This window comes from Chionomys nivalis, chromosome 1, assembly GCF_950005125.1.
Source record: "Chionomys nivalis chromosome 1, mChiNiv1.1, whole genome shotgun sequence".
NCBI lineage: Eukaryota > Metazoa > Chordata > Mammalia > Rodentia > Cricetidae > Chionomys > Chionomys nivalis.
This window is the reverse complement of record NC_080086.1, coordinates 5369676-5513854: the sequence shown is the minus strand read 5'-3', so window position 1 is coordinate 5513854 and position 144179 is coordinate 5369676. Positions and strand designations below refer to the sequence as shown.

Below are 144179 nucleotides of genomic sequence, written 5' to 3'. Positions count from 1 at the left end.
AAGGAGGTGACAGGGTATTCATAAGTCACCAGACTCTTTGTACCCTGACTGGTTAGCATGGAGGGAAGATTGGGTGTGGGGAGAGAGGCAGGAAGTAACAGCTGAGTGTCAGTGTCGAGACTTCCATCGTACACTTTCCTTAAAGTCTGTTTAGTTCATGAATCCTGGCCCCTTGGTGTTGGGAGTGGGTCTAATAAGGATTTGAGTGTATGTGTGTGTGTGTGTGTGTGTGTGTGTGTGTGTGTGTGTGTGTGTGATTCTCTGGATTACTTCAGCACCACACTCAAAAGCTATCTCTCAGTTACTTAAATAATTATTAAGTAAGATATAACCCTTCCTACTTAAATACGCAGGACACCCCTCCAAGGGGCTCAGTAGAGGTGGCCCCGACTTTAACAGCAGTGGTGTAGAAACATCCCATCTGACTCAGCTGGAGCAGTAGGAGCTCCAAGGGTCTGAAGGTCGTTTGGACCGCCACGTGCCTAAGATGGTTTACGATCTTTGAATTCACAGACATAACTGAAACAGGTGAGACTTGCAAACAGGGCAGTTCTTTAAGTTTTGAGTTTGCAAAGTCAATGCCAACTGCCTATAACATATGTCTTTTATTTTCTATGATTTATCTTTACATGTGTGTCCTGGGCATGTTCATGTGTATCATATGTGCCCAGGTACCAAAGGAAGCCAAAAGGGGATACCTGGATCCCTTGAATCTGAAGTTACAGGTGTTTTTTAGCCACCATGTAGGCACCAGGAAACAAACTGTGGTCCTCTACAAGGGAAATAAGTTCTCTTCATTGTTGGGCCAACTCTCCAGCCTCGTGTGTGTGTGTGTGTGTGTGTGTGTGTGTCCCCGTCCATAAGAGTTAGACTGGAGGTACTAGGATAGCTAGGTTGGTAAAATGTTTGTCACAAAAGCATGAGAACCTAAGTTCTACATAAAAGGCATGGTGGCCACACTTATAATTCCAGCACTGGGGCAGGTGGAAGGATCTCTGGCTTGCTGGTCTGCCAGTTTAGCCCATCAGGAGGCTCTAGAAACAAGGAAGAGAGTAGCTGATGAAAAATATCCTGCACCGACCTCTGAACCCTACACAGGCTCACACTTACACAAACAAATACATAAACACAGATCATTGTCTTAGGATTTTATGCATGGTGGCTCTCAAGCTGCTTGTTTGAGATGCTATATTTGTTTAGCACTCTGCTCCCCCTAAGCCTGCTAAGACGTTACAGATATTAACTAAGGGCCATTCGGGCTCTGAAGTGCAAGATGGCAGACAGTGTGGTCCTCATCAAAGCGTGGAAGAAAGGACTCCGATATTGGGAAGCAATCACTACAACAAGTAGATGGTACAGTGCAGAGCTGCACAGGACCAGCAGAAAGGAATCCACAATGCAGAGCTGCACGGGACCAACAGGAAGAAATCCACAGTGCAGAGCTGCGCGGGACCAGCAGGAAGGAATCCACAGTGTGGAGCTGCACAGGACCAGCGGGAAGGAATCCACAATGCAGAGCTGCACAGGACCAGCAGGAAGAAATCCACAGTGCAGAGCTGCACAGGACCAGCAGCAAGGAATCCACAGTGCAGAGCTGCACAGGACCAGCGGGAAGGAATCCACAGTGCAGAGATGCACAGGACCAGCAGCAAGGAATCCACAGTGCAGAGCTGCACAGGACCAGCGGGAAGGAATCCACAGTGCAGAGCTGCACAGGACCAGCGGGAAGGAATCCACAGTGCAGAGCTGCACAGGACCAGCGGGAAGGAATCCACAGTGTGGAGCTGCACAGGACCAGCGGGAAGGAATCCACAATGCAGAGCTGCACAGGACCAGCAGGAAGAAATCCACAGTGCAGAGCTGCACAGGACCAGCAGCAAGGAATCCACAGTGCAGAGCTGCACAGGACCAACGGGAAGGAATCCACAGTGCAGAGATGCACAGGACCAGCAGCAAGGAATCCACAGTGCAGAGCTGCACAGGACCAGCGGGAAGGAATCCACAGTGCAGAGCTGCACAGGACCAGCGGGAAGGAATCCACAGTGCAGAGCTGCACAGGACCAGCGGGAAGGAATCCACAGTGCAGAGCTGCACAGGACCAGCGGGAAGGAATCCACAGTGCAGAGCTGCACAGGACCAGCAGGAAGGAATCCACAGAGCTCCTACTCCAGGACACCGACACCCCAGTCCCTGTTCACCATCCCCAAAACATCCTCACAAGTTCAAGGACTTGCAGTGGACCATGGTTGGTAGCACCTGTCTGTAATCGCACTCAGGGGCTCCAGGCAAGAGGACTGCCAAGAAGGCTGGGCTACCTGAGTACCAGGCAAGCCCACACCGTAGACTGCACACTCTGGTCAGAGGGGAGAAAAGGGAAGAATTCATATTGTAAAGTGTAAGGAGGAAAAGTATGCATGTGTGTATGTGTGTGTGTGTGCATGCACACACACACACCCCTTATCAATCTGTTCCTTTCCCATCCAAAAGACGGAAGAGCAGTTCTCCCTATCACCTCATCAGCAGTCTCAACCAACTCAACGCAGAGTGCCAAGGAGCTGCATTCCCTGAGGGCTGGGGTCCAGTTCTGACAGCCGTAGAAAGGAGACTGTCTAGGCCCCTTGTTTGTTCTATAGTATTAATACCATGGAGAAGAGCCGGGGTGATGTAAGCATGCCGTCTGGGTTTGCATGTCATGCTCGAAGCCCTGGATTCAACACCAAGTGCTGTACAAACTGGGCATGGTACCACAGGCTTGTAACCTCAACCTTCGGAGGTGGAGTCAGGAGGAGCAAAACTTCAAGGTCATCCTCGGCTATGTGGAGTTTTGGAGGCCAGCCTGGGCTACAGGAGACCTGTTTTTAAAAATATATACTATGAACTTTGAAACCAGCTTTGTTGGTATGGCTAATTGAGAAGTTACCCTTGAGCAAGTGTGGTTGGAAGGCAGGGGACCTTGAGATTCCCCAGGACTGACAGGCGCCAAGTCACAACACACCTCACAGGGACGCAGCATTGAGGAGAAATCCTGGGCTCTGCAAATAAACAAGACATGGCTTGTCACAATGCCCACCCCACAGGCCTGTGCCCTGCCTGGTCTGAGCCTCCTATGTCTGATTCTACATCTTCCAGCAATGCTCCCAAATTCTATTTTTTTTTTCTCTTGCCAGACAAAAAAATAAAACCCAATTACGGATGGAAGCAAGAGGGAGCACCAAGAAAGAAACAAACCTTTAGTTTTTATTTCTCAACTGACACACAAATCTCGATTGTCTAGTTCTTAGAGCAATTAGAGAGAAGTAAACAGCGCCGAGGGAGTGAGAATTCCTGGGCTGGGAACGAGGAGTGTGTGCGCCTTGCAAGGGATTCCTCAGGACAGTAAAAGACAGTTTCCAGCTGTCTCAGATGCGATGGACAAGATTCTGACTGCAAGGGGTCAACATGGACACAGGCAACTGCCCACAAAGATCATCCTTCAGGACCCGGATGCAACTGAAGGCGCAGTTTGACACACGTGCGGGTTGTCAAGGGGTTCGCTCCTTCCACTCCCTCCTCATCCTCCACTACCACGTCCCCTCCTTCTCCCCTTTCTATTTGGTCAGAACAGGGTCTCACTCTGTAGCCCACAACTGGCCTGGAACGCACTGTGCAGCCCAGAATGACTTCAATCTTCTGTTTCTCCTGCTGCTACCTCCCAGGTGTTGGCCTGGCAGCATTCCCAGCTTATATTTCCATGTTCTGAGTTCCCTCTGATTTGGTAGGGTTGGTTTTGTTTTATGGGGACAGGGCTATATGTTGGGGGGGGGGTGTTGTTTTGTTTTGGGTGCTTTTTTTTTTTTATTTTTCCATATAACCCACTAAAGTCTGACTCAAAAAGTTTCCCAGGTTAATTATAAAACTTTTAAGTTCAGTTCACAGTTGACTTAAGACATAACAATGAAGTCAAGGTCGTGCCTGCTTTAAGCAAATCTGGAGAGTGCTTCTGGTTTGAGAATAGAAGGCGTGGCATGACTCTCGGAGGGTGACGTGGGTGGACAGAGACTGAGTTCTATGCATGCCTTGCAGGCACAGAGTAAGGGGTGACCATGCGTGAAGAGTGAGGAAGTGCCCAGCCCTTTGAACTTCACCCTGAAGTCACTCTCGCGTGGCGTCTTCTGCAACCCTGATACTTGAGTTCCCGGCAGTTGAAGTGAGAGGTCAGGGGAGTTGGCAGGGAGAATGCAGGGACAGCCAGTCTCCCCTGGAAGTCAGTGTCTTCTGGTTCTAAGCCCACCCCACCTCGCCCCTTCTGCTACCAGGAAGAGCTTTCTCCTTCCCCCTTTATCTTTGCCTGGGCTGGATTTATCATCAGTGTTACATCTCAGCCCCTAACTTTGAAGGGAAACCTTTGTGTTAAGAGTCCTGTGTCTCCTTGTGGTTCTCCTTTGCAATGAGTTTAGCTACATGAGCATTTATCTGCTTATTCTCCAGAGTTGTTGTATCATGATTGCTTTGCTGTAACAGCATACCACACATACACACACATATATATTTCCTTATAAAGAAAAAGTTTATTTAATGTGCAGCTTTGAAGGCGAAGGGCCCAAATGGCACAACACAAGCTGTGCTGAGGGGCTGCATCATGACATCCTGAGCGTGCAGGTTATCTCCCCATTTGCATGTTTCTCTCCATTTCCTCTTAAAGCCACCAGAATTCGACTCCATCATGGAGGATCCACCCAAATGAACTCATCAAACTAAATCACTTCCCAGGGGCCTGCTTATAACAATGGTGGTCACATTAAGTTTCTCTTCTCTTATTGCCATTGACGTAAGACTTGAGAATTAAAGTCCTGCCTTGGTTAGGGATGGGCAGACCACATCTATAACTGCCCTTTGATAGATCATTCTCTGCCTGGAGTGAAGCAAAATAGGGTTATTGGATCCTTGAGTCCCAGCCCCAGGTGGAGACTATGTGTTAGAGCAGCAGGGTCCGATAAGTAATGGTGACGTGCACAGCCCTTGCAAATACCAGCCCCAGCAATAAACTGTTTTCCCCTTCTTGTATTCTGCACACCTTTGGCTGGGTTATACATCTAGAAATCAATGAAAATAAGGCTCTGAAGGCAGCTGCTGGAGAGAGGGCTCAGTGCCTAAGATACTGCTCTTCCTTACGACCTGAGTTCAGTTCCCAGCACCCAGCCACAGTGAGAGATTCACAACCACCCAGGGGGAATCCCACACCTCTGGTCTCCACAAGTACCAAAATGTGAATTTATATATTGCCTGCATGAGCTTGCGTGTGTGCACGCATGCGTGCACATGAACAAAAATGTGTGCGCACACACAGACACACACACATACACACAAAGAAAGAGCCAGAGAGGCAAGCTATGCTCAGTCAGCAAAAAGCTCACAGCCTGAGTTCAGTCCCCAGAACCCCTGTAAAAACCTGAGTGTAATGAAGTCTATCTGCTAATCTATCACTGTAGAGGACGGGAGGGGACAGCCAGGGCTGTGACAATCAACCCAGGCAGGGCTGTGACAATCAGCCCAGCCAATTGATGAGCTCCAGGTTCACAAGAGTCCTTGTCTCCAAAATATAAGGTGCAGAGTCATTGAAGAAGACATCCAAAACAGAATGAACCCCTGGCCTCCACAGCAGACACATCCCCACCCCACACACACTGTGTTTACTGGAGTCCCAATAACTGAGATCTTACTGATGGACAGGGGACTAATGACATTTTAAAAAATGATTCCATGTAATTACCTTACCACTGTGAAGTATATGACATTATTATCTGTACATTATTGGAGAAGCAATCGAGGCTAGAATATACCTAGGGGTGAAGATCTTGATGAAGAGAAAGGGGGGCTGGTGAGCAGGGTGGAGGGAATGGTGGCACAGTGAAGGGGCTGTCAACCAGGATTGTTCCCACATAATCCCACCTCCATCTGCCTGTCTAGACACTCAGCAGCAGTGTGCGTCGTCCATGTGCTGAGGCCGCATCCCCCAGCCGTGTCCCCTGCGAGCCAAAGAAAGAGACGGACAGGAAGATCCAAAGCGCTGGCTCGGCAGCCACTGTGCTCAGTAACTATGAAGCCCACTCTTGTCTCCCTGCCTGCGAGGGTTCAGCTGAGATAAGGGTGGTCAGAACTACACGTCTGAGATTCTCCTGGTTCAGTGAGCCTGTGATTCTGTCCATTTCCAATGCCCATGCAGGCTATGTCATCAGGAATTTTCTTGTGTGTCATCAAGATAAGTCAGAACTTGGTGAGGAAAGAGCTAATGTGCTCCGAGGAGACAATATTCTCCAAATTTCTCCTACCCATCCTTACAGCAGTGAAGGGGTAAGATTTGCACAGGGAGACTCTCTGGGGCTTGTCTCTAGCACTTGAACACTGCGGTGCCAAGGGGACTCACACAAAGGAGCTGCACTGGGCAGCTCTCTCACCTGTAGAATGGCATTGATGAGCTAGGTGTGCGTGCCGTGGTTGGAAGCATGGCCCTGGAGTCGCTGTAAGTTTATGGCAGTGTGGACTACATAGTGAGTGCAAGACCAGCCTGAATGACAGAGTGACTGTCTTTAAAAAGGAAAAAATGAGATGGAGAGGTGGCTCAGCAGTTAAGACCACATACTGTTCTTACAGAGGACCTAAATTTGGTCCCAGCACCACATCAGGAAGCTCCCTGCAGCCTGTAACTCCAGCTTCAGGAGATCTGATGCCCTCTTCTGGCCTCTGTTGTCACTGCACCCACATGCAAATGTACACACACATACACACAATTAAAAATAAAAAATTTTAAAATCTGCTTTGTGTTGTCTTGACTATAACATTTGTTCTACTGTAACTCTTTAAGAAAGAGTCACTGAATGTTTTTAATTAACAGGGCTAATTATTTGGTATAACATGAAATTAATGAATGAAAAATGGATTCAAGGCATAAAGACCTTGAAAAAAACAAGAAATTTATGGAGGGAGAGAGATATTCTCATTATTTTGAGTTTTGATGGGACGGTATGTTTGTTTTTCTTCTAAAAGTATTTTTTGGGTTGTTTTGCTTGCTTTGCTGTTTATGCTATGCGTAGGGGTGTTTTGCCTGCATGTGCACCTCTTGTGTCCCGGGTGCTTGAGGCCAGAAGAAGATATCAAATCCCCTGGACCTGGAGTTACAGATGACTTGAATGGCCACATGAACCAAATTGTGTTTCTCTTAAGAACAATCAGTGCTCTTAACCACCGAGACAGCACTCCCGCCCCAAAATGTATTAGTTTCTCCAAGCTCACATGGACTAGGAAGCTTCATTATTGGATTTTCTTCCATTACTGATGGAGTTTCTTTATTCAACAATAACAGAGTTTTTATATTAAAATAATAAGAAAATTCAGTGTTTTATAGCTATTATTTTAACTGAGTTTTATGAGACAGAGTCCCACTAGGCAGTGCAGGCTAGCCTGGGCTCCTGGATTATAGAGCCCTGGTTAGCCTGAAAGTCAAGATCCTCCTTCTCCAGCCTTCTCAGTGCTAGGACAATGGTCCTGGGGCACAACCCCCACCCTGTTCCTGGCAATACCTACAATGTCTGAAATTTCCAACTGAGTGGGGGGTAAATGAATGCAAAAGTTACCTGGTTTAGATAAAGATATGTTTCTGTGAAAGGCTCAGGGCTCCACTCTGTAAGTTTCCTTGCCCATCACCACTGAAAGTCCGGGAAAGCAAGAAGAACCCAGAGCCAAGAGCAAACTCTCACCTCTTAGTTTGTACTGTTTTTCTCCTTGTGAACATTTTTTTGAGACAGGGACTCACTATGTAGTCCTGGCTTGCCTAGAACTCACTATGTAGACCAGGCTAGCCTCAAACTCACAAAAATCTGCCTGTCTCTGCCTTCTGAGTGCTGGGATTAAAGGGGTACACCTCCACAACCAGATAGCTTCTTACTATTGGAATGAAGCTTGTTTAGTAGAAGGCTTGCCTAGGATGCTGGAGGCCCCGGATTTGATGCCCCAGCATAAAGCACACATATAAAGGAAAGGGCAAGAAAATCAAAAGTTCAAGGTTCTCCTCAGCTACAGAGCGTCTTGGAAACTGGTCTGCTCTACATAAGACCATGTGTCAAATAAATAAATAAATATGTTCTCGTGAAAGAGGGAAAATAAAAGAAATGGCAGTGACAGAGATACATTACATCTTTACATCTGATTTTTACAAGAGTTTTTAAGAAGAAAAATCCACCGGTTTACCAAAGGAAAAGGTTACTAAACAATCATCTCCATTTGGCCCATAGGATGGCTTGCAAGCTCCCACTCACACACACGCACACACTCGCACACATGCACGCTCATGTGCACATGCACACACCCCCATATACACATTTGTTTAAAATGCAAAAGCAATAAATTGTAGAAAGGAAATTATGTGAAACACATTTACAACATTAACTTCAGTAACAGGAATTGAACATACCACAGTGTAAGCTGGGGTGAGTGTCTTTAAATACTTTTATAGCATTATTATTAAATAATAATCTCAGCACAAATCCCTCTTTTCAAGGTTTGCATGGTTTCCAGCTCTGAGGTTGGGCTGTTTGGCAGGAGAATAGCTCATGTCTACATTAAAGCTGGGATCTTAGAAGTGACATAAACAGTTCTTTTTCTATAAAGATAAAAGGCTAAGCTTTAAAGGGCTTTATATTTATAGATAAATGTTTCCATAGTAATCAGTACGATGAAATTTGCTGGTGTCAGCACTCCTCTGCATACAAAGAAAAAAATGGCTTATTAAAATGAGCCGATTCAATGAGTCAAATGTAAATTCATCCACCTTTAAAACAATGTTTTGACTGTGAGAAAATCAGAACTTTTGAGTGTTGCTGGAAGCATTAGCAGGCACCAAGCACTCCTAACAGACAATGGTCTGACCTTCGAAGGCCATCCAGGCCCTGGGGAAAGCAGCTTTGCGTCAGCACGGACTATAGCCTGCCCTCTGCCCCTGAGACCAGAGCTCTGCATTCCAGACCTTCCATCAGTTTGGCTTTAGGAAGAAAGTTAGTTCAGAAACAGGAAAAGAAAAGAAGGTTCCGAAGAAATCAAGACCAAAAAAATAGAAAGCAGTGCAATCGCATAGCTTTTATAACAGAGTCGTCCCGTTTTGTGTAATAATCAGATAAGACATCTGTTTATACCTGTGGCTATGCAACACGCATGGGTGGGTCTCCACTAGAAGCAAATACAGAAATATCCAGAAAAAAAAAAAACACTGAAAGCCATGTGAGAGTTCATCTGTAACAGAAAGGGCCATCAGATGAGGACCATTTATGAAATAAAACATTACAAAATGAAAGCCAATAAATGATAGTCCTATGCAAACACACAGACACAGTGTTGAGGCAAAAAAAAAAAAAAAAGCAGACACACAAATCAGAAGACAGCCCATGACTGGATGCAAGGTTTGAAGTCAAGAGAATGATAACCTAACTTATAGACAGCAATGGCAGGGGAGGGAATCATCAGAGGGTCCCAGGGCCCTAAAGATGCTTCATCACTAATCTACTGGACACAGTGGTATCTATGTTTTGTGGGAAGTTTTCAAGTTGCTCATCCATGTTTGTTGCATGTTTTCACATCTCTCACACGTTAGTAAGAAGGGAAAGCTACAGTTCTGAGGCTGCGTGGCCCCTTCCCAGTGCGTAACCATCCATGTCCCCACTGTAAGCAGTTCAGCTGTCTGTCCATGGCGCCGCCTCCTTTCTGTCTCTGTTGGCTAGTGATCATCTGACACTGATAGAGATCATTGATATAATGCAATGTGTGTTGGGTGTTCAGGCCCATTCCCATCCCAGGGCCCACACTTTTTATATTTCTGGAGATATGTGTTCAGTTGTTTGATTGTCCAAAGTCTGGTGATTCTTCTAGAAAAAAAAAAAAAAACAATAAAAATCGTGTGTGTGTGTGTGTGTGTGTGTGTGTGTGTGATGTACATGTTCATAAGTGTTTGGGCATGTACTCATGGGCACACATACATGTGGAGGACAAAGGCTGACATCAGATGTCTTCCTTAATCACTTTCCATCCTGACTTTTGAGTGAGAAACTGGACCTCACGAATTCTGCAGACTGTCTGACAAGCCCTGGCCGTCCTGCCCCCTTCCCCTTCCCAGGAATGAATTTGCAGGCACATGCTGCCGCATCCAACTCTTTCTGTGGGTGCCAGGGATCTGAGGCAGGTATCTAGGCTTGCACAGCAGGTCACCAGCAGAACCAGCTTCTCAGCCTCACAAGAACAGTTCTTAAATGTATAAGGAAATGATTCTGGGCTCCATGGTATTTGTGTTAACCCTACGCAAGAGTTCAAGTACAGACAAGCGAGGTCCCTGCAGCTGCAAAGGATGGGAGCTTGCAACTGGCCACCCCCAGGCTGCCAGGGGAACACTCAGGCTCTGAGGAACCATCAGGTAGAATGAGCAATGGCATCCTTGTGTCTCCCCCTAGTCTTACTTTGTGTGACATTTTCATGACATCGTGTGTCGTACTTCAGTATTTGATAAATGAAAAATTAAACAGAAACTGTTCAGAATATTTTATTCCAAGAAACTCTACTGCTCTGTCTGTCTGTCTGTCTGTCTGTTTATTTTCTCGGCCTTTAGAAAGAGAAACAGCAGGATGCGTGGAGGGAACGGTGAGACTGGAGAGGCCCAGTAGTACAGCACCCTGAGAGACCCAAGCAACTGGCTGTGTGACCTCCGGGACAACCCTTAACCTCCACCTCAAGAGCCTTAGTCTGCTTCCTCGTGGTGGAACAGGAGTCACCGTGGAGTGCTCTCAGGGACCAGAGTGAGGATTACCTGCTCAAAGAGGAGAATGAAAGGGTCACTCCATCCACACGCATCATTAATGCTCATCATCATAGGTCTTAAAAACTCCTCGATGTCTGCAGTTGTCGTCTGTGTGAGGCCAGTATAGCGTGGAATCCAGGCTGCCCGCATCAGAAAGCCAGAGAAGGCCAGAAACCACGGGTGCACTAGCAACCATTTTGACTTCTGGAAGTTGGACACAGAGACACAGAACCCCTGTGGCAGGCACATGTGTCGGAAGCTCCAAACAACCAGAGGAACAAAGTCTTTTGAACCGGTTCTGTTTTTGATCCCTTTCATCACCCACCTGCTTGCTTTATGACATTGAAATAAATGCACTTGGGAGGCGAGATGCAAGGGCACTGAGGAACTAAACCCGGAGGGGCGAGGATTGAAAGGCAGCACGAAGGAAGGCTGCAGTGGAGGGCGGTGATTGGCAGGATCCAACTCGCTCACAGAACACCTTTCGGTGGTCTCCAGAGATGGGCAGTGTGGCAATTTGCCACCTGTATTCAAATATACTTAATAGTTTTCATTGCCTTCCTAATCACGCTGCTCATAAGGGAATTCCATCCTGAGCTATGACAGAGCCTCAGCAAACATGAGGAATAAACACCAGCAAAATAGAGAGGAAAAGCTCTTCAAACGTAACAGTTTTTACAAAAGTTAAAAAGGGAAAGAAAGCCAGGACACGACTAAGTGTCTCCTAAGGATCTAAGAGAATGTTCTTCTGGCTGGCACTTGGTCTAGGGTATCTTTTCCCTTCTTCTTTCTTCTTCCTTCCCCAAGCAAAATGAACAAAGAGTTCACTAAACAGACAGGCGCTTCTTCATTTCTGTTAACTCCCCAAGGACCAGGTATGCGGTACACACAGTACACTGACCAAGACCTGGACTCTTCAGCTTTGTGCCATCAAGAACTCTGGGTAAAGGATAAACTCCCAAAAAGCACGATGGGAGAAACACAGAATGGCCACTCTGCACCACACTGGGGCCCATCAAGGTGTCCCACTGAAACAAATCATATTTTTTTGTAGTGCTGGGGATTGTAGCCAGGACCTTGTGCTTGTGAGACACATACTCTCTGACTAAACTACTTGAATCCCTTGTTCTCTCTCATCTGAGAACATAGATTTAATTATACATATAAGTTTATCCCTAGATATGCTTACACACGTGTATATGTGACGAGAAGGAAGAGGACCAGCCAGTAGAAATCACGAAAGGGACGGAAGAGTGCAAATAGAAGCAAAATACGATAGATGTGTAGGAAATTATTCATAATGCAACCCATTATTTTGTGCACTAACTGAAAATTGATTTAAAAAAATTGGGGCTGAGGAGACAGCTCAGTGGTTTAAAAGCTTTTGCTACTCATCTAAAGGACCCGGGTTTAATTCACAGCACCCACAAGGCAGCTCACAACCATTTATAACTCCAGGCCCAGGGAACCAAATGCCCTCTTCTGGCCTCCACATGAAGCCACACCATGCCAAGTGTCCTCTGCCACATCTTGGCCGTTCTTAAAAGCAATCACAAGGCAGATAAAGGGAGGCTTGTACAAGTGTGCATTTTTGCCTTTGTCCAAATGCGGGATCAAATCCGGTTTTTGAAAAATGAAATAATTCCAGCAATGGAAGCTGAGCTCAGAGAGGGAAAGTTTATCCACAGAGGGGCTGTTTTAATATCAGCGCAGGAAATCATGACAGCCTGGTGTCTTGAATGGTGGATACTGATAGGTTATATATAACACAATGTAGCAGACTGGATTTTATAAGGGGTGGAGAAGGAGTTCCTGCCATCCACACCTCTTGAGGCAGATCAACAGACATCCCACATGCAGAAGGGAGAGCCAAGATAGGAAACAGACACTGACATTTTCTTTTAAGAAACATTGTGGTTTGAATTACTTGCTCAGGAAAGACCTCCCCCTCCCTGGAAGGTTACCCCCCAATGACTTTAAGCGCCTCATGGGTTGAAATATTCCATTAAACTTTGGACAGTGTGCTCAGACTGGCTCAGAGTCAGACAGGGGAAGTGTACTGCAATGCTTCTTACGGCTTTTCCATGAGTCACACCATAAACCGCCTTGCAGCGCAACCACGTGGATTCCCACTCAAGAATCGCTGATTGGGTTGGTGATATGGTTCAGTGGGTGAAGGTCCCTGCCACCAAAGCTGGCGACCTAAATTCCATCCCTAGAGCCCACATCGTGGGAAGACAGGACTGACTCCTGCGGGTTGTCCCCTGACCTCCACACACAGGCTATGGCATGGGCACACGCATGCACAAACGTGCATATATGTGTGTTTGTGTAAATAAATGCAAAAAAATCTTAAATAACAAACTTTTTGTAGGGACGGAGTGCAATAATGCGGTCAGTAAAATGCTTGCTTTGCAATATGAAGACCTGATTCAATCCCCAGAAGTCAATTAAAAAAAAAAAAAAACCTCAGGCACTCAGGAGATGAAATCCCTGGGGCTCACTGACTGTCCTGCCTAGCCTACTTGATGATTTCCAGGCCATTGAAAACCCTATTTCCAAAAACAAGATAGGTAGTGCCTAGGAATGAGGTAGGTAGTGCCCAGGAATGACAGTTGTGGCTGTCCACAGACTACACACACACACACGCACACACACACCAATAATTATTGCTTTCTTAGCATCCAGATGCAACAGCAGCAGGAACTATACACCTTTGCATGTTCCATTACAAACAGCATCAGTTCAGCTGTGGTGACATGTCTTTAATCCCAGAATTTGGGTGAAAGGGGCAAGCAAAAATCTGAGTTCAAGGCCAGCTTGATCTACATAGTAAGTTCCAACCAGCAGAGACTATATAGTGAGGCCCTGGCCCAAACGAAGACGATAAAACCACACATCTTTCCTACCAATGCCTCCACGTTTCTGCTTTCCTTCATATATGAATTGTTCCAAAGAAAAGTCTGTATACATTGCTCTCTGCTTCCTCACTTTCTGTTGGTGCACTGGATTTTCTGCTTTGCTTATTTATATGGGATGTTCTACAAACATTTTAAACATAACAAATCTAAAGGGAAACCTGGGTTTACCCCCTGGGACTTGCGCCCACATCATCCTAGGCAACTCTTCTTGACAACAGACATCCATCAGCCTCCCAGTTGCTCAAGAGAGACATAGATATCGTCCCAAGTTTTATACAGAGAAACCCTGTCTCAAAAAAAACAGGAAAAAGATTACACACAAGACAAAGCATGACCACTACTAAGCTGTGATATTCCTAGAAGTTATCACAAAGCTTGGTATGTAGAAACTATATCAAATGCACACATACATTTATATGCATGTGTATGTGTGTATATATGTATGTGTACATATACGTGTAGGTGGCACTGGAGAGATATCTCTCTCATTAGCCAAGAGCATTTGCTGCTCTTGCAGAAGACCCACGTTTGGTTCCCAGTACCCATGTTGCATGGCACACAATCACCTGTAACTCCAGCTCCACGGGACCTGGCACCCTCTTCTTACAACACAGGGCACCCATACACACTTGGCATATGCTCACACAGACAGGCATACATATGTGTCAATAAAAGTATAACTAAGAACTATCTATTGATGGTAACTGTCAGCTAAGATCACACTCTGTGTATTGTGTGCACACACAAGGGAGAGAACGTTCACCAGCCACGCTTAGCCTCACTCACGCCAAGCAAGGCAGTGGCCATAGCCTCAGACTCCTCTCATGTCCAAACAATCCAGAGAGCGCTCACATACAGCAACAGTGCCTTCTCCACCTGTGAGACTTGCGCCAAGAACAATCCCCACTCTTGGTTTCTATCTTTCACACAAAGAAAGCATGCAAAACTCCACCCACCTCACCAAGGGGAATAATTAACCAGGAAGTGGCAATGGGCTCCCTCACAGTAGGAACTATAAGTTTTTTGTTTGGGGGCTTTGATTTGAGTATTTTTGATTTTTTGAGACAGTCTCATTAAGCCCAGGCTGGCACTGAGCTTGCTATATGACCCAGGATGACCCTAAGCCTCTGACCCTCCTGCCTCTACCTCCTGGGCACCCGTAAAGAGATTTTTATAGAGACCATATAGCGAGTGTTTATTTGAATTTTTCATGCAATGGGCCCCATTTGGAAATGGTTTACTTATTTCAAATGTGGAGCCAATGCCTGGTGGATTCATAGACGTGTTGCATGCTGTACAATAATAGATAGATAACCACCTCCTGATAGAAATTTCCAGCCCACCTACCTTCTTCCCATGACATTGTTTTCTTTAGGGTACAAAATCTACTCTAAGTGGCTTTCAGGCAACTTCTTGTTACCAGTAAAAAGGGACACGATGTGTTTCCCCGGATCCTTGAGCTGTAAGTGTCCTCGCACTCAACCTCCCCAGGGAGCCACCCACCCCAATGCTTACCTTGTTTTTAGTCACCGCCCAGTGATTTAAGTGCTAATTTGACTGGACCACAGTATCTAGCTATTGGGTCAAAGATCATCCTAGAAGTTTCTATGAAGCATTTTCATTTAACTCGTTAGATTCTGAAGAAAGCAATTCACCATCCATCATGTGAGCAGTGCATTCTTGTTCCACCAAAGGCATTGATAGCAAAAGACTCCAGCATAGGAGGTCACTCAGTTGGTGAAGAGTTTGCCCTGACAGCATGAGAATGTGATTTTGATGCTTAGGCACCACATTAAAAATCTGTGTTATGGTATGCTCTTGTAATCCCAGTGCTGGGGAGGTGGAGACAGGGGGATGGACTCATGGGGTTCACTGTCCAGTCAGCATAACCAAAGTAATGAGGTCCAGGCCACTGAGTGGTCCTGTCTCTAAAAAGAAGGAAGATATCAGCTGAGGCTGAGGCTGAGATAAGAAGGCAGGGGTTGACCTTTGACCTCACAGACACAGACACACATACACACACACACACACTACTGCCCTCCCCCAAATAAGAGGGAATTGTGCCAACAGGCTGCCTGCTGGTGTGCACAGCATCATCTGTTGGTTGTTCCAGGGTCTTCAGACTGAAACTCAACACTGCAGATTCAAGAATTATTAATTGCAGAGAGAGAGAACCTAGTTTTCATTACTGACCTATTTTTGATAGAATTCCCCGTTTTAGGGGTGCCAGAGAGGTATGGTTCGATAAATAAAGCTAACACTTTAATGGAAAAAGAGGGCAAGAGAACACAGACAGACCACTAGTAAGATGGAGTCTCCTTCCTGTTGGAAACCTTCAGAGTGTAAAAGCAATTGCAATTCAGAGACATGAGAGGACTTTCTTCTCTGTAGGACGTTCATCTCGATGGCCACAAAACTCACCCTACACCCTCCCCGGCAGCTCTGTTCACAGGATCACCAATGTTGCTGCAACAAACTGCAAGGAGATGCAAGCCCTCTGACGGACTGCAAGGAGATGCAAGCCCTCTGACCGTCTGTATGGAGATGCAGTCCTCTGACCGTCTGCATGGAGATGCAAGCCCTCTGATGGACTGCGTGAAGATGCAGCCCTCCGCTCTCTGCTCCTCTGACCAGACTGACTGACTTTGCCAAGGGTCGGGAACTGTTTGCTGAGCTTCCTTGTTTTGTTCGTATAAAGCTTATTTCTCCGGTACTCCGAACCCACTCTGTGAGCAGGTGCCCCAGAAGGGCAAGGTTCCGATGTGCCAGTCGCTCCAAGACAGACTCTGGGTGACATGCCTGAGCCCAGGACTCTGCTTTGTCACATATTAAAAAGTTTAGAAACTACCAGAAGTGTTTGGTGTGGGTGGCTCCATGGAAGATATTCTATAGCCACAAATATTCATAAAACACTCGTGGAGGGCTGTGAAGTCCCAAAGGAAGGACTTTGCACCCTAACATAATCTTTGATGGCCCTGAAGAACGTGTTTATTCAGGCTCACAAAAGTGGGCTGGGTTTGTTCTGTTTCAGCAACAGATTAGGGGTTTCAAAGAAATACTGGCAATGTAGGTCATTGTTTTATTCTTTTTTTTTTTTTCAAACAGTCTTTGAAGCCTTGCTGAAATCTTATCAGCGTGTCAAGATTTGAAATCTCCCACCTGCACCCTGCTCTTCCCGGAGCTCTTTTAAACAGCTGCTACCTCCTCCTCAGTTGACTGAGCGCACGCACACTCCACGCTGGGCATCAGAAGCCTCTGCCAGCCATTTCTCCGTCCCGATGGCCTATCTGGTAGGCAGATTCAAAGCAAACATGAATTCCTAGGGATCGATTATAAGCTATATTATGTGATTAAATTGGGCTGGCTCACCTGCAAGGCATTTCCACTCAGCCTCCCTCAGACCGTCTATTTTTCCAGCAGTAATTGTCCCAGAGGGAAGGCTTACTCGCTGGGCTCTTTTTAAAAGGAGCGCGAATCTCAACACTGCGACCGTTGAACACCACAAATGTGATCGTAAAGAGAATGAAACAGAAAGAAAATGCCATACTTGCACATTTGTCAACAGGAGGCTTCTGTGCCATGCACCCTCTGCAGGCCGGGTCCGTGTGCCTGTTGCTGTTTGGGGAATGAACACATCAGACCATTGCACGTGAGAAGCTGTACGAAGGTCAAAAGCAGCCAAAAGTAACTTCTTCAAACTCAGTCTTCCAACACAGCAATCTGCCTTCCTGGTGCTTTTGACCACAACTTTGTCCCTAGAAGATAGTTTCTCTGTAAACCAACTAATCAATCCTAGTTCCTATAAGGGCAAGCAGCCCAAGGTCTCAAATGACCATGGAGTACGCTCTCACAGCTAGCTTCAGGGACTCTTTGGAGGAAGAGGAGTTTTTCCTAATGTCTCAGACTGCATTCTCTCCAGATGTCGGACTACCCTGGATGTCAGCATAACGCTACACCAACCCCCAGTGAAACGGAGCCAGCAGGAGGTAGACAGCAGACAGCCGGGCTGGTAGAGACAGAACACAAAGCACGCCTCTGATCTAACTCAGCGCTATATACATATATTTTCAAAAGAAAAGGCTCAGAGCAGGCAGGGCGTGGAATTTACATCCAAGCCCACATGGTAATACTTCCCTTTTGCCCTCCTGGAAAGCTGGGGAAAACTTTTTGTCAAATAACACCCAAGAAGAACTTGCCACAGAAGTGTGGTTTTCCCAGCTCAATGCCACAATTATTTCGCACGCTGAGGACGATACATCTTTGAATTTCCTATAATCCTTACGCTCGATATAATGTGGAATTCTATTCATTCTATTTTCATAGGATGAGTCATTCAGGGTGGAAACGATGACCTAACCGAGAGGGTGGAAGCACTGCTGCGTCTCAGCCTGGGCTCTGGCACGCAGGGAAGTCTGGATTAAAGTCTTCTGCAAGCACCAATCTCTCGCTATGCAAAGCAGATATTGTGTTTGCTCTGCCTAACGGTGTTCTCTGTCCACTGTGGAGAGAAGCCTGTTTGCTGTAAAAAGTGTGGCATGTGTTTCCACTCCTGGTAGCAAGGAAGACGAAATCAAGCACACACTGAGTGGGATTACCATGGCCTGTGTGAATCATCCGCCTATCACAAGAAGCCAAGGTTGAAATCATGGACTCCAGACAGACATGAGTGGATTAATAACAGGGACCAAGAAGGGCAGATTTTCCCGAGTGTCCACTCCTTGGCAACCCTGTACGGAGCCCTCCAGTTCAGGTCGATTTTAGCGCACTCAGAGGTGGCCAACACACTGAGAGAGCCCTCTGGGACGATAGGGCCTTAATCTGAAAATATCTGCCTAATTAATCAGTGTGCACCCACCTTCTCCTCCGTTTCCACCCACAGATTCTACTGGCTTTGCAATGTATCTCATGATTCCAGGTGCCTTGACACAGACTGCAGAATCCAAGAGAGCACATGCTGCGGGCGGGCATCCAACTGAGAACCTATCATGGGTGTCTAGCGTGTGTCGGCACCGCATTGATGGGTGTCTAGCGTGTGGCAGGCGCTGCATTGTTGGGTGTCTAGAGTGTGGCAGAAGCTGCATTCATGGTGTCTAGCATGTGGCAGGTGCTACACTGATGGGTGTCTAGTGTGTGGCAGGCGCTGCATTGTTGGGTGTCTAGCATGTGGCAGGCAATGCATGATGGGTGTCTAGCATGTGGCAGGCGCTGCATTCATGGGTATCTAGCATGTGGCAGGCGCTGCACTGATGGGTGTCTAGCATGTGGCAGGCGCTGTATTGATCTGCTACCATCTTTGGAGGAAACTTTTGGAAAGGTTTTCTGCATGGTTTGAGAATTTTATACACTCCAGATGCTGTTTCAATCAAGTCCATCCCCATTTCAGATAGTTTGCTGCTCTAGAGGCAGTGGGACCTAAAAATGACGCGGAGAATGGCCTACTTGGTGCAGAACATCAGACAGTTTGTACCCTGAGGGTTAAGAAAGATCACCTGAGTAAAGTCCTCACACCTTCTCCATACACAATCACAAGGACAAACTGAGTGCAGCAAATGTTTTTCCCCTGAGGCAAATAAACAAATAATAATAGCCAGTTGTAACAGGAGTTATCCGAAGTAAACTCCACCGACCTTCTGCACCTGGGAGGGACACAGCAGCACATTCCAAGAACAATTAACTGACTCGTTTTCTTGGAGCTTTCTCGCGAGCGCTCAGAATTCCCTTCGCATGACCCTGTTCTTGGGCCGCGTTCCGACACAGGATGAAGGCGCAGGCAGCCAACTTGGTTCTGCCCATTCTGCTTCCAGTAGTACCAAAGCATGGACACTCGGGTACAAGCACTTTGTATTCCGAGGTCTTGACCTGGCATGTCCTATCCTGGGGAGATTGGTAATTTAGGATTGTCCTGAGTCAGAGGTCGGTACTGGTCGGAGTTTAGGACCCCTCCTCTTCCTCTCACCTTGGGATCTGGGGATACCTCTTCTCCTAACTGGGGCTTCAGGAGTTGGAAACACAGCCCGGCAATTAAGAGCACTGTGGCTCTTGCAGAGGACCTAGGCTCAGTTCCCAGCACCCATGTGGTGGCTCACAAATATCTGTAACTCCAGGTCCAGGAGATGTGATGGTCTCTCTGACCCCCAAGAGCACAACACACATGTGGTGCACATATATACACTCAATCATAATACCCATCCCAAAATAATAATAATAATAATAATAATAATAATAATAATATAAAGTGGGGCTTTGAGGAAGCCCAGTGAACTATTGCTACAAATTAGTATTAAAACCATTGACTGAAAATCATTTTTTTAAAGATTTATTTTATGTTTCACGTTGCATATGTGCCTGCATGGGTAGGTAGGTATGTTTGTGCGAGTGCTGGTGTCCTAGGAGACCAGAGTGTTGGGTCTCCTGGAGCTGAAGTTACAGGCAGCTGTGAGCTGCCCAGGGTGGGCACTAAGAACAGAACTCAGGTCCTCTGGAAGAACAGTGTATATTTTCCACCACTGAACCATCTCTCCAGCCCCAGGAAAGAAACATATTTTTATACCTTAGTGCCTTATGTGGAGAGATGGCAGAGACCAGATTGCACGGCAGATGCTATAGACCCAGACAATCACCTTCCTGTCACAAGCAGGGAATAAAGTTTATTCAGAAGAGACAGTGGGTTTGTTTTTCTTCAGTTAATACCAGATTTATTTCCCTTCGTGAAAGTGAAGTATTAGAACTCACCCACAAACTTTTCCATTACTACGTATGGCCAATGCTTATGGTCATATAGTGATCTGGAGACCCAATCCAAAATTCCAGGGTGCCACTCTTTAAAAATGTTTTTGGTTGTATAAAAAAAATCATACAATGTATTTTCCTCATGTTTTCCCCTCCCAAACTCCCCATCTCTCTAGCCTCCCAACTTTCTGTTCTCTCTCTCTCTCTCTCTCTCTCTCTCTCTCTCTCTCTCTCTCTCTCTCTCTCTAACAAAAAACACACACCACAAAAAGGGAAATCAAAATAAACAAGTAAATATCAAATAGACAAAATGTGCCAAAATAAAGCAAAATGACACAAAAAGTCTTCAAAAATACCACTGAGTTCATTTTGTGTTAGCTACATTTTGTTTTGTGTGAGTGTGTGCTTGTGGTGTGTGTATGTCTGTGTGTGTGTGTGTGTGTGTGTGTGAGAGAGAGAGAGAGAGAGAGAGAGAGAGAGAGAGAGAGAGAGAGAGAGAGAGAGAGCTTGGGCAGGGAGGCACACATGTGCCACAGCAGGCATGTGGAAATCAAAGGACAAAGGACAGCTTGAGTCAGATCTCCTTCCACCCCACTGGTCCTGGGATTGAACTCATGTCAAGAGCACCCTTCATGGCCTCTGTATCAGTTCCTACCTTCAGGTTCCTACTCTTTTTGCTTTCCTATCCTGATTTCCTTTGATGATGAACAGTGACGTGGAGTCATAATCAGAATAAACCCTTTTCTCCACAGCTCACTTTGGGTAACCCTAACTAAGACAGGTCCCGGGCTCTCAATACTTGAAAGCATTTTACTGACCAAGGTTCCTCCCAGGCTTGGCAGCAAGCTCCTTTACCAGCTGAGTCGTTTTGCCAGCCCCTGGCTACTTTTTATACTGTTCTCACTCCTTGTACTAAAGCAGCTTGGGAAAGGATAGAAAGTGTGTGTGCAAGTAATCCCTCATTTGTCTGTGCTCAGTGGATCGCAGTCTGTCTGTGTTTAACCATGAGCAGTGAGTTCGAAAGAGCTGTGTAGCGGTATTTCACTTGTATTCTAATAAACAAAGCTTGCCTGAGGATCAGAAAAGTAAACCAGCAGCACTGGCCAGTCTTACAGACACCTTTAATCCCAGTAGCCACACTAGTTTAACATAGAAACCAGGCAGTAGTGGTGCACACCCTTAATCGCAGAACTAGAGAGGAATATAAAATGGGAGAAGATAGCTCTTGGTCTCAGTCTCATTCTGAGATTTCTGGAGGCAGGATCGCCTTGGACTGAAGTCGAGGTAAGAGCCAGTGGCTGGCTGCTTTGCGTTTCTGGTCTTCAGGTTGAACCCCAACATCTGTCTGCGTCTTTATTAACCGTGCTTCAGAGCTGGGTCACTCAGTGTGAGAACACTGTTCAGAGTGGCCCAGGGTCCCCCAGGAACAGAATCCCTGGAACATTAGTGCAAACAGGTTCCTGAGCCCCAAATGGAGTCCATAATCAGAATTTCTAGAGGACATGGGTGGTCTCCAGCACTCACAGACATTTAGGCGACTCTTTTCTCTGTGTTTTTTTTTTTTTTTTAAAGGACAGAGCCACATCAAGCTCAGGCTCACCTAATCTGCCAGCTCTTCATTCCACCCCACAGTGATTCTTCTACCGAAGACAAGCCGTTTGGCTGGGGTGATGTGAGATTCCCCTCTGTATGCTGTGAAGATGACTGGTTAAAGAAAAAGCTGGCTTGAGACTATGGCAGGGCTTAGCAAAGGTAGGCAGGGAAGACGGAACTGAATGCTGGGAGAAAGAAGGGTCAGAATCAGAGAGAAGCCATGAAGCCCCACCGGAGCTGGACGGAACTTTACCTGATAAGCCACAGTCATGTGGCAATACACAGATTAATAGAAATGGGTTAAATTAATATGTAAGAGTTAGCCAATAAGAATCTAGAGCTAATGGGCCAAGCAGTGACTTAATTAATACAGTTTCTGTGTGGTTATTTCGGTTCTGGGCAACCAGGATGAACAAGCGGCTCCTTGCAACACTGGAAAGTGGCAGGTGGGGAGTTAGAGCCGATGGAGGGAGGCACATGCTGGTACTGCTGCGCCCAGAGGCCAAGGCGAGGGCATTGTAGGTCTGACAGCCAGTGGAGATCCTGCCTCCAAAACCTCAAACAAAGCAAAAGGTAGCTTGGAGTCCTGGAAAGTTCCCTAACTGTCCTGACAGCCACCAGACTAGAGGCCGCCATCAGTGTGAGGGTCAGAAGCGAAGTGGTCAGCCTTTCCAGCACATACAACTGTAAGTGTCCTTCTGAGGTCACTCGGGCAGGAGGCAGCCCAAGGGGAAGGCTGGAGAGCGCTTACTTCATCTGGGAAATTTTCACTGTATGACTTCTCACAGCGCCCACCACCCTTGGAGGGTGTTCTTGGGTGTAAACTCCCAAGACTGCTGTTCTCCAGACATCGGCGGGCTGAAGATGTCACATTCAGTCTTTGAAAACTCCTGCATTACAACTGGCATGTGTCTGTGTGGGTGACAAATAACACTGAGCTTCCCAGCACAGTGAACTCTTGAGGGAATTTTTGGTAAATTTGAACAGTGCAACAGATAAGCTGAGGAAAGGTGAGAAAACGCTGTGCACTCAGAGATGTGCTCTGGGACCCGGAATGCAGAGCTGACCCGTCAGCCCCTGGGCAGTGTGGTTTATGTAGACTGGGCATCTTTTAGCTGGTCTCTGTCCCCTTGAGTTCCTGCAAAATTTACCATCCCAGGATTACAGGACAGAGAGCGAACATTTATCCTGGCTCAGGAGCAGCACTGGGGAGGCAGCCACCTCCTTCATCCTTGCCTTATTTCAGTCCAAACCTATACTAAATGGCTCAGGAACAGGAGCTTGGTGGCAGGTGGAGGGGGTGTCTGTCTTCAGGTCAGCTTAAGAATCATCTTTCCCAAGTAGCTGTCCTTTCTCCTCCTCCACGTGGCCAGCCATCAATGCCAAGACAAAATCCAACTTCTAAAGTGTTAACTGCTAGAACTGGGAGGAACCTTGGTCAGTAAAATGCTTACAAGTATGAGGGCCCAGGACCTGTCTTAGTTAGGGTTACCCAAAGTGAGCTGGGGAGAAAAGGGTTTATTCTGATTATGGCTCCATGTCACTGTTCATCATCAAAGGAAGTCAGGACAGGAACGCAAACAGAGTAGGAATCTCAAGGTAGGAACTGATGCAGAGGCCATGGAAGGGTGCTGCTTACTGGCTTGCTCTCCATGGCTTGCTCAGTCTGCTTTCTTTTAGAACCCAGGACCACCTGCCCAGGGATGGCACCACCCACAATGGGCTGGGCCCTCCCCCATCAGTCATTAATTAAGAAACTGCCCTACAGACTTGTCTACAGTCCCTTCTTATGGAGGCATTTTCTCAACTGAGGCTCCCTCCTCTCAAATAACTCTAGCTTGTGTCAAGTTGACACAAAACTACCCAGGTCAGGTTCTATACTCAGAGCCTACGTTATTAAAAGCCAGCACGGTGGCACACACTGGTAATAGCAACAGCAGATGGATCCCTGGTACTCACTGACTGGCCAGCCTAGCTTACTTGACAAGCTCTGGGCCAGTGAGAGACCCTGTCTCTCATCAAAAGACGGAGCATGCCTGACAAATGACCCCTGAGGTTGTCCCCTGTCCTCTGCATACACACAAGCATGAACGCACACACACCCTGGTTAATTGTCAATTGATTGATTGACTTTTAAAATGTGAACTAGGATAGTAGCAAGTGGGAGGTGGAACTTCCTGATGTCTGTGTCCCACTGGAGGTCTGCCTGTGAAGAATCTCAAAGCGATGCTCATGGACTCAGAACCCAAGCAGCAAGGAGGTACAGTGATGAGACCAGACAGTCCACCAGCATTGCTTTTCTCTGGTCTGACATCCTTCAGAAATGACCACAGTCATCTTTCACTAGACTGTCTGGAAAGAAGGCTTGCAGTACCAAAAACCTAAGTAAAACCCCACTCCTTGTGATGCCGATGGGATGTGTTTAGTATGTGGTGAGATTTTGTGTGTGCCTGTTCCATGAACATTAAAAATAAAATAAAGAGAGCTGCACCTTTGAGAAGATGATGCCTGGCAACCGTGGTGCTCTGGTTGCAAAGGCCCGCAGAGCAGTGCCCGCGGCCCTGTGAATAGGGTCTTTGTTCTCAGCACTGTTTTGGTAGGAAATGGTTGCTATTTAGGTCTCCAAGAGGGAATATAAATTACGCTCACCTAATCAAACAGACCAGTAAATACGGTAGTTAATGTGACAGCCTCCAATTCCTGAGTTGTGTTCCAAGGCACAATTTAATGCCAGTCATCCTCTAAAGCCTGCGCGCATCGCGAGCCTCTGGTTACTGCGAGCTTTGCTGTCTTCTATCTCACTTCATCTTACTAATTACTACAAATGCCCAGCTCTAAATCACAGTTCAACGCCAAGACATCTTGGTGGCAGAAAAGAAAGGGATGGCCTTAGAAAAACACAGCATTCGACTTCAAAGTTAATAAAACATGCCGCTTGGGTGTCAGAAAGGATGGTAAGCCAGTGGTGATCACAGGAAAGCATTTGCTCAGAACCGCAAGGGTGTGTCTACCATGCCCCATTATTCTGCTCCCAGCAGCTTCTTACCACAGCTCGGCCCTGTGGCTGGGAACCCAAAAGCGACACCTGTTTATCCAGGTTGCAAACAGTCTGCAATCTGTTCTCCTTGAGAATCCATCCTCCGCTGTAGGGACAAAAGTTCTGAACCGTGTGCAAAAAAAAAACCAAATAACTAAATTCAGCTTGCTCTGAAGTGCAATATAGAACACTTTAAAGCCAGGCCCCCAAAATGTGTTTACTTAGTCCCCGAGAACAAAGAGCGGCTCTCAGATTCTGTTTGCCAGCTACTACAAGACTCTCTTTAAACTTTTGTCCGCGAGTGTCCTTAGGGAGCAGGGTCCGGTGTACACACAGCAAGCCCTAAAGGTGTTACCTGAACTATTCCTGTTCTTTTGAAGGGGGGGGGGGGAAGCTGTTTCTGGTTTTTAAAGGAGCCATTGTCATTTCTGGTTGAATGTTTATTTTATCGTCTCCTGGGCGATGAGGAGCAATTCACCTATAAAGCCTGATTGCGGCGCACTGGGACAATCTGAATACGCTAATCAATGCTAGTTAAGCTAGGAATAAATAAACTTTTATGGCACCAGGGTTCCTACCCTCCGTGGAAATTATTGTTAATTTATTGAGTCAATAATCTCAAAACAATAAATTATGATGTCCTTTGTTTTACTAAGCCCTTCTCACAGTGTGTTAAAAGAGGGGGGACTTTGTAAATATCACAACCCAATAGAAGGAGGGTTTTGAAGCCAAGTCTTTGTATGTGGTTTCTTAAGAAAGAGGCTAGGCTATAAATGTAAAAGATCTACTGGGGAAGAGTGAGCTTGAACATGGGCAGCATGAACTTGAACATGGGCAGGGTGACCTTAAACACGGGCAGGGTGAGTTTGAACACTGGCAGGAGTGAGCTTAAACATGGGCAGGGGTAGGCTTGAAAAGAGGCAGCGTGAGCTTGAACATGGGATGGGGTGGATTTGAGCACGGGTGGGGGTGAGCTTGAACACAGGTAAGAGTAGACTTGAACACAGGCGGGGTAGATTTGAACATGGGCGGGGTGGTCTTGAACGCGGGATGGGGTGGACTTGAACACAGGCAGGGTGGATTTGAACATGGAAAGGGGTGGTCTTGAACATGGGCAAGGGTAGATTTGAACATGGGATGGGATGGACTGGGACTCTGGCAGACATTAACAAAACAGTAACTATATTCCCTTTACTACTTAAAATGTCAAGGAGCTTGGATTCTCCCCCTGATTAACTCTGTCACGACTCATGACAACTTAGTTTTATCTGTCAGTTGTTTGAGAATTACTATGTGTGTGTGAGATTGAGATAAAGACAGACAGAGGCAGACACAGCAACACGGGAAGAAAGAGACAGGGAGAGATGCTGGGCGTTGTGTGTGTACTTGTGTGGTTCTGTGAGTCTGTATGTGAACACACACGTGGAGGTCAGAGGTCAATGACCTGTCTTCCTCAGTCGAGCTTTTTATTTACTATTGTTATTACGTGTGCATGATGTGTGCACGGCTGTATGTGAGTTCTCTCCTTCCACCTTTATATGGCTTCCAGGGATCAAACTTGGGTTGTGAGGCTACACTCAATAAGCCATCTGGATGTCCTGCTGCCTTCCTTTTTAAGACAGGGTCTCTCCCTGAACCTGGCGTCCACTAACCCCTCTAGGTTCCCAGACAGTGAACTTCAAGGATCTGCCTGCCTATGCCAGCACAGCACTGGGTTACAGACACATGTGCCCCGCTTTGTCCTTCATGTTAGGGACCCAGAGTCAGGTCCTCGTGTCACAGGACAAACACTTCACCAACTAAGCCATCTCCCTAGTCCCCAAATTATTACTTATAGAGAATATTATTTATTAAAAATCAGGATGAGATGTCTTTATCTACTTAACTGGCTAAAAGGCTTGTCCTTGCTGTATTTCTGAGCTACGGTCTCATTTTTAATCTGATCTCTACCAAAATCTTTGGGGGAGATGAAACTCACAGGCTTATTTCAAATGTTGAACCTATGATTACCCTGACTTACTGAGGGAAGATAAAGGAGTTAAAACACTGTCTGGGCCCATGGTTGAGGCTAAACAAAATGTAACAGCCCCCCTCTCTGGGCCATCTGGCTCTTGCCTCTCCACCACGCACAAGTTTAACAGGTCATGAGAATTGTACCCTGGGAATCCTAAGCAGTTTTCTCATTATGTTTTTACCTTCCGTGACTATCAAAGTATCTTTTGGGTACCTATCCATCCTGTGACAAAATCGTACCCAAACGCAAGCTCCCCAGATCTACAACACATATATAATATAATGGGGAAAAGCATGCGTTCGGGGTAATATCTGCAGATGAGACATTACTGAAGAAGCGGCATCCCAGAAGCCCTAATATCCAAAGCTTTCTGTAGATTAAGCTGCTCTAACGGCCCTGCAGCTCCTATACGCAATTATCTGCTCGCTTACGGAGGCCCTTAAAGCCGACGTGAGGGATCTTCCGAGGCAAGATCTACAGACCTTAATTATGGAACCAATTTGGGACACGGTTTGTTCCAATGTTTTTTAAAGGCCTTCCCTAGATTATAAGAACGTGTCTAATTCAGGATTGTTTTCTTGTGTGGCTTAGAGACTCACAGACTTGGATGCAGGCGGCTACAGTGGCTCCCGGGAGTGCCTGGTCACCAGCACAGACTGCTGGGGGCTTGTGGGGTTTGCCACAGACTGACCTAAACCAGAGATATTAGTCCCTGGGGCTGAAATTGTGACAGAAGTATGCCCTCTTTGAAACCCAGCTCTGATGATGGGATTGTAATGATTTAGCAGCAGGGAGCTGAAAACCATCGATTTGTGGAATGCCTATCAATCTTGGATAGAGTTCCTTAAAGAGCTGCAGGTGGGTTCTGTACACCTGCCTTGGGATTGCACAGGACTCAATGGGGGAAAGGAGACCACCTGTGTAGACCTTCGTAGATCGCCCACTCCAGGACACAGGTGACACCAGGACTCCGAAGTCTTCCTGGGCTCCAGCCTTGGCCGAGGCCTTCATCTGATCCAACTGTAAAAGATTATTCCAGGTAAAACAACATTGCTTTCCTGAGGAAGCCCCGACTGAGCTAAGAATCCTATCTGGTCCCTGGTACATCCCTGCAGCAGGTCTAGTGCCATGGTAACCTGGCTGCAGATGGGGAAGGGCACTAACCCGGCTGTCTTCTTTATGTGCATCTGCAACCTCAGGACAACAGCATTCCGGGAAGTCGGTAGTGTCCGGTTGCATTAAACATAAGAGGACGACTTCCGTGTACAGGCAGCCTTGCCAAGCACCACCACGAGAGACTCCCACAGGACTGCACTTGACAGTCACAGCACTGGTTTGGATAAAGTACCCAGTCTCAACTTCAGGAGCACAGGATGGAGAATCGGATTGGGTTAGGGACTTGCCTATGGCCACAGGGCGATGGAGCCACAAAGTAGAAGACATCACAAATGATCCTCCCTAGCTCCAGTGCCCATCCTCCACCTGAAGAAAAGTGAAGTACTTCCCATGAAGTTAGTTTGTCTCTTTGGTCTATGTCTCCGAGGCCTCAGTTAACTTTCTCTCACTCATAGAGATTAACCAAAATCTTTCTCGCATGGGTACTCTGCACTCTGAAATTCTCACAGGAAAAAGTCTCAAGCTGAGCATATTGACTGCATCAGTCAGGGCTCACTGAAGGAAAAGAACGGATAGGACGTGTGTTCAGTAGAAGGGAATCTACTAGGCTGCCTGAAATGTTGGTTGGGGAGGACCATGGCTGTCCTCATAATGGTGAGGCTGTACTTGTGAGAACCCAGTGGCTATTTAGTCCACAAAACAGGAGGCCTCAATCATCCCAGCCTGATGCTGAAGGCCTGGAAGATTCCCAGGGATCCACTGGTCCTCAGGCCATGTTAGAACCCGGAAGCTGGGTTCTGCTATCGGCAAAGAATGTAGGCACGATGGGGAAGGCAGCAACAGAGTAAAGGAACTCACCAGGGAGAGTGAAAAAATGAGGCAAAAGGCAAGGCTTCTGCTCCTCAATCTTCATTCAGCTGCCGCCAGAAGCTGTTGCTCATGTTTGGGGAGGGGGGAGATCTTCATGCTTTGAAGACCTCTACATGTTATCCTGTCTCTGCTCTCTTAGTTAACTATAGATCCAGTCAAGTGGATAGCCAAGAATAATCATCACAATGCCTTCTACTGTTATCCCAGCACTGGGGAGCCTGAGGCAGGAGAATTGCCATGAGTTCAAGGCTAGCCTGAGCTACATAGCATAAACCAAGTTATTGCCTTAAAGCAAGAAGAAGCACATGAATAAAATCAGTATCTACTCTGCAAGTCCTGCATGTCTGCGAATTAATCCATATAACGGAAGGTCAATTCTGACTGAACATCTGCTTGTTCATATTGAATAGATACGAACCACTTTCTTACAGCATTAAGTCTCACAGTGTGTACACCACTCTCCTTAGAAGAAACTCTCTTCTGTAATAGGTAACCTTTTAAAATGGGAGAAGGGGCTAGAGAGATGGCTCAGCTATTAAAAGCACTTTCTACTCTTCCAGAGGACCTGAACTGGGTTCCCAGCGCCCGCATCTGGTGGTTCACAGCTGTCAGTAACTCCAGCTCCAGGGTACCTGACCCTTCTGACCTCCACAGTCATCTGTACTCAAGTACACATTCCCACACACAGAGACACGTAACTAAAATTAAAAATAAATCTTAAAGATATACATGCAAGGTGAGGTTAATGATATGGACAGATATGTAAAAACTGAGATGGGAGGCAGGCAGACATTGAGTTATGTGCTGCCTCTATGCTATAGAAATCAAAGCTCAGCTTTCAGACTCTGCCTCAGGGCTGAGGCGCCCATTCCCCATGTACACAATTAGCTGTGATTGCTATTTCATATGGATAGACTGTGGTGGTTTGAATAGGAATGACCCCATATAATCATGTATTTGAATGTTTGTTCCATAAGGAGTGGTACTATTAGGAGATGTGGCCTGGTTGGAGGAAGTATGTCACTGTGGAGGTGGATTTTGAGGTCTCATATGCTCAAGCTACACCCAATGTGGTATACAGTTCACTTCCTTTACCTTCAAATCAAGTTGTAGAACTCTGAGTTTCTTCTCCAGTACCATGTCTGCCTGCACATCTCCATGTCCCACCATGGTGATAATGATTAAACCTCTGAAACTGTAAGCCAGCACAATTAGATGTTTTCCTTTAATTGACACGGTCATGCTGTCTCTTCACAGCAATGGAAACCCTACGGCCTTTTCCACAAGTCACTATGAACCAAAATAACTGTCTCTGCCTCAGAGAGGGCACCATAATGAACCAAGGACACCGTTCTACCCAATTAGAGCACAGCAATGACCCTAGGAGACAATTCTACTCAAGTCCAATTTAGCAAAGTGGATTTGGTGGGGTTGCTTAGAGAGTAGAGATGAGGTGTGGGTGAGAGGCTGCATAGAGGTGAGGTATCAAGGAGTGTAGTGAGGTGTTGCCCATGGGTGAATGTCATGGGAGTGTGGTGAGGTGTTGCTCACAGGTGAATGTTATGGGAGTGTGGTGAGGGGTTGCTCACAGGTGATGGTCACAGGAGTGTGGTAATGGGTTGCTCACAGGGGTATGAAACACTTGCAGGCAGCTGCATCACTAAAAAGCCCACCCCAGCCTGGGTGGTGGACTCATGAAAGCTACAACCAGAAGATCTATATTTGACTTTCAGGCAGCTCAACAGGTCAGTCTCCCCTCCTCCTTAGTTCTCTGTGGGTTTAAAGGCATTGGGGATAGATCTGGGGCTAGAGATGGCTCAGCAGTTAAGGGCAGTAGCTGCTCTTGCAGAGGATCCAGGTTTTGTTCCCAGTACCCACATGGTGGCTCACAACTGCCTATAACTGCTGTCTCAGGGGATGCCAAACTTTCTTGTAATAGGGCTTCAAAGTTGGCACAGGACACACCCAGACACCAAATTCTCAGCACAGAGGAGATTTATTACCCCAGAGAGACAAGCAGGGTGGGGAGGGGGGATGGAGAGTGTAACCTCTTGATCTGGCAAAGTCAGAGAGCAAGTGTTTCTGCTGGAGTAGGTCTTGTGGGAGCTTACTGACTCACTGACTATACTGAAAGGTGGGGAACCTGCATAAGTCTGAACTAGGCCCTCTGAATGTGGGTGACAATTGTGTGGCTTGGGCAGTCTGTGGGGCCACTGGAAGTGGAACCAGAATTTATCTCTAGTGCATGAACTGGCTTTTTGGAGCCCATTCTCTGTGGAGAGATACCTTGCTCAGCCTAGACACAGAGGGAGGGCCTTGGTCCTGCCTCAAGTGATGTGATAGACTTTGTTGACTTCCCATGGGAGGTCTTATCCTCTCTGAGGAATGGATTGGATGGGGGTGGGATGGGGGAAGGTGGGAGAAGTGGCAAGAGGGGAGGAAGAGAGAACTGGGATCGGAATGTAAAATAAAAAAGATGGCTGAAAAAAAATAAAATTTAAAAAAGAGGACAAAAAGAAAATAAACTTGGTATTGTTCATGTTTTTAAAAATGGAGTAGATTTTTATAAGGAAAAAGGGGGAAGTCTGTGTTAGGATGAACTGGTAGTCATGACTGGACCTGCTAGCTGATGTAGCTACAAGGAGAATTTTGCTGCTGGATCCTGCTGTTTTGATAGCTGGAGCTTGGAGTTTTAGTCAGGCACAAGGGAGTGGCCAAATAAGGGAACCTGACCCTGGGGGCTAGCTTTAGGAATGTAATCTAAGGGTTTACGAAGGGAGAGGGGAGGGAGAAGGACAAGACCTATCTGTGTCATGCCACGTTTGTCAAGCTTGGACCTTCAATACTGACCCAAGGGCACTGAATACACATGATGCACATGTATACATACAGACAAAACACCCATACACATGAAATAAGTTAAGTATTTAGAAATAGAGAAACGCATCATGTTAGTGGACCTTGACTTAAACAAATCAACTATAATTTTTTGTGTGAAACAATTGGACAAATTCATTTTATTGATATGATGCAGCACATTTATTGATTTGAATTTAATAACTTCCAGTGAATCCCTGGGGGGAATCTTATTACATGAAGAATTGGCTAATGTGCTATTGGATTTGGTTTTGTTGGTGATTTTAATAGCAACTTCCAGCAAGTACACTGACCTATATTTTTCTCTTTATGCTGTGTTCTTAACCTTGTTTTGGCTTGGAGGTGATAGCAGCCATCTAGTTGTTTGGGGGAATTTCATCCTTTTTTTTTTTTCTGGTTCAGAAGAACATAAGGAGAATTGGTGTTAGCTGTTCTTATAGTCTTAGGTAGAATTCAACATTGACACCACCTGGTCCTGAACTTTCTTTGATGTGAAATTTTTTTTCATGATTCCTTCTTGTTGTGGTATGTGTGTCTGTAAATTTTTCATTTCTTCTAATTATGCATGTAAATGTTTCTAGAAATCTCTAAGAACCTTGAGGAGTTTCTGTTGTGTGTGGTAATGCCTCATTCACCTCTGTTTCTATTTGAGTGACGTTTCTCTCTCTTCAGTTAACCAGATAAAGGGAGTGTCTATTTTTGTTTTGTTTTCTATTTTGTTTTCTTTACCTTTCTGAGGAACCAACTCTTTGTCTCAAAGATGTTTCACACTGCAGTCCCCATTTCACTGCTTTATGTGTATTTTTTCCTTCTACTGATTTTTGAATTCAGTTTGTTCTACTGGCAGCTTAGTTGCTTCAAATCTATTTTTTATATAGTCATTGATTTGTATAAACTTATTTTTCAGCACTGCCTTACCTGTACCCTATGTGCATTGGCATGTTGAGTGTTTCCAAGAAAAAAAGCTGATTCTTTTTTATTTCTTCCTTGATCCATTGAGTGTCCAAAAACCAGTGGTTTTGTTGCAATGTTTTCCTCATTGTTGACTTCTAGTTGAATTGCACTCTAAGTGAGAAAGATACTTGACATGGTTTCAGGTTTTTTAGATTTTGTCAGGCTTGTTTTGTGCCATACAGAGAATGTATCCTGTGTAGTGTCCCCTGTAATGATGTGGAGAATGAGTATCACACAACCATCGAATGGAATGCTCTGTAGATGTGTTGGGTTTATTTTATGCAAGACGAAATATCACTGTGTAGTGATGAGGCAAGCAGGCCTGCTTTTCATCCCGCCCGACTCCTGCATGGCTAGCTTTACACCCGAAATAATAACACAAAAATTATATTCATTTAAACACTGCCTGGCCCATTAGTTTTAGCCTCTTATTGGCTAATTCTCACATCTTGATTAACCCATTTCTAATCATCTGTGTAGCACCACGAGGTAGTGGCTTACCGGGAAGGATTCTATCCTATGTGCATCTTGGGCCAGAGCTTCATCACGTCTGCCTCACTGCCTTCTACCCAGCATTCTGTTCTGTTTACTCCACCTACATAATTTTCTGTCCTATCAAAGGCCAAGGCAGTTTCTTTATTAACCAATGAAAGTAACACATAGACAGATGACCCTCCTCCATCATCACTGTCCTGCTTTTATTTATCTATTTATTTATTTATTTATTTATTTATTTATTGGAGCCTTTCTGTTTGGATAATCAGCCATTGTTAAAAATATATGTTAAGATCCTCAGTTGTTTTAGTAGTAGGGTACATCTATCTCTTTGGGTCTATTATTACTTTGCCTTAAATATTTAGTTCCTCAAATACTGGGTTCATATATGTTTAGAATTGCTAAATTGGTGAGTTCATTATTATATAATAACCTCTTTTATCCATTTCATTTTTTAGATATATGGTCTATCTTATTGATATTAATATGGGAAATTATGTTTCTTTACATTCATGCTATGTATATCTTTAAAGGTTCAATAAATTTTTGTAACATATAGCTGGGTGTTATTCTTATCCACTCAGTCATTCTATATCTTTAAATAGAGAAATTTGATCCATTTATGTTTAAGGTAATTATTGACATTAAAGGTCTTACAATCAAATTTATGTAACTTGGTTTTCCTAATAATATTTCTCTCCTCCTTTTATAATTTTCCTTTGTGGGTGTTTATGTTCTTCATACCTCATACCTTCCCATGCTGTCTCCTTACTCATTAGTGTCTCCCCGTTTTAGTTCAAGATCTTCCTTTAGCATTGCATGTAGAGCAGCCAGAATAGAGTCTCTCTCTCTCTCTCTCTCTCTCTCTCTCTCTCTCTCTCTCTCTCTCTCTCTCTCTCTCTCTCTCTCTTCTTTCATTTTCCTGGGGAAATCTCTGTGTCTATTTCATTTCTAAGGAATTTTTTAAAACTACAATTCCTTTGGCTGATTTCTTTTCAGTTCTTTGTAGTAGAAAAACATCTGGTGCCTCTCTCTCTCCTGGCCCATAAAATTTCCCCTGAGGGGTGTGGTCATGTGAATTGGGCTGCCCAAAAGCTGTTTCTTTTCGGTTGAAGCCTTGAGACCTTTCTCTTTAACTTTCACCCATGAGAGCTTGATTATAAGATGTTTTAGGATACACTTAACTGAACTAAATCTGGATGCTGATCTTTGACCATCCTCTACCTGGATATTGTAACCTTCTGTGTTTTTCTGGTATCATTTCTTCAGAAATACTTTTTAACCCTTGGACATCCTCAGGTTAATCCATAACCTTGATAACCTCAGTATTTCCTTCTTTAATGGTGCCCACATGTTCCCATAAACTTCCTTCACACCTTTCCAGTTTCCCCCTTTGAAGGCGAAGGCGTAAGTCACAAACAATCCCACGCTAGTTTGGAATTATGATTAATATAATGGTTATTTATTTAAAGGGGAAAAAAACTTACAGATCACCGTCCCAGACAACAGCCCTCTGCGCAATCAGGAAGGGAGTCTAGTCACCGGAAGCGGAGCAGGAAGTAAGAGAGCGCCCCAATGGGCTGGTATCTCAGCGACTATTGGCTGGAGGAGCAGAAGGTCCTCCCGCAACACCCCTTCACATGTGTATTTTCAAAGTCTTCACTAGTTCTTTCTCATGCTTGATTTCTCTTGCCTCATATAACATTGTTGCTGGGCCCTAACATCTTCCATGGGGTGTAGGGGCGGGGAGAAGATGCAGTGTCAACATCTCAGACACTGGGAGTCAGGTAGAAGGCATAAAGCAGACTCTCTTATTTAACAACAGGGAAAAACTTATACACTCTCCCAGCACGCAGGCGTTTTGATCCATTGACATCACATGGTCACCCCTCATTGGCTAGGCAGGATCAGGACCTCAGACACTGCCTGTTGCTAGGCCCTCAGGCAGCATTGGGTGGTTGCCCCTCATCAGGACTTCTGACAGTGCCAGGCAGACTCCAGGTTGACTCTTCTCAGCCTGATAGGCCTTAACTTCCTACATACCATTGATGGCATTCTTAAATTCACTGAGAGCATTTTTCAGATCAAGGATTTCTGTTCTGTGTTTTTATTGCTTTTGTGTCTTCAATAAGTATTTTTGTTAGATTTATGAAACATTTTAGCTTTCTCTAATTTAACTAAGTTCCCTTAAAATAGCTGCTGCACACTCTCGAGGAGTCTCCCATACTGATTGGCAGCTACCTGATGTCTGAGACCTCACTGTGATTCCTAGGTGAGATCAAGATTTCCCAAAGCCTCCAGGTGCTTTTGTGTCTGACGGCTCTGACACCACAAGATCATATCTCCATTCCAACATCTTGTAATGGTTAAATTCCAAGAAAAGCTCCTCATTTCTTCTGAGCCTGCATCTTCCTGCTTCATCACCAGACGTGTCTACGTTTGACTCTGTCTGGAACCTGCTCACGGTATGTTGTCACTGTTTTGGTACGAGAGGCCACCCCAAGACCAGATTTATGCATGATACAGTGCTGGTTGGTATTTTTCATCATCTTAACATAAGCTAGAGACATCTGTGACAAGATGATATCAATTAAGGAATTGCTTCCATCAGATTGGCCTGTAGGCAAATTTGTGGGGTATTTTCTTGTTTAATGACTGATGTGAGAGGGTCCGGCCCACTGTGGGTGGTGACCCTCCCTGTCAGATAGTCGTGGGTTGTGTAAGAAAGCAGGTTGAGCCAGTAAATAGCACTTTCCCATAATCTCTGTTTCAGTCCCTGTTTCCTTGTTCCTGCCTCTGGGTTCCTGCCATGACTCCTCTTAATGATGGACTGTGGTGTATTAAATGAGAATAGTCCTCACATGAGCCTGTGAGGACTTTTCTCATTTAATGCATTTGCATGCTTAGTCTCCCATTGAAGAAATGTTTGGGAAGGATTAGGAGCTGTGCCTTGTTAGAGGAGATGAGTCATTGAGGGTGGGCCTAGTTTCTTTCTCCTTGCCTCTTGCCTGTGGATCAGGATGTAAAGCTCTCAGCTTCTGTTTCAGCATCATGCCTGTCACCATGATGATCATAGACTACCCCACTAAATCTGTGGACAAGGCTCCAATTCAATGCTTTCCTTTATAAGAGTTGCCGTGGTCATGGTGTCTCTTCACAGCACTAGAACAGTGACTAAGGCAAGGGCTATAACCTGTAAGCCAACAAGACCCTTTCTTGCACAGGTTTCTTCATCACAGCAATAGGAAGCAAATGAGAATGCTGATTTATTTAGAGTACCTTCTGAATTATTCTTCATAGTGAGGCAGGGGGCAACCTATAAGAGCAGTCCATCCTCATAAGGCTCTGGCTGGAGCCCAGGCAGGGTTTAATGACCCAATCTGTCCTTTAGACAGTGAAGATTCTGTCTGACTCTGGGCAGACTTCCCTTAATATGGGCCAGCCCTCACCTCCTATGCCATACCTGTATGTAGCAAATCTTTCTCCCACCAGCCAGATCCCAAATAATGACCTGGAGACTTATTATTAATCATGAAATCTTGGCCTTTAACTTAGGCTTGGCTAAACTAGCTCTTATAACTTAAATTAACTCATTATTTTTAATATAGGTTCTGACACGTGGTGTTACCTCTCTTCCATCTTGTACCTCTTGTCTCCTCTAGTTGGCAACTCTGCTTTTCTTTTTCCCAGAGTCCTCCCTATCTCTGGAAGTCTAACCTAACCTCTTTCTGCCTAGCTATTGGCCATTCAGCTCTTTGTTACACCAATCACAGCAATACACTTTTCACATAGTGTACAGCTATCCCAAAACATTTCCCCCCTTTTGTCTAAATAAAAAGGAAAGGTTTTAACTCAACACAGTAAAATGATATACAATAAGAATTATCAGATAAGAATTGTATTCATAATGTCCAATCCATTTGTATTTGAGAAATTTGGAGAAAGAACTGTATTATCTATCTTATCTGAGTGAGTTTTGTACCTAATTCATGTTCTAGCCTAACTTGTATAACCATCTTCAAAATATATTTTCAGACCTTAAAACGTCTTCTTATATAAACAACTTAAGCTGCTAGTTTCTCAACCTTATAAACATTTCACCTCTTTTGTAAGTTTCATTTCTCAGTTTGGTAACAAGGAAAACTATAACTACCTCTTATTCAACTCCATCAGAGACCCGAGAAGGATATAATGCTTCCTGAGTAAACAGGAAGTGCACAGAAAACAACTTCCAAAACTATAGAAATGACAGAAACAGCTGGCTGTCTGCACACTCACCCCGAAGTTTCTCTGAAACATTGGGGCATCCATCTTTGGCCCACAGGCCTAGAATATCTGACAGATTTTTCTGTGAAGCAGGAATTTGAAGGATTGTATTACCTTATCTTAGCAAAGTTTGGCAGTCACTTTCTTTTGTGTCCTGCTTATCCAGTTTTGACAGCATATTGCCAGCACTTTATATAAGGACAATTTATTCCCCCAATAGATAGCTTTGTCAAATTGAAAGCAAACTCCATATGGAGGTTCTTCAATACCAATCATCTTTTTTTGAAATAAATTGGAGCTGGCAGAAGCAGGTGTGTCTCATTGTCATGAAAAGCCTTATGTTATTAAAACATTTTAAATGCCATATTCTGTATACCTCTGAAATATCTGACAACTATCTATCTATTTAAAACATTTCTTTCTTTGACCTTAAAAACATATCTAACATGACTTTAAGTTTGATTTTTATAGCTGACTAACTACTAACCTTTCTTTATTATCCTAAATAGCTTTCAAGGACTAAAACTTCACCTTACATTTTTAAATTAACTGCATAGGTACAATACCTTAAACAAGAGTAGAGTAGAAATAAATACAGTATGACAAAAATAACCTTAAATTTGTATCAATATAAAAAATCCATACCAATGTGAAGTATTTGAGACTAGGGGTTGTTCAAAAGGAGACTAAACAATCCGCCCTTTAATCCTATTATTTATATACTCTATCTCCCTCTTTTCCCTTCAGAAAGAGAGCCCTGAATCTAATCTCCTTTGTTTAGCTTTTTTTCTGATCATGATCAGTAGCAACTTGTAACCAATCCCCTAAACAATGATAAGCATCTATAACCCTCCAAATGACCAAAAAACACTCACCCTGCCTCTTGGGAATATGGGTATCATGTTCTCTACACTGCTTCCTGTTGTCTGGGGTGATGGAATCTTTAGGGAATTCTAAGAAAATTGAGGTAATGGTCAAGTCCTTGGTGAGTTTGTTGTATTATTTTTTGTTTAGTCTCTGTGTTTTGGGAAAGTGTAGAGCTTATCTGAAGTCTTGACTGGATAGTCTGTCAGGCTGGGCCATCTCAGCTAGCAGCTTTGAAGTTATTCTGTGTGCAGAATTTTGAGGAAACTGCAACAGAGACATTCTGATCATCTGGACCATCTATTTTCATTGTATTTGGTCCTTTTTTCTAAAAACACATAAACTTTTAAAGGTAACATATTTATCTGCATTAACACTAGCTGGTGACTTTGCCTTTCTTCTTCCCAGAGTTCTTTCTGTCTCTGGAAGTCCCACCTAACCTCTTCCTGCCTATCTATTGGCCATTCAGCTTTTTGTTACACCAATCAGAGCAAAGCACCTTCACACAGTGTACAGATATCCCATTACACCTGTGCAATCTGTGATATCACATTCTGTCAGCCCCTAAGCTGACAACCCATTCAAACCAATATAACACAGGGCTGAGACCATGCCCCACATGTCTACTGTCTACCTGTAGTGTCAGGGTGAAGACGGATGCTCAAAAGAAATCCCACACTAGCTCAGAGTTGAGTATATTAGAGGGTTATTTATTTAGGGGTAGAGTCACAGATCACAATCCTCTGCTGGAACGGGGAACAACAACCAAATCCCGCAGCCGGAAAAGAGGCTAGACACATACTTTACATTGGCATATATAAGAGGCCATACCCAAGTAGGCAGGTAACTTAAAGGCTACTGGCAGTAGGAATTCCTACAGCATCAGTGGACCTGTGACTGGCTCTACCCAGAGACAGTTGGTACTCGTTAGGACAGAAGTTGACAGACTGTGGCCATGTGTCAGTACTAGAGACACATCTACAGGCAGACCAGGTAACGGGGAGCACTACAGTCCCACTGTTACCTTTTCTGGTCCAACAATGAATTACATGGGCAATCTGATACTTACTTTTCTGCCCTAACCCTAGTTATGCCCCTTGTGCACCACCTGAGATGACAGCTGGGCTGGCACAGGCGGTCCTTTGGCCACACAGGTGGTTGCTAAGTAGATTGTACCAAAGTCCCAGTTCCAAGTACCTACACTGTCTTAGGAATGCATTCCAGTCCCACATAGCTGGTGAGAATGTGGTTCGAGGCATTAATCTGTCCCACCGGAGCTCAGGTGGCTTCCTGGGGGCAGGGAAAATGCTGAAGTTCCACCTGTGAGCCCTATCTTGACAGGGCTGTGCTGCCCACGGTACAGAGATTAATAGGACCCAGGAAACAGTCCTTTGCCTGCCAACACTGTGCTAAAATGGGTCACTCCTGAGTCTCACACAGGCCCACATGGTCTTGGATGGAGGAAGGCAGTGACCCAGACCCATTCCAAGGTTGGAATTGATAAGGTCAGAAATTGGGTCTGTCTTCCAGGGCACAGGCCTTGTTGGATGCCAGAATGATCTAAAGGCTCTCTCTGTGAGTTTCTATTTGTATATGAGGTGTTCAGTTTCTAGTGAGTGTTTGGTGTCACCTCAGCAGGCCTACCACAGACTGTCTTGTATTAGCTTCTGTTCCCTGATCCTCAGCAAATGAAGCCTGGCTTCCCTCTCTGCCATATGAAGGAAAAGAAAAGGTGGTGTAGGTTGGCAGCTGCCCTATGTAATTCAATTACAGTCTTATTACACTATAACAGGTCTACCTCTGGGGTCTTGGTTTTTTAAAAAAATTTTTTTAAATGTTCATTTGCATGTGTGTGAGGCTGCTTGAGATTATATGCACTGTTGTCAAAGTTTTCTGTCATGCCCAGTTCCCGCAGTTGTTAAGTCCCAAAGAAACCACACAGAGGTCTACATTAGTTATAAACTGATTGGCCCATTAGCTCAGGCTTCTTATTAACTCTTATAACTTATATTAGCCCATTATTCTTGTCTATGTTAGCCACGTGACTCAGTATCTTATTTGGCGAGGCCGTCACATCTTGCTTCTTCTGTGGCTGGGTCATGACTGCAGACTAGGACTCCCTTCTTCCCAGAATCACCTGTTCTCATTGACCTGCCTCTACTTCCTGCCTGGTTGTCCTGCCTCTACTTCCTGCCTGGATACTGGCCAATCAGTGTTTATTTAAAATATAATTGACAGAATACAGAGCACTCTCCCACCCCGATGCACCACATGTATGATCCCTCCATGTGTGCTGCCATGTGTGTGTTGGGAACTGAAGTCGGGTCCTCAGCAGAAGCACTACGTATTCCTAATTGTGTCCCTCCAGCCCCTGCTATGGTCCCATTTTGAAGGGAAGAATCACAGCGTCACAAGGTTTCCACAGATATGACAGCAACTTTTCTAAAAGACAAGTGTTCCCGCAGCTCTGCAAGACAGGATGCCCCATAGGTTGTACACTTGTGTGTCTGCCTTTATGAATCTGTCAGCTGTGCATTTACTGTTTAGTCTTGTGGGCTCCAACAGTTCCTATACTGGTCATGTGCCACGGGGAAGATGAGTTTCTGCTCAGTTTACTCGGTGTATCCATGACCATGGTTTCCACAGTGGAGCTCAGGAAGGAGGCAAAGCCACGACTAGGCTGTCAACATCCCATCATGTCAGCGGGGAGGAGCTCATGAGGCCCCACCCCCGCCTGAGGAGCTTTAGGCAATTCACTTGCTGTGGGGGAGAGTCTTTTTCCCCAGTGGTACGGCCCCCAGTAAGTTGCTCTTGCTCAAGTGAAGAACCCTGGTCATCCTCATGTAAGCAGCCTAATTAAACGGTGGGCCACTGTCAACAAAAGATAGAAAATGGGGGAGTTGGTGGGAAGAAGTATAGGAGGAAGAGCAAGGGGAAGAGAGGATGACAGGGGAGGGGGATATGACCAAAGTACTGCGTGTGTGTGTCTGTGTGTGTGTGTCTGTGTGTGTGCCTGTCTATGTGCCTGCCTGTGTGTATGCCTGAATGTGTGTGCCTATGTGTGTGTGTAATTGTGAAAGAATAAATAATTTTAATGGTTTAAAAAAGAAAAATTGAAGTATGAATTAGAATGGAAGAAATGAAAGAAGGGAGGGAGGGCAAGGAGGGAAATTAGTTGCTGTGTTTTAACTTCTCTGTTCAATGGACAAAGTGTGCGTTTACCGTGGACACATCATGTTTGGAAGTGAGTGCACACGGTGACGTGACTAGGCCGGCTAATCAGCAGAGGATCACCTCACACAGGTTCCATTCTTCTGGTGAGGACACTTTGAGAACTACAGTCATCATTTGTACAAGTCTTTTCAGCTCTCATGTTTAGCTCTTACCATGGATGGGAAGCTTCTCCACGCCTATGAGCTGGATTCCAACTGCCACCCTCCCCTGGGCGCTGTAGTCTGTGCTCGTAAATGAAGGGCTCCTCCAAGTTCCAGGGGACAGACGTGAACGCTACCAGGCGCGAGGATGGAGGTTGTTCCCAGCCTACAGAAACTGAAGAACAGCTGTGCTATCTAGACCAAGTTCCCACACTCATCGGCACTGGCTCGGATTTTGTTTTGTTTGGAGATGGGGCGATGAGGAAGTCACAGTTTACAGAGCATTTTCTTTAAAGATTTAACATCGTCACGTTTACCCCTTATATGGCCTGCGATGCCTGCACCGCCCATGTCCTCTGAACGAGGAGGACTCTGGTAAATTAGATCCGGTCTCTTATGCTGGGGTCACACGACCAGTGAAAGGAACAGGAACAGTTTACGAGCACGGGGCACATGCTCTGAGACGCTTTGGTGAACTAGTGCTGGAGGGCTTCACCGTTCCTCTGGGTGAAGCAATACTGTAATGGCATGACGAGAAAAAAGCACGTGACATTCTAGGCAAACTCACCCACGCGTTCGTCTAGCTGTCCTGCCTTTGCCGGAAGAGAAGCAGCAACAGGCAAACGCTCCTGAGTCCAACCTGTTTTACAGTCTACTGTGTTTAGCTAATTCATAAGAACATAACAATCATTTGCATCAGTGCAGAGCCAGGTGATAGTTTGAAATGTAGAAACCTCGAGTCCCATTCCCCTCTCTGTGTGACAAATGCAACAAGCATTTGTAAGCAATGTAAGGACGAAGGGTTTATTGGCTGACAATTCCAGGTTACCATCCATCAAGGCCGGCTCACAAGCAGCCGGGCACATCCCATCCACAGTCAAGAGCGGCGAGAAACGACTGCACCCACACCGCCTGTGAAGCTCCATTTAGCTTTCTCCTGTCCTACATAGTTCAGGACCCCCTCCTGGTCCCGGAAATGGAGCTGTGCACAGTAGCCTGGATTTCCCGCATCAATTAACAATCAAGGCCATCCCCTACAGGCAGGCGTGCCCACAGGTCATGCTCATCTAGGCAGCCCCCATTCAGGCTCTTCCTCGATGCTCCACGAGGTAGCAAGTAGATATTTAAAACAACCACCCTGTGTAATATTTAAATGGGGCTAAGCAGGCTTCTCTCCTTAGTTATTGCCATTTCCCGCCTTTCCCTTAGCTTCTGACATGCACAGCTACATTCTTCTCATCTGTAATCACCCCACTGTGCACAGCACACCGAGACATCTGCCTCGTGTGTGACTGAAGTTAGTGCGTGCCCAACACCCTCTCCCTCACCCTCCCTCCTATTCTCCCAGCTGCTGGTGACCACCAGCCTTCTCTCAGTGCCTGTGAAAGCAGCCTCTCTGGATTCCACAACAAATATCATGTTAAATGAATATCCACAACACATATCATGTTAAACAAAACTATGTTATTCTTTGCTTAGATTTTTTCACTTAATCATGATCTCCTATCCAGATTACAAAATCTTTTTCATGGCTGAACAGTATTCACACACACACACACACATGCACGCACACGCACACACACACACACATTCTATAGATATTAATTGGTTGATGGACACTTGGATACGTTCCATTTCTTTGCTCCATTCATCATACTATATGATGAAGCAGGCAGTTATATTTTACATAGATCCATAAGAAAATTATTTTGATATATGTTTGAAATAAATTTTTTTAAAAATTAATAAGGTTTTCTAAACTTTCTATACTCCTACAGCCTCAGATAGAGAAAGGGAGAAATGGTGGGTTTTTGCTTGCCTTCATGGCTACATGAGAGGCCTTCATCACAGCCAAAATCAAGTTCACAGCACAAAATGTAGCGTTCTTATCTCTGTGACTGCCGCTGGCTCTGAATGTGCACATGGCAAAGCTGGGAATTTTCCAATAAGAAATGTAGGAAAGGGGAAGGGAAAAGGGAGAAAGGAAGAAAGAAGGAAGGAAAAGGGAAGGGGAAGGGAGAGGAAGGAAAGAAAAGGGAAAATGAGGAGGCGGTCAGGAACAAAGGAGAAGGAAATGGAAGGAAAAGGAACAAAGGAAGGAGAGAAGGAAGGGAGAGAGGGAAGGTTAAAAAAGAGGGTAGGAGGGAGAAGGGAAGGGAAAGAGAGAGGACAGAGGAAGGATGAAGAGAAGGAAGGCTATGACATCTGGGCGCCAGCAAATAGTCCTTCAGTAAGCCTTAGACTTTTATAGTAGCCAGTTAGGCACAGTGGGTCAGTTCTTACTTTGTCTGCCTGGATACCCATTAGCGGAAGCTGAAGGTTAACTTTTTTCTCTGATAAATGTCTATGTGCCCCAGAGGATGCACTAACACCAAAGATCAATTCCACACAAGTCCAACTTGGTGAGCCCTAGCATCTTCTAAGGTCCTTCAGGACTTTGGAAGCAATGGTTGGACTCCTGTGTATCATTCCTATGACCCCTACTTTCCTTCCACTAGGAAGCGTCAAAGCCTCCCTCCCCCATCTCTCAAGGCCTAGTTAACAGTGATCCCCTCTCTGTCACTCAAGGTCCAGCCACCACTGCATGAAACTGGCCTGTAAGCAAGCTTGCGGGCATTTTCTTGATTGATGGGTGATGTGGGTGGTACCATCCTTGGGCTGACGGTCCTTGAAGGTATAAGAAAGCTGACTCACAATCATGGGGGAGCAACTCAGTAAGCAGCGCTCCTCCATGGTCCCTGTTTCAGTTCCTGACTCCAGGTTCCTGCCTTGAGTTCCTGCCCTGACTTCCTATCATGATGAACTGTGATCAGGACACATAACCCAAAATAAGCCCTTCCCTTCCCAACTTACTTTTGGACATAGTGTTTCACCAGAGCAATAGAAACCCTAACAGGTATTTGGCAAGGACAAATATGGCCCCAGGTGGTGGGAGAGCATCTAACAGTGTCCTCATTCTCTTAAAATAGCCAAGACAAAGAAAGGGGGAGGGAAGAAAAGAGGGAGAAAGGAGACAGAGAGAGTTTCAGCATGCTCTAAGAAGGGCCGTGTGAGCTCTGTAAGAGACCAGGCACCTTTGTTGATATTTGTTGATGGTTCCTTAAAACATGACCCTGTGGCAAGGCTCTTGCTCATCGCAGTGACGAACACATACAGGTTTCTCCCCTAAAAGCCACAAAGAAAGAGAACTGATAGAAAACTATTAGAGGGGCTTAACACTGAGTTAGAAGTGTTCAAACTTGCTGTACACCATTAAAGACAGAAATAGAAATGATAATTTTCCAGTACATCTTTAAAATCGAGGTGTTATTCAAAATATTTTGTAATGAGGATAATGGCATTCAGTCATCTACTCATAGATCAACTAGGTACAAGCTGCTGTCTAAGGCTGGAGAGACAGATGAGAAAGAGAGCCCCACACACACACCGTAAGGGACGCGCATTTTTGCACAGGAAGACAGTGCCCATGTACAAGTCTCAAGAGGTCAAGGAAGAGTTCAATCATATATGAGAACCAAGATAATAATAAATACAGTCGTGGAAGGTGAGTGATGGCTGTCAGTGTGGGAGACGGTGGGGAGGTTAGTCTGAGCAAAGAACAGCTCTCCAGTCTGAGACAAGAAAAAGGTAGGAAGCCATGTCATGAAGCAAAGCAAAGGGACTCGGGCAGCAATGACAAGCAGCAGGGGCCTGGATCGTGGGCCGTTGTGAGCAGAATACATTTTGCATAACTTTTCATTTGTTTCTGTTTAATTTGGGGTTTGGAGCCCTTTGTGGTCAGTGGCTCCCTCTCTGTGCCACATTCCAAGACCTAGAGCCCCTGAAATCATAGACTCGAATCTTCAGCCTGCTACACCCCTTCTTCATGTGCATCCCCGAGATACAAACAAGGCACAGGAAGAGAGCAGCGTGGTCCTTCGAGGTTTGTCAGTGACATACAGGGATTCTTTTCCTTATTGGGAATTTTTACTTTTTCAATTAAACTGGGCGCTTCACAACTTTTATTTGGTTTAACCAAGTTCCCGGTTAATTCCTGTACTTTGAGCCATTATTAAGTTAATAAAGGTGACTTTAACACAGCACTTATATAATTGTTTGAGAGGAAAAAAAACAGTCTATTGTGGAAGCAAGCTTGCTAAGGCACTGGATGATCTAAAGGAAGGTAGAACACTGTCTCCAGGAGGGAAATTTGGTGATCTCAGCAAGTAAACAACTCAAGGGCTTCAGGAAGTCCCTGAGACTGATTAAATGCACTGGGCTTTCCTCACCTCAAGCAGATATAAGCAGTGAAGACTCTTATGAGACAATCTGAGATCAAACAAAAACTGTCGGGAAGAGGCTCAGGCAAACTGAGATGCCTGAGATAGACATCCTCAAACTCTTGAGCTGCCTGTAGATTGTATGGTGAACTCCAGGTTTCCAGATTTTCTGGGCTGCCACTAACGCTGGGTGGCTTTGGTGACACAATTGTCTTTGAGTCATTTCTCTTCCTGCAGGTAACCCCTCACCCACACTCCTGTAAGAAACCCCAATGAAACCCGTGGTTCACCAAGTGGAATTTGGGAGGTAGCCTTACTTTTGGTTGCCATTAGTTCCCAATCCGGGGTACATAGATGTGTGTTTGTGTTCCCCCAGAATAGGGTCCCACAACAGCATTGCAATACCTAATGGTCCCTTTGATTAAAATATGCGGCCACTAAGTGACCAGTGGACAGGAAGCATAGACAATGTGGACGCCTTGGACAAAGATGGCTCCCATCTAGGAAAGGATACAGGGAACGCGCATGAGCCTCCACCACGCTACTTCTAGTGGTGCCTCATTTAACACTCACAGCTGGGGCTGGAGGGCTGGCCAATGGTTAACAGCACCAGCTGCTCGTCCAGGGGACCCAGGCTCAATCCCCAGCACAGCCATCTGTAACTGCAGTCCCCATCTGACACCCTCTTCTGGTCGCTGCAGACATGCAGGCAAAACAATGTGTGCATAAAATAAGTAAATATTTTTTAAAAATCCTTTCCCCTGGTCAGGATGAAGCTCTTGTTTGGCCCTCAGTTGCCTCTGTCTCATGACCCTTCCCCACTCTGGCAAGAAGCCTTCTTGATTCTGCCCAAGGGCTACCTACATCTCTGCACCTAGAGGGAGTGCAGCTGCGGTCGTGGCTGAATTACTGACTTCCACTGGCCCTGCAGCTGGTTTCATTGAAGACACTCGCTACCAAGAGGGCTTCTTTTCCAAAGCAGCCAAGCGGCGCCTTCCTCTGCTCAGAACTGCCTTGCAGCTTTCATTTTGTTGAAATCCAAGCTCTCGCCAGGTTCCAGGAGGACCACACGGTCTGCCCTGCAACACCCTTCCATCTCCTTCCCACTTCTCCCCACCACCATGGGTTTCTAGCTCTAGCCATGGGTTTCTATCCAGACCCTTACCCTACTGCTGGAACACAAGGTCCACAGAGATAGGGGAGATAGGGGACTGTGTTTCGTTCCCTGCAGATCCCAAGGGCCTGGAGCAACACCCTGAACATAGTTAGCACTGAACATGCAGCTGTTGAACAAAGGCACCAAACTTGTGCACATACAGATAATCCAGCATGCTCTTCACAAAGAGAATTAAGCCTTCTATTGAACTTCTCTTTGTCAGCCCTAGACAGGACATCTGTATAAACTCTTCCAAGACTTGGGGAGTATGACAGAAGAGGGGACGGAAGACAGCAAGAATCACAAGATGGGCGTCTTAGGGTCTCTGTCGCTGTGAAGAGACACCATGACCACAGCAACTCTTATAAAGGAAAATCATTTAAGTGGGGTGGCTTTCATTCTCAGAGTTTAATCCATTATCATCGCGGTGTGACATGGTGGTACACAGACAGACGCGGTGGCATGCAGACAGACACGGTGACACGCAGACAGACACGGTGACACCCAGACAGACATGGTGACACGCAGACAGACATGGTGACACGCAGGCAGACACGGTGACACGCAGACAGACACGGTGACACGCAGACAGACATGGTGACACACAGACAGACATGGTGACACGCAGACAGACATGGTGGCATGCAGACAGACACAGTGACACGCAGACAGACACGGTGACACGCAGACAGACATGGTGACACACAGACAGACATGGTGGCATGCAGACAGACACGGTGACACGCAGACAGACACGGTGACACGCAGACAGACACGGTAACACCCAGACAGACATGGTGACACACAGACAGACACGGTGACACGCAGACAGACACAGTGACACGCAGACAGACACGGTGACACGCAGACACTGTGACACGCAGACAGGCATGGTGACATGCAGACAGACACGGTGACAAGCAGACAGACAGGGTGACACACAGACAGACATGGTGACACGCAGGCAGACACGGTGCTGGAGAAGGACCAAAGAGTCCTACATCTTCACTTGCAGAAAACAGGAAGTGGTCTGCCTTACTGAGTGTGGCTTGAGCACATAGGAGATCTCAAAGCCCGTATGTCCACAGTGACACACTTCCTCCAACAAGGCCATACCTACTCCAAGGCCACAGCTCCTAATAGTGCAACTCCCTTTAGGGGACATTTTCTTTCAACCACCACAACGGGAAGGCCACCGGTGAGACCCCATCTGTGGATATGGCACGGCTGTTGCAATAATGAACACATAGCAGCTATGACTGCCGGCACAGGACATACACACAGACACAGACAGAGGCTGGGGAGACGACTCAAGTTTTAAGAACACATACCGCTCCCCCAGATGACCAGGGTTTGGTTCCCTGCACTATGTAGGATGGCCCACAACCATGAGTAACTCCAGATCCAGGAAACCCAATGCCCTCCTCTGGCCTCTGCAGCCACTGAACTCATGAGCACAGTGCACACAAGCTTGCCACGCACACACACACACAAAATTAAAATTAAACATAAAAATAAAATATTTTAAGGACATGAAAGAGTTCTATTGTGTCAGTGAAAGTTGTCATCAGATTAAATACTAGTTTCTAACTCTATACATCAGAGAAAATGGTTGTTTATTTAAGAAATATATACAAGTATTTCTTTTTGAAATGTTTTGTGATTTAGTCACTGGGCCAAAGATTTATGAATGGGCCATGAATCTTTACATAAATATCAAAAGTGGTGACAAGAAAATGTATACACACTTGAGCCATGAGATATATGATAAAACAAGGAAAGTAAAATATTTAAAGAATAGCCAGACTGGGCATGGTGGCACACACCACTAGTTATGGTGGCACACACCACTAGGCATGGTGGCACACACCACTAGTCATAGCACTCTGGAGGCAGAGGCAGGTGGATCTCTGAGTTTGAGGACAGTCTGGTCTACAGAGTGAGTTCCAGGCCAGTCAGGGCTACAAAGAAGCCCTGTCTCAAAAACAAGTAGCCAGGCTATAGCTAGGCCAAACCACCACAAGATTACAAGTTCAAAGCCCCAGCTACAAAGTGATTTCTCAGAGCAGGCCCTCAAGACACACAAACAAAACAACAAATTGCTTCTCTGACTTTGATTTTAGGGGAAAAAAATATGTTACACTAAAGCCTCATAAAGATTCTAAACTGATTAGAGCAAATTTACAAGGGTTTTGCCTGGTATTTCTTGTACTTAAAAACAGCCACATTTCCCCGTCAGAATGATCTTACACCTCTCCTGTCTCCCCAAACCCACGAGGAAGGAGAAGCCTGGCTGGCAGGTACCTCCCTCTCACCATTCATCCTCATAGAAGAAGAAACCCCAAGGGAGATTGCATCTCTGATTGCATCTGAACCCACCCTGTCACCTCTTCTGCAGCCATTGGATCGCCAGCACAGGACCCAAACAGAGTCAACAGTACTTCCTCAGTCAGACCAGCCTTGCGGAGTGCAGCTTGCTTCCTCACAAGGAGCAAGAGAGTTTCCACAGAGCCTGGCAAAGATGCTTATGATTTGCAACTGAAGGACACACCTAAGACCTAAGTGATGCCCCCACCCTGCTGTTTGACATGACCCTGCTTCTGGTAGATGGAGCAAGTCCCATCCAGGGCTAGGCACTTCCTCCCCTCTAGAACAAATGAAGTTCTGGGGTGTTCCTCAAATAGTCTTGATAGACCCAAACACACCAGCCTCTCTCTCTCTCTCTCTCTCTCTCTCTCTCTCTCTCTCTCTCTCTCTCTCTCTCTCTCCTTCTGCCTTCCTCCTCATCTTTTTATTTGTTTTAAAGACAGAATCTCATGCAGTCCATGTTGGTCTTGAACTTCTCATCCCCCTGCCTCTACTTTCCACAAGCTAGGAAAATCAGCATGCACTGACACACCTAGGAAAATACGGTAGTAAGAGGGCACCCACAAATCCCACCACTGGCACACCTAAGTAACTAAGGTAATACAAGGGCACCCACAAATTCCACCTATCTCCTTTTACCCATTTCCTTTAATTTTCGAAAAGGGCAGCCTACAGAACGGGGAAAGGTCAGAGGGCTGATCTCCAAAATAAACAAAGAACTCAAGAAACTGGTCATCAAAAGAACAAATAATTCAATAAAAAAAAAATGGAGCACAGACCTAAACAGAAAACCCTCAACAGATGAATATAAAATGGCTGAAAGACACTTAAGGAAATGATCAACATCTTTAGCCATCAGAGAAATGCAAATCAAAATAACTCTGAGATTCCATCTTACACCTGCCATAATGACCAAGATCAGAAACACTGATGAGAACTTATGCTGGAGAGGATGTGGGGTAAGTGAACACTGCTCCATTGTTTGTGGGAGTGCAGACTGGTACAGCCACTTTGGAAATCAGTATGATGATTTCTCAGAAAATTAGGAAAAAAATCTACCTCAAGATCCAGCAATACCACTTTTGGGTATATACCCAAAGGATGCTCAATTATACCACAAGGGCAGCATTATTCATAATAGCCAGAGCCTGGAAACAACCTAGATGCCCCTCAACTGAAGAATGGATTAGGAAAATGTGGTATAATTACACAATGGAGTACTACACGGTGGAAAAAATAATATCTTGAAATCTGCAGACTAATGGACGGATCTAGAAACAACATATTGAGTGAGGTAACCCAGTCCCAGAAAGACAAATATAATATGTACTCACTCATAAGTGATTCTAGAAATCAAGATCTCCTGAGTAAATTGGGAGCATGGGGAGGGGTCACAGGAGAGAGTAGAAGGGGAGGGGGAGAAAGAGGGGGGAGCAGAGAAAAATGTATAGCTCAATAAAATCAATAAAAACTGCAAAGGAGAAGGTTGCCTGGGTCCCTCAGTTTGTTCTTGGGTGGTTTGCTGAGTTAAGTTGGGGTTAAGCTGTAATCCCGAGTGAAAAAAAAAATGTTTGATGCCCTTTGCTTCCTGTGGTAGAAAAATCTTTACTAAAAAAAAAAAAAAAAAAAAAAGTTTCCCTGGTCTAAATTTTGAAAGTAAAATGAGTAATTCTAAATACAATTACATTTCAGCCCAGTTTAAGACGCGCATCTTATAATCGGGTTTAACATTTTAAGTGACGGTGTGGCATCTTTAGAAGTATTTGTTTGAGTGTTGTTTCCCTCCATCAGAAGGAGCCGCACTCCAGCTTGGGTCCTTTCTTGGTCCCTGAGACACTCACTGCGCTCATAACATATGGGGTCTTATACAGTAAAGAGAAGCTGTGTTTGTTAAAAATAAAAATAAAAGTCTGCTGACTTTAAGTTCTGGTTTTTATTCCATGTACGCTACGCCCTGTTAGGAAAAAAAAAGTTACAGCTCGTTCTATGTTGCCCCAAATTCATAGTGCAGAAGCCTCCGTATGGAGAGAGGGGCGGTAATGAGAAGTCAGGCCACCGTTTACAGGGCCGCAAACATCACAAGGCAATACGCCGTGTTTACTCAACTATTTATAATAGTTTATCATAATGATACGCTGTGTGTGTGCGAGCGCCTGGATTCTCGTACAGACACAGTTGACAACTTTATCCCTCCTGGTGCCGGTTACTGCTGCAGTAGTTTCTCCTCTGTGGCTCGCTGTATTAGAGCGCCACCTTCTGGCTAGACAGAGACATGGAAAATCTGTAAGAAGAGAACAGCAGCCCCCACAGGGTTGCACCCAGCGGGAAAGGCAGAGACACAAGGAGCTGGTGGGTCAATCCCTTGAATCGGTGATGAGCGCCTTCCCTTCCCTGATGCGGGACTCCACTCTGTATGCTATGAATATGTTTAATTACCATTGGCCCAGTAAAGCCCGGCGGGAAATCCGAACAGAGATATTGAGAGAGTAGGTGGAGTCAAGGAGATGCCATGTAGCTACTGAAGGAGACAGATACTGGAACCTTACTGGTAGGCCACAGTCTCGTGGTGATACACAGATTAATAGAAATGGGTTAATTTAGATGTAAGAGTTAGTTAATAAGAAGTCTGAGCTAATAGGCCAACAGCGTTGTAATTAATACAGTTTCTGTGTGAGTATTCGGGTCTGGGAGGCTGGGAAACTGAACGAGCAATCCCCGTTTATACTTCCCTCCCCAGGGGGTTCTTGAAGACGCTCAGTTTTGAGCAAGTTTCTTTCTCTACAATAATGGGCAGCACCTGTGTCTCTATTTTATTTTTATCTTCACTAACGAGCATCTTTTGAGGATTCCAAAGCTGTTCTCATACCAGAGACTGAACTTGGGAGTCCCTCTGGTGGTCGTGGGCATGAGTCTCAAATGCGGCTGATTTTCTTCCTGCTGCCCTCCTTAGCCACGGTCTCACGCCAGCTTATCTCTGTACCCCAGCGCCCACCAGCCCTCTGCACTCCATGCCCTGCCACACATGTTCCTGCCCACATCACTGAGTACTTTGTCTCAAACACTAAGGGGGACCCCTCCACAGGTAAACGTGTGTGTGTGTGCATGCACTCACATGTGCGTGTGCATGTGTGTGTCTTCTAGCCATTACTAATACCCGGCTTGGGATATTTTGCCGAAATCTTGGATTTATATTAAAGTTCTGTCACTTGCTACGACTGTGGCAAAGTTTAAAAGCTATTAGCAGCCTTGGCTCCTCACCTGCAGGCCACAGCTCCGGGTTCTTTCTTCCACGCGTAGATGTTAGAGATCAGTTGTCTATAAGGAGAGCTTTTTTCACAGGTGTGGCCCTTAACTAACTTGTCTTTCTTTTATGTCCGTGATTTCCTCTCCTTAACTGTTTAATTACACTAATTCAAGAAAAGAGAAAACAATTAATTGTGCTAGGCTTGTCAGTCTGACTCATGCCTCTAATACCAGCATGGGGGAGGCTGAGGTGGGAAGTTTCTATGCATTCTAGGCTAGCCTGGTCTACAGAGTGTAACATTGTCTCAAAAGAAAACAGGGTGAAGAGAAAAGAAAAAGTTATGGTCAGGACCTATGACTTGGGGCACTGGCTGCCAAGTATTCCATCTGACCTTGGTTTCTTCATCCACACACGGGAGAAAGTTTTCCCAAGGTTAGACCCTGAGTGATGAAGAAGACGTTCAAGTAAGCCTTGACTTGAGTTTAGAGAAGACAAGTTCTTTACTGAAAAAAGGGATGTTTCTAGCCCATGCTCTCAGAATTCAGCATTCAATATTCAGTCCTGGGAGTCTGCAGCTGCGCTGAGTCCAGATGTGTTTTCTGCATCATGTTCCGCGGACAGATGTTCATCTTTCAGGGGTGTTCCCTTTTCCTCAGGACACAGCACACACCCAGAACACAGTGCGCACTCAGGACATAGCGCACACTCAGGACACAGCTCACTCTCAGGACACAGCACACACTCAGGACACAGTGCACACTCAGGACAGCACACACTCAGGACACAGTGCACATTCAGGACACAGCGTACACTCAGGACACAGTGCAACTCAGGACACAGAGCACACTCAGGACACAGCGCACACTCAGGACACAACGCACACTCAGGACGCAGCGCACACTCAGGACGCAGCGCACACTCAGGACGCAGCGCACACTCAGGACGCAACGCACACTCAGGACACAGTGCACACTCAGGACACAGCGCACACTCAGGGCACAGCGCACACTCAGGACACAGCGCACACTCAGGGCACAGTGCACACTCAGGAGACAGAGCACACTCTGGACACAGCACACTGGGATGGAGAGATGGCTCTCTGCTTAAGAGCATGTACTGCTCTCGCAGAAGACCAGAGTTTGCTTTCCCATTATCCACATGGCTGCTCACAACTTCCTGTAACTCCAGCTCTAGGGATCCAGCATCATCTTCTGGTCTCTGCAAGAACTGCACTGCCCTGCACACAGGCGCATTTACACTTACACACACACACACACACACAAAACTGTTTTCAAAAGAAAAGGAGTACATGAAATGTTATTTGCTGCGGGATATTTGTACACTGTGTGAAGATGTTTCATTGTGATTGGTTTAATAAAAAGCTGAATGGCCAATAGCTGGGCAGGAGAGGTCAGGTGGTACTTCCAGGCAGAGAGAGGAACTCAGGGATGAGTCTAGCATTAGCCCAGGTGACAGAGAGGGAGTCAGACTTACTGAATGGAGGAGAGGTAAAGAGTCACGAGGCAGAACATAGAGTAAGAGAAATGGGTCAATTCAAGTTAACCCATTTAATTAAGAGCTAGTGGAACAAGCCTAAGCCAAGGCCAACCTTTCATAATTGATGATAATCTGTGTCACTATGTGGGAGACTTTCCAAAGAAAGTCCAGCAGGAAAGACTTGCTGCGGCTCTTTCTGAACGGGAAGCGAGCAAAGACGGCCATGACGTCAATGCTGACATGTCCCAGATGTCCCTCTTACTGGTCACCTTTCCTCTGTTATGCTGAGTTCCAGATGGGTCACACATCTGAGCTATCAGCAACCTGTTCTCCTAAACTCAACAAAGAGCCCTGAGTATACACATTTGCTTAGAAATGTGCAATACACAAATCGTGCTTTTACACGGCAAACGTAAAAACCCCAAACACAAATTACTGAAACATCATCAAAGCTGCCATGGTGGTGCAGTCTTAAATCCCAGCACTCTGGAAGCAGAGGACATGGATCTCTGTGAAATCAAGGCCAGCCTGTCTATACTGTGAGTTATAGACCATCCTGGGCTACATAGGGAGACAGTGTCTCAGAACAACGACAATATCAACAAGGAGATACGACCCTACCCACCAGGATCTTACAAACGATGTCGCCTTTGTTGCTATTCAACACGAACAGAAATAGAGTGAATAATTTTCAATAAAAGGCACGGAGGTTTTTGCTGCCTTTTCTTAAACACTGAAACACACCGCGTCTAAGAAAGCAAATGCCTGTACCCCAACTGGCTTCGCTGAGTTCCCCTGGAGCACTGATTTCCCAGTCACTCTTTTGTGCCTGTGACTCCACGATGCTCAGGGATTCCAAAGGGATGTCATTCTTCACATTTCCATATTTTGAAGGGATATAGACAACTCTACACAGCAGACAGAAAATGAGTTTAATCTCTAAGTTCTTTCATCGGTAGAGACTGTCAGGTCTCCAACGTGCTGTCAATCACCACTGCTCTCCGGCAGGTTTTCTGAGTCTATAACAGTGGGATTTACACTTTCCCAAACAACGATTTCAACCACTATCATGTGGTCCTAATTACTTTACATCAGGCAGACGACTCCAGAAACATGGGTGCTTAGCACCATCTAATGCTCAAGAATAAAACAACCGCATGGTCCATAGCAGCGAAATGCATCCTAGAGCAGGGAGTGTGCGTGTGTGTGTGTGCGCGTGTGTGTGTGCGCGTGCGTGTGTGTGTGCGTGTGTGTGTGTGTTGTGTGTATGTGTGATTGGGAGTGTTTTACCTGGGTGTATATTATGAAGCATGTGTGTGCTATGCCCATAGAGACCAAAACATGGCATTGGATCCCCTGGAACTGACATTACAGACAGTTGGGAACCCCCATATGGGTGCTGGGAACCGAACTTGGGTCTAGAGGTGGGATTGTTTTCTTAAGGAGAGGGCTTGCTTTGGTTTCATGTCACTGCTATAATAAAGTGCTATACATTTTGTGGCTAAAACAAAAGTATTCTCTGGGTTCTGAGGAGTCTAAATCTCAAACGGTCTCTATGCGGCAAGATCAAGGCATCAGCAAGATGTTCCACCTGGGGGAGATCTCTTTCCACCCACATTCCTCTTCCTTTGCCTTCTAAGAGCTCACATGAGTAGACTGTGCTGATCCACCCAACTAACCTGAAACCTCCCCATAAAAGTTCTATTTATATCTGCAAAGTTTCCCTCTCCCACGAGAAACAACTTAATCACAGGTCCCGGAGGTGAGGATACAACCAGGGTAAAGGAGGAGCATTGCTTCACCTGGATGCGAAAGTTAACCCAGGACATGTTAACGCAGCAATTCAAACCCTGAACCAGATAGCCAAAATTTTAGCCCCTGACGTTTTGTGGGTGTACACATTGGTACATTGACTTTTGTGTTAGTGGGGTGGGGGTGGGGGATATGGCTAATATGGCTGTATTTATGTTTGGGGGTGGGCAAGAAGATGGCTATATCATGGAATTACAACCTTTTTCTTTTTGCACATTTTAGTGTTTAGGCACCTAGGCTGCAATTTGCTTCCTGCTATTGCGTGTTGAGCACCTGTTCTTTAAATGACCTCTTAAGACCTACCCAGTTCAGAGGAACATCCCAAGGGGAACTGGTCAGTTCTTATTACTTTGTGTCTTTGGTCACCCAACCTCTGCCTCTGATCTCATCTGTCCTTTGACCATCACACACACACACACACACACAAGTGCATGCATACCTACATGAACATATATTCAAAACTTAACGCCATTTCTTTCATTTCTTCTCTACAGAGACACTATCTTTACAAGGCATAGGTTTCCTGCCTGCCTGCTGAAAACCCACACCTACTGAGTTGTTCTGTCTTTTCTTCTGTGATACTATTTATATATTAGCAGTAGAGAATCTTGATTACCAATAGTAATCTGTGACATTACTGAGCTGCTAGCTCTGGGCTGCTGCTGGCACTAACTGACCACACTAGGAAAGGAGAAGGACAGGACTTTCTCCAGTCCACACCTGCTCTGTCTTCTGGCCAGCAGCTCCTGGATGACAACATCGCTAGTGGAAGTTAACCAGCGTTCATTGCTGGGAAATAACTGGAGGAGAGAGAGTCCATGGAGAATAGATTCCTTCTCCACACCAACTTGAGGATGGATCTGATGTTTATCAATGAGCATAAACGATGGGAAGGAGTAGAATTCCTCAAAATTTCTAATAAAATAAAGTTTTGAAAATACTAAAAAATGAATGTCAGGCATTCAAGATTGAGGGCTATTATTTTTTAAAAAAGAAAACAAACTATCTTTTTTCATTTTACATACCAATCCCAGTTCCCAGTCCCTCCCCTCCACCTATTCCCTCCATCTAGCCCCTATCTCCCCCCCAACCCCAGCCACTCCTCAGAGAGGGTAAGACACTGTTTTGGGGAAGGTCCAAGGCCCTCCCTACATGTCAAGGCTGAGCAAGGTATCCATCCAAAGAGAATCCACCTGGAAAGGGGAAATAGGCAAGATTTCCTGACAAAATTGGGAGCATAGGGGTGGGGGGAGCAGGCATTCAAGATGTTTTCCGAACTTCCTTCCTGAAGGCGAAGGCGTAAGTCACAAACAATCCCACACCAGTTTGGCATTATGATTAATATAATGGTTATTTATTTAAAGGGGGAAAAACTTACAGATCACCGTCCCAGACAACAGCCCTCTGCGCAATCAGGAAGGGAGTCTAGTCGCCAGAAGCAGAGCAGGAAGTAAGACAGAGGGAGGAGGGAAGTGGCTGCTTTTTTAAAGAGAGAGACCACGCCCCAATGGGCTGGTATCTCAGCGACTATTGGCTGGAGGAGCAGAAGGACCTCCCGCAACACCTTCCCAGTAGTGACCAGTGGCTCAGGGGGTAAAAACATTTGCCATTTGAACCCAACAACCTGAGTACAACCTGAATGCCATCCTTAGAACCCGTGAGTTGGGTTGTGGCAACTCGGAAAACAAAAGGACTTAGGGTTGGAAGGGCTAATTTCAGCTCACAAGTCACAGTCTGTCGTGAGTGAAGTCAGGGCAGGAACTTGAAGCAGAAGCTGTGTAGGAACACAGCTGGCTAACTCACTCCCAGGTTCATGCTTAACTAGCCTTCTTATACAGTCCAGGACCACGTTCCCTGGGGAATGGTGCCACCCACAGTGGGCGGGGCCCTCTACATCTATTGGCAATCAAAACAATCCTCCACAGATGTGTGCACAAGACAATACGATTTGGCAGTCCTTTCTCGGGTGGCTCTGGGATGCATAAGCTGACAGCTCAACTGACTAGGACAGGACATACAAGATGGAAAAAGAAATGGACTCCACACGTTGTCCTCCAGTCATTGGGCACCATGGCACATACAGCCACATACATACATCACACACACCCAAGGGTAATAAATAAAAATACAAATAGTAATAATAATAGTGTAAATGGAGGTCTCTCTGTCCCACCCTGTCCTACAGTCACCTCTAAATACTCACTCAGAGGCTTAATACTAATTACAGAATCTTTGGCCTATAGTTCAGGCTTATTACTAACTAGCTCTTACACTTAAATTTCTATTCATCTATGCATCGCCACATGGCCATGACTTTTACCCGTCTGCTGGAATCTTGTTTCTTGGGAGGCTGGCTTGTGTCTCTCTCACTCCACCCTTCTTTTTCCCTGTATCTCTGTTTGGCTTTCCCACCTGACTTTATTCTGCCTTGCTATAGGCTAATAATATTAGCTATCAGCTTTTATTATCAACCAATGAGAGCCACAGATATTCACAGTGCACAGGACAGTTATCCCACAGCATAGTAGACTATGTATAAACATTGTCACTTATGAATCAAGTTCAAGACCATCTGTGTGGAACAGATGTCATTTTATAGATGAAGAAATGAATGTCACTGACCAGGAGTCTTGTTGACAGGGATAGGGAGAAATGGGTTGGAGAGGTGGTTCCTTGTTTAGGAGCAATTGCTGCTCTTCCAGAGGACTCAAGTCCTGTGCCCATCACCCATATCAGTGAGCTCACAACCACTTGTAATTCCAGCTCCAAGGGATATGACAGTCTTTCCTGGCCTCCACGGGCATCAGGAACACATGAAGCACACAGATATACACACAGGCAAAATACCCATATGCATAAAACATTCTCTTCGTTGAAATATGAGCAGCAGGGCTGCGTCCCTGGCACCCAGCCGCCCGCTTGGCTAGCTTATGCCCTGAAATAATTACATCGGAATTATATTCTTTTAATCACTGCCTGGCCCATTAGTTCCAGCCTCTTATTGGCTAGCTCTTACATATTGATCTAACCCATTTCTAATATTCTGTGTAGTACCACGAACTGGCTTACCAGAAAAGATCTTAACCTGCGTCTGTCTGGAATGAGAGAATCATGGTGACTCACTGACTCGGCTTCTTTCTCCCAACTTTCTGTTCTGTTTACTCTACCCACCTAAGGGTTGGCCTATCAAATGGGCCTAGGCAGTTTCTTTATTAACCAATGAAAGCAACAGATTAATACAAGATCCACCTCCATCATCTCTTAACTTTGAAAGGACATGGAGAAATTATTACAGTAATATTTCCTGGGACAGAAGGACTTGATGCAGCTCCCTAGCAAAGGCAATACAGCAAAGTTCATTCTTTGACCCCAAATTCACTTTAAGTAGTGAGTCCTAAGGAAAACAATGTGAACAAAGATTGAAATAAAGCAATGTCCATCTCAGGTTTTTTTTTTTTATCATAGCAATAGATTGGAAATAATATATGGTATAAACTACTAGTATTCAGAGAAATGTCTCCTCTGTCTGCTAACGTTTCCTGGCCTTTCTGGGGTTGGATTGGATTGCAGGGCTGTATTTGGGGTCACTGAATATTAGAACGAAGATGCAAGCAGATTGGATTCAAATCCACCCACACCACCAAGGCGGCCTCTGGGCTTTCTGGCACTGATGACAGTGAAGTGCTGAGGGTCAGATAAATAAACCTGGAGCCTACACTGCATGCTGTCAAAACAGTAGGAAGGAGCCTGGGTCCCTGGACCCACCATCTGCAAAATATCTCCTGAGCTAGCTGCGCTTTGTGTGAACAGCAGATACAGTGTTACCAGAGTAAGACACCGAGTTTTGGTTATTTACCCCATATATCTGCTAATGTAAACACAAAGATGGCCTTAAATATCCAATGATGGGGAAGTCAGTCCAGTAAACTGAAGTGATTTCCTTGCACCTCAGATTCCCTCTGAATGAATTATTGATCAGAATCTGGGCAGCGTCCAACCCAGAAGAGAGATCAAAGCTGTGTTTCCATCCTCTGGACCATCAGCTTTGACTGTAGCTCTTAAATGGATGCAAAACGTGTGTTCCCTGCCGGCTTCGTGTGGGTAGGGCAGGGTCCTGCTACCTCACATCTTTAGTTTCTCACATGACTAGAAAATAAACAAACAAGGATTTAAATATGAACATGGAAATTCACTTCTGGTTAAATCATTTTAAAGTAAAATGACACATTCTCTTGTCTTTACATTTATGTTTGGAGAGTGTGGCACACCTCCATGACGTCATGGGGAGGTCAGAGGACAACTTGCAGAACTCTGTTCTCTTTTTTCCACACTGTGGATCCCAGAAATCAAGTGTAGGTGGTCACATTTGACAGGAAGCATCTCATCCACCGAGCCATCTCATCAGCCCCTACAGTGACACATTCTCGTGATTTTGCCATGAAAGTATAGAAGAGTATTAAGGATTGGTTAAAGCAATCACTCCATAGTCATGAGCCCTATCCACATCATTCAGAGACCATTGTACTATTCAGAACATTTGACTGTTGTGATAGGAATCTACTTGTTTGTTCCCGGCTGCCCAGACTCCCAAAATAACCACACAGAAACTATATTATTTGCAATACTGCTTGACCAATAGCTTAAGCATATTTCTGGCTCATATCCTAAGCTAATCCATTTCCATTAATCTGTGTATTGCCACATGGCTGTGGCTTACTGGCAAAGTTTCGGCATGTCTGTCTCTGGCCATGGCTCCATGGCTTCTCCTTGACTCTGCCTTTTTTTTCTCCCAGCATTGTTTAGCCCCCAGCTCTGTTATGTCCTGTTCTGCCATAGGCTTAAAGCAGTTTCTTTATTAACCAATGGTATTCACAGCGTACAGATCCCACATCAGACTGTGAGTGCTCAGTGTATCTAGAATTAAAGTAGATTAGCCCTCTCCTGCCTTGTGGTTTGTTCTGTGTGGTTATGACAGGCATGGAAGCAAGCTGGCAGACAGACGGACTGAGAGGAGCAACCTGCCCACTGACTAGACCTTGGGAATAGCACATTCATGATTTAGCTGTCTCAACAGCCCACAAAGTGGATTTGTCGGAAGACCTCAAGTTCAGAGAGCTGCAATGCACACCTGGCTAATAAGGTGGTGGGGAGTCGAACTCAGGGCTTCATGCACACTGGCCAAGCACTCCACCAAATGGCCTGTGTCCCCAGCGAAAAGGGTCTGTCTTGTTAAGGTTCTATTTTTGAGAATTCCATGAGTTAAGTTGTTACCAGGCATAGAAAACACTGTCTATAAACACAATTAGCTATGTCTACATGGGCTGGCTGGCTGTGCTGGACAGTCTGAAGTCCTACGTTAGCCTGTAAAACCACCCATAGGCTCTGATGCTGTTAGCACTTCTCTGTAAAATGAGTTAAAGCTGGGTGTGACCGTGCACATCCACAACCCCAGCATTTGAAAGGCGGAGGCAGGGCAATAAGGAGTTCAAGGTCACCCTCAGCTACACAGCAAGATTGAGGCCAACATGGGCTACACAAGAACCTATCTCAGAAATAAAACAAGACCAAACAAAATAATAAGCATTAATCCACCCCCAAAATTATATCACGTACATTCCTCAGTGAGCTTATCTGCTATGCTTGTTGTCATAGACATAATAATATGGGAAAATTATTCTGCATTTTCTTGTGTAAAGAAAAAATAAAATAGCAGTTCTATTCTAGAAAATGAGAACTTGCCCCCATTATGCTAAATGTGAGCTGTTGCTGGTGTTGAAGGATAAAATATGAGCCATGGTTAGACGACAGTGTGTTTGAAAATGTCACTAAGTCGTATATAGCTGTACATCCTGAGCATATTGGCCTGTTTCCATTATTGCAACAAAAAAAAATCCCTGAAGCTGGGCAATTTGCAAAAAGGAAAGAAGCTTACTTGTCAAAAGACTTGGTGGCTGACAACCTCCACAGTCGTGGTGTGGGTTCGTCTGAGAGGTCTTCCCTCAAGGGACCAAACACCATCATGGCATCCAGAGACAACCAAAACTGCTAAGATGGGATATGTTGCTTGGATTTTATGCAAAATTTTGCAATTGAACTACACGAAGGGAAGTTTCCAGGAAAAGTCCGCACCTGTTAGCAGTAATTAACTAATTGTGAAAACCTACAATGTTGTATGTTGTGAGCCAAAACTATCTCGTGTTTACTGCCCATCTATGTGTGTGACTCCTTTTCACTACGAGTGGAGAGACCTCTAGGTTCACAGACCCAAAGGCTGGTAGACTCTTGTCAAGAGGCCCCAGAAAGCTGCAGCAGAGATTTCCCCACTTAGCTGTACCCTGCCGGCCTAAGGATTCTGCCAATGTGTTCAGAAAGTGTCTTCAGAGGCTGGAGAGATGGCTCTGTAGCAGCAAGCGTGCACTGGTCTATAGAGCACTAGAGTTCCGTTCACACACACACACACACACACACACACACACGAGAGAGAGAGAGAGAGAGAAAGAGAGAGAGAGAGAGGGAGGGAGGGAGGGAGGGAGGGAGGGAGGGAGGGAGGGAGGGAGGGAAGGAAGGAAGGAAGGAAGGAAGGAAGGAAATTTTTTAAAAATAGATGAATTATCTTGACTTTTGTACTTCTTTGTTAATACTATATAACTTAATGAAACTGTTTCCACATTGAACAGAATGGGATTGTCTGAATCTGTGTTCTAGGCCATGGTCATTTGCATTTGACTCCAAACAATCTCCTATTCCCTTTGAGGTGCAAGCTGTGTTTTTGTGTCAACAACTACAAAGAGCGTGTGTGTGTGTGTGTGTGTGTGTGTATGACAGCCACCTTCAGAATCACCCCCACCTTCTGAGAAAAGATCACACCGTCTTCCTGGAACAACCCTAGAAATACATTGGGTTGCTACATCTCCCCTGTTTCTATCCAGTACAAGACTTATCTTGGGGGGTTACATTGGCTCCAGGGTATCCCTCTGCCGGAAACCCTGCATGTCTAGTTGCAAACCCTCCCCTTTCCACTGGCATCTTATCTCCCAGTGAAACATGTAAATCCCTAAATCCAGCTCAGCACCCACTTCCTGGAAAAGGCACATAATCACTTTGCAGTCTTCTTAAGACAGAAATTAGGTCAGGGGCTATTTATTAAATGAGTTGCTTATAAAAATGAAATTTAACAACGTGCCTTCCTTAAACTTTAAACGTAAGTGATCACCCTGCAGATAATCCCTTACTTCTCTGCTAGGGCAGATACTACAATTGGCTCATAAATCAGTATTCCGGGATCTGCTATAAATGCCAGCACAGGAGGTGCGCCACACATGTCCACAGACATAAACTGAAAACGACGGCAGAGTAGCCCATGCACCTACCTCAACCAATGATTCTTGTAAATGATCTTCAGGTAGGTTCAGTCATAAAGACAGGCCGCTTTGGGGGCTGGAGGAGTGGCTCAGTGGTTACTAGTGTGGAAGGGTGCACCAGACGGTCTGAGTTCCCTTCTCAACACCCAAGTTGGGGAGCTCACAACTGCCTGTAACTCAAGATGCAGGTGAGCTGGTGCCCTCTTCTGGTCTCTGAACACACTATACTCACATCCACACACCCACACAGACACACACACACACATGTACATAAACTTTAAAAATAATCAGGGGTTGGAAAGATGGCTCAGAGGTTGAGGTCCACTTCCAGAGAACCCAAGTTCAGTTCCCAGCATCCATATAAGATGACCCATAACCACCTGTCATCCCAGCTCCAGGGGAGCTGATGCTTCTGGTCTCTGGTTTCCCTCAGCACCTGCACACACATAGCCCACACCCTTATACAGGTACATCTAATCATAATTTAAAATAACAAAAATAAATACTTTAAACTAAAAAATTATTTGCAAAAGATCAGCAGCTTCCTTGAACATAAGAATAAATGACCACACAAGGCAGAGAGTTGGTCTGTCCATTGAGATTGTTACAATTTAACTAAGGATATTAGGGCTAGAGAGATGGCTCAGGGGTTAAGAGTAGTGGTATCTTTATTTATTTATTTGAGTTTTTATTAATTGTGCTTCATAAGCGCACTTAGCTGCTCTTGCAGAGATCCTGAGTTTGATCCTCAGCAACCACATGGTGGCTCACACCCATCTGTAATGGGATATGATCCCCTCTTCTGGTGTGCATGAAGACAGAGCATACAAATACATAAAATACATGAATAATTAAGTATACTGGAACGGTTCATATTGTCTAAACAGAAGGTTCTAGATGTACTAGAGTTCATCCAGAGCTTACGATATCCACAGGGGTCAAAAGAACAGAGACCAGACATGCAGCCTTCAGAGAAGAAGAAGTTCAACCCCTGTAGGATGGCATCCACCAGTGACTGACAGCCAGCTGAAGTACCACATGCCAACAGAAGCCACAGTGAGTAATCTCAGCTGCCGCTGGAGAATGCTGGCTCTCCAAGGTGGACATTCTAAAGCTCATATAAATGAAGGAGATGATGTGTCAGAACTGAATCCAGAAAGAGGTTGTATTTCCAAAGACTTGACTCCTGCCTTACAAGAGGTAGGAAGATGTAGAATCGTTAACAGGTAATCCAGTTGTGGGCCTCATGGCTTTGTGTGGAGGCCAAAGGAGGGCATCAGATCCCCTAGAGCTGGGGTCACAGATGGTTGGGAGTCACCCAACATGGGTGCTGGCGTCAGAAAACGGGTCTTCTGCAAACAGAGAGTATGCCTATGCACCAAGACATCTCTCCGAAACTGTTAACTTTTAAAATTTCATAGCAACTTGAACATCACTTAATACTACAATAAAAATGTGTACACCTCATGCTGAAAATGAACTTCTTGGCTGGGGACCAAAGCACATGGTTCTTATCTGCAGTGGGAAGTGTGGGCTGGTGTTTAAACATTTACCTTCCCAGCCAAAAATCTGCAGGAGAAACATAGGTCTTCTGCACTCAGTCCTTGTTACTTCCGAAGGAGAGGGGCGATGCCATTGCCTAGAGTCAAGCAGTCCTTGTTTCCCATCCAGATGTTCGGTGTGGTTGAGTCGTGTGAGATGCATGGGCTTGTCAGTCAACTATGCAGGAAAACACTCCTGAAAATGCTGTGACTTCGGGAAACATGACACGCCCAATGGCTTGTTGACTGTCTGGGGAGCATGAGTCTCCCCCTTACCAGGACATGTAACAGGGTAAAAGTCCTCCCCCACACAGCAGGTCCTCATGGCTAAGCCTTACTTCCTGATTCGGCACTGTGACTATTTCCCCCTTTCTGTCTTTTCCTTTTTCTCACTCTGACCTGAATTCTCATCAGCTAAACCTCAGAGAAACAGACACAATGCACACATTACTTCTTTGAGGTCTTTACAGACGGGTCCGGTAGGTGAGAGGGCGTTGACCTCCTATGCACTCATACTTAGAAGGGCACCCATCCTTTAAAGGAGCTGGAAGGCTAGACTATCAGGATATTTCCAAGACAGAGCTGTGTACATGGGGAAACTGCTTCACAAACCGGGTCACTGAACGCCTCTGCTGGAGCAGATGGGAAAGAAGGTAGCCCCAAATTCATTTTCTCAGCCTTAACCACTCTGCTTCCTTGCTGGGAACCCACCTTTAAATTCAAGGATGCCCGTCCTCTGTGGAGCCTGGTGTTCCACTTTGTGTCTGGGTCGTTCATTTAGAAAGAGAGCCCATATATATGGTTGATTTATCTCTTGATGGGAGTTTGTCTGTCCATCTGGTGATCCTCTTGTAGACAGACTTCTTGTATGTTCTCTCCAAAGGCTTCTATCTTAAATACAGCCTGCTCTGGGTTATGGAGTCTCTCCTGTAGATGTTTTGAGCAGGTCTTGAGTGTGTGCTAGTGGTGAGAAGTCTTACATGATGGGTGTCACGTTTAAGGACTTGAGGCACCAACAACCATTAAAGGCGGGATAGAAAGATGGGGAACATGTGAGAGATGGGAGAAGGGAAAAGAGGCGCCTGCCTGGAACCCCATTAAAGCCTCTTGCTGGCCTCAGAGCAAAGACTCCAGTACAATTAGCAACTGCTTAGGGCCTCTCCCTTCCCACTGCAGTTTTCTGGGACTCTCACCAGGAACCCATTTACAGAGAAAGGAAGTGTGCAGCCCCCGTGGCCTCTGGTTTCATCACACTACAGCTCCATCCGAGGCTGGGCTGCTGTCCCTTATCTCTCTTGTCAGATGAGAGAAGAGGGGAAGGGAGCTTCTTCGCAACTTTTGAGATGTAACTTGAGAACCAGCAAAAACATCACATATGGCCACAGCTAAGACAATCATTGCTTCCCTTCTCTTGGAGACTGGGGATGCCTGTGCCCACACCCCGACTTGAGCATCCTTTACTTTCTTCCAAGGGCCTCTCTTTCACCTTTACCCTAACTCTTAAACCCATATTAAAATACCTTTAACAAAACCTCCACCCCTGCTTTGCCATACCCTGACTAGTTCAGAAATCCTTTTCCTTCTCAACACTATGAATGCTGATTTGTCTTGAGTCAATGTCTCTAAGAGTCCCAGGGGAAGGGAGAAAGACTACTCAGGCTGCAGAGGGTACCAGCGTAGAGCTGTAACCTCATCTCTGAGAATAACACCTGTAATCACCTCCAATGAAAAGCAGAAATTAAGCCCCCAATGTAGCCCCACTAAATTCCCACCCCATAGTTTCCCAAAATCTTTCCTCAAAGGCAATGACATCGAATCTCTCTTCCTACACTGGTGTGGAGGAGGCTGTCACACTGAGGCTGCTGTCTTTGACCATCCTGGTACCTCTCAGCAAACTCTCCAGGAGAGCAGAGCCTACCAAGGGTTCCGGTCAAAGGCGTGTCTCCTTTAGACCCCTTCTCACGCACGTGTAAAAACAAATAAAGGAAAGTCCCTGATGCGCGTCCACTCAGTGGTATAATTTTAGTAAAACTTGAGCCTCTTTGTCAACCTGAATGTTGACACCCTTACAAACTGCTGCTTTGAGCTGTAGTTTGACTTGTACTGTTATGGGTGAATGCTTATATCTTTTTTGAGAAGCTACAGGCACAATTTTGTGGTGATATAAATAAAGCTTGTCTGAAGATCAGAGTGTGGAACAGCCACATTTGTTAGCCATAGAGGCCAGGTAGTAGTGGTGCACACCTTTAATCCCAGGACTCAGGCAGAGGGATCTCTCTGAGTTCAAGGTCTCCCTGGGCTGTGACAGGTCGAATCTGTCTGGAACCTGCAGCATTTTACTTAACCATGTCCCCACCACTGATGGCCGGTCAACCCCAAAGTCCGCTGTGGACGTCCCCATATGAAGTGTAAGAGAAGCTGCCCTGCTTTGCATTTTTGTTTCTGTGTCAGAACACTGACCAAAAGCAACTTGGGGAGGGAAGTTTGTCTTGCACGGTCTTACCACAATCCATCACTGAGTGAAGTCAGGGACTCAAGCTGGAGCAGAGGCAAGAACTGTGGAGGAACATGGGTCTTTGGCTTGCTCAGCTTGCTTCCATATGCAACCCAGAACCTTGTGCCCAGAGCTGGCACCGCCCACAACAGCCATCAATCAAGAAAACACCAAACAGACATGCCTACCAGCCAATCCAGCAGAGGCCACCTCTCAACTGAGGTTCCTTCTTCCTAGGTGACTCTAGTTTGTGGGAAGGTGACATACAATTAACCAGGACTGGAAGAGCACTCTGAGAGGCTTAAGGCACGAGACAGAGGAGACCTGGGGGGGGGGGGGGTGACCCCAGGGCCAAAATGGGCAACAGAGTAATACCACCATGCTGTGTGGAAGGACGACACCTAAGGGAGGGTCGGTGTTTTGCGGTTTGAAGATGTCCGACCATCGCTGGGTTTAGGTCTATTCCGTTAGATAGAGGGAAGAATTTACAAAGCTTGAAACACTTTAACCATGAGCATGATGTCCAGAATTTCTGATGGGCCCCTTGCCTCTTGCTCTGCTGATAGTTAAAGGGAGGGGTGGAGGTCCTCCTGCCTGCTCGCTCAGATGCAGCCTGCCTGGTGAGAAACCCTGCGGAACTGCAGGAGGACATGGAGCGAAGGTCTGCGGGGAGACAAACTCACTTGCAGCTCAACAGGTGGCTCCGTGAGTGGGTGTCTTTTTAAAGACTCGTGTTTGCCTCACAAGCACAAGGACCTCAGTCTGATCCCCAGAGCCCACCGAAAAAGCCAGGTATGGGGGCTGGAGAGACGGCTTAGAGCTTAAGAGCAGGCACTGCTCTTGGAGGAGACCCGAGGTCAGTTCCCAGCCTCTATCTTGGGCAGCTCACAATTGCCTATAACTCTAAATCCAGAATGATCTGAAATCTCGGCCTCTGACATCTCTGGCCCATGTGCGAACAAATGCACTCATATGAAATAACGCGTAATCTTAAAACCAGGCATGGTGCCACATTCTTATAACCCCAGCAGTGGGCAGACAGAGACAGGCAGATTTCTGGGACATAGTGGCAAGGCAGCCCAGCCTAAACATGGAGTTCTAGGTACCAATGAGAGACCCTGCCTCAAAGAAACAGGAAGATAGATACCCAGCGTTGTCCTGTGGTTTCTACATGCACAAGTACACATGCACCCTCCCTCACACAGAGACTTCTCTGTCTCTGCTACACACACACAAACACACGCGCGTGCACACCTGCCTTAATCTCAGCCTCAGCTCTTGGGGCTGTGCTAACCCTTGGAGAGCCCAAGTCCTTTGTCATATTCTCAGCAAGCCAGCTACCATTAGCAGAGCGCTTGTAAGACTACAAGGCGGTGAGAGGAAGCACTCAGGAGGAATGCATCCCACAAGTCAGCTCAGCTGCAGCTCTCGCCGAGCGAGCACTTAGATCTTTCTAATTGTGTAGCTATGCCCTAAGGCCCGCAGTTGGGGAGAGGGAGACGAAATCATGTGTAGGAATTCACTAATTAAGAGCTCATGCAATTTCCTGTGTGGTAATGTCTATGGATCACCACGACGCCTTTCTCACAGGAGACCCAGACGGAAGGGAAGAGCCAGGAGAGTCTCAGGAGGAAAGGTTAGCTGTTTAGGGGAAGATTTCACAACCCAAACCCAGGGCTCTTTTGAGCACTGTAATGTGAGCCCCTTCAACATCAGAACTGATTTTTATTTTATTAGTATGATGTGTGCTATATACATGTGTCCATACACGTGTGCATTGGAAAGCCAGATGCCGACATTTGATGTCTCCTTGATCACACTGCACCACATGTTTGAGGCAGGGTATCTCACCGACCCTGGTGTTCACGGGTTGTCTAGACTGACTGGCCTGACGACTCCCGAGGATCTTCCTGTTTCTGTCTCCCCAGCACTGGCCCTAAAGACGTGTGCGCTGTACCTTCATTTTGTACATAAATGTTGGGGATTTGAACTCAGGTCCTCATCCTTGTGTAATGACTCTTCACCCACAGAATCATTCCCCCTGTACTCCCAGTTCCTTCATCTATGAGGCCATCTCTGCTTTGCAAATGATCTAGTTGCAAGGATGCCATGGCTCTGCCATGTTGAGTATAGGCTCCAAAACCACAGAGAAACCTTGTCTCGAAAAACCAAAAAAAAAAAAAAAAAAAAGAAAAAAGAAAAAAAAAAGAACAGCACTTTGGGGCTGAATGTGCAGAGAAGTTGTCTTGCTAAAATGAGGATTCTGATTTCATAGGTCTGACAAGGGTCTTAGAGACTATATTTCCAAAAAGACACGGGGTTTCTATTGCTACTGGTCAGCTAGCAGATCTGCACACGGCAAGGTTTTAAATCACTTCAAAACTAATCCAGCAGGTGCAATTTTAGATTGCAAAAGATACTCTCTAAAAAAAATTAAATTAAACCCACACACCAGGAAGCTAGTATGATTTTCAAAGCTAAATAGTTATGTCTTTTTGGGCCAAGTCGGAGCTCTTGCAAGCTAAGGCTTCGAGAGGAAGTTGGCAGGACCAAGCAGTGAAGACCAGAGCCAGACCAACTCTGAGGAGGCAGGAGGCTGCCCAAATCACCATGGGCAAAGTGCTTTGGTAACTCCAGGTCCAATCAAAGCCATTTCGAGAATCTGAGTTAAAGACTGGCTGGTGGGGTCCAAAGCAGTCATAATCAGGCAAGAGGCAGTGATCTGGTTCCAAAAGTGTTGATCTAGAGAGAAACTGGACCCATAATACCTGTGTGGGAATAGGGAAGTCCAGACTTGAAAAGATGGTGGGTCCTGGCCAAGCAAACTGAGGTTCTGGGCACGGTATCTGTTACAAAGACCTGTACCAGGGTGGAAATCCTGTCTGTGAGCATGGATGAGCCCACACATGGCGGGCAGGCAGGAAGCTCATTCAGTGAGTCCGGGGATTTGTTCAGGAGATGCCAGATGCTAGGATTAGCATCTCACAGCTACTTTCATGCCCCCGACCCTCAGCTGTTACTTTGCTGTCGGGCCTGTTTCCAATGAACTCTCTAAGAAGACTCACGGAACCTGCAAGGCATGCCCTGTTAGAAGATGAGTGCTTAAAGGAACTTGTCTGTGATGGAAGACGTTGTGGTTTGAATGCACATGGGCCCCATTGGCTCCTAGGGGGTGGTCTCATTGGAGGAAGTGTGACTCTGCACATTTAACTAGATGATACACAGGACAGAACAGGAGGGTGATGCGGCTCATTTAGCAGAGGCCTTCTCTAGCTCTTCAGTGAAACGTAAACTTGGCGCCTGGGAGGTGGAGACAGGAATATCAGAACTTCAAGGTCACCATCAGCTATGTGTGAGGCCAGCTTGGATTACATGAGACTCTACCTTAAAAGAAAAACAGCAAAGTTTGTTAAGAGGGGACAGGGTCCAGATGGGTTCAGTGGTCAAGAGCACTGACTGCTCTTGCAAAGGACCCAAGTTCAGTTCCCAGCACCCACATGACAACTCACAACTAGTAACTATTTTTATGGGGATCTGACGCCCTCTCTGGCCTCCACAGTGACTGTATGCACATGACATAGCACATAGCATGCAGACAAAATACCCATCCACAGAGAACACATTATATGCACACATACATACTTACAAACATGAGTAAACGGGAAACACGGAGAAAGGCAAGTCCAGACGATGCTGACTGTTTCCTGAGCTGAGTCTGACGAGCACAGCACTGTTAATGAGCATGTAGTGAACCTGGGCTTTACAGTGAATTCAGCAGGTTCCAGAGGACACCATCGTGGTCAGTATGTCTGTAGATTTAGTAAAGCCAGGAGATGAGATTTTATTGTGAAGGTGGCTGCTTACTTGATGCTTCTCCCATCCAGTTATACACACATGCACACACTCACATTTACACCTGGGTTTCATTCGACACACACACACATACACACACACGCCAAAACATTTCCATACAACTTAAAAAAAAAAGAATTGGGCCGGGCGGTGGTGGCGCACGCCTTTAATCCCAGCACTTGGGAGGCAGAGGCAGGCGGATCTCTGTGAGTTCGAGACCAGCCTGGTCTACAAGAGCTAGTTCCAGGACAGGCTCCAAAGCCACAGAGAAACCCTGTCTCGAAAAACCAAAAAAAAAAAAAAAAAAAGAATTGGGTACATGTACGTTCTCAAGGCATAGATAGTATTCAGGCCAAAAAAACTGACAATAATTTAAGGGGCAATTTGTAAGCGAGCCCTCAAAAACACTCCCCTCCCCTATGCTTGCCACTGATGCCTGATGACTGTCCTCCCTCTTTGGGGGGCAGTGCAGCACCAAGGGCTTTGGAACTTGTGTTTCTCTTAGGAGCTGTTGGCCATTAAAGTAAACTAGCTGAGGTGCCTTAGCTGATTAGCTCTCTGAACTGCCTGGAATGAACCAGGAGAAAATGGTCTATATGTTTCTTCCTCAGCTCGGGGACAATGTCATCTGTCGCTGGATGAGCCTGGGTTCTTAAGAGAAAGTTGAAAGGGGGCTCAGTCTGTGGCATGCATATTTGTATCTCTCAGTTTAGCCACTGAGAGTTTAAGGAATCCAATTAACTCATGATTTGGGAATTAAAGTCCAGCCAATTCAATGCCTACGAAGTGTCTTAATCCCCCCCACACACACCTCCGGGGTCTCAGGTAACCCAGGGCGGCCTCAGACTCACTATGTAACCAAGGATGACTTTGAACTTCCGATTCTCCTGCCTCCACCTCTCCAGTGTCAGAATCAAATCATTCCCAAAGGCGAGCCTGCTTTATTCTGCTTTCTGCTACTGTGATAAATACCATAGCCAAAACCAGTTTGGGGAGGAAGGGGTTTATTTCATCTTATGGGTTTCATACAGTCCAGCATCAAGAGGAGTCAAGACAGGAACTCAAAGGAGTTTGAATCCATAGAGGCTTGCTCCCAGGCCCACGTTCTGCTGCCTTTCCTATAGAGTTCAGGCCCACTGACCTAGGGATATACACAGGGGGCTGGGCCTACATCTACTTTCAGCAATAATTTGTAAAAAATGGTCATAGACCTGCCCAAAGACCAATGTGATGCAGTCAGTTCTTCGCTTGAGCTCCCTGTTCCAGGGGTCAGATTCACAGCTGAAGCTAACTATGACACAGCACACAGTCAAAATTAATCTCTGCACAGGGGATGGTAACAGCTGGGAGATGTCGAGTTTTGATGCTGTTGTCTTGATCTGCAACCTGCCTGCACAGGGAGCCAAGCACCAGCCTGCACAGGGAGCCAAGCAGGCTGGGAAGTTCAGGCAGGATTGGCCGTATTCTTATGACTTCAGCTGACGGGGTGAGGGCCACCTAACAGAGGACCATCTGCTGTCCTCGGAACTCACTGAAGAGTAGGCAGACATGCGACCTGCCCATGGAGGTTCTATTCACGTGGACGGCAGAACCTGACTCATACAATTGGTTCCCACTCCGGTTTCTGTCTCCTCTACTCACCAATAAAGGAGTGAACTCCTGGCCACAAGATCAGCCAACAGCTCTTAGCATTCTCTCACGATTAGCCATCTGCACGTTAGGATATTTCCTAGCTCAGAAGATGCCAGAGATTAAAGCAGGGATCGCCTGTTTCCCAGGGTGAAGGAATCTTCAATGAGAAATGCTCACTTGATTATATAACTACCTTTAAACAAATACAATTCAGTTTTGTTTTTTAAACAGTTCAGCTTTGAAAATTAGGGACCAGAGACAGCACAGATCTCTTAAGAATGGGACGGCAAGGGCTGGAGAGACAGCTGCTCCTCAGAAGACCCAGGTGTAATTCCAAATACCCACTGGCTGCTCACAAACATCTGTTAACTCCAGGGCCACAGGATCCAATACTCTCTCCTGGCCCGCATGCAGTTACAAAGACATACATGGAACCAAAACACACAGACACATAAAATAAAAATAAATACTTAAAGAAAAAAAGAATGGAAAATTGGAAAGACTTTTTTCACTGCATTTTTTAAAAAAAAAAAAAAAACCCTCATAACCATGGCTTTGGGGGAAAATAGCCATGGGTTTCCTAGGCGGAGCTGGAAAGCCAAGCAGTGTCTACTTTATGGATCAGCATTTACACCGACCCGATCATGAGGTTCCCAACTTCAGGACGTGAATTTGCCTCTTGTCGACATTCCAAAGGAAGTCAGGCTGTGTAATACGTACGTTATCAAGACAGGTCACGTGTCTTATGTGGGATCAGACCCTTGATGAGGAGAACATGCTTAAGATCATGTTAAATCAACCTTGCAGAAAAATCATCACAAAAGCTGGAAACCCCGTTCTTACTATCTGTACTTCTCATGTCAACAGAGACATGTCCAACCCTGGAGGAGATGTTGTCTCTTCCATCTGTCACAGCAGTGCCTGCAATGTGTGTCCCCTCGCTCAACAATGACATGTTTCCCTAGTCATTCCTGGGGAAGAGCAGCACTGACGCTGTCAGAAGGGCAAGGACTTTCCCGATTCCATGTGTTGTGTCTTTCTCCCTTTTTCTTGTCCCTCGATGCTGGGAGATAGGACCCACGGCCTTGGGCTTTCTAGTCAAGTGTTCTACCGCTGGGCTTTGACCCCAACACTTACATCTAATTCCCTGTTAGCGATATTAGCAAGGACCCGAGATTTTCACAGGTTAACAATGTGTGCAGGTGGGGCTGGAAAGATGGCTCAGTGGTTAAGAGCATTGCCTGCTCTTCCAAAGGTCCTGAGTTCAATTCCCAGCAACCACATGGTGGCTCACAACCATCTATAATGAGGTCTGGTGCCCTCTTCTGGCCTGCAGGCATACACACAGACCGAACATTGTACACATAATAAATATTTTAAAAAAAATGTGTGCAGGTCTTTTAACAAAGGGCTCTTTTAAGTTCAATTTATGATAATTCTTAAAAAAAACTTTGATTTTTGTTCCACTTACATTGAGTAAACAACCATCTGTGGGGCTGAAGGGATGGCTCAGTGGTTAAGAACACTGGCTGCTCTTCCATTGGACCTACGTTCAATGTCCAGCACCCACATGGCGTCTCATACCTGTTAAATTCTATTCCTAGGAGTCCCAACATCCTTCTTTAGGCATGGGAATCTGCCACATATATGTACACAGACAGACATGAAATCAGGAAAAAAACATCTATACACATAATTGTAAAAATGCATATGTAACAAGTGCATTTGGACAAGTATGGATTTGGCTTTATTCTCTCAAAGGCAAGTGCATCTGAGGGCAAGTTGATCAAGACCTAATTTGGTTACAAGGTCTTTTTTATGCTATCCGGTTTTAACCATGTGTCTTTGTAAAGTATTTTGTATTCTGAAGGTAACTAGCCACATGCTGGAGCATCATTTGTCAGGGAGGTGAACTCATTACGGCAGTAAACAGGAGAAGACCAGTTTTAGTAACTTTGCTCACAGCTAAATACCTCACAAAAGCAAGTAGAGAGAAGGGGACTGATTTTGCCTCAGTCTGAGGAGATGTGTTCTTCAATGGCAGGAAGGTTTCATGGCCAGATGGATGGCTGCGGGCAGCCCCGTGGTGAGAAGTCCAGGCTGCTTGTTCACAGCCTGGTAGTTCGGTAAGCAGACACAGGAATGCCGTCACTCAACAGGTTCCTTTCCCTTTCGTGGCCCACATTCCAGCCCAGTAGGTCTCTCCATCCAAACTCAGGGAGGTTCTTCTCCCTTCAGATGACAGTCTGAGAAACCCTCGGACACCCCCAAGTGGATGTTTGAGATTGGCTATCACAGCAATCGTCTTTCTGTGCCACACTGAAAGGCAGGGACAAAACACCGTAACCAGGGGAGATGGTTTGTTTGCTTGATTTACTCATGTGCTGTGTTAGGGGATGGTTGGGAGCATTCTATAGCAGGCACACAGAGGTCAAAGGAAAACCTGTAGAAGTCAGTCCTTTCCTTCAACCAGGTCAGTCCTGGGACTGAATTTATGTCATCAGGCTGGGTGGCCAGGACTTTCCTTCCTGTGCCATCTTACCAGCCCAGGGTGGTTCTTAAATGCCCCTTTTATTTCTTGCTCAAACATCTGGGATGGTCAAGTGGTTTCAGGTGTCTGGTGCCCTCAGTCCTTACACTTGGTGCTGCTGTGGCTCAAACATGCCCACTCCATTTACTGCAGCTACTGCCCAAACCTTGGGACATACTATAACTTCACACACGCAAGGTTGATGGTTTCACGACATGAAACAGTGTGCTTTTCAGTTGTTTTATTGACAGCAGCAAAGTGTGCATAATCACAGATCTGAAGAGCCTGCCAACAATGAAGAATTTATCTGTTGCAGAATACAACCACCTAGGGTTCTTAACACAAACATAAAGCGCTGCACTCAAGATGGCTGTGGCACAAGGCCACCTCTGAGTGCGTAACTGTGCTTCTATAAACCCTTCACCCAGTGTCCGCCATGTCACCACCTTTACACTACCGTCTCTTTAAGTTCCTTCAAGACCTTCTGACCATGTTCCCTGAAAGCCGGGCCTTGTTCACAATGCTTCTTTCTTTCTGTCTGCTTAAGAAAGAAGCTGGGCCTTGCAGTGATGTGGCCCCTGTACTGCCACTGAGACACTGTTGTTCAGCTGACGCTGTTCCCTCCCACAATCTCCGATGTCAAAGCTTGCAGTAAGTATTTGCTCTCCACACCAACATCACCAGGCGTGGTAGCAAAGGAGCACAAATCCTAGGCCTGTGTAACTCAGGCTTCCTGTGTGGAGCTATGGCTGCCCAGACATCTGTGGGAGCACATCTGGACACCGCTGACTATTTAGACTCGGGCTCCTGACTCTGAATGCAAAGGCTAAAAAGCAGACACGACTCTCTCCTGGATACACCGGGAAATGAAAGACCTTTTTACTCCCAGTCCCTAAACAAGGGAAACACTGTCTGGAATTATTCTGTTACCCAGCCAGGTGGCTCATCAATGCTCACCAAAGAGAATGGCACAAAATGTGGATGAAGATCAAAACCCAGAGCGTCTCCCTACCTACCCTTCTGTTTGGCATTTAACACTCAAAGTACAGCATTGTCATTTCCATGTGGCTGGCACTTTATCATGAATTCAGTTCCAAGATAACCTTAAAATGTAACATCATTCTCCCAACCGACCATGATATAGGAGTCAGTGTACAAGAAAGACAGCGTGAGGTGATGCTGTGGGTGCGTCCAGAATCGGGCATGGCTTCCGAAAGTAGTCCAGCACGGAGACAGGAAGCACACTTCAGTGTTTGTTTTTATAGTAAATACATACCGAACACCTACCATGTGCTGGGCTTTGAGGATACAACCATCTAGAAGGCATAGGGCCCCTAGTCCATAGCAGCATGGTGAGCAGGCAGTTCAAATATTATAGAAAAGGCAGTGGGGGCAAGAAGCTTGAGCCTCAGAGACCCCAGGTGAAACTGCGGCAGACCATGATACCAGGGAGGGACAGTTCCTCCTTAGATTGGACTTAAGGACCTACAAAAGCATGGAGGGAAGAAATCCAGGTGACTGCATCTTTGACTCAAAGACAAAAAACAAATCAAGACATGACCGTGCCCAGCCATCATGCGGCTTCACAAGGCAGAGGCAGGAGGACTGTGTTGAGTCTAAGATCAGCCTGGGCAGACATCAGGGAGTACCAGGCCAGCCAGGGCTACCTAGAGAGTTCAACTCCCAGCCAAAACCCAAAAAAACTCACCGGCAACAATAACAAAAAGCCCTGCTCTGAGTGTTCCCAAGGCTACCCACGAGCCACAGGGACACCACCTATGAAATGTCCTCAGCCATCCTCCCACACATACAGACGTCTCATTGGTTGGGGGAACTCTACCTTCTGCTAACAAACAGACATTTGGATCTTGTGCAGGACAAAGGGAGGCATCGATATCTTCTCAGAGAAAGCTCCGGTAGAGAAAGCGACAGTAACCAGTCGCTACCGCATTTACGGGTAATATCTGGTACTGACAATTTCCTGTGGCTCAAGGAAAAACCTCAACTTGGTAACACACGAACACTGCAACTCTAACATAGAAAACTAAACAGGCGGTCACGGTTCGGGGCAGAGGTCTGTCTTCTGTGGCACACCACCGACCCACTGAGATTTTCCATCAGGGTAGCACGATTGTCCAGTCACTCTCCTCCCGTCCGTACTACGACAAAAGCAAAAACACATGTTTCAGTGTAAAACCAAGATTTGAGCAAACCCGAGCAGCCACAACCACCAATGGGCTCCATTACTGCACCGCAGAGCGCTTGGCTGTTAAAAGCACAGACGGACCTTCTAGAGGACCTGGGTGTCCACACACAAATGTCTGATTCCAGTTCCATGAATTCAAGGCCCTCTCTGGCCTCCACACACTTTCAATCCCTCCAGCATCCCCATACACACGTAACTAAAAACAAAAATCAGTCTACAAAAATATCAGTAAATCAGGGGTGACAACACATGCTTGCAATCCCAGCCCTTGGGCGATGGAGGCAGGAGGATCTACAGGCGTTTAAGGCTAGCCTGGGCTATATGAGACCCTACCTCGATCAATAAAATGAAAATGGCCTTATTGTGAACCTGTAGCTGCCTTTTCCCATCCCATAACCAAGAGCTCATTGTTCATACTGCTTTCCCTGATCAAGAGGTACAGGCTCCAGCTGCCCTGGGGCAGGTATAGCCGTGCCGGTTCCATCCAGACAGGCAAACATGCTTTGGAAGGGGAGTCTGACACTTTCAGTGATGTGAAGTCAGCTGGGTCTCCTTCAGCGGCCCTCGTTTGAAGGCCTTTCTCCAGGGTGACGCTACTGAATGACAGCAGAACTTTAGGGTGTGTGGCTTGGTCACCTGCCACCTACCAATCTCAGAGACCAGACCAACATGGATTCTCTAAAACTGTGAGCTGGACAAGCTTTTCCTTGTAAATCCCTAGCCTCGAGTGTTTGACTACAAAGGTTACCAATGCCACATGGTTTAAGACACTTTTCCTATCTTTTCTTAGAATATGTAAATACTTAAGAACACCACAAGATTTGGTTTAAAGAAATTTATCTCGGCTTCTTGTTCCTTTCAGTGAAGAAATATTACTGTCTGTATTCTCTACCCTAGACCCCGAGCTAAACCCCAGGTGACATAAAGAGACGGAAAAACCTCCAGCATTTAAACAGCTGGAGGAGAGGACAAAGGTGTGACTGATTATAAAGGAACGTCTGGGTCTTAGGTGACCCAGGAGGTATTTAAAAGGTTCCCACAGAGGTTCAGTGATGGGGGAGAGTCTTCTGTTTTGTGTTAATTTCATTGGTTAAATAAAGAGACTGCCTTGGCGCTTTAATTGGACAGAAAATTAGGTAGGCGGAGTAAACAGAACAGAATGCTGGGAGAAAGAAGCTGAGTCAGGCAGTCGCCATGATTTTCCCACTCCAGACAGACACAGGTTAAGATCTTTCCTGGTAAGCCACCTTGTGGTGTTACACAGATTATTAGAAATGGGTTAGATCAATATGTAAGAGCTAGCCAATAAGAGGTTATAACTAATGGGCTAGGCAGTGTTTAAAAGAATACAGTTTCCGTGTAATTATTTTGGGGCATAAGTTAGCCATGCGGGCAGCCGGGTGGCTGGACACAGCCCCGCCACAGCCCTGCACAACAGAATTATTTCGGGTGTAAAGCTAGCCGGGTGGCGGGAAGCGGCCGGCCGCTCCTCACATCAGTTCAGGGCTAGCCTGGTCTACACCGTGAGACCCTGTCTCAAAAGCAAACCCAAGGATACAGAGTCCCACAAGGGATGGATGCTGAAGGACAGACGTGACCCTATAAACCAAACTGTAGGAGGTTCGGCAGAGGCAGGCAGCATCACGGGACACAGAGCATCTGGAGAACAGAGCTGACCTAAAGACTGGGCGCTGCTGAGGCTTGGTGGACAGAAACAGAAGAACAGGCAGCAGCGTTGCCCACGCTTACCTTGGCTTCTGTTAAAAAAAAAAAAAAAAAAAAAACAGGAGTGCTTTTCCTCGTTGGTTATAAATAGAAAGAAAGGGGGGAAGAAAACAGAATAACCTTGTATTGAACTCTCGCCCGCAGCAGGTATTTATGATAACCTAGCACCCAGGGCAGTGTGGATTATTGGTCCCAGGGAACAAGTACTTACTTAGTCTAGCACTCAAAGTCTAAATTTTAAGTCAGAGCCTCGGTTTCTCTTTCCCTTGCTTTGCTGGTTATTACCCTTGTCTTCAAAATCTGTGGGACACTTTGTAGGGAAACATCATGTTTCCATGTAACACCCAAAGAGATCGAATCTCAAACATGATGTAACACCCTACTTTTCTTGCCCCTCAGTAATTACCAAAATTGTTGTTCTTGGAGACAGGCTAGCTAGTCCCTTGGCTGTCATCAGTACCAATCTGCCCTCTTGTCAGGGAATAATTTGGAGACTTCAGGACACAAGCAGAAAATAATTGAGGGAAAAAGATGTGGTTTTGATTGTGGGCGGTTGGCCCTGGTGCTGACACACGCTGGGAAATGTACGGTGCACATGCGTGGTGAGTGGCACTTCCTGATCCCCTGTGCCTGTGCCTACGACCTCTTTGTCTCTCTGTTCTGTATGAGTTCCGAGTGGATTGTTGGGCTTCGGTGTGTTTTTAAAGGCCACTGTCTCGTAGCCTAGGCTGGCCTCAAACTTGCAACGTATCTGACGGCCACGAACTTCTGATCCTCCCACCTCCAACCCCCAAGTGTTGAACTGTAGGCGTGCACACGAAACCCGCTGGCTGTAGGCATTACAACCCAGGGTGCCATGGGTGTTAGAAAGCCTGCTGCCAGGCAAGCTACATCCCCAGCCCATGTTAGAGTCAGTGCCACCATCGCGAAGGAACATGAAGTCAAGAGAGAAAAGGGCTGGTTTTCTCAAATGTTCTACCATGTATGTCCTTTATTATTTGTTTCTTTTTCCAGTGTGTGTGTGTGTTATGCATTTCCATATGTATATAGGTACATGTATATGTGGATGTACATGTGTGCACATGCATGGAAAATCCCAAGGCCGACATTCTTCTACCTTATTCTTAGAGGTAGGGTCTCTCAGTCAAACCCAGAGCTCACGGATATGGTGGTCTCACTAACCACTTAGTTATTCACTTAGTAATTCAGAAGCTGGAATTACCAGCTGGGTTGCTATGTCCATCCAGTATTTATATAGGATTCTGGGGACCTGAGTACTATGGACAGTGAGCATTTTAATCACCCACCCCCTATATGAATCTTTTCTATTTTAATTTTTTTTTTTAAGACAGGCTTCACCATATATTCCTGGTGGACCTGAACTCCCTATGTGGAGCAGGCTGGCCTTGAAGTCAGAGATCCCCTTGCCTATATCTCCCAAGTACTGGTATTAAAGGGGTGTGCCACCTCACCAAACTTCTTATGATTATGAGCCCCAAGGTCGGTTTGTTTGTGATATTTTCTTTACTTTTATTTTTTGTATCTGAATGTTTTTGCTGCATGTGCATACATGTACCATATGCATGGAGTGCCTCAGGCATGCAGAAGAGGAACTAGGGCTGTGAGCCCACTTGTGGGTTCTGGAGAATGAACTCAGGTCCTCTTCAAGAGCAGGAATATCTTAACCTCTGAGCCATTTCCTAGCTGATCCCCAAGCCCAGCTGGTAAAAACATCTACCTGGATATCAGTCAACTTTTCCAAGATACGGCTTGCAAGCTTGGGCCCATTCTCCATTGTTGGGATGTGCAGCATCTGTAGAAGAAGGGAGAGAGCGCTGAGGGTGGAAGCACACATGACAGTGACAGGAAGCACATGTGGCACTCCTGTGACATCAGAGAGGCACCCCAGCATACCTACCACACACGCTACCTCCTACACCCGAGTTATCTCTGCTCAGAATTTGAAAAAAAACAAACTCAGCCAGAGACAGCATGTTCGTTTCCTACCAACTCAATCAAGCGCACAGAAGGTTTGGGTGCCATTCTCTGGACAGTCTAGGGGATTCGGGAGACTAGAAGAGGTCCCTGAAACAGTAGAAGAACTCACCCCAGGATTCTAAGAATTCATAGGATGAATAATTGCCCTCTGTTGAACCCTCTGCCAAGAATCCAGAACTCAAAGATATTTTGCAACAAACCAAAGCAAGTGATTTCAAAGGGATAAATTAAAGCAAGTCTCATCCCCATTCACAAAAGGGTTTCTGGACCTGCATCGAGGGCAAGGTGCACCTCCAAGGACTGTAACTCCCATGGGAAGGCAAGCTAACTTCATAGCTGAAAGAGATTCCGTGCCCGCAGTGTGTATCTGAGTCCTGCCCGTTCATGCCTTGCTGGCAGGCTGGCTTTTGATGCTTTGATTTTAGTAGCTATCTCATATTCTCAAACACTCTTCTTATTATGCCTTTTAGTGTAATAGGATAATTGCAAGCCCTTTGGGCTCTGAAGGCCTCCTAGAAGCATTTAGGAGAAGCATTAAAAGTAAGTTAACCTTTGTAAACTTTTATTTCTAGAGTGGAGTAACAAGTGGATTTTAGTTACTAAAATGGACCAATATCACACATAGACACTGCCAAAAAATACTCAAACTAGCTTCCTGCAATCTCTTCTTTCCCTCTTTGTTTTTCTCGATCCCTCTCTGGCATGCATGCCTCCCTCCCCAGTTCTCTGCCACATGGATAGAAAACCAGGTAGTTCTTCCACAGTGAAATAATCTGTACATGAAACTGTATCAGCAACCACGCCTGGAAAGCAAACACTGAAATGTCAAGCAAAACATCATCACCATCATCATCATCACCATCATTGTAAACCCAATCAGTAGAGGTTGTAATGTTGAACGCAAAAGTCTTATAGGAATAACAAGCACACAGCTACAGAATAATGCCTACAGTTACAGACTGCCTGTATACCTATAGGATAATGGCTACAGTTACAGACTGCCCATATAAATATAGAGTAACATTGACACATTTATAGAATGCCTGTAAAAATAATTCCTATCTTTACACTCTGAAAATAGAGGTTGAACTGGGCAATGGTGGCGCACGCCTTTAATCCTAACACTTGAGAGGCACAGGCAGGCAGATTTCTGTGAGTTCAAGGCCAGCCTAGTCTACAGAGTTAGTTCTAGGGCAGCCAGAGCTGTTACACAGAGAAATCCTATCTCAAAAAGACAGGCTGAATGATGTTCACGAGGACTGGGTTGCTATAATGGAGAGAGGTCTCCAACTGGCAAGATAACACATACATGGCACAAGTCAAATGGGTAAATGGGGGCTGGAGAGAGGGCTGCATGGTTAAGAGCACGGGCTACTCTTCCAGAAGACCCCGATTTGATTCCCAGCACCCACAGAGTGACTTACAACCACCTGTGGCAGCAGTTTCAGGGGCTCCAGCACCCTCTTCTGGCATCCATGGCATTGTGTGTACACAGTGCCCAGACAGACATGCATACAAAATAGCCGTACATGTGAAATAAAATAAATCTGTTCTTTAAAAATGGGAAAGTGTAGGAAAGAGGTAACCCTCGAATTGTTCCAGAGGTCTGAGTCAGACAACAGTGACGGCGGCAGAGGACAGAGCGGGCAGTTCTCATGTGCATTTTGTGCCTATTGTCACTCCGCTCCCTCGGAAGTGGGAACACTGAGCTTCCTGCTGTGCAGCCTACCTCAGCAGGCAGACAGAGCAAGGCAGCTGTGTTAGTCCCCCCCACCACAGCTCCACACTTGCCAAGGACACGGCTGACTCGCTATTCATGTCTGAGCCCTCACTAAACCACCGGGAAGATGGAAGATCTGTGCCAACACAGGTCCAACCTGCTCAAATTTCCCTCACACATTCTATGACTTCATTATATGACAGGTAAGTGTTTATGTATTTCAGAATTCCATTCATTTATCTACTTACTGATTGAGAGCATCGGGCAACAGAGTGCGGTGCTGTCAAACACACGAGAAGCTTCAAGAGTTGGTTTCTTTCCTTCCGTTATGTGGGTCCCAGGGACCAAAACTCAAGTTTTCAGCCTGGATGACAGGTCTCTCCACACTGTGCCATCTCACCAAACCCAGGGCACAAACTGACTTTAGAAATGACTAACATATAGAACCTTTTGTCTTACCTGGCCTTTGTACAGAACTCCTGAGACTGGACAGACAATGCCGGCCGTCCCTGAGCCAAACATCTCCTTCACTCTATTCGCCTCCAAGGCGGTGGTCAGGTCATCCATGGTGAGGTACCTCTCGCACACCTTAAACTCACCCTGTGTGGAACAGCAAAAATAAACAAAGAAGAGAAAGAGAAAAGTCAGTGCTTACCTTTGGGTCTGGCTGAACTTCCAAATGACGGCTTTCACAAATGAAGTCATCAAGATGTCCCTGTGCATTCATGGCGTGTTCTCACACATGCCTGGTTCAAGACCTACATGCTGTCATGGATTAGGTCTCCCACTTACTACATTCTCCACGCCTTTGATAATAAAGGAGAACAATTGGTGGCATCATACATCAGTACTGGGGGAACTGCCATTTCCCACATACCTGCCACGTGCTAGGCTCTGAAGGTGTCGTCACCTCCTCTACTTCAGAGGGAGGACACTTGGCTTCCAGAAGGTTGAGGGGCTTCCTTAAGACCAAACAGCTAGGGCTGGAGAGATGGCTCAGTGGTTAAGAGCATTGCCGGCTCTTCCAAAGGTCCTGAGTTCAATTCCCAGCAACCACATGGTGGCTCACAACCATCTATAAAGAGGTCTGGCGCCCTCTTCTGGCCTTCAGGCATACACACAGACAGAATATTGTATACATAATAAATAAATAAATATTTTTTTAAAAAAAAAAAGACCAGGTGGTGGTGGCGCACGCCTTTAATCCCAGCACTCGGGAGGCAGAGGCAGGCAGATCTCTGTGAGTTCGAGGCTAGCCTGGTCTACAAGAGCTAGTTCCAGGACAGGCTCCAAAGTTACAGAGAAACCCTGTCTCAAAAAAAAAAAAAAAAAAAAAAAAAAAAAAAAAAAAAAAAGACCAAGTAGCTAGTAAACAGAGGACTAGATTTGAACTAAGCCTGATCTGATTGCTTTCGAAACCGGTAAAAATCATAACTAAGCTGGTATGACTGAAGTAGTCACTGTTAGGAGCCAATATTTTGATTTTATGAGAATTAAACCTAGCAGTGTTGTGATTTTGTACAAAATTAAATTGCTAAACAATTTGTGTTCCAGAAATCAGCAAACATTACTGACAATAATTAAGGCCTATGTTCTGGAGAGGAAAAAAAAACCAAGAAACCAGAAATAACCCATCTTGCAAGTCAACAGAATCGTGTTCACCATTATCTCTGGACTAGCTCCCTAGCAAGTCGCAGTGACTCCGAGTGCCTCTTGGCACTCTGTCTGTTTAAAGCAAGCTTTAAAACAAACTACAGCTAAGAAGTCAAGAAAGACCCCTCCATAATAACCTGTTTTCCAAGCTCGGGAACAGGAGGTGTGGGACACAAGCAGGCTCACACCCTGTCATCGGGCCTTGCATACTTGGTCGATTTGTTCTCCTAATAAAACAAATTACTGCGCTTCGAAAAGCCATCTCTCCAAGTGCAGACACATTTGGGACAGGGCAAGCTGTTGGAAATTAAGCCAACGGTTTGCAAATGTCATGTCCGATGTGGCAGCCAACAGGCGGTAGTTGGTTCTGTCTACTCTGGACCCGGTAGGATTGTTTAGCCATTTCCTATATGTTCAGTCTTTTCCAGAGAAACCGCTGGTCCGCTCTGAGATAATGTATGTATCTAAACTTTTGTCTGTGAGGACTATCCTGCCACAATGTGCTCAAAGCCTTCCTTCCCATGGTCTCTGGGGACCTTTAGAACACATGGGTCACAAGCACCAGCCAAGACCCACGCCAGCCTGCCAGTCCACTCCACATCTACCTCACAAATGCTGCGTCACTTCAAATAAAACACGCTTCAATACTCTTGCCTCTTTTGCATGGATTGGAAAGTCTGTTGAAAACAACTTTATGTTTGCTTTAAGTGTTTTTAATTTTAAAATGAGCATGTGTAAAAATCTAAGATGATGGGGGGGGCGTAGAGGGAGAAAGATGGACAAATCAACATTTTGCTGATATAAATACATCAATGAAAATCCGTAGCTCCTATAATGGTCATAGACACACTGGAATAAATATGTCACCAGTGCAATGAGGAACACCTCACAGTTGAAGTTAAGGGCTGCGTGGAAACACCAGGCATGGCGCAGGTAAGTTAGTAGCAGAAGACGCCCCATATACACTGAGCCTAGTCAGAAGCCCTGCTCGCCAAGACAGCCTGTTCAGCTGGCTCTGTGTGCCCTGCTAGAGAATACTTACCGGCTGGTTTTGCCAACACAGACCTTCTAGAGAGATCTTTGGCTCGGGGGAAGATTTGAAGATTAGATACTATTGGTGGGAACCGCAGGATATGATATCATTTTTGATGATCTCTGCTGGACTTACGGAAGTTGGGACCAAGGGCACTCACCCACTGCTGCGCCAGCTCGATGATGCTCTGCCTCGTCACACCCGGGAGAATGATGCCATCTAGTGGAGGCGTCGCCAGCTCTTCTTCTGTTAATTAGAAACAGGAGTGCTTGCAAAATCTCACTCATCAGACATGTCGCCGCGATGGCCATTGTTAGGAACATTTCCCACGATCAGACCAATAACCAACATGCAGGTAGTTAACTCCACTGTCCTGCATCGTTAGGCCTCTCGAAGCTCTACTCGGTTTTCCGCCAGGTACTTATTTTAATACAAGAACAAGAGAGACAGCTCAGTGGGTAAGAGCAGGTATTGCTCTTGCAAGGACGAGAGTTCTGCTCCCAGTACCCACATAAGAGGCTCACAACTGCCTGTAACTCAGTTCCAAGGGATCTCGTCCTCTCTTCCAGAACCCATGGGCACTGCACTTGTGGGCACGTTTCTTCACGCAGATGCACACACATACACATAATTAAGAACAACACGAATTTTCTTAAATGAGCAAAACCAAAAAGGGACCAGCAAGATGGCTCAGTGGATAAAGGCATCGGGTTCCAAGTCTGGCGCCCTGAGTTCAACCCCCCAGAAACCCCGTGGTAGAAAGAGAGAACTGATCCCACAGGGTGTCCCCTGACCACCACACATGTGCACAGTGTGCATGCTATTTGTTTTACACAACGTAAAAGAATGCACTACAACTTTTGTAAAAGAAAGATTTTTTTTTGACCCAGAAAGGTAGCGCCTTATCTAATCATCTTTCATGCATCCTTCAGCTGTGGAACAATGAAATGTTTCGAGGGTAAGAGATACAGGCTGGTGACTGCTCAGCCCTTAGGAGCACTGGCTGCTCTTGCAGAGGACCAAACTAGGGCACCTAACAATTCTGTGACTCTAGTTCTGAGGATCCCAGCACCCTCTTCTGGCTGCCAAGGGCTCCGGCACACATGTAAAGCACATGCAGTTTCTAAGGAGTACACACATGCACACGCACACACACACAAATAATAAGAAATAAAGTCTATTCTCGGAAGTGAGAATTAAGAAATGCTCTTCACAATAAACATCTAGATCAGAAGGATTACTTAGTGAATAAAAGCTGGTAGGCACTTAGAGCAACAATATAAAATCGTGCACAGGACCCACGCCAGTGCCATAGCCAGCAACCCTGTGCCTCAGAACCGGGTAGTCTGAGAAGGGAAGCCCGAGTCAGGGCCTGAGTTCAGATCCCAGCACCCATGTAAAAGCTGAATGGGGTGGCTCATATCGGTGCTGCAGAGGCAAGGATGGGCTGACTAGCTAGTCCAGTCAAATCAGTAGGCTCACCTTGTATCTCAAAACATAAGGTGGAAAATACCCTACTTCAATTCTGACCACTTAAGTCCTGGGAACTGTGGAAGGGCAGTACTCTGAACCACTGGGGCATGCCCCAAGCCCCTATAATAAGCATTTTTTTTAATTTTACAAAATGAATGAATGAATCATTTTTGCTAGGCTGCTGCGTTTGATTTGGAGAGATTATTTTCTGAAAATTGCATTTTAGAAAGAAGAAATTGGCTCTGGCAATGTTCCTGAGGCTACTTGTCATTTGAAGTGTTAATGATCTCAAAATAAGCGTGTTTTGTGATAGCTCGTTAGCTAGACACAGAAGTGTGTGCGTCTGTATGTGTGTGTGTGCAGTTTTCACACACACACAGACCCTTCCTACAGTTAGCTCAACTCTAAGACAACACCAAGCTAAACACAAACAGCAGCCTCCACGTGTGCAAAGACTGTTGTGTGAAACGGATTTAGCATCCAACTGTAACCACTAGCCTGAGGTCACGGAACAGAACATCTGTTCCACTGGTCCCCAGACAGAGCCGATGACATGCCGACATTTGGGTGAGAAGCAGTCATTTTCCCCTGCCACCCAAACACTCGCAGGAGCCAGCGCCGGGGGAAACAGAACCCTACAGACGCAGCCTGTTACTCAGAGAATGCCGGGGGCTGGTTACCGCCCTGAGTTCTGTGAGCCACTGTTTTCTCTCCCTCATCACCCTCCCAGGAGAGACACACGAGGATGTGTTAGAGTGTCGGATCCCGGCTGAGACAGAGAAGAGGACTAACAAAGTTCAAGGCAGAGGGCTCTGTTTATTATTGTACATGTGTGAGTGCCCGTGGATCTCGGGGAACTGGAATTATGGGCAGCTATGAGCTGCCAGACGTAGGTGCTGGGAACTGAATTTGGTCCTCTGGAACCAGAACACTCATCCCAGGCCCACTCACTCCCACCCTGTTTTACTTGGTGGTGAACACACCAGCTGAGGGAGCACACTGAGATGAGAATCTGCTTGAGCGAATTATAAAATCTACTCTTACTGAGGACTCCAATATTTTACAAAAGTCGGGAGACAAAGCCTCTCATTTCTACTCTGATCTTACTCACAGCCATGCAAGAGTGCTCTGTGAACGCTAAGGAACAGTTAGTCACCAGAACAGCATCTGGCTAACTTCTACAACTATGACACAGGTTAAGTCCTTGGCATCTCCCATAAATTATGGCATTGCCTTTTTTCTGAACGATGTCTGTCTGTGCTTGTGGTGGTGTGTGGTGTTGGGTGGGTAGGAACAGGCACAGGAGTGGGCAGGGAAGATGATGTCTCCTGAGTGCAGAGGTTGGTGCCTGCCACCTCTCCGGCATCATCACTTCAGAGGTATATTTATGAGAAGTCCCAGCTTGAAAGCCCCACAATTCCAACGTAAATTTTGTTTATGTACAAGCAGCAGGAGAAGAAGTATACCTAGTGCAGCCGGCTGGACCATATGCCCAGGGCCAGAGGAAACACATCCTGAGATACACCGTGCTGCACTCTGCCTCATCTGAATCACCTCTTTCCCATTATAGCAATAAAGCAGGGATGGGGGGGCTCCCACAAGACTGGGAGCTTGTACCTACAAGTATCATTTAATTCTCTCTGTGTGTGTGTGCGTGTATGCATGCACATGTATGTAAGCATGTGTGTGCATAAACATGTGTTTGTTGGTGAATGTGTCCATGTATGTGCATATGTCCACATGCATGTGTGTGTACATGTACATGTACATGCATAGGCGGGTGTGTATGTGTATGTGTTTGAGGGTGTGCACGTGCATGCAGTGTGTGTGCATATGCTTGTGGATGTGGGTGTGTACATGTGTGTGGGGTGAGTGTGTACATGTATACATGTGTGTGCAAGTGTATGTGGGTATGCACATGCATGTGTGCATATGCATGTATATGTGGGTGAGTACATGTGTGTGTGTGCATGTATACATGTGGGTGTGTGCATACATGCAGAAACCAGAGGAAAACACTGAGTCCCTCTATTGTTCTCTGGCTTATTTTTGAATCAGGGTCTCTCCCAGGATCTGCCTATCTCCACCTCCTAGTACTGGTGGTAGAGACAAGAACAGCCAGCCACACCCTGACTTCATTTCACATTTCAATGTCCATAATTACTTTCTGTGAAATAAGCAATCGAGAAATATAAACAGGTCTAAAAATGTGCTCCTAAATTACACATACCAATCAAAATCCTAATGGTCAATGCAGGTCTAATTTGTTCCTTGCCCTGCGTCATTTAGTCATTTAGGTCATATTGCTGTGAGATGATGCTCTCGTACACTGTAAAGATTTGTCACTCATATTGGTTTAATAAAACACTGATTAGCTGGGCGGTGGTGGCACACGCCTTTAATCCCAGCACTTGGGAGGCAGGCAGAGGCAGGTGAATCTCTGTGAGTTCGAGACCAGCCTGGTCTACAAGAGCTAGTTCCAGGACAGGCTCCAAAGCCACAGAGAAACCCTGTCTCGAAAAACCAAAAAAAAAAAAAAAAAACCAAAAATAAAAAAATAAAAAAATAAAAATAAATAAAACACTGATTGGTTTATTGGAAGTATGGGTGGGGCAACCAGAATAGGAGAATTCTGGGAAGAGGAAAGGCAGAGATGCAGTTGTCAGCCAGACACAGAGGAAGCAAGATGAGAATGCCTCGCTGAGAAGATACCAGGCCATGTGGCTAAACATAGATAAGAATCATGAGTTAATTTAAGTTGTAAGAGTTAGTTAGCAATTAGCCTGAGCAATGGGTCAGTTTATAACTAATATAAACTCTGTGTGTTTATTTGGATAGTTTATAATTAATATAAGCCTCCATGTATTTTTTGGCACTGAAGGACTGTGGGACCCGGTGGGACAGAAACTTCCTTCTCCACCACATAAAGTGTCAACATTTCACTGAACCCGTATCAAAGGCAGACACTGAGCATTCAGGATGCTGGAGACAGCCCTGAATTTTAAGCCACATATAGGGGATCGTGCTTATAATTACAGCATTCTACAGCCTGAGACGGGAGGAATCCTGTAAGTTTGGGGTTGGCACAGACTACAGAATGGGACCCTACCTCAAAAACAAAACAAAACAAAACAAACAAACAAACAAACAAAAAACCCCACAAAACCTCAAGCCAGGTATACTATAATTCCACACACATAGGAAGTAGAGGATCAGCCATGACTGTATAGTGAGTTCAAGATCTTAAAAAAATAAAAGAACAGAATCTCTGTGATTTACATACAGTGGCAGGAGTCAATGAACATGTATGGCAAGGTCAGGATATACACTGTGCATCTTGCATGGGAATTGCGGATACACATGTGCCAGGGCACCCAGATGGAGGTACCAGGACAACTTTGGGGGATCGGTTCTCTCTTTCCACCTTATGGGTATCAAGTGTTGAACTCAGGCTTGGTGGCAAGCATTCCCAACCACTGAGCCTCCTATACCTCCTTGTAGCCCTAAGAGTGTAGTTAATCAAATGGAAACAAAAAGAAAATCTATAGAACTTCTGAGATGTCATCAAAATGTGTAGCAACGACACCAATTCTCAAGAGAACTTGAGTGAGAGAGAGGTATGGGACAGAAGCGGAGCCCTGACAAGGGACAGAAGGGTCCTGACTTATGCCTTTAGCATCACAAAGTCAAACAAAAGTCAAAGGGGCATCTCAGCCAAGCCTAGCGAAGCATGCCTGTATCCTCACAAAGTTGGAAGCTTAGGTAAGATAGCAAGTTCAAGGCCACTGTGAGTATGCAGTGAGTTTAAGCCACCCCAGGCAACTACAGAGAGCCTCAAAATAAACAGTAAAATGGAGGCCACAAGTGTAGCTCTAAAACGAGCTTACCTAGCATGTAGGAGTTCAATTCCCAGTTCTGAAAAATAAAAGGAGGGTTGTACTAATCCCCCCCCATAGCCAATAGATGGTTTATTAGCACATATTACTTGGTACAGATTGAACAACCACTGAACTAACCAAGACTCAGCACTAGCAACATTACTGTGACACTATATGTATTTTGTCTGTATGTCTGTGCGTTGCATGTGTGCAGCGCCAATGGAGGCAGGAAGAGCACATTGGATTTCCTGACACTGCGTAACTAACAGTTGCGACCACCACGTGGTTGCTCAGAACAGAACAGAGGTCCCCTGCCACAGCAGCCACTGCCCTAGTGTGCTGAGCCATCTCTCCATCAGCTGAGGTTTAAGCCACAGGCTCAACCCAAACAACAGAAACAAGAATATAAAACCAAGTCTGATGCCAGCTCCATAGCAGCCTCTGGACCCTTGTCATCTCAACGGTTGGTCATATCACGAGAAGAGCAATTACCTCCATCTTCGTTTATCCAGTAGAGAAACAGATTCATGGTGCCCACTTCGGTTATCTGGTCGTCCTTGCCATACAGCCAGAGGACCTGCTGACAACCATTCTCTGCTGCCTCACACTGCGCCAAAAGGGATGCACCGTAATTGCTAGAGGGGAGAAGAAAACCTGCTGGTTACGAATGTGTGTCGAGAGAGAGAGAGAGAGAGAGAGAGAGAGAGAGAGAGAGAGAGAGAGCAACATGACTCCAGAGTGCATGTATGGAGGTCAGACGACAAATCATGGGAGTTGGTTCACTCTTACCATCCTCCCCCCACCCCCCACAATGAGATCTGATAATGCCTACTAAGGCAATGAGTCACTGTGCCCACCCTTAATCACAAAGACACACACACAAAGACAGACAGACAGGAACACATGCAAACACAAGCATGCGCACACAAGATATCACTTTAATACATTACTCTATCTTCAGAACATTAAAGAGAGCGCACTAGAGACTCTAACACCAAAGAAATCTATGTTCACGGGCCCATGCAAGACCATCACAACTGAGCGGAACAAGGAGAATCACATGCATGCCCCCAAACAGCGTGCCCCAGGTGCTACAAGAAAATAAGACAGGACACTAGGCAAATTCTGGAAAGATGAAGCTAGAGCCATAGAACAACAGAATAGGGCTACAGGCATGATATTTCCCAAGACCAGCATCTCAGTGGACCAGTTCTCAGTGATGGCCAGTACGCTGATTTGCAAAGTTTGAATTTGATGGCCACACCTTGGCCCTACATCATCTAGCAATGCTAGATGTTTGAGACAGGGCTGAAGAATCAGGAGACAGGACTGAACCATTTATTAAAATTATACAAGGCCCAAAAGAAGCCTTCACTGATTTTTTGCAAAGATTGACCTCACCTGTAAACAGAATAATATCAAATCCAGAAGTTAGACAAATATTAATCAAATCTTTGGCTTTTGAAAATGATCATTCATAATGCAAAAGAGTGACTAGGTCTTTAAAGGCAAGATCAGCACCCAAAGATGAACAGATCAGAAATACAGCTAATATTGGATCTCACTTATGAAATTACTTTGACAGAAGTGATTTCTAAAAATTTTAGGAAAAGTCAAAAGGTAAGATGTTCTAATTGTGATAAACATGGTCATCTGAAAAGGGATTGTAGGCAAGGCATTCCTAGAAATAATTTTTTTTTTTTTTTTTTTTTTTTGGTTTTTCGAGACAGGGTTTCTCTGTGGTTTTGGAGCCTGTCCTGGAACTAGCTCTTGTAGACCAGGCTGGTCTCGAACTCACAGAGATCCGCCTGCCTCTGCCTCCCGAGTGCTGGGATTAAAGGCGTGCGCCACCACCGCCCGGCTAGAAATAATGTTTTTTTCTAGAGATAACCCAAACAGAAAACCCAGCCTTCTGAAGTAGACGGAAAGTGTGGCAACAGCCAGCATTGGACTAGGATGGAGAAGTAATCCTTTACCCCTGCAGACTGTGTTGGGGGGACTCTGACAGGCCCCAATATCAAATTTGGCTCAATCACTCCCTGTCACCACTGAGGAAACTCATCCACAGAACAATTAAAGGACGTAATGCCTGTTGTTACAAAACGTACTGTGGACGACAGAACAGCTTCAGCAGGTAAGACAAAACTCTCAGGAGAGACTGTAAAGCAAGGAATTTGGCAAACTTCTATAAATGATCAATGATCAAAGCAAAAAATACAAATAAATGCATAATAATGGAAGGTTTGGTTAACACAGGCACAGATATAAAATAATTGCACCAAAATCTCTGCATCCAGATTGGCCTCTTTAGGGGGTAAATATTTGAGTTTCTAGGAATTGAAATTGTGTCTTAGGTAAATCAAAGTGCAAGGTGAGTTGAGTGTTTAGGGCCAGAAGGACAGACAGTAAAATTAAAGCTATACAAATCTAACACGGCAATGGGTTTATGGGGACATGATTTGTTGCAGCAATGGAAAACACAGATTAACATTCCTCCAATCTCAGAAACAAACCATAAAATAAAGAATGCTTCTGAGAGAAATACTAAAAGGAATTAAGAGTCACCAACCATTCAAGTTGTACCATAAGCAGGGCACAACAGCTGTTGATCTTTCAAAGCTACCAATAGCCCTGCCTTTAAAATGTTTAACTGAAAAACCTGTCTGAGTGGATTTAAAAGACTGCTTTTTTATTATATCTTTACAAGAACAGGATGGAAAAAAGTTTGACTCCATGGTGCCCACTTATAATAATGTCAACCTGTTAGAAGATACCAGTAGAGTGTCTTGCCACAAAGAATGTTAAACAGCCCCACCCAGAATATTTTGTACGACAGTCATTGGAAATAATTCTTAAAGTTTCCTCAATCTATAATTTACCATTACATGGATATCTTATTAGCTGATTCGAATGTAGATAACAGAGAAAATTTTTGAAGAGAATTTTGCCTTGTTGGGAATTATAAAGTGCTCCTGGGAAAAAAAATACAAAGAGATTCTATTAATTACCTAGGATAAAATATAGTTTACAAAATGTATAAGATAGATAGATAGATAGATAGATAGATAGATAGATAGATAGATATAGAGAGATAGATAGACAGGCAGACAAATAGATGGATAGATATTAATGGTCATATAGAATAATAACTAATCCTAGAAATAAGCTTCATCTAGCTTCCCGTATGTGATTTTGGGCTTGAGTCTGAAGCAGGTAACTAGGAACTAAGTTTGAGCACCCCGGATGATTTAACAGATTGTGGTCCTTTAACATCTCCGAGATCTGCTGTATATTTTCATTTAAACTGTTTAAGTTTTCTGCAGTGAACCATGACTATGCCTGGTAGTAACCTCTGAGGTCTCCAGAAGATGATGGCATTTTACAATGACGAAGCCACCTAGACTATGGCAGTGCCACTTAGCCAGATCAGCTTTGGACTACAAACCGTTCAGGACAACGTCAAGGCAGTTAGCTAAGATGGTTTAGCTTCAGACCACTCCACCAGGACTTCCAATAAACCCTGCATGTTCCCACTGTATCGAGACTGGACAACAGCTAGCTCTCCCAGAGCTTGATCATCATCTTCACTTTCTCAGGATCCCCTAAAGATGCTGTTGTCCCGAGACAACAGGAAGTAGTTTTAAGAACATGACGCCCACATTCCTGAGAAGTGGGGTGGGTGGTTTTGGTCATCCTGTAGTTACGGATGTTTATCATCATTTAGTGGGGTTGGTTGCAAGTTGTTATTGGCCATGGTCAAGGAGAACACTAAGCAAAGGAGGTTAGATTCTGGGATCTCTTTCTGAAAAGATAAAAAAAGAAAGGGAGGTGGACACAGGAATGATAGGATAAAATGAAACACTTTTAAACTAAAAAAAATAGCTATTAATCTCAAATATTTTACATTGGTATGGATTTTTGTATATTGATACAAATTTAAGGTTATTTGTTAGAACATACTATATGTATATATGTTCTACTCTTGTTTAATGTATTAATGTAATGTAATGTATTGTTTACTGTATTACAGCTCATTTAAAATGTAAAGTTTAGCTTCAAATAGTTTGAAAGTTATTATAATAAACTATTTAGGGTAATTAAGAAATGCAGGTTAATAGTCATTTATAACATGCAAACTTGGGATGTTTGGTGTGTTTTCAAAGTCAAATAGATGTTTTAGATAAATGATCTTCAAACACTTCAGAGAGAGAATATACTATTTAAAACATTTTAATAACATAAGGCTTTATTTTTTTTTAATATTTATTTATTTATTATGTATACAATATTCTGTCTGTGTGTATGCCTGCAGGCCAGAAGAGGGCACCAGACGTCCTTACAGATGGTTGTGAGCCACCATGTGGTTGCTGGGAATTGAACTCAGGACCTTTGGAAGAGCAGGCAATGCTCTTAACCTCTGAGCCATCTCTCCAGCCCCTAACATAAGGCTTTAAATGACAATGAAACAAGTCTTCTCCTGGCAGCACCAATCTACTTCGGAGAAGATAATGGGTGTCAAAGAACCTCCATATGGAGTTTGCTTTCATTTGTGGCAAATTTAGCCACTGGGAGAGAAACTGCCCTTGTCTCAATTGCTGTCAATAAGCTGTCTGTACTGGACAAGCAAAGGCACAAAAGGTGATTGCTGAACTTGGCTAAGACAGGGGAGGAGAGTCCTTCAAAATTCCAACTTCACAGAAAAGTCTATCAGATATCCTAGGCCTATAGGCCAAAGATGAATGCCCCAACAATGCAGAGGAACTTTGGCTGACTGTCCAGGCAGCCAGATGTCTCTGTCATTTCTATAGTTTTAGAAGTTGTTTGGTCTGCACTTCCTGTTTATTCAAGTAATATTCTATCCTTTCTGGTCTCTGATGGAATTGAAGACTAGATAGTTATATCATTTTTTTTCTTACCAAGTTCAGAAAAGAAACTTACAAAAGAGATATAAAGTTTATAAGGTTGAGAAACTACAATGTTTATCTAGGAAAATGTTTTAAGATCTAAAAAGATATTTTTAGAATGGTAATACAAGGTATGATAGAAAGTGGTCTACGTATAAAATTTGGACTCATCAAGATAGAATAGATAAGAGTATTTTCTCCAAAATTGCCAAATACAAATGAACTGGACATTATGAATGTAATTCTTACTATATATAGTTTTACTGTGTTAGAGCTAAAACATTTCCTTTTTATTTAGATAAAAAGGGGGAAATGTTACAGGATATTTGATCTACTGTTACACTCCAGAGCCAATGACCAACTGACAGAAATCAGCCATGAAGATTTTGGAGGACCCAGGATTCGATACAATAGAGAGGCACAGGAAAGAGTAGAGAGGGGCTTAGAAAGATTCAGGGGCTCTTTTGAGGAGAGAGAAAGTTAGCTGGACATTCCTCTGCTGCTTTCTTGATCTATCATGTTTTTATCCTGAGTTTTTATTAATAATAGAACAATTTAGGTAAATGCTGCAGGGCCCCTGTGGGAATGAAAAGAAGGAGGTGGATCCTCTGGAACTGGAGTGACAGGTGGTTGTGAGCCACCATGTGAGTGCTGGAAATCGAACCCAGGTCTTCTATAAGCTGCCAGTGCCCTTAACCACTGAGTCACCTCTCCACTCTCATTTATTAATTTTTGTAAGAAAGAACAAAACAATGATCTAGACCAGTGAGAACACACACGTCAGCATGCACAAGGACAACTAACTCTCTCTCTCTGTGACAGAGAGCACATGTCAGTGTGCACAATGCACTGGATTTCATTTCCATCATCATCTCTCTCTCTCTGTCTGTCTGTCTGTCTGTCTGTCTCTCTCTCTCTCTCAGGACAGAGAGCACATGTCAGACCCAAGTCTGTCTTTCTCCCCCGAAATCTCTAATTACTATAACCTACTTATAATTTTGAAGAATTAGTGGTCTCTAAAACTAAACCTGGTTAACGTAGACTTGACATTGTCTCAGCTGAGAAAACCACAGACCATTCTCTCCGTTAAGAACCCCAACAAACTGACCTAGTTTCTTCAAGCATTTTCCTTAACATCCTGCCCTGGGCCAGCAAATGGATCAGCAGGTAAAGGTACTCGCTGCCAAGCCTGAGTCTGATCCCACAGGACCCACACAGGGGAAGAAGAGAGCCAGCTCCCATGGGTTGGCTTCTGGCCTGCCTTGCATGCCATGGCATATACACTGGCCCATAGACACAAATAGATAAAGTAACTACAGGATAGATAAATATCAAAAAAAAAAAAAAAATTAAACAGATGCTGCCCTGACAGGGGAAGGAGGGGAAACAGGATTTGAGAACTAACCTGAAACTCAGGCCTGGATGTGAGGCCCATGGGAAGCAACTTCTCAACCAATACATCTCCATTATCTCAGAATGCCTCAGGCTCTAAGGGCTTGGAAAGTCAAGTCCCCAAGTTTCTTTAATGTTTAAATAGCCTACATTTTTTTTCTCTCTCTCTTTAGTGACTTCAAAGGGAAACCCAAAGTGTCCCGGCTTTATTACTCCCTGATAGATAAAGATTACGCCAGCACATAATATTAATACATGAGATGGTCAGATAATACACTCACGCTTTTAGCTTTGCCACACAATTCAATGCAAGCGGAACCTTAAAGCCACAAATGATACCCACACCCTAAACCTCAGAACCTATGACTATGTCAACTCACTTATGTCAAGGCACTCTGCAGGTGGGCTAATGTCTTCATACAATGCCACGATGATGGCCCAGGGACAACCATGAACTGGGAGAGGTACACATTTCCCCACCAAAAGATTGGGAGCAGCCTGCAGTTGGAAAAGGGCTGACTGACTTTAAAATTGATACCTGTGACATAAAACCTGAAGTCAGCAGCATGGACAGATGAGACCCTGGAAGGGGAAAGAAGTGACCAGTTGTACCAATAACAGTGGCAGGAGGGACAAAGAGGGGCTCCTTAACATTCTGCCCTTTTATAAGGAGACATTTATATTCCACGTTGGGAATCTAGACACATATATGAGAAACAAGGAGGCTGAAGAGATGGCAAAGTGGTAAGAACAATTGTTACTCTTGCAAAGGACTGGGTTCAGTTCCCAGCACTCATATGGCCGCTCATGACCACCTAGAAGTACAGATTCAGGGGATTCAAGGCCACCTTCTCTCCTCCAAGGAAACTAGGCAAGAACATGGGTCACAGACTTACAGGCAGGTAAAACTCTCATACACATATAATGAACTTTAAAACAGGAAAGGCAAGGACACCAGGGGTCTCAGAAAATTGCCTGACACCTCGAAGAGCTCCAACGATGGGCTGCTTTGTGCCTAACTCTACCTCCCCCAGGACTGCTGGATGCAGATGAGACGTGAGACAAGATACTAAGATGCTATTCTACCTTGTCCTCAGATGACAGACTCTGCGAATAGAGCTCACCTTCAATCGTCAGTGCCTGCCTCTCTGATCACTGGCATTTATGGTGAAAGACAAGATGAGCACTGATATTCCAGCAACACAAATCCACACTCTCCACATGTGTCTGTGTTTGCCATATGTCACCTGCAGCTGCCTACAAAGGTCAAAAGAAACCATCAGATCCCAGGGAGCCTCCTGACATGCAGGGACCTTAACTCCAGCTCTCTAGAGGAGCAGCAAGCGCTCCCAACTGCTGGGCTGTCTCTCCAGCCCCCATCTGCTCTTTTAAAGAGAGATTAGAATTCTGTCTTTTGTTCCTCTGTGGCAGATACTGTTCAAGTTAGATGTAACAATGTTACAAATACAAAAGACTGAAGGAATAAACCTGAAGCAACGAATCTATAGCTGTTGTGGAATAGAATATTTGTTTAAGTGTGCATAGATGTTACATTTATTTATGCTGCATTTGTTTAATATATAAAGATGTGACCCATTTGTTTCACCTTGCCTACCTAAGGCTCCTGATTGGCCTAATAAAAGCTGAATGCTCAATAGTTAGGGAATAGAGGGATAGATGGGGAAGGCAGAGAGAATAAATAGGAGAAATCTAGCCTTGAGAGAACAAGGGAGAAAGAGAACGAGACACCTAGGACCAGCCACTAGGCAGCACCCAGCCAGACAGACAGGGAGGACACAGAAAGGAAGGACATACAGAAGGAAAGAACGGTGAAAAGTCCCGAGGCAAAACATACATGAAGAGAAACAGGTTACATTACATTATAAGAGCTAGCTAGAAACGATCATAAGCCAAGGTCAAGCACTCATAACTAGTAAAAAGTCTCTGTGTCACAATTTGGAGACTGGCAGTCCAAAAAAGCCTGCTACATATATTTCTCTAGAGAAGCCCATCTCTAGAAATGGTGAGAAAGAAAAGCTTTGTCATTGGGGGTGGGGCACCTTTCACATCCAGATGTCATCATCCCCCACATCCCAGAGGCCGGTCACGAGGCTCTGACTATCCTAAACCTCCCAGGACATCATGGAAAGTCACTTTCCAGGACTGTCTGCCCTGGCTGTAACATGTATGTCACAGCTGATTCAGACCTGGGAAGAGCCCCAGCGAACTTGATCCTTCCAGTCTATCCATCAAGGGGCATTCTGAATTCAGGGCCAAGTACATCCTGAAACAGGCCAGCACATCTCAAATGCACTTTCATTTCCTGCCAACTACATACGGATGTGAGACTGGCCAGGCAATACTAAAGCGGGGCTTTCCTCCGTCCCTTCACAGCAAAGCAGACAGTGTTTCAGGGAAGCAGGCACCTTCCCAGACAGCTCCCTGGAGCCAACTGACAGCATCAATTCCAGAACCAGACTGCAGCTGGAGAGGAGCAGAGCTCAGGGATACTGGTTCAAAGCACAGTCCCACGCCCATGTCATAGCTGTCATTGCTGCCTTAGAAGGGGCCACAAGTGACACCAGCAACTAGCAACTAAACTGTTTGGCCTATTGTTCAGGCTTATTAACTAGCTCTTACATTTTAAGTTAACCCACAATTTTTATCCATGTTTAGCCATGTGGCTTGGTACCTTTTCTCAGTGAGGCATTCTCATCTTGCTTCCTCTGCATCTGGCTTGTGACTGTATCTCTGCCATTCCTCTTCCCAGAATTTGCCTAGCTAAATCTTAAAGCACAAAGAGCTATTTATTCACTTCTGAACACTGCCCACATGGCTGGAGGCACACAACCACCACTGAACAGCCAGGAAAGGACGCCCAGACTGACTTACCCGCCCATCTTGCAGTCCCCAGTTCCACCTTTCCAGGCTCTGACATATTTTGGATTGGCCCACAGTGACACTGGATTAAATGTTCCACCAGAAAAATAAGATCCCACAGGGCTCAGGATCACAAAGAGCTGGGCTTTGGATGGCTTCTTGACTCCAAGAGACGGCTGTAATAAAGATAAAAGACACCCCTGTAACGGACAGTGAGACGTCCTTTGTAAAGCCTAGAATAGACCGTGTCCCCCTCCCAGAAGGGGTACCCACCCAAAGCCTTTTAAAGAAAACACTGACTATGAGTATTTGGGTTTGGGGTAAGAAGGACAGGACAGGATGGGACACAGCATGGCTCAATGGGTAAAGCGCTTGCTACGAAGCCTGAAAACTCAACTAACTGGAACCTGATCCTTATACATCACAGGATAGAAAGAAAAGAACTGACCTCCATAAGCTGTCCCCTGACCTCCACATACATGGTATGGCATGCACATTCCTCCAGCCCCACCCTGCACACACACAAAATAAATAAATGTGACTTTAAAAAACTAAGCTTCATTTTTGTTTTTTTCCTGAGTTATGACTCTTTTCCCAGCCTGCTGGGAACATGTGAGGAACAGAACATGTGAGGGCAGTGAGCAGGGAGTAGACATGGAGAAGGAGGGTGACCATGCCTGCCTGTAAGGCAATAAAAGGCGGCAGATGGGGTAGCTTTTCTAGACAGAGATGACAGACAGGAGAAATAACATCAAAAGGACAGGAGACCTCTCATAGTGAACCGGTGAGCTAGAGAGGTGGTCCAGCAGCTAACAGCACTGGCTGCTCTTGTAGGGGACCCAGATTCAGTTCCTATCACCCACATGGAGGCTCACAGCTCTTCATAATGCCACTGCCAGCACATTGTGTTCATAGTGCCCTCTTCTGGCCTCAGCCGGTACTGCAATACACAGCATCCATACACATATGCAGAAAAACAACCTTGCACATAAAATAAAAAGTCTTTAAACAAGAAATGAATGAAAGACAGAGGAAAGACAGCCTTTTCTATGAGTACTAGAGACCTACAGACTCCTCCAGCACAAGGGAGTATGTTAACTCGGGTTTGTGGATTATTAGAGACTGAAAGTACCCGAGGCAGTGTGTCCTAAAGGGAGAATGGTCTGTCTCCAGTGAGCTATGCAGTGCAAGACCTCAGGAACAGACAACCAACCAGGATTGCCTGCGACAGGCACTAACTGCAGCCTGATCTGCTGGCGTCACCGAGGATGGCAGCCATGAGAAGCGACAGTGATGGGGGCAGGGGTTGATTGACAAGCTGATGCTGGCCTATCAAGCCACCATTTGCTTGCATTCCATTGCAGCTGCTCTACTGCACGCTGTCTGTCTGTCTGTCCAGGCCCCCTCATTAAGAACCAGATGGTGGCTGGGTGACAGTTGTTAGGATTCAGGCATTATGCTGGCCCGTCACCTGGCAAGATAAAAACAGGCAGTACCCTGGCCAACTTAGGGTCCTGTGGCTGCTACGTCACTACCTAGGTATACGTCACTACCTAGGTATGCGGGTGCAAAAGGCCCCTTTAAGAGACAAGCTCCGCCCATCCCCCCCTTACCCTGTTCCAGAGGCAGGCTGCTCCTAGCTTCTTCCTCTCTGGATATTTCTCTTCTTCTCTTCCCTCCGCTTCACCCTTCTCTCAATAAACCCCTCACTTAAGCTCTGCCTGCTTGATGTACTTGCCTCTCACCTGCCTGTGGCCCCAAGGTCGTCTCTCACAACAGCACTTTAGCCTTTAATCCCAGCACTTGGGGCAGAGGAAAGGCGGAACACTGAGTTCAAGGCCAGCATGGGCTACAAAGAGAGTTCCAGGACAGACAGGCAGGAAATCCCTGTCTTGGGGGGAAAAAAAGAACCAGATGGTAAATATCTGTAAGCCTTGGGAAGCGACTGTGGGCTGGTGGTGAGGTGGCTTATTTGCCATGTAAGCCTGACTACCCGAGTTCAATCCCCAGGACCAATGTTAAAAAGCCAGATAAGGCAGGATGTGTCTCTTGTCCCCGTACTCCTACAGTGAGTGAGAAGAGAAGACAAGAGTAAGCCGGCTAGCCTGAAGCACAACACAGCAGCCAGATCCCTCCTCAAAGAGGTAAAATGAGAAGGAATTTCAGAAAACTGGCCAGTTTGTTGGCTTACCTGTACTACTGTGCCATGATGCATGCACACACACACACACACACACACACACACACACACTGCACGAGTTCGAATTGGTCTTATTAATAATAAAAACCTGGAGCCAGATATCGGGGTAAATACTGAAAGATCAGAGAGACAAAGGAGCAGCCGTGGCCCCTTAAGAACCTTTGGGATGGTCTGGGTTTTGCTGCTATTGGTTTGGTTTGGTTTTGGGGGTGGAAGTGAAAGAAGCAGTCTCTCTACACAGCCGATTACAACCTCACTGACTTTCTATGTTAGTGGTTGAAGAAGTGATCTCTGGCTTCCTACTAGCGCCCCCTGTCATAAGAGCTCTCTCTGTCCGGAATCACGGGCCCAAATAAACTTCCTTCTGTAAGTTGCCTTGCTCAGTGTATTTTATCACAGCAAAAAAGTAACCAGTACAATAATAAGGACTCTGAGTAAATTGAAGATACAATACGCTACCTGCTTCCTGAAGGCCACATCTAGCTTTTAAATTCTGAACGAACTATATTCCTGATGTATAACCTAACAGCTCTTTGTCATCTACCACATGAGTTCTGGGACTCCTCAATGAGTTTACACGCATTAGTGCAATTTGCACTATATTTAAAAAGTAACACTCACCTAATAGGATAAATTTTTTTCTGTACTGAATTTACCTAGTTTATGCTGAGGAGGAAGACTTGTGGCAGGGTACACGAAGCCCTCTAGATTTCAAGAGCAGCACGAAAACAGAAGCAAATTTCACTTTCCAAGTCCGTTTGCATGTATTCCACCAGGTGGCGGCAGAGAGCGCAGACAGAAGGAGAAAGGCAGATTCATTCAGCATCTCCATCAAATCTGCCTCTAGAAAAGGCATCCTGATGAATCATTTCATTCATATCTGTATCCTTAGCAACAGCTGAGTTATACATTTGCAGTTTTCAAATCTGGCCAAAGCTGTGTATGAGAATGTAACTTCGTACCTTCTAAAACTGAAGTCAGGTCCACGACACCGAGTGTTCCTCTGTGGATCACAGCTTAGGAACCTTCTGTTATTTGCATACATTGCCTTTCCATGAAAAGAACTCGTTGGGGGAGGGGGAGGGGTCTGGCTCTTGCGGAGGACCTAAGTTCAGTTCCCAGCCCCACAAGGAGGCTCCCAACTGGCTGTAATTCCAGTTCTAGGAGATTCAATGCCCTCTTCTGTCCTCAAATGGGCACAGTACCCACGAGCTCAGATAAACACACATAGACAAAATGCTCACAGACAAAAAATGATTATATCTTCCAAGAACTCACTGACTCTGCTGGGGAGAAAGTCTCAATTCCACTTCAACACTGAGCATGCGTCAAATGCCATTCTGACTCTGGGAAGGAGCTAGGTGACAGACAGGCACTTCCTCTTCAGGGTCCCTAACACCTTGGCTTCACCTGGCACTTGTACAGTGAAAAGCAATTTGGGCCCCATGCTCCTTGTCAGAGAGTTTTATAGTGCTGTCAATCAACAACAGTGACAGAATCCTGGGATGGTGACGTTGCGTGTCTGATTAACTAAAACAAAACACGTAACACACGGGAAATAAAGTGTCAGCAGCTAAGGGGCTGCAAGCTACAGTCTGATCCTCTCGGGGACATTTTTGTTTTGACTTTGAAAAACAGGATCTCATCATGCAGCCAAGGCTGGCCTCAAACTCAGAGCAATCCTCCTGCTTCACCCTCCCAAGGACTGTGATTACAGCACCACACCTAGCTCCTTCTTGGGGTGGGGGTGTTTCTGGGGAGATGCTGGGAGTTTACCATACACACTAGGTAAGTATGGTACCACTGAGCTACACCCCAGGCTGCTCAGGAACAACAGCAGACTCTGTATCCTCAGATAATCTGAATAAAGAATGGGGAAGGCTGTAGCATTTCACGTGCTTCAAGAGACCACTGAGGCTGAAACACTAATGTCTTTATATGTTTATATATGTAAGTGTACACAGAGAGAGAGAGAGAGAGAGAGAGAGAGAGAGAGAGAGAGAGAGAGAGAGAGAAGGAGAGAGAGAGAAGGGGAGAGATCTTTTACTTCCTAGGCTAAGGCTCCACAATACTGAAGACCCTCTGCGCTCTGCATAGAGGAACGGCATGGAGGTGTGATGACAAAGTCTGCTTCTTTCTAGGTCACCCAGAATTGCTTCACGGAAAGGCATGTCACTGGTTATTTGAAGGATGGCAGAAAAGAGCCAGTGAGCTGAGAAATTCCATTAGAAACAGTGCGGCCTCAGAGGCAGAGAGCTTAGCGGCCTGGGGGGCAGGGGACTGCAGGACAGACAGTACTAACCAACACTGCGGCCTCAGAGGCAGAGAGTACAGCAGCATAGTGTGTGTGTGTGTGTGTGTGTGTGTGCGCGCATGTATGCATTCATGCGTGCGTGCCTGTGTGTTGAGGGGAGGGGACTGCAGGACAGAAAGTACTAACCAGCAGTGCGGAGGGTACAGCAGCACAGCATGTGTGTGCGTGCATGCGTGTGTTGTGGGGAGGAAAAAGCAGGACAGAGAGTTCTAACCACCAAAGCAAACCAAAGCAAAGACTAAGGCCTGGGACCAGAAGGGGCTGAAGCCTGTCAAAGAGATCAGCTTGCCTTCCCTTTCAACCAGAGACTTCTTTTTTCTTTTTCTTTTCTCTCTCTTTTGAGACAGGGTTTCTCTGTAACTTTGGAGCCTGTCCTGGCATTAGCTCTTGTAGACCAGGCTGGCCTTGAACTCTCAGAGATCCGCCTGCCTCTGCGCCACCACCACCCAGCTAAGAGACTTGTTTTTAAAAACGATTTTGAAGTTAAAGGAGAAAATGGAGCTGGGTACTGTGGCATGTGTCTGTCATCCAAACACTTGGGAGGCTGAGGCAGGAGGATCAAGAGGTCAGGGTTAGTTCAGCTACAGAAAAGTCTGGGCCTACATAGACCTTTTAATAAAGAAAAAAGAAGAACTTAGGGCTGGAAAGATGGCTCAGGGGTTAAGAGAGCCTGCTGCTCTTCCAGGACCAGAGTTCAGTTCCCAGTACACAAGTTAAACAACTCACAGCGCTTGTAACACTTAGGACTCCAGCTCCCAGGGATTCAAAGTCCTGGCCTCTACCAGCAACTGCACACACACCAACATACACACACACACACGCACACAGAGAATTAAAAATAAACTTTTTCAAAATTTCAAATGAGAAAGGAAATGGCAAAGAGACTGCAAATGAGGGGTGCTGTTAGGCTGAGGGCCCAGGGGTCCCCTCTTCCGGTCTCCTCGGGCACCAGGCATGCATGTAGTGCCTATACACACATGCAGATCAAACACTCATGAACACATAACAATAATAGCAATAATCAACACAGAACCCATGACCCTCCGTGAATGCACGCTCCGCTGCTTGGCTCCCCTCTGCAGCCTTCACACTCCGCATCCCTTGCTTAGTTTATTTAGCATCACGCGCTCATTCAATTTCTCCCCCCCCTCCTGCCTTCCCCACCCCTACCAGCAACTCAGTTATGTCCCCAGAGTCCATGTGGAAGCCCAGACTCCCTACATTTTAATTTTTCTCACTGCTATGACAAGATACTCGACAGAAGCAACTTAATGAAGAAAAGGACTTGGCTGGCATTTTGGAGGTATTATCATCCGGGTGAGGAAGGAATGGACAGGAGCGTGAGACGTCTGGTCACCTTGTGTGACAGCCAGGGAGAGGGACAAATGCAGGTTCTCTGCTCAGTTTCCCTTTGATTTAGGTAGGGACCCAGGATTGTCCACACCCTGGGGTGGCTCTCCCTCGAAGGTACACCCTCACAGACACACACGCCCAGATGTGTGTCTCCTAGGTGACAAATCCAGTCTGGCTGACAGTGAAGAGGTGACTGTCCCAGGACACAGGGCCTCCAAGGCTGGGCATCACACCATGTGAGGTTACAGAGTAAATCCCTCCAGCTGAACGAGGGTCTTTGTAAAGAGAAAAAGACACTAAAATTCTCTCCCTAACTGGCAGACAAAGGGAGGCCTCACCAGAAGCTAGCCATGACTATGCGGCAACCTCAGGACTAGCAATCAGTCTTGATCAAGAGAAGGCAAATATCACCATGCCTTTCACTTCAGTTAGTCCTGGGCAAACTACCTACAGTAACCAATTTGATGGTGGCAAACTGTTACCCCCCAAATCTAAAGTATCTGTTGTCTCATCTTTCACGGAAAAGATGGCCTCAACAATAGGGAGGATGGATGGAGCCATGAATGTCGGGACTGGAGTGGGGGGAGGGTATGGAGTGGGGGGATGGGGTGGGGTGTCCTTCAAACCACATTCTGAAAGCCTCACTTAAGAAAGAAGCAGGCTGGAGGCTAAGCTGTGCAACAGTGCCCAGCCAATGACATTTGGGGACACACAAGAAGGCCCGGTGAGGAGGAAGGCAGTTGCTGCCAAACCTAACTGCCCGTATGACATCCCCAGAACCCACAAAGTAAAAGGAAAGAACCTGAAGGGACCCTAGGCAGCCAGGGCCTGACAATCATGGCCCTGGAAAATCTTATCTCCTCTCCCTCAATCCCCTCAGCCCTGCTAAACTGTAAGTCACAAGGCCTATTCCCTCACTTGGCCACCTCCTCTTCCTAAGGTTAGCTAAACAAAAGCCCCCTTTTGGCTGCCTTAATTAACATGCCCTATCAAAATTAAACACTTCATCTTAACTCAGGGATTCCCCTTTTACCTGTATAAACTGCCATTTGTCTATGGGCCATGTCTGTCTCCTCCCAATTCAGAGGCAGTTCTTTTTGCCCCTGTACCACCCACCCCCTGGACAAACATCCCTGCCCCTTCTCCGTTCCCCTCCATCTCCTGTCTCTGTCTCTCATCCCTGACCTCTGTCCCTCTGGGGTAAATAAATCTCCTTTGTGCTAAGAACTTAGTTTGGGGTGCCTTGTGCTCCCAAGATGTTCTCTGCCTCCACACGCACTGTGGCACACACACGCCCACTCACATACAAACAAAAAATAAACACATGGCTTTTAAAAGACTTTTGAAATCACAAAAGAGTCAGGTTTACCTCGGTTCCAATAAACGTGGGGCGGACGTAGAGACTGGCAGAGGTGGAGTAGGGGACCCACTCTTGGTCGATCTGTATGAGCTGCAGAATGCATTCTAGAAGCTCCTCCTCATCAAACACCTGAGCAGACAGAATCTCCAGTGAATGCCAGCAAAGCACACAAGGTGGGCTTTCCGGTAGAGATGACCTTTCCGTATTACAGTCCCAACTGGCTCCTTGAACAGACATTTTTTATTCGTTCATTCTCCCCCAACATGAAACATTATGAAAGACACCCATAATAAATGCAAATAAAAAATTAAGTAAGTATGAATTATTCATAAGGAAAAGATAAAAAATTAAATCCCCTGAGGCTCTAGACGGCTCAGAACATAAAGCCATATTTCGCCAAACCTGATAACCTGAGTTGATCCCCAGAACCCACATGGTAGAGAGAAAGCAAAGTTGACTTATGATCGCTACACTTGCCCTCCTCCCCCAAAGAAACAAAGAAACAAACAAATAAATGAAATTTTTTATTTAAAAAAAAAATCAGATCCCACTTAGCACACTCACACAGCAGTTATAATCAGGTTTTACACTCAAATGTAACAAATAAAGACTTTTATTTTAAAATGGGCATCTGTGACCTCTTATCTTAAAATCCAATTAGAATTAGAATTGGATTTTATACTCAAATCTAACAAAACATTATGACTTCTATTTAAAAATTGACATCTGTGACCTCACATTCTTAATTATAACTGAATATTATGAACAAGCAGAACAAAATATCTAGATGATACCGGCAACTTTAAGGTTCAAAACAACTTCTTCCCCAGGAAACATAAAACACAAACCACAAAGAAAAATAAAGATAAAATTTGCCTATTTGAAACTTAAGGACTCCTGGTTTTTTGAGACTGGAAGTCGCTAGTGAGACACCCGTAAGGAAGGGCGCCAAGGCAGGCCATGCCATCCTGAACACGGGTTGGACGGACAAGGGGCCGATTCCTCAGGGGACGGGGACGTCTCCGTACCCCACAGGGGACAGACAGGCTTGGTAAAAGGCTCAAGCGGTTTCCAGGCAGCTGCAGGCCAGAGAGGGCCACTTTCAGAGACCTGATGAGTGACACTGGGTCGAACAGCACCGCGGGCTAGCGGAAGGGTGACCTCTACACGTGATCGCAGGGCAGGGCTGACCAGCCACACTGGTAACCAGTGTCAACAAGTCAGGTCGTGGGTGCAGCTGGTCAGAGATGAAGTTTAATCAATCCCATGAATACCTAGGCTAGGAAATCAAAGAAACTTAAGCCCACTTTCTTGCCCTCCTGAGCCACCTTGGCTAAGTGGTTTGCTCTCCCCAGGTGGTTCTAATTTTCTTCTCTACACAAAGGCACTAAAATTTACAGTAAATGCCTTAAGACGGCTCAGCAACCGATGTGGCTGAGAGAACTGGCTCTTGCAAGGAGTCCTCTAAACTTACCGAAGTACCCTGTCTATATAATAAAGTCAGCCTTCATACAATCTGTTGAAAACCTGATGCAATTATTCAAGAAGGATTCCTATCTTGTTTTGTTTGATACAAGACCGGAACAAATCACGAAATGGAAGGTACCGATAGATGCACATACCGGCAAAGTGGTCCTCACGGCGGATCGGTACATTCTCTTCATGTTGAGGTCTGGTCGAAACAACCGGATCTTGTTATCCACTCCCCGAAAAGCCTTCAAGCCTTCAAAGAGCTGCAGGAAAAAGAAGGGTGTCAGCAGGTGACTGAAGACAGTCTGAGTGGATGAGTCGTTGACAAAGCGTGCTAGAATGACTGGAATGGAGAAGGGAGGGGAAAGGGGGAGTGATTGGGGAAAGAAAGGGAGGAAAGGGGCCCTCTCAGTACTCGATCTGATAGCAATCAGGAAGGAAGATCCAAACATACTGATACCACCTCACCTGCTCCTGGCCTGGAGCTGAGTATGTGCCTTCTGCAGGTTAAGGAAGAGAGGGAGGAAGGGAGGGGAGAGAAGGAAGAGAAGGAGGGGAGGGGGGAAGGAAGGAGGGGAGAGGCCAAGTGCTAGCCTAGGTTTTTGGAGGCAGTCTCTTCTCAAGCTCCTGCTCAGGAAAGACTGTTCTGACCATCTTACCACCTGATGGGGACTTAAGTCACACACGCCAGAATTTCTTCCCAGCGGTGGGTGCCAAGCTTCACAGAGGATGAACAGCTGAAGGGGTGACCACTGCCCCCACTGCCCTCCAGGGTGATCACAGGGTGACCACTGCCCCCCACCCAACGCCCTCCAGGTAGTTGGACACCCTGGAAGTCCCTTCTCACCAGAAGGAAATGAAGAGAGAAGTTGAGGGACTTGTTCAGGCTAATCTGGCATCTCAAGACACGCTCAGAGAGACCTCACCCTAGAATATCTTTATTCAGTTATCAATCTGTAATGTTCAGTGATTGAGTGATTGACAGAGCTAGGCGGGCCTGCCAAGGCTGACATGAACAGCCTGCCAAGAGCTCAAAAGTGGTCGAGTGGACAGAAAATTCTAGTTCATTTCTTTCTTTTCCTTCCTTTTCCCCCTTTTATCAATTTATTTGATGTATATGAGTGTCTGCCCACATGTCTGTATGCACACTGTGTGCACGCATGCCTAGTGTGTTAGAGGCCAGAAGAGGGTGTCTGATCCCCTGGAACAAACTATAGGCACTTGTGAGCCACCATGAACCTGGGTCCTCTCCGTAAACAGGAAGCACTTTTACCCACTGGGCCATCTCTCTGGCTCCTCTTTCTCTCAGTACCAAGTATTGATCCCAGGGCAATGTGCATCTAAGTATCAACTCTCCCAACTGGCTACATCCTTAGTCCTCAAAATTCCAACAATCCCTTCAGCAAGAACGTAACCACTGGTAACAAACGCTCCCCCATCATTTTACTTGAGACAACAGAGCCCTTTCATCTCTTCTTCAAGGGAACATGTGCTAAACGCCCAAATCAGAGCAATCATATCACTGTCCTTTCAAGAGAAAACAGGGTGGCTGAAAACTGACGTGTTTGGCTCACAAGTTCCTGGCTAAGGTGAGATTGCTGTCCCCTAAGGCTGCAGTACTGCAGCCCACTAAACTAGCTGGGGGGGGGGGGTAAGCTGCTTCATCACACAAAATATTAAAATGATGTTTACTGGAGAGATGGTGAGCTGACAAGATGGCTCAACAGATAAAGAGGATTGCCTCCGAGCCCTGAGTTCAACTCCTGGAGCCTCCATGAGGAGAAACTACTTCTGTGGGTTGACCTATGGCCTGGCAGGGGCATCACGGCAATCTCGCCCCACACACACAAACACAGATGCACACAATGCTCACATAGATACACACAAGCATGAGGGCCTGAGTTCAAGTCCCAGAATCCATATAAAGCAAAGTGAGGCTTGAAGGACAGACAGATTCCCCAGGGCTGGCAAGATGGCCTGCCAAACCTTCTGAGTCCCAAGTCAGCGAGTTCCTGTATTAGAGGAGCAAGGTGGACACTGCCTACAGAATGACAGACAGTCAGACACATTTTCTCACAAACACACACACACAGCGGGGGGGGGGATTTGTGAACTGAAGTTCTCTGAAAAGGTGGCATAAGTCTGAAGATCCCTCGGAACATTCCCTAGTTGTGGAGAGTCAGAATGTTGTGAATCCAGAGCCCAAACCATCCCGAGTTATCTTTAACCTCCGCAGCCACTAATTCTCCACTTCTGTTTCTAACTTCACAATCTTTGCACTATCAAGTAGATCATCACGGAAGCTAAAAGAACATCATCAGATAGCAGGACTTGGCTTAACCAGCTCCCTCATGTCCTAATCCGTACATTTCCTAAGCGTGTTGACTGATGTCCCCAGCTGTATGTTCCCTAAGCGTGTTGACCGATGACTTGTTCTGTGACTATAAAATGTTCTTGTAACCACTTCCACAGTGGCCATGTCATTCGGGGCAACCTGATCCCATGTGCCCAGGCCATGACCACTGATTGACTCAGAATATAACCCATCTCTTACCGCCTTTGGACCAGAGCAGGGTTTCACACATCATACACCTGCCTCCATGCACAAGAACATTCCCAGGAGAGAAAAAGGCTCACCCAAAAGAAAGCCTGGACAAGGACACGCAATGGAAAACTACTGCTTCAGGGACTTAAATGACCCGAGCTGCCCTCAGACCCCAGCAACCACATTCTGCAGCTATGACCTCCCTGGGCAAGAAGGCTATAGGCCTAGGGTCACGCACCCCTGGACCACAAGCTTTCTTTCTAGATTGAATTCCAAACATGCACTTCCCCAGCAGTCCTTGCCCAAGTGGCCCAGAGCCACAGTCTGCTTCAGTGGCCCCCGGTGATGTCTCCATCAAGGCTGGTCGGGTCACCTGCACGGCGACAGCATGGGTGTTTGCACACACGCGTGTGCTGGTCAGGGGCCACCTGCATGCAGATGGCATGGGTGTTTACCCACACGCGTGTGCTGGTCAAGCCCAGAACACCTGCATGACAGAGGGGCATCCTTCCGGCTGGGCTACCCCCCACCCCCAATATTTTTTCTTTTATCGAAAATAATTTTTTCTCACATAATATATCCTGATTTATGGTGTCTTCTCCTTCTACTCCCCCAGCACCCCATCACCTCACCTCCTTTTCTGTCTCTCATTAGAATGCAGGCTTCAAGTGATAACAATAAAAGATAACAAGATAAAACAAAAACAACACATCGGAACCAGACAAAATTGACAGAAGAAAAAAGTCCACCTGAAGGTACAAGAATCAGAGACCCAGTCATCCACACACTCAAGAGATCTCATAAAGACACTAAACTGGAAGCCAAAACATAAACACAGAGGACCTGGTGAGGACGCGTGCAAGCCCTAGGCGTGCTGCTCCGTCTCGTGAACTCACAGGAGCTTTGCTCCGTCGTTCTGAGGGCTTTGTTCTCATGGTTCCCTCCACCCCTTACACTCTTTCCGCCTCATTTTCAATGAGCAGGGGGAGAAGGGCGGTTGGTTGTTCCGAGCTCTGAGGAGATCTGATGGAGACATTTGATGTAGGGCTCCGTGTTCCAAGGTCTCCCACTCTCTACGTCCTGTCTGGCTGAGGGTCTTTGTATTTGTTCCCATCTGCTACAGGAGGAAGCTTCCCGAAGGAAGAGTCATTTTATTGCTAAATTTTTAAGAGCAGCAGTATTTGGTTTCACGCTAGGTCCCTGGGCCATTTGGTCTTCGGTTCTCAGAGAAGTGCTGTATTTTTATTAGGTCCTAATAACACAGAGAGGACTGCGGATTCTACTCCATAACAGAATAACTATAATTTGAGGGCTATTTTTGGTTCTGCTTGTGTTTTTAGGCCAGAAGTGGAACACAGGGCTTTATTCGTGTGAGGGAAAGTACTTGAGCACTGAGCTACATCCCCAGACCTGTTATTTTTTAACTATAATCCCAGCATTTGGGAGGCTGAGGCAGGAGGATTACTATGAGTTTAAAGCCAGGTTGCCACCACTAATAATAATATGAAAAAGTCAAACTGGAATTTCAATCAATCTACTCCAAAACCCCAAATCTTTAAGCCTCAAAAAGGACCTTAATTCCTCCTAATTCACTTCCTGCGGACGGGCAGTTCTCGGGCTACGGTGCCTACACATCTGGGTTACACAGCTTCAAAACTGAATGGAAACCAGAAACCCATGGGAATTCTGAGCGTTAAGTCTGAGAATCAGGATCCCAGAGGCCACCAGCTTACCAACAGCCTTCTCTGAAGGGGGATGGTCGATTCACCCACCATTTGCTGCACAGGGCTTGGTATGACATAAGAACTCAGCCCAGAGCATCCACTGGGAGTCAGCTGGGAAAGAAACTAAGAACCATCAACTCGGCCTGGTGCAATGGTGCGCACCTGCAATCCTGGCGCCTGGGGTGTGGAAGCACAGCTGGGAGTTAAGACAGCTTCAGCTGTGCCGTAAGCCGGAAGCCAGCCTAGGCTATCGGAAACCCTGTCTTTAGAAGACAAAACAAAAGGTACTACAGGTTTGTCTTGATCGTCTTCTAGAATAGCAGCACCGCTGGGTCAGGGTACACCAATGGACACTGTTGGCGAGGGGTGTGTGCTGTCTGAGCTCACAAAGTAGCTCACTCTCCAGGCAAGGCCGGCCCCTCCCACTTCAGACCCAAGTGTGTTTACCCAAGTGTCCTCCAAACCTGGAGCAGGCCAACACTCTGACACCCTCAACCTGTGAGGGAGAGAAAAGCAAACAGCCAAAACACTGTGTCCTTGAGAAGAGCTGGAAAGTCAGACTGTTTATCCGCGTTTAAAATGCCTGTGGTGGGAATCTAAGGCCAGAAGTTGGTTCAAGGGCAGACCAGCCTCTTTCATCTGGGAAGGTCTGCCGATCAGTTTGCTCCTAAGCAGGCCCAACTCCACCGAGCCCCCCATTATCAGATAAGATCTGGAGCACCCAGGGTGGCCTGAGCACAGATGCCCCCAGTCTCTTTCTACATGGTGTTGGGAGTGTGGATTTAATGACGCAACTTCTGCTTGTCCCCTCAATGGGGCTACCCAGGTTGTCTCTCCCGGATGCTGCGAACCCCCCAACCTGAGCATGCTTTGCTATCTGTCTGCTGAGTCTTTGTATTTCATACTTGCTGTTCCTTCCGTTATTGGTGCTCGCTGTAAGCTTAAGTCACTCATTCTAAAGAGAGTGCATGTGCCGTTCTTTGAACTGTGTAGACTAGGTCATCACACATGCTCTCCCTGGCACCAGGCATGGCTCTCCAGCAGTGGTTCTCAACCTGTGGGTGGAAACCCCTCCAGGGGTTGAATGACCCTTCCACAGGGGGGCGAATATCAGCTATCTGTATATCAGATATTTACATTAGGATTCATAACAGTAGCAAAATTAGTTATGAAACAGCAACAAAATAATTAAGGTCAGGAGGGTACCAATGAGGAAGGGCCGCAGCTTTAGGAAGGGTGAGGGGCACTGCTCTACAGCCTCGAATGGACTACCTGATCTTACGCTTTCAGGAACACAGATCCTCTACGGGGTGGGCAAGATGGCTCATCAAGTGAAGGACTTGCTGCTAAGTCTAATGACCTGAGTTCAAGCCCAGACACCCACTTAGAGAAAGGATAGCCAGTTTCCGCAAGTCGTCCTCTGATGCCCACATGTAGACCCAGCATGCCCCCACACACAAATAAATAAATGTAATAAAAATGTATAGGTAGTATCAGTCAGTATCCATCTTTAACAAAAGTATTAAACCATAAATGTTTGTACTTCCCTGGTGTGGGAGGTCCTTCTATATATGTATTGCTTTTATTGGTTAATGAATAAAGAAAACTGCCTTGCCCGTGATAAGGTAGAGTAGAGCTAGGCAGGGAAAACTAAACTGAATGCTGGGAGAAAGAAGGCAGAGTCAGGAGAAGCCATGTAGCCTCACCAGAGACAGACGCCAGAACTTTACCTGGTAAACCACAGCCTCGTGGTGATACACAGATTAATGGAGATGGGTTAATTTAAGATATGAGTTAACCAGAAATACGCTTGAGCTATTGGCCAAACAGTATTGCAAATAATATGGTTTCTCTGTGATTATTTCGGGGCTGAGCAACCAGGAACAAACAAGCCGCCTACAACACTCCCCAAGTTCCATAAACTTCCAGAAGCGCCTGAAATCGAACTCGAGCCCCGTCTCTGTCTGCCTCTAGACCCTGGTTTTTTTTTTTTAATTTGAAACATCAGCTCTTTAAGATTCTTTTATTTGTATACGCATTTACATGCCTGTTCACATGTGTGTGCTTGCCCAGAGGCATGAAGGAGCATCTGATCTCCTAGGAGTTTGAGTGGGGCTGTCTGGGATGGGTGCAGAGGACTGAACTGAGGTCCTCTGCAAGAGCAGCAAGTACCCTAACCACGGAGCCCTGAATGCTGATGCCCACGCTTCTCACTTCAGGTCATTAAAAGAGTGACGCCAAGTTAAGGTGGGAAATCTGAACTCTAAACACAAATAATTAAATGAGAATGATCTACAAAAAGTATAGGATCTCAGGCTGGAGAGATGGCTCAGAGGTTAAGAGCATTGCCTGCTCTTCCAAAGGTCCTGAGTTCAATTCCCAGCATCCACATATGGCTCACAATCATCTGTAATGAGGTCTGGTGCCCTCTTCTGGACTGCAGGCATATATGCAGACAGAATATTGTATACATAATAAATAAATATTAATAAAAAAGAAAGTACAAGATCTCTACAAAGCACAGCACTGGAATTCAATACTCAGAAATGGTTATTTTTATCATTGCTATGGATTTTGTTTTTCCCTATGGTCATTTTTCAAGCCCTTGGTAGCGTTTATCTCTAGCACCTTCAATATTCTGGAAAAAGCTATCGCATAAAATGAAGTGTAGGACCAAGGCAATGGCGGAGCTGGTTAACCATGTGTCTGCAGAGGACCAGGAAATGGATCCTCAAACATGAAAGAGCACATTCAACACCATCCCTTAATAAACAAACCTGAGGCTGGTTACAAGACAGCAGTTAGCACGGGCATCTGAGTAAAGAGGGAACTTAATAAATAAAATAGCAACAGTCACGGCTTTGGGGCTCTGTGAGGTGCCATTCCATAGCCTGCCTGGGCTGCCCTGGAATGAACTGCATAGTTGAGACTAGCCTGGAACCTTCTGCCCACCACCCTGCTTAGCTTGCCAAGTGCCAAGGTAACAATCATGAGCACCAAACCTGGCTTCGTGTGGACCCTTTAGGGTTCTAATTTTCCTCACTGTGTGTATATATATATATACATACACACATACACATATATATATGTACAGATACACTGAGTGACGTATATACTGGTACTTTTTTTTAACTAGCAACACAGATAAACCAAGACAATCTGCAAAGCCAGTTCTTAGATGTGTCCTCAGTCCTTTTGGCTGCAGGAGAATTTGGAAGACATGCTCGGCAACCTTTAATAATGACAGCTGAGCCTGCCTAGCCCCGAGAAGCTCGCAAGGAGGAGAGTCATGGCTCCCAGCAGCTCCCAAGCACTTACTTCCACGCCATAGTGCAAAGCTGAGGCGGCAGGATGTAGAGACAAGTTCTCAAAGGGCTTAATGTGAGGTTTCTCCCATCCTGACGCCGAGGACCACTCCACCGTCAGCATGTGATCAGTAAACACAGTTCCAAACACCAGCGAGTCAGGGTCTGGCTTTTCCTTTAACACGGTGGCTGGTGTGATGATGAGATCTTTGGCCTGTAGACGAGAAATGAGCACCATGAGGGAAAGCAATCAGAACCGCACCGGCTAAATGGTCCAAGGGTCCACAAGTGAACGGCGTCCCTTGATGTCCGCAATGAGCACATAATTTAACACTAGAGGGTCTGAGGACATGCATCAGTTGGAGGAGTGCACACTGAGTGTGCAAGAAGCCCTGGATTTAACCCCACCACCACCACTAAAAGACACGGAGGCAAGAGGTTCAGAAGTTCACCAACCTTGTCTAAAAAACAAAACAAGTCTCAGAGAGCAACCCAAGCATAACACCATAACGCCAAGAGAAGCAAATAGACCAAACCTGCGCTCGGAGTTCACACACACATACACACACACACACACACACACATTCTCATCCTCCCTCCCCACCCTCTCACACACATACATACACACGCATACACACACACACACACACACACACACACACACGTATTCTCATCCTCCCTCCCCACCCTCTCACACATACACACACATGCACACACACACACATACACACGCATACACACACACAAGAAATTACTGCAATAAAAAACATTTAAAACAAAACTATAATCATAGAGCTGGAGAGATGGCTCAGTGGAAAAGAGCGCTTGTTGTTCTAGCAGAGGATCCAAGCTCAGTTCCCAGAACCCACATGGTGACATTCACAACCATTCATATCCAAAGTTCCTGGGGATCAGACGCTGTCTTCTGACCTCTGTGTGTACCAAGCATGTACAGAGTGCATGTACACACATATGTGAAGGCCAAACACATATAAAACAAAATGAATACATCTAAAAATATATTCTTATAAAAATCAGTAATCCCTGCAACAGTGTGGCACTGTACACCTGTTATGCCCCACACTCAGGAGGCTGGAGGAAGAGAGTCACAAATGTGAGGCCAGCCTAGGCTACATAGTGAGTACCAGGCCAGCCTAGGCTACATAGTGAGTACCAGGCCAGCCAAGGTTACATAGTGAGTACCAGGCCAGCCTAGGCTATATAACAAGGCTAACTCACAAACAAATCTCTGCAGTGACTTTGGCTGTAAAGTCATGGGAAGCACACCTCAGGGGTGTACCCCACATGGTAGGTGTGGGAAAAGACGCAGGAAGGGGAGGGGCTGCTCCCCACTCCCACCAGACTTGAGTGGGGCCTTTCAGAAAGGAGGGGCATCGTCCAGGGAACAGTGCCGCTCACAGTGGCAGGAGGGCCCTTGCGTACAGAGCCACTGCTCCCATGGCTGCGTCCATCCATCTCCCCAAAGCATTGTGGGCACAAGCCTCCCATGCCTCCAGATGCACAGGGCAGAGATGAGAGCATCAAAGCACTCTCCTCTTTGAAGATGGACCAGCAGAGAATGGAGCCTCAGATACAAGCCCTCTGTTCTGGGAGGATGAGACGATGAACAAAGCCCTCCTATTCAGGGACACAGAAGCAAGGGCAACAAGGGCCACAGGAAACAACTGCCCTAGGCACTCCCCACAAGGCGGGCTGGGCCATCACAAACGGCCAAAGTCATCTCAGTGCTGATCCCTAACTTGTGAACAGTTAGAGAACAGTAAAAAAAAAAACAAAAACAAACAAACAAACAAAAACCCTAGGTAGAGAGGAGAAAGCATGTGGTGGGGGTGGGGGTGTCCTGTCAGACTCCTGTCACTCAGGCTGCCTCTGCCTCCTGAGAGTTAGAGATGCGCACCACCACCCCAGGTCTGAGTGGGGCACACTGAGCAAGAACTCTACCAAAGGGGCTACATGCCCAGCCCCACCCATGGTCTCTGACAAGGAAGACACAGAACAGGGCAGGCTGAAGATGGACAGTGTGGCTCAAGGATGAGACTGAATTCCAGACCTACCTTTTCTTTAAAAAGTAATGCCTACAGGCCAGAAGAGGGCACCAGATCTCATCAGAGATGGCTGTGAGCCACCATGGGGTTGCTGGGAATTGAACTCAGGACCTCTGGAAGAGCAAGCAGCCAGTGTTCTTAAACACTGCACAGCCAATGCACACTGGCCGTTTAGAATTGTATTTATTATTGTGTATGTACACGAGATAAGTGTGTGTGGGTACACCTCAACATCTGTGGAGGTCAGAGGACAACTTTTGGGAGGTGGCTCTCCCGCCATGCAGTCCAGGGATCAGACACGGAGTCAGACTTAAACAGCAACCTTTTCCCACTGAGCCATGTATGGCCCTGACTTCCAGTTTAAGTGACGTAATCAAGAATCCCCATGGTTCTTCAACAAGGCTTTCTCTCCTCCCTCCTCCAGGCAGCTATCAAGATTTACAGCTTGTCCACCCTGCTATTTTTCTCTTGAATTTTTTTTTTTTTTTTGGTTTTTTGAGACAGGGTTTCTCTGTGGCTTTGGAGCCTATCCTGGAACTAGCTCTTGTTTTTCTCTTGAACTTTAATAAAGTTGTCTTCAAGCATAAAAAAAAAAAAAAAAAACTTTTACTTTTCAATGGCCATCTGAATTAAAAGTGACAGGCAGGGAAGGGAACGTTAGTCTTGGCTTTCTACAATCCTGTGGGTGCAGCTGAGCACCTTGAGCACAGAGAGCAGGCCAGAGGGACATCTATATACCTAGGATTGACGTACTTTGTGCAGATGAGCCAAGCAGGTCATAGCAAAGGCCCTGCAGCAGGAATATGGGAAGGAATGAGAGAAGGAACGGGAAAGGGTCAGAGGTCCTAAGGCTGTCACAGCTGGGAAAAGCAGGCAAGGGGTGGACCAAATTAGAAGGCTATGTCCCCATATGCCAGTCATATTCCAGTCCTCAGAGGCCAAGACTGTAACCCCGGTTATCTCCTTCCCCAGGAATGTAGTTTCCAAAACCTCAGCAGGTCAGGAAGCCCTCAGGCCAGCCCGTGGGAGGGGTCACCACCAGGGATGCCTGCAGGGAGATGTCTGTCCTGTATTTCCTGGTGGCTTATCAGTTGCATGAACAAGCCAGCTAGGCTGGGAAGCACTTAAGGAGATAAAGGTAAAAGAATCTGAGCAAGTTGAGTATTGTCCTGCAATCCTTCAGAATTGAACATAAAGAATGCCCTGGATCCAGTTTTTTCTCAGCAACACAAAATTTTGTGGCCGTCATAATTTCACCAAAAACTCCAAATTCCTCTATTTGAGGAAATCTCTGCAATTCTCACTGTATAGTCCTAGCTGGCCTTGAGCTCAGAGATGCACCAGTCTCTATGTCCTGAGTGCTGGTATTAAAGGCAATGGCTGGGGGCGCAGGGAGGTGAGGTGAGGCCTGAAGACATCGCTCAGCAGTTAGGACCAAGGCTGTTCTCTCACAGGGCCTGGTTCAATTCTGGCACCCACATGACAGCTTACACTGATCCATAATGAGGGTCCAAGAAACCCAACATCCTGGTCAGGTCTGTGTGGTACATACATACATACGTACATACACGTACATACACACACACACACACACAATGGCGTACTACTCACACCTACAGGCTTGTTCCAGTGTGCTCAAGTCATGGTGGGGAAGGGTAGGAACAACCCCTCCGAGTTGCCCCCTGACACCCACACTCGCACCATGGTGCCCTACCACGATAATTAATACACAAATGAAAATTTTAAAATGACAATAGATTTGTTTTTAATTTGTAAAGAATTAGGTAGAAACAAAGATGACTGCTTTCTGGGCCCAGCTAGAAAACATCACCCTCCCTTTAATGGGGCCCTGTCACAGTGGAAAAGGGACCTAGGAGAGACCTGGGAGCAAGGTGATGGCAGACAGAAGATCCAGGCTAAAAGTGTGACTCAGTCAAAGAGGCTCTAGGCTCAGTGTATACAAGGGCCCTAAGTTCAATAGCCAGCACTGAGCTTTCACTAAAACCCATCAATCTTATTCCCCAGATTATCAATACTGTCTCAAGCCACAACAAGCATTAACACACACAACCAAGTTGTATACAAATTTCAGCTAACAAACACATTATCTTCACTATGAACTTTATCTTGCACTGAATACTTTGTATAAAAGCATAAAGTCCTTTCAGTTAAAAAACATATAATAATTTCTTTTGAGAAATTGAATCTCTGTCTTATAAAGGTTAGCAAGAGGCCAAGACCAGCCTGGTTTGTATGGAGTTCCAGGACAGCCAGAACGATCCCAAGGTTTTCATGTATTATAATTGAATTCTGGAAAGTGCTGGGGATGGAATTCTAGGCAAGCACTCCTGGGAGAACTGCACCCCACTTCCACTGACCAGGGCAGTCTTGGAAGCTCCCAAGCAGTCTGTAGGGATTAGCAGTTAAGCCTATTGCTTAGTGCACCAGAAATCACAGAGACAAAATCCACAGCAGCTCGCTGCAGCATGTTTTACTATATTTTGTTGTGAGCAGAGGCTCATCTTGAATGTAGCATCCCCGCCCCCTTGTTCCCAGCACTGTCGCCACACACCGAGCCTTCCCTGTGGCACAAAACTGATGAGTCAGGTTTCAGCCCCTCCCTGAGCTCTGCCAGGATGTGAGGTCAGAAGGACATTCTGTTCTATGGATGACAGTTGGCAGTGGCTATCAGAGCCAACAAAGTGGCAGAGCCAAGCACCCATGAAGAGCTACACAACCCCGTGGGGTGGTGTGGATGATGAAGAACTCAGAGGAGATCTTTATCTTCATCCCTTCAGTAACTCTCCTGGGAAGCAGGAGGCCAAGTCCTACATAAACTACATAATTCAGACGGAAAGAAAACAAAACACTGGACTGTAAGTGAGTTCTATGATTTTTTTTTTAAGGAGGGAAGACACGGTGCCTTTTTCTTGGAGGAGCAGAGTGAAGGGTTGAGCTGATTCAATTAAACAAGAATAAAAGATCAAAACAAAACTCAGGTTCCTATTCATCAACTGACTCTTTGTCAATAAAATCAATGATTCATAAAATAAAACAAGCAGTTTGCTGCTAGGTGGATTTTGTTTTGCTGACTGGTAATAATCTCGAATGACTTTTTCCCTCACTGGCTGTAATTTAAAATTCAAGAAATCTGTGTAAATTTACAATTAAAATTCCCCAACCCCCAATCTCAACATGAAATGCATTACCTAGCAACTTAACCTCCTGCAGACTTACCCTGAAAGTCTCAGCCACTTCTGATCCTCTTTCTCCTGCAAAGGGCGCCGGGCATCCATTACTGCAGTCCTTAAAAGTAAAAATAAACCTCCATTAACCAAAGTCAGGTGGGTCATTGCGGGTAGCTGATCAAGGAACTCACCATCACAGAAGACAGAAAAGCCGAGCTTGGACGGTTAAATACCCAGCGTCAGTTCCAACCAGAATGACGACCCAGCCTCCCAACCGGCCCCAGGTCTGGCTTCTCTTCTAGTAGTTTAGGGAGGGGCTCCTTAAATTCCAGGTCAACCCAGGAGCCAGGGTTCACCCGCAATGAACAAGAAAGCAATTGTCTCCCGAATGTCCAAGTGAGTCGTCTAGACCGAGGGTTTAAGCCATTTATAGGGGGGAAAAAAATCTCCCAAGCGCGCTTAGCCTCGTGGTCTTGTCAATCAGAGGCGCACAATAGGCAAGCAGCTTCAAGAGGGAGGGGGGCGCGGAATGGCTGGAACCATTTTCTCCACCCGCAGGGTCCCTGGTGCTTTGGCGCCGCCAAAACCTCACACTTGAAGAACAAAACCTCTTGATACCGGTGGCAATTAAATGAATAAAAGACACCGAAGTTCGGAATTAACTAGGAAAAGGGGCAGGCATTCAAAAAGCTGGGCGCTAATTTGCTAAATAATTGGAAAGGAGGGAAGGAAGGGATCCAGGCTTGCAGAGGCTGGGGTGGGATATTTTGAGGTGGGGAAGGCTTTCCCTCATCCTCCAGATTTCCAGGCTGTGACACCCGCATTCCTGGTGACATCCCCATTATCCTTGGTGGTGCCCAAGTCCCTGTAGCGACCCTCAAGTTCTCCCTGTTCCACTTTATGACCCCAACATCCCTAGTGATGACTCCTGCGTCTCCAGTGGAGAACCATGAGTTTCCCCAAGTCCCCAGTGGCGACCCTTGAATCCCCACAGTGAACCCTCAGTCCCCAGTAGAACACCCCCCCATGGCCGGTTGAGACCCCCAGGATGACCCCAGAATTCCCTGGAGACACTAGTAGTCCCTGAGTCCCTGGTGGCGACCCCGCGAGCACCCATGAATCATCTCCATCCCCGAGTCCCCTGGTGGCGATCTCTGCCTTGATCCCGAGTCTCTCAGTCCCTGTGTCTTCCGTGGCAACCCCCTCCTGAGCTGTGGCGCCCTGCGGTGATCCCGAAAGCCTCGTGGCGCCCTCCCGCGGTGACCCCCAGAGTCCCCCAAGGGATGCTGGGCCTTGACGCCCCTCGCCCATGCGGGTACCTGGCGGGCCAGGGCTGCAGTTGCCCGGGGCAAGCAGGCCATGACGAAGCTGCGGGCGCGTGGGAATGCGTGGCTCAGCGGCGACACGTGGCGCACGGCGAATCCTACAAGCCCGGGGCTGCTGTTCTTGCTGAGCCCTGGAAGTCCGAATGCTGAGCCACGGGCTAGCACCTGGCACAGGGAGTAGCGCAGACGCTTCAGCATCTCCTTGTCGTGGAGATATGCGCGCAGTCACGCGGGGCTGGGCATGCGAATCAAGGGCCCAGGAGCACAGGCGTTTTACTCAAGAACTCAGTAGGGCAGGACCCAGGACACTTCTGCGAAATATTTACATCACAATGGCTTTCTCTGAAACTCGGGAGGAAAAAGGACTAGGGTTTGAGCTGGGGGGGGGGGGGCCGGCATTTGTGCCCTCAGGGCCTTGCTACCCTGCTGCCAGCCTCGGAAGCAATCTCCGTGCCGCTTATCCTGTTCAGGCAAAACAGCATCCCTGCTAGCAAGGTGGCGGTCGCTTTTAACCCTAGCTGATGAATGATTGCGGCGCTGTTGTTCGGGCCAAACCTGAGATACAGTGAGACCCTGTCTCCGAGACAAACAAAAAACTAGGGACTGGAGGGATGGCTCAGGGAAGGAGCGCTTGATTCCTAACACCCATGTCCACCCCCACCTCCAAGGGATTCCACACAGCTGGTCTCTGAGTGCCTGCACTCAGGACACATAATTTAAAATGGCCAGGTATACTGCTTTGGCATTTTCCTGACAGAGGGCCATGCTAGCAACGTTAGAAAGAGGAGCTAAGGGGGCTCGAAGATATTTCTGGGCTTAGTAAAGGGCAGGGAAGAGTAGGGCAGCTTTAGCCCCCTCCATCCGCTCTCCGGCGCCAAGTTGCAAACCCTGACCTGTTCCAACAGCCTGAAGAGTCTCTCTTATATGTATTTTCTTCTTTTGTTTTTAATGTTGGGGAGTATTTGTCTATAGTTACTAAGGTACACTGTGGTCCCAAGGATTCTGGGTCAGTGTCAGCCTACAGACAGTGAGCCCTCCTCCTTCCGAAATCAATTGTGGGCACTGGGTTGACCTTGCTGATCTTGAAATGGGGAGCCAGGCCTGTATTGTAGGGAGAAGGCAGTTAAAATCCACCTGGTTTCAAAGTCCTGCAATTAAGTAGCTGGACATAGAACTGCTTTCTCGGAGGTCAGTAGAGAGTGGATCCCTCCCCCCTGGTTAGCTTTGAACCCCTCCTGCTGCTTCCTAAGTAAAACTCTGTGTGCAAAGTGGAAACATCAGAACTCTGTTGAGGCCCTTGTAAAGGAGACCTACTTCATCCTGGTCAACAAAGGAACCCAACTAAGTTCAACCTCCAGCCAGAGTGGAGAAGGGAATTCTGACCTGCCCCAAAGTTCTTATACTGTCTTCTACTGATCTCTCCCTAAAGAGTTAACTAGTTGGGCCTGTCAGTCACCTGGCCAGGATATGATCCACCACAGGGGGCCTTCAAGAAGCTGAAAATTGGCTTACTTAAAGACCCAGCTCTAGCACTCCTGGGCAGAAGTCCAAAGGACCTACATCTTACAGCTCATCCACAGTCATGGCCACTCTGCTCATTATAGCCAAGAACTGGAAACAGCCTGAATGTCCGTCAACGAACTGATGAGTAATAAAAATGTGGTCCATTTACACAAAGGAAATTTCTCAAGTGTTAAGAAAAATGAAGTGTGCCAGTAAGTGGATGGAGCTGGGAACAACCACCATGAGGTCACCCAGACCCCAAACGACAGATAATGAAGTTTCTCTTATGTGTGAGTGTTCACTTTTCAGCTCTAAATATTTGTTTCGGGGAATGATCGCAGAGGACGGATAGCTGGTAAAGGAGCAGGGAGAAGAGCAGAAATAGAGTATTCTAAAGAGACAAAGAGCAAACTAAAATAGGATTGATAGGGGCGGGTGAGCAGAAGAGCAAAGGAGGGGCTATGTATGGGGAGGGACAGAGAACGCTAGAGGCCATTCGGAAAGCCACGAGGAAACCTGGTGCTATAAAACTTCCTAAAATAGGGCTGGAGAGATGGCTCAGTGGTTAAGAGCATTGCCTGCTCTTCCAAAGGTCCTGAGTTCAATTCCCAGCAACCACATGGTGGCTCACAACCATCTGTAATGAGGTCTGGTGCCCTCTTCTGGCCTTCGGCATACACACAGATAAACTATTGTATACATAATAAATAATAAATAAATATTTAAAAAAAAAAAACTTCCTAAAATATATATAGATAAGAAGAGAACTTAAGTGGAATCACCATGTAATGGGGGAGATGCTGCCCAACGAGACATCTTCTGCTACCACGCAGAGCCTCCAGTGCCAGGGATAGGTTGTATCTTGTTGAGTTGTTGGCCCAAGGGGTCCCATGGATTCCCGACATCACAGCCTATTGTCAAGGCTATTGGTTTCTCTTCATAACCTTACGGTAAGACACAACTAACTTACGTCATCAAACATGGAGAAATCGAGCTAGTGCCCAGCTGACACTCCATCCCCACAGACTAGCATGCAATGCATGGTGCTGGAAGGCGCGCTGGGCTGGGAGGCAGGAGTGCTGGGCTGGGAGGCAGGGGCGCTGGGCTGGGAGGCAGGGGCGCTGGGCTGGGAGGCAGGGGCGCTGGGCTGGGAGGCAGGAGCGCTGGGCTGGGAGGCAGGAGTGCTGGGCTGGGAGGCAGGCTGAGCGCCACCAGAGGAGAAAGGTGATCACCAATAACTCCCAGCTATGAACCTGTGACTCCAACAACCACCTGACTGCAGGATGTACTGGTGGAACAGAGGCACAAATGTTACTGTTGCCCAAAGTGGGGCCCCCCAAATGGCAGTGCTGGTGAGAATGTCTTAAACAGGAGGACTGTGACTTGACCAGGTGGACAAACGGATTGTTGTGGGGTGAAAAATAGTAAACTCGGCATCCACCAGGTCTCTGTTTACCAGGAAAGCCCCGGCTTCCCTAGCCCAGCCTCTGGCAAGGGCATCTAGTGCCTGACTAATCTCACACTAATTCCCAGGCTTTTCTGGCCCACACCTTTCCTTCTCTGTCTCCATCAAATTAACAAGGCTTTTCCTGCTGTCTACACACTGCCCTCCTGTGCAGACAGCCCAGCAGTTTGATCCCTCAGATAAACTTTTCTTTCCACAGCCACTTATTTTTTTATTAAAGGCCCACTCTATGAGATGGAACTCACATATAACACTACTTAAGGGGTCTTTTTAACGATTATTTTTAACAGTATACTCCAGCATCTCCCAAGACCACAGTTGGAGGTGGTCAGGAAGGAGTTAGTGACAGACTCCCAAGTGAAGGTCTTGTTGTAGACTATTTTAACTGTGTAAAGGTATGTTACATTTGTTTCTGCTGCTTTTGTCCACGATGCAAAGACGTGTTACATTGTTTGATTAAATAAAATTAACCTGGGGTCAGGAGGCTGAGCAACTAGCTGACAGGAAGTGGCAGGGAGGAACTAAGTATAGGTGGGGTTCTTTAGTGGGGGGCAAAGCAGAAGGACCGCCCTTTTGGGGGGCGAAGATTAGCTACTTGTTTGTTATTCAGCCTCTCTGAAGGATTATGCCTCAACCTTTGAATCCTGAGTTCTATTGAAGGATAGAGATTTAGGTAGAGTTTCCCTTAGTGGCTATGATAGAGCCAGTGCCTGGCTGCAGCCTTGTCCAAACCATTGCTGGTGGCTTCAGAGTTACAACTGCCAGAGAGACAGCAGTTGCTTAAGGGCAATTGCTGTATTGAAGGAAAAACCATGGTGTCCTGTGACAGGAAAGTTCCACTACCACAGGCCTGGCTGTCACTCTGTCGTTCACCCCCTGGCCAGGGTAGTTTCTTCCAAGCTGTAATGGCCCTGAGGAAAAAGCCATACAATACCCTTCACCCATGCTCTCATAACCCAGTAGACTGTCTCCAATAAACTCATTGGGTCACAAAACTGGACTGGATGCATGCAGATACAGAACCCAAATGGAAGACTCGACCCTTGTCCACTAAGTGGAGTCATTTCTCCTCTCTGCCATCACTCTGACTACCCTCTCATTCTACAAACTGCTGTGCCCTTTCAGAAATGAAGTAACCAGCACCCGGCGCACCACAGGACATCATTAAGTCCACAACAAACACCATCTGGCTCAGAGGGCCCATCAAGCTTCCTGGGGCAACACTGCCAGGGGCAAGCCTGGTCTTGGTGTGCTCTTTATAACCTTAAATGCCATTACCAGCTTGGGCAGGAAACTGTCAATCACAGTATCCAAAGGAGTTCTGTTCATCTTGTAGGGACCTTGACACTAGATGACACTGGATCCCTGGATTGCAGGGAGACTCAGCAGAAATCAGAATTGGGGGTGCATCAGTAGCAGCCTGCCATGTCCGCCCAGCATGCACAAGGCCCTGGGTGCAAGCTCCAGCGCTGACAATCTTAAACAACTTTAAGAAAGGTATCTTAGTGGTTAAGAGGACCCAGGTTCAATTCCCAGCAGCCACACGACAGCTCACAATCATTTCTAACTCTAGTTCCAGGGAATCCAACACCCTCTTCTGGCTTCTACAGGCTTCAGACAAACTATTATTTTGATGGCTCTCAAGTTACATCTCCAAGGCTTGCTAAGAAACTTTTTGTCCTTTCTCTTCTTTTTCTCTAAATATGCAATTTTTAAAAGCGTACTTCTTTTTTTTTTAATTTACTTCTAGATAAGGTCTCATTATGTAGCCCTGGCTAGTCTGGAACTCACTGCCTTAAACCAGGCTAGCTCCAAATGCACCTATCTCTGGCTTCTGAGAACTCATCTTTAAAGGCATACACTACCATTCCCAGGCAAATGCTTTCTTTTCATTTTTTTTTTTTTTTGTTTTGTTTTGTTTTGTTTTGTTTTTCGAGACAGGGTTTCTCTGTGGTTTTGGAGCCTGTCCTGGAACTAGCTCTTGTAGACCAGGCTGGTCTCGAACTCACAGAGATCCGCCTGCCTCTGCCTCCCGAGTGCTGGGATTAAAGGCGTGCGCCACCACCGCCCGGCTCTTTTCATTTTTAATTGTGTGTATAGGTATGTATGTGTCTGTGTGTATGTGCCTGTGAGGACAGTGGCTTCAGACTCCAGAAGAGGATGTGGGATCCCTCTGGAGTTACAGGCTGTTGTGAGCCACCCAGGGATTCTGGGAAAGGAACCCGGGTCTTCTGTTGGAGCAGTACATTGGTTTATGCATTATAACCCTTTTCTTCTTTTTGGCTAAGTGGAAGGGTACGGTAGCTGCAACTGTTGGGATCCTGTTCCACCCTGACTGGGAGTGAAGTTTCAGAGAGACAAAGTCAGGAGGACAGACAGGGATTTATGGTGGTGTAATTAAAAGAGGGTTTGAGATGCAATAACCGAAGTCATTCATTTCTTTCTGCCCTAGCAACTTTTGTGGCTTACCACTGGGAGAGAATGAAAAGAAAAGCTTTGATTTTTTTAAAGAGGGTGAAAAGCAAGTGTGAAATCGAGGTGGGACCCATGCTTGCCAAGACACTCCCTCCATCAAATGTTTCCTGCCAGGCAAAGATTTAAAGAAAGGGTTACCAAGGACAAACCCGGAAGGCTGAAGAGATGACTCAGCGGGTATGAGCATTTCCCACCAAGCCTGACAGCGTGAGTTTGACTCCCTAAACCCACGTGGTGTTAGGAGGGAACTTACTTCCCACAAGTCAGACTACGTGTGTCACACACACACACTCGCATGCACACACGCGCGCACACACACAATGTTTCTTAAAAATCACATTTTCAAGACCTTTAAAAGGTCTTCTTAATTTAATTTAAATATCTGGCTTAATTCATTTTGCTTTAAGACAAGGTCTCGCTATGCAGCACTGGCTGGTCTGGAACTCAAAGTAGATCGTATTGACATCAAACTAGAGGCAATCTGTCTACCTCTGCCTCCATACTGCTGTGACAGGCATGCTCCACCACCCCTGGTTTGGTTGACATTATTTTCTATTTCAGAATGGGAAAACACTTCGTTCCAACAAGCTAGAACACTTAGCAGAGGGACCATCCGATTGGTTAACACCAGGGAGCATCTGATACGAGCTTGGACAGGAAATGCTTTCTGTCTGTTGAAACTAGAAGAGTAGGTAATGTAGAACTTAGGGACGACTGGCTCCATTTTGGTTTTTAGCCTGATCAGTACAAATGCTAAGGAGTGGCTCCAGAGTCCTTCTGTGTGGCCATCTTCTTTGGAAAGTTCTAGGTTGAAGAAATGAGTTCAGTTTTCATTTCTAGTCCAGGGCAGTGACTTCATTCTCTTCTAAATGTTCAGTGTCTGTGACATTGTTTGACAAACAATGAAATTTGATGAATGATTCAGACCTACCATGCTTTTGTTTAAAGCTGGAACCAAGCACGCTAGTGCACACCTTTAATCCCAGCACTCAGGAGACAGGGGCAGGCGCATCTCTGAGTTCAAGACCTTAATTAGGCCACCTCGTCTACGTAATTCCAGACCAGCCAGGGCTATCTAGTGAGACGCTGTCTCAAAAAACCAGGCAAAACAAAAATAGGTTTTAAATGTGGCTGTTAAGGTTGGAACTTTAAATTAGCTAGTTTACTAAACTGTTTCCTGTCTCCTCCTCTTTCCATGATGTTTTGCCTTGCCCAACTTCCATAGACTGCGGGAGACATAATTAAATGTCTGCAGAAACTAACTCAATTCGGGAAATAACCAGGCTACCTTGAAGACAAACAATTATATTTTTATTTATCATAAGGGGAAAACTCACAAAACTGAAGCAAGAAGTCGAAGCTCAGCTGTGCAGCGAGGGAACCACAGAGAGAAAGAGAGAGGGGGGTGGGAGGGAGGAAGGGAGGGAGGGAGGGAGGGAGAGAGAGAGAGAGCGCGCACCTGGGTCCCAGAAAGCCACACCCTAACTTGGCCCCACCTCTTAAAGATAATTGATTAGCAAGACTTCCCCATTAAATGTCACTGGGACTTTTGCTTTTTGGGGGGACAGTGGGGAAACTGTTAGTGAAGATCCTGCTCTCCCGGAGCTCTACCTATAAACATGCTGGGGTTCTGGGGTTCCAGGCTGCGGCCATGAGAGAATCCCACCTGGGCCTGTCCTTCCCTCATTCCCTTGCAACCGCTAAGTAGGGTTCTAGGACCCAAGCCACAGAAGTCATGCTTCTGACTCCTGAGTTCTCTCTCTCTCTCTCTCTCTCTCTCTCTCTCTCTCTCTCACACACACACACACACACACACACACACACACACACAGAGTCTCAGGTAGCTCAGGCTGGACTGGACCATCCTGAGTCTTCGTCCTTCAGAAGTGGTTGTACTGTGAGTGTGCTCCATCACACGCCTGAGTCAAGAGCTCCTTTGACATCAGTGTCGTTTGTGAAACCTAATCTGTATATAATTTAGGGAGCATAAAAGAACCACATAACCAGAGCTCCACAGGGCACAGTTGCAGCCTGGCTTAATGAGAGGCTTGGGCAGAACTGAGAAATAGCACTTGACCAGACACGATGATCCACAAAGGCTTTCGACAAATTCACTATGCCGTGTGGATTTCCCATTTCCTGAGAACGCTGGCTAGTTAGCCTGTCCTGGATGGCTGGAGCCACACACAGAGAAAAGCCAGTTTCCCACTGAGGTTCCCTCAATGCACAGATGCTGTCCAGTCCTCTGAAGAGTTAACTCTTACTTTTTTAGTTTGGTTGGTTTCTTTCTGGGCTGCTGTGTTGTGGGATATGTTAAGCACTTGAATGGGGTCTATGAGCAGCAGGCAGAGCGCTCGCTAAGTGGTGGGATACGAGGTAGAGCACCTACCAGGGTTAGGGCAGATAGACCTGCTCCAGGCTGGGGCTCACAGGCCTGAGGCTCTGCTCTCACCAACCCTGAAGGGGAAGAGCCAGCTGCCAGGCCATGTGCTAAGCTGAGCCATGCAACGGAGAGTCTAGCCACCACTTAGTGGTTTAAGATTTGGCTCATGCAGTCAAAATAGGTTAAAGACATGCAAAAAGGCAGGCCCAGACCAAAAATCTTCTAAACGGATATAGTATGTTTAAACAAGTGCTTGGATGATAAAGAAATTTTTTTAAAATGGGTATAAAAGTCATAGAAAAATAGTTTAAAAATAATAAAGCGAACTCTTTATAGTATATAAAGTAAAGTATATAAGAAATAAGCCATGTAAAGATGGGAAATACAGCCTGGTCTACAGAGCGAGTTCCAGGACAGGCTCCAAAGTTACAGAGAAACCCTGTCTCGAAAAACCAAACCAAAACAAAAAGATGGGAAATACTCAGGGTGTCTGGATCCTGTATGGTGCTTTGCTGACTTTGAATTTTTTAAATACTAATGTACAAAAACCAATAGCTGCTGAGAGACATTGGATTATGGAAACTGCTAAATTAAACCAATCTATGTATTTTAAGAATGTCTTAACTTCAGAATGGAAGTCAGAAAATATGTTGTGTTGAGAGAGAGGTTGTGCCTTTGTTCCACAGGAAACAAAAAGCTATAGATCTCTTCAAAATAAATGCGGATCATATTTGATTGGGGAAGACCTTCTGAATATCTTGGCTACAGACATTAAAAATTAAAAGAAAAAGACTTCAGGTCTTTTTTATAGACTGATCCCTTTAAATGGCAACAGTTCTGGAACTGGATGAGACATGATAAATCTTGTTGGCTACAGAGTCCTCAAGACTTATTATTATATGCCACCCTTTCATATGGATAAAGATTTATATTACAGTTTGATTATACAGTCCAAATGGATTTATAAAGTTGACAGATGTCTTTTACCTGCTCAAATATAAAACAAAAAATCCTTAGCTAACTTGTACACACCACACATTCTATATTTGGGTTAATGTTACCTTTAAAAGTTTATGTGTTTTCAGAACAAAAGGACCAGACACCAAGAAAAACAAGTAGCCCAGGTGATCCAACCTCTCAGAATGCCTCTGTTGCAATTTCCTCAAAAATCTACATCCAAAACAATTTCAAAGCTGCTAGCTGCAATGGTCAGCTTCACAGACTATTCTATCCAGGACTTTGAATAAGCTCTATACTTTCCCATTACACAGAGAGTGGACAATAAATCATACAACTAGTCCTCCTAGGACTTGACCATTATCCCAATTTTTGCAGGGTCCCCTAAAGATGCCATCACTCCCAGACAATAGGAAGTAGTCTAGAGAATATGACACCCACTTTCTCAAGAGGTAGGGTGGATGGTTTTTGGTAAGTCAGTGGGTTATGGGTGTTTGTTATCATTTAGGGAGGTTGGTTACAAGCTGTTACTGGTCATGGTCAGAAAAAAAGTTAAACGAAGGAGATTAGATTCAGGGATCTCTTTCTGGGGGGAATAAAGAGAATATAGCATAGAAATTGGAGCATCCACACTACTTGTTACACCTGCGCTATGCCGCGCTACGCCTGTACCACGCATGTAGCATACCATCTGTACTACAAGACCATTCACGTTTGTGAGCAGAGCAAGGGCCATGGAGATTTAAACACACAAAGACAAACACACGGAAACGGGGGACACGGGTCATCCTTGAAACAAGAATACCAAGAATGCCCACTTTATTGTGTCCAGGGGCAGCTTATATAGTGCTCTGGCCACACCCCAGCTCTCGGCTGTAGATCTTTCAGCTGCAGCCACCAGAACCCACTCCCCTGTCTCATGCTCAGAGCAGCTGCAAACACAGGAAAACAAGTTGTTTTGCTCAGAGCAGCTGCAAGCAACTTATTTACAGGAAATTCAGGGTCTGGGGTCCACATCCCCCAACAAGAAATGATGGGATAAAAGGGTAGACGGTTGAGTCTACTTCTGAACAACTACTAGGTTCAAATATTTTACATGGATATGGACTTTTATATATTAATACAATTTTAAGGTTATTTTTATTATAATGTATTTATGCTTCTAATCTTGTTTAAGGGATTGTATCTATGCAGATAATTTTAAAATGTAATTTGAATTTATTCCTTGAAAGCTATTTAGGATAATAAACACAAGTTAATAGTCATCTATAAAAATCAAGCTCATGGTCACATTAGGTATGTTTTAAAGGTCAAACAGAAAAATATTTTAAATAGATAGATGGTCTTCACACACTTCAAAGACCTACAGAATACGGCGTTTAAAATTCTTTAATAGCATAAGACTTATCATGACAGTGAGACATGTTTGCTCCTAGCAGCATCAATTTACTTCAAAAAAAGGGTGATGGGCATTGAAAAACTTCTCTATGGAGCTTGCTTTTATTGTGTCAAAGCTAGCCACTGGACAAGAAGCTTCCCTTACCTTGGCTGTTGACAGTATGCTGTCCAAACAGGATAAACAGGACACAAAAGAAGGCAACTGCCGAACTTTGCCAAGACATGGTAGGACAATCCTTCAAAATTCCTGCGTCACAAAAACATTTGCTAGATATTCTAGGTCAGTAGGCCAAAGATGGATGCCCCAATGTTACAAAGGAACCTTGGATGACTGTCCAGGCAGCCAACTATTTCTGTCATTTCTATAGTTTTGGAAGTTGTTTGCCCTAAACTTCCTGTTTACTCAGGAAATATTATATCCTTTTTGGGGCTCTGATAGGGATAAATACCAGATAGTCAATTTTTTTTGTCACCAAATTCAGAAAATAAAGTTCCATAAGAGGTAAAAAGCTTATTAAGATCAAGAAACATAAAAGCTTAAATTGTTTATCTAAGATGTTTTAAGTTCTAAAAGATATTTTTAGGATGATAATGCAAGTTAGGATAAAAAGTAAATTAGGTACAAAACATTGGACTCACTAAGATAAGATAGATAATACATTCTCTGAATTTGCCAAATACAAATGGACTGGACATTGTGAATGTAATTCTTACCTGATAATTGTTCTTATTGTATATAGTTACTATATTAGAGTTAAAGCCTTTTCTTTTTATTTAAATAAGTGTGTGTGGGGGGAATTATAGAATATTTGTATACTATATGGAGATCTATTTGCTGTGACTGGTGTAATAAAAAGCTGAATAGCCAATAGCTAGGCAAGGGGTATAGGTGGGATTTCCAAGGAAAGAAAGGAAGAGGGGGAATCTAGGCACATAGGAGAAGCCAGGAGACATAGACAGGAAACAGGAGGTGCAAGATGGAAGAGAGGTAACACCATGTGATAGAATGTAGACTAACATAAATGGATTAATTTAAGCTATAAGAGCTAGTTGGGAACAAGCCTAAGCTATAGGCCAAGATGTCACAATAATAAGTTCCTGTGTAGTTATATTTGTGAGCTGGTACATGAAAAGCTTGCTACATTTCTGAAGTGCATGGGGGGGTCTATTTATTGCCAATCACTTGGCATAAATTTTCACTTCTGTGAGTGACCCTGATATATGACGGTCTCAGTTTAGGAAGCAGGTGAACCAGCAGCATTTAGTATTTTTTAGTATTACGTTTTTTGGGTTTTTTTTTTGTTTGTTTGTTTGTTTGTTTGTTTGTTTTTGAGACAGGGTCTCATGGAGCCTAGGCTGGTCTTGAACAATGTGTATAGTAGATGGCCTAGAATTTTTAAGTTGTCAGAAAATGATCAAACTATCACTAGGTCCCCCAGACTGAAGAAGACTCTTTCCAGTAGCTGGGTTGTGTCCCATATCATTTTGGAAGAGCCAGAGGCAGCTACATATTCTGTCTCTGCCTCATCCTCAATATTGCTGTCTGTTAGAAAGCTAATAGTGAGAAAGGTCTTCTGCACATGCAGTGTTTTCAAGGGTCTGAGCCTGGAGCAAGAATTGCATTTCTGATTCAAATCAGGGCCAAGGAAAGAGCAGAGGTCCAAGGAAGGCCAAGATTTTCAGTTGTGTGGTGGGGCTGGATGTGTGCCCACGTATGCAGGTGTCAGAGGCTGAAGGGGGCAGTTCCCCCTGGAGTGGAAGTTACAGGCAATTGTGGTCCTGGGAACCAAACTTGTGTCCTCTGCAGGGAGGTGGGGGGAAATCCTTGCTCTTAACAGCTGGTCCCTTTCCAGGCCCTTTTTTGGAGGCCAGGGAGATCAATGCTCTGGTTTACCTGGAGGACTGAGCACCGGGGAGATTAAACTGCTTCCCCACCCCAAGGCAGATGAAATTCAATCATTTCTTCCCAGTGCATCACTGACTGACATTTCTTTTGCTTTCAAGACAGAGTCTCATGGAACCCAGACTAGCCTCAAACTTGTTCTGTAGCCATGGCTGGCCATGAACTTCTGATCCTCCCGCCTCTACCTCCTGAGTGTTGAGATCACAAGCATGCCCGGCTATGTCCAGTGCCATGTGGTATATAGGGATGGAACCTCATGCTTACTGAGCAAGCCCTCAAATGATTGAGTGATGTCCCCAGCTCCTGCTTTGGATTTTGAGACAAGGTCTCCCTCTGTAGACCAGTCTGGCCGCGAACCCAAGTTGTTCCTGCTCACTCACCTCCCCATTGCCAGGATTACACGAGCCACCATATATGGCTTGAAAAAAATTGTGTTCACTTTACCATATGAGTATCTTGTAATAATTTAGCTGATATTTATGCATAACACATGATAGTTAACAGCACTCTAAATATGCTTTGCCTATGTGATTGTGTATAATCCTAACACCTTCCATAAGAGGTTGGCATGATTATCACCACCATTTCACATATCAGAATATTGTGTCAACTGAAAAACAGGCTCTTTGAGGCTGGAGCAATGGCTCAGTAGCTAAGAGTACTTGTTGCTCTTCCAGAGGACCCAAGTTTGGTTCTCAGCACCCACATCAGACTGCTCACAACCACCTGAAACTGCTGTGGGAGAATGTTCTTGTACACTGTAAAGATTTGTCACTCATATTGCTTTAAAAAATGCTGATTGGCCAGTAGCCAAGCAGGAAGTATAGACGGGGCAAGCAGAGAGAATTCTGGGACTATTAAAGGCAGAGAGTCAGTCACCAGTCAGACACCAGTATACATAAAATAAAATAAATAATTACGAAAAAAGACGAAAATAATGCTTACAGTATACGGTATACAATCTACTAGCATAAGAACTAGCTCTGCCAAGGCTTAATTACATAAAAATAAAATCAGCTACTGCCTGTAGACTGCTAATGCACATATAACTAGTACATTAAAGACACGTTTACATACTCCTTGATGTTTTTATTCAGGGGGGAGGCTGGATTTTGCTTGTTTGTTTGTTCATTCGTTTGTTTGTTTTTGAGTTCATATTGTCCAGGCTGACCTCAAACTTTATGTAGTACTTCTTTGGCCACACACACATTCAGGTGTGTATAAAATTAAATGAATAAATGTAAAAGTAAATAAAAATATGCATAAAACTCCTTGGTAAACCAATCAGGAAAAGAGGCACAAACAGTTGGTGTGCAGAGCAAATGTGAAGGGGAAACAAGCCTAGGAATTTGAGGTGGTCCAGCGGGTGGCAGAAGTCAGCAGGAAACGGGAACAGCCCTGCTCTCCGTGGAGAGAACTAAAAGCTAGAAAAATAAACCCAAAAGAACAAGCCTTCTTTGGCAGAAGGAAAGTACAAAGCAGCCTAATAGATCTTTTTTCTTTCAGAGTCGGAGGGTTTGGTGAACGCTGTCAGTGCCTCTTTGCTCGCTTTGCCCTGGTATGCCTTCGGTAGTTTGCTTAAAAATAGCATTGTCTGCAACAACGGAAAACAAGCTGTCCAGGACTGGGAATGGGCAGCACTCTGGGACACGTGACTTCTGTTCTATAATCTAACCCCGGGCTGAGTCGCTGAAGGGTAGGAAGACAGCCGCCGACCCTCTCCCGCCCAAGCATCCTTTTCTTGATGAAGTTATCACCCCCTTTTTCAAGCCCGCTGTTTCTTCTCGGTTCACCAGCGAGGCCTTGGTGCACAGAGTATCCACCAACCCCTACACCGTGGAGTCTGAGATGCAACACATCTCCCTGTGTACTTTATGGCTCTAGCTATCTTTATTCTTTAAAGCCAAGTATCACACAACCCAGGCTGGCCTCAAACTTTCTTTCTTTTTTTTTTTTTTTTTGGTTTTTTTTTTTTTTTGGTTTTTCAAGACAGGGTTTCTCTGTGGTTTTGGAGCCTGTCCTGGAACTAGCTCTTGTAGACCAGGCTGGTCTCGAACTCACAGAGATCCACCTGCCTCTGCCTCCCAAGTGCTGGGATTAAAGGCGTGCGCCACCACCGCCCGGCTGGCCTCAAACTTTCTACACACGAGAGTAACCTTAAATTTATGATCCTATCTCCTTCCCTGTCGAAGACCGGCTAAAACTCATAGGAGCATGAGGATTAGAATTATCAAGAAAACAAACCAGAGATACAGGAGAAACAAGAGACAAGCACAGAGCAGCACAAGGAGGGACACTCAGTTAATCTGAATCCTGGGTTCGTCCACGGCTGTTCTTACACTTTTATACCCCAATATAAGGGGAGAGAAGGCCAAAGACTGCTTTAAAACGACACAAAGGAACACCAGGACAGTCACCTGCTTCAATACTTGAGACGTTAAGCCATTATTTCCTGAGTATGTTGTTTGATGTTTTGGGCAGGAATATGCAGTGAGCACACCCTAGACAGCCTGTAGACAGCCACTCCCTACATCAAACCTCCTATTTTAAAAGAAGGAACAGAAGTAGGCTTGAACTCTCTGACCTTTGGTCAGGGAGAGCGGATCCACCTCTATGGGCCATTTTAGTGTCCAAATCACCGAGTACCCACCCTAGGACAGGGCGTGTGGCCAGACTTGTCAACAGCTTTGAAAGAGCAAAGATGAGGTCAGACTCTGACCTCCACTAGCGGAGGAACAGGTTCAGATCTGTGTGTGTCCTCAGGAAACTCAGAGCCAGTGCTCAGACGGCAGGCGTCCTTCAGGCAGGCATCCTTCCCCGTGCTCAACTCCCTATGCTCTTATCTTTCATCTTCAGAGTTCAAAGAAGTGCTCATTATGATTTCAGTTTGCTGAACTAGCATCCAGGACCGAGACCACAGGAAATGGTACCTCCACCTGCTAACCAGACATGAGCACACTTGGCAGAAATCCTTCCCCACTTCTGTGTGGTGATGGACCGTAAAGAACCGCTCAATGACTGCCCTGGGCAATCCATCATGGATGGCCTCATGCATGGTGGAAGCAAGCTGAGTCTCTTTGTTAACAGCCAGGGCTTCTCTGGGTGGGCACCGGAGCCGGCGTTATTTCATAATGAATCGGAATCCCTGGCCAGCGTGCCAGGGGCTTGCGATGCCTGCCTCCAGCCCCCGGAGAGAGCTCCATGGTGAGTTACACCCTAACCTAGCCTACATGAGACTGTCTCAAAGAACCAAAAACAAACAAGGCTTCCAAAGGCAGACATCCAGGTAAGGCCAAAATAACAAACACACACACTACATAGGAGACAGTTAATGCCAACTGATCATACATTCAAGTGTATACATGAAAATAAAGAATAAATGAGCTTGCGTTTTTTTAAATTAAGGTTATTTTTAATGTATAGCAAGTTCATAGTGTTCAATCCCGGTTTTTAGTATAACCCCACACTATGTGGTAATCCCACACTACAGGGTAACCCCACACTATGCGGTAATTCCACACGACATGATAATCCCACACTACATGGTAACCCCACACTAGATGACAATCCCACACTCAGTGGTAGTGGGATCTCAAGTTCAAGATCTGGTAAAATTATCTTATAAAAATAGGGCCTGGAGAGATGGCTCGGTGGTAAAAAAAAAAAAAAAAAAAAAAAAAAAAAGCACTTCCAGGAGACCTGAGTTCAGTCCCAGCGCCCATAGCAGGCTGTTCACAACCATATGTAATTCCCGCTCTGGCCTTTTATAGCACACACACACACACACACACACACACACACTAAAAAAATAAAATAAATCTTTAAAAAGTAAGAGTTAAAGTCTTTTCTTAAAAAAAAATATATCAGCCGAGGGTGGTAGCTCACGCCTTTAATCCCAGCACTAGGGAGGCAGAGGCAGGTGGATCTCTGTGAGTTCTACAGTCTGGTCTACAGAGTGAGTTCCAGGACTACACAGAAAAAACTGTTATACCCAGATTCGCAGAGTCCCCCAAAAATCAATAAGGAAACCAAGTCCTGTATGTAAAAGCAAAGAGTCTCTATTCTTACACAAGTCTGCAAACTCGGACTCTCCATGTGCCAGACGTATTGGCACAATCAAAGAGCCCTGAGTACGTTTAGGGTGGGGTTTTATAATAGCAGAGGGATTTTTAAGGTTCAGGATCCCTGATATGCTGACATTTGTCTAGGGGTGCCCTGGCCAAAAGAAGATGGGCGCGTGCTGGACATCAAGTGATCCTATTTACAATAGTTAGAACGTTAGGAATTTCCTGTGGATGGTCTGTTCCTGGGTGGAACCAGGTATTGCCTTAGGGTAAACTGAGACTCAGGCCTAACCTGAGTGTATATATACACACACATACATATATACACGCGCGCGCACACACACACACACACACATCTTTCCCATTAACCACTGAGCACTAGACAAACGTTCTGGGAAAGCTATTTTCCACCCAAAAGTCGAGGCCTGTCTGATGAAGAATGCCTGTGAGACACACCGTGCTATTGCAGGTGAGATGGTCTAATTTCTAAGCTATTTTAAGGACATAAACATTCAATTCCAGAGGTAACATAATTCAGTGACTGAGACCAAAGAATTACTTAGGGCAGCGATGAAATGGACGCTGGCGCCTGACCAGTGGCCAGAGCTCTGCCTTGATGGCACGTTCACACGACACGGGGACCTCGATGAGGTAGACAGAGTCACACCTGTGGACCAGTACACCCTGAACCCTAACTTCGGGTTTATTTTCTGCATGTTTGAGCATGGACTTCTGCTCGCGAGCTGGTGGAGGCCAGAGGGCAGCAGACTCCCTGGAACTGGGGGTACGGGTGGTTGTGAGCTACATAAGGGGAAGGGAGGGAGCCAAACTTCGGGGCTCGGTGAGAACGGCAAGCACTCTTAACCACCTAGCCATCTCTCCAACCCGGAAATGATTTTTCACGTTGGGCCGCAGTCCTCACGTGTGTCTCTGTTGATTTAAACAGCGCCGGTTTCTTCGGGCTAGACTGAATAAGCACTTTCTTACCAGCTGTGCTTTTGAGCCCCAGCAGGAGGGATGTTGTTATTCGCTGTATTAAACACACTGGGCAGCTTTTCAAGAGATAAAGTGGCATTGCCAAGGCTGCCCACAGATACAGCCGAGAACTGAGTGGGTCGGCTAGATTCTCCCATGCTTGCTGGGAAAGTCATGTCCACAGAGGGTAGGGGGAACTGGGGCAATGACATCTAACACACAGGTCCCACAGGCATGCCCCTAGCATGCGCTGAACAGTCCCCCGGGACCATTACATATTTAAAGGGATTGTGGGAGGTGGGTGGCTCAGTGAGTAAGACACAGCTATGAGGACCTGAGTTCAAATCCCCAGAGATCAGCAATGTCAAGCAAGGCGGAAGCACACTTCCTCGGAGCTCACAGGCCAGCTCCCTGGCATACTCATGGCTCAAAACAAAGACTGTCTCAAACAAGGCAGGGCAATGAGCTCCAGTGGTTGCCCTCTGACCTCCACACATGCATGGTATCATGTGTAGGACTGCACTCACACATAAACCTGCAGACACCAACACACATCTTACACATACACCCAAAAGGCAGTGGGGTCAGTGAACAGGGCCCATGAGCAAAGACGCTGGCTACCAAGTCCCATCTCTTCAGTTCTGGCCTGGTGACCCCCACGGAGGGCAGAGAGAACAGACTCTCGCATGCTGCCCTCTGGGGCCCGGAGAGATCCGTGATGAAGAACACTGAGGACCTGGGTTCGATACCCAGAATCTATATGGTGATTCAGAACTGGGGTTCCAGAGGGATCTGATGCCCCCTTCTGGCATGGGCGTGGTGCGCAGATACACCAAAACACCCACACGCATAAAAATAAATCATTTAAATTAATAAAGAATATGGTTAGCAGACTTTGGAGGAATAGTGGAAACTCTAGCCAGGCATCCCTTGACACCTCCATAAAGGCTCTCTGTGGAGCATGGATCCTGAAACCCCAAAAGGCATAACCTGAAGGCCCGGGCAGCTTCCTCATTTATGCACTGAAATAAGGTCTGGATAGTCCTAACTTTCTCTAATTGGAAACAGTTTCCAGGCAGTTCCCTCGTGGACACACATGAGAAACAATAAAACCTACAGTTAGGAAAACAACCAATGAGTCACAGGTATTCCAGGAAGCCATAGCTAGGACCATACGGCTGTTTTTCACTGCCTTCCAAAGGGTTCCAACCCCTTCCAAATATATAAACTTCAGATCCAATGAGCCGAGACTAGTTCTCACACACTGACTTCTTTTTCCCTGTTTTTGTTGGTCTCCCATGGCCAGGCTTGATCTCCCGTAGCCCAGAGTTGCTGCTTTATAGCCACAGATGACAAGCACGGGGACTACCTCCAAGCCTGGTTCAGAGAGACAACTTTTTAAACTCTCCATCTTGTCTTGGGGGCTCAGAAAGCAGATTAAGCTGAGACGCGCTCTCCCCTCCCCCACTTCCCGACAAGGCAGTACCATCCCAGGTTAGGTCCCCTTTGTTAGTACACAGCGTTGAGCCTCGCCAGAGGGGCCACAGCTGGGGAATGTAAGCCCCTCTTCTCAGTGGGCTTGTGACCTTCAGCGTGTAAGCTCTTCTCTATACACAAACTGCCCACCCGTGGAGTTTGGGAGCTTATATTTTAGGGTAGATATATACAGAATGAGCTGCTGACTAAGAGAGATAGTGGATACATTAAATGCACGTCTATTAAAATAGTAAATGCATATGATTTAGTGAAATGAGGTAGAGATGTCAAAGAAAAAACAAACCACCACCCATCACCCGTGTCTGTCAGGGCTAGAGGCAAGGGAAGACACGGTACGAATGGAGAAGCGGGGATGCCGCCCAGAGAGGCTTGAGCAGTCTGCCTCTCTAACTCCCTCCTCCACGTTTCATCTGAAACGTGGCCGCTCTCCGCTGCTCCCAAAAGCCCACATTTTATAGCTGGAATCTCCCTTCCCGGACCCTTCCCGGAAGCTAGAAAACAGCACAACCAACTGAGTATCATTTCCCTTAGAAGGGGGCACCTTTCAGATCCCGCAGCTTTTCCTAGAGTCAGAGCCCTGGAAAACAGTCTAAAACGCCTCTGGCTGGTGACTGGGATAGCTACCTCCCATTAGCGTTAGAACACAACGCGGGACGCCCCAGTCCTTCAGGCTGCCCTGAAGCTCAAGTGATCTGTAACTCCCACGTGGAATCTGGAACCGAAAAGGTGAGCTGCCCTTAAGCTAAGAGGGTACTCCTCCCACTTCCATTACACCCACCAGGAGAGCACCCCAGAGCATCCTGCCCAAACCCCATCTCTGGGCTGCAGCTCAAAAGCAAAAGCACTGTCTTTTCTTCCCGCCTTGGGAGCATGTGGGACAGGCGCTGTGGCATCCTCTGAAGCTGGGTACCGTACCCACAGACCCCAGGCACGAACCGGAGAGGAAGCATCTGCTGGCAGAAACGAGGCCGGGTCCCCACGCCTGGTGGCCGAGGACGGGGAACAAAGCAAGCTTGTCCTTCCATCCTCCTCTCTATGTCCGCGATGTCCCGGAGTGGGGGTGGGGGGTGGGGGGCTACATTCCAGCAGGAGCTTCAGTCAGACATTTACCTTCATTGCTCGTGGCCGTGTTGTGCCTCCAGCTCCTGGATGCAGGTCTGCGTCTCCTCCCGCTGCGGCGCGGCGACACGTGGCGCTCAGGGTCTCAGAGCACGGAAGATGGAGAGCTGGGCGCGCTCTGCTGCGGATTGCATCAGCGACTGGCCCTGCAGGCAGAGGCAGCCGGGGTGGAGGACAGGGGATGAGCACGTATTCGTGTTGCAGGAGGGGAAGACGGGCGGATCTGACAGCACCTTTGATCCATTTCCTCTCTGCTCCTTGCTGAGAAGCCCTGGCTGTCCGCTTCTCCGTCCCCAGTCACACAGGGCACCAGGGTCTGGCCTCCGAGCATGGACGTTTTAAGATGTATTTTGAAATAGTAAGGAATAGGTTGGATTTTTCCAGGGTTGTGGGTCTTGTCCATCTTGTTCTCTCCACCCTCAGGCTACTTTCAAATGACCACTTCCTCTACTTCTTTTTAAAATCACATTTAAATAAATGTACTAAATTTTGTGTAGGGTTGGGCACGGAGGAGAACTAGCAGGAGTGGGTTCTCTCCTTCCACCATCTGAGCCCTAGCATGGGCTCTCGGGTTGGGTAACTCGCTTTCTTAGTTTGTGTCCTCTGATGCACAGTTTTCTGATGTGAAATTGCCTGATCACTTCCCTGCCCTACACACACACACACACACACACACACACACACACACGCTTGGCTGGATGTCTGTGTGGAGCCTCAGGTTAGGCTCCAGCTGACTGACTACTCAAGGGTGTTTTTGTTGAGGGGAGTTACCTCCCTCTAAGGATATGGCAAACTTTATGTTCAGTAAATCTAAAGCAGACATCTTTGCTGTGAACTTTTCGTTCCTAACTCCCTGGAAAAGGATCAGCCTTGTCTGGGACTGTGTGTTTGCCTGTGTTCTTTATAAAACAAACAAGGAAATAAATAAACATGATTTTTGTTTTTTTTTTCTTTTTTCTTTTCCGGTGCCTGGAATGGAACTGGTGACCAGGTGAGCGCATGGCTGAATTATCTGTCTGGCAAATGCACTGTTGTCTTTGTGCGCAGCACAGCAGTAAAA

General features: G+C 45.9%; 1 protein-coding gene across 3 annotated transcripts; it reads right to left on the bottom strand.

Annotated features, from left to right (window-relative positions):
* Window positions 1-75903: 75903 nt before the first annotated feature.
* On the bottom strand, window positions 75904-143280 carry Bcat1 (branched chain amino acid transaminase 1). 3 transcript variants are annotated; one of them, XM_057781863.1, is made up of 11 exons: window positions 143111-143280; window positions 122105-122173; window positions 116815-117015; window positions 109380-109490; window positions 107767-107886; window positions 100543-100706; window positions 91847-91989; window positions 86164-86249; window positions 83777-83917; window positions 81338-81412; window positions 75904-77827 (listed from the first exon to the last, which is right to left on the bottom strand). In XM_057781863.1, the coding sequence occupies exons 1-11, from the start codon at window positions 143114-143116 to the stop codon at window positions 77786-77788; spliced, it is 1158 nt and encodes a 385-aa protein (XP_057637846.1). In that variant the 5' UTR covers window positions 143117-143280; the 3' UTR covers window positions 75904-77785. The 3 variants fall into 3 exon arrangements, with proteins under 3 accessions (XP_057637846.1, XP_057637839.1, XP_057637854.1); XM_057781856.1 differs by lacking the exon at window positions 143111-143280 and adding an exon at window positions 123375-123592; XM_057781871.1 differs by lacking the exon at window positions 143111-143280 and adding an exon at window positions 122247-122549.
* Window positions 143281-144179: the final 899 nt, after the last annotated feature.

Excerpts from the sequence above, each read along its gene's own strand:
- Bcat1 (XM_057781856.1), bottom strand. The coding sequence starts at position 123,578 with ATGCTGAAGCGTCTGCGCTACTCCCTGTGCCAGGTGCTAGCCCGTGGC. Across the intron at positions 122,174-123,374 it reads CTGCAGCCCTGGCCCGCCAG|GACTGCAGTAATGGATGCCC; the intron begins GTACCCGCATGG and ends TTTACTTTTAAG. Across the intron at positions 100,707-107,766 it reads CCACGTTTATTGGAACCGAG|CCGTCTCTTGGAGTCAAGAA; the intron begins GTAAACCTGACT and ends TCTTTATTACAG.